The 144,179-nt window shown below is 36.9% G+C and overlaps 3 protein-coding genes, 1 long non-coding RNA gene and 1 pseudogene across 11 annotated transcripts; 2 read left to right on the top strand and 3 right to left on the bottom strand.

Annotated features, from left to right (window-relative positions):
• Window positions 1-26,480: 26,480 nt before the first annotated feature.
• LOC127938614 (tyrosine-protein kinase SRK2) lies at window positions 26,481-36,240 on the bottom strand. Its single transcript, XM_052535332.1, has 8 exons — window positions 35,519-36,240; window positions 34,064-34,185; window positions 32,153-32,316; window positions 31,780-31,948; window positions 31,521-31,679; window positions 29,627-29,808; window positions 28,985-29,150; window positions 26,481-28,516 (listed from the first exon to the last, which is right to left on the bottom strand). The coding sequence occupies exons 1-8, from the start codon at window positions 35,893-35,895 to the stop codon at window positions 28,308-28,310; spliced, it is 1,548 nt and encodes a 515-aa protein (XP_052391292.1). The 5' UTR covers window positions 35,896-36,240; the 3' UTR covers window positions 26,481-28,307.
• Window positions 36,241-43,951: 7,711 nt separating this feature from the next.
• Window positions 43,952-48,950, bottom strand: LOC127938615 (uncharacterized). 6 transcript variants are annotated; one of them, XR_008148751.1, is made up of 9 exons: window positions 48,835-48,950; window positions 48,688-48,740; window positions 47,872-48,224; window positions 47,575-47,687; window positions 46,535-46,643; window positions 46,300-46,389; window positions 46,122-46,185; window positions 45,587-45,824; window positions 43,952-45,519 (listed from the first exon to the last, which is right to left on the bottom strand). It is a non-coding gene; the product is annotated as an uncharacterized LOC127938615 (long non-coding RNA). The 6 variants fall into 6 exon arrangements; XR_008148754.1 differs by having other exon boundaries at window positions 47,872-47,942; window positions 48,694-48,740; XR_008148755.1 differs by lacking the exon at window positions 48,688-48,740 and having other exon boundaries at window positions 47,872-47,942; window positions 48,835-48,947.
• A 7,713-nt stretch (window positions 48,951-56,663) lies between these two features.
• LOC127938177 (5'-nucleotidase domain-containing protein 1-like) lies at window positions 56,664-111,472 on the top strand (annotated as a pseudogene).
• LOC127938032 (collagen alpha-1(X) chain-like) lies at window positions 57,783-62,351 on the bottom strand. Its single transcript, XM_052534397.1, has 3 exons — window positions 62,250-62,351; window positions 61,773-61,896; window positions 57,783-60,184 (listed from the first exon to the last, which is right to left on the bottom strand). Exons 2-3 carry the CDS (start codon window positions 61,879-61,881, stop codon window positions 58,311-58,313), a joined length of 1,983 nt encoding a protein of 660 aa, XP_052390357.1. The 5' UTR covers window positions 61,882-61,896; window positions 62,250-62,351; the 3' UTR covers window positions 57,783-58,310.
• A 4,530-nt stretch (window positions 111,473-116,002) lies between the features above and the next one.
• Window positions 116,003-137,713, top strand: LOC127938834 (dermatan-sulfate epimerase). 3 transcript variants are annotated; one of them, XM_052535734.1, is made up of 7 exons: window positions 116,006-116,149; window positions 117,934-118,392; window positions 124,447-124,700; window positions 131,034-131,273; window positions 134,078-134,285; window positions 135,258-136,783; window positions 136,972-137,713. In XM_052535734.1, the coding sequence occupies exons 2-7, from the start codon at window positions 117,980-117,982 to the stop codon at window positions 136,995-136,997; spliced, it is 2,667 nt and encodes an 888-aa protein (XP_052391694.1). In that variant the 5' UTR covers window positions 116,006-116,149; window positions 117,934-117,979; the 3' UTR covers window positions 136,998-137,713. The 3 variants fall into 3 exon arrangements, with proteins under 3 accessions (XP_052391693.1, XP_052391694.1, XP_052391692.1); XM_052535733.1 differs by having other exon boundaries at window positions 116,003-116,132; window positions 135,258-137,713; XM_052535732.1 differs by having other exon boundaries at window positions 135,258-137,713.
• The last annotated feature ends 6,466 nt before the right edge of the window (window positions 137,714-144,179 follow it).

The raw sequence follows: 144,179 nt of genomic DNA, 5'->3' as shown, positions 1-144,179 counted from the left end.
TATTGATTTCATTGAACAAAAAACAAACAAACAAAAAAACACTATGCTAAAGAATACTATGTTATGCATGCCAGGCCAGTAGTTGGCGATCATGAAACATTATATGCATGCACATGACATCAGCCTTTTTACAAATTAACATTTTTGTTGCTTACATAGATATGATAAAGGCATCATGTTCAAAGGCTGTGTCTTAAGGCCCCCCAAACAGAGTTATTGAAGACACCTAAAGTTCACAAACAGAATAAAAGGGTAAATTGTTGGTTACCATTACAGTGGTCAGTGTTTGCTTTAGTTGTGTTCTTGACCCTTGATGTTTTAATATTACATTTTGCATTGCTGTTGTAACTCAGTTATAACAGCTAGACAAACTAAGAATAAAGATGATCAGGTAGTGTTGGTCATGCTATTACATAATCTTTGTTCTTCCTGAATATCTGAACTCATTCAGAGTCTGATCTCTGAGACAAAATAACATTCATCATGGCAGCCCTGTGATTCAGCAAAAAGAAAAAGTGGAATTTTCAGTGTAAACCAGAATTTGAGAATTCTGTTTAAAACATAGAAAGGGAACTTTCTTTTGACACACAGTCACATCAAGAACCAGCGTATGAATCTCAAGAATGGTAACAAACAGCATATTCAGACAAACTGTAAGAATCACAAAACAAGCTACTATATAATTGTTGCTCATTATTTATTCATGCCGCAAAGCATGATGGGAGCCATAAAATGAGTTTTGATTGGTGGCACCCAGAATGCAGTGTAACATGCTTTTTGATGGTCACCATTGTTGAGGTTCTCAGGCTGATTCTTGATGTCTGTGTGTCTAAATGAAAACACTTTTCTTTTTTAACAAAGTTTTGATCAGAGGTGCTTCTAAGAATTTCTCTGATAATGCTGAAAGCACCAGAGCTTATATTGTTCAATCACAGGACACATGTTATTAATAAGACACACCCAACTCAGACCAAATGATGATGTAAAGACAAATAACACCACCTGGTCACATTTCCTTCTTGGTTTATCTAGCTGCTGTATCACAACTAGCAACCAAAAAAAATCTGTTTTAAATTTTAAGGGGTCCAACTAAAGCAAACACTGACCACTACAATGGTAAGCAAATTATTATTATTTTTTTCATTCAGTGATTTGGTGTGTGAACTTTAGGTGTCTTCAATAACTGTTTTGGGGGCATAACAACCTTTTGAACATGATGCCTGTATCATATCTATGTAAGCAACAAAAATGTGAATTTGTAAAAAGGCTGATGTCATGTGCATGCATATAATGTTTCATGATCGCCAACTACTGGCCTGGCATGCATAACATAGTATTCTTTAGCATAGTGTTTTTTTGTTTGTTTGATTTTTGTCCAATGAAATCAATATTTTTATGTAAATTTTACTTAATTTTTTCCTGTTATTCTACTCATTTTTAATGATTATTTATACTTAATTAAAATGTGTTAAATTTAATTAATAATATTGCTTGTAAATTTTTGACACAATTTTACTGAATAAATATAGGGAAACACTTTTTACAGTGTACTTGTGATGTGACTAGGATCACTCGTCGCATTGTGTAAGTTCCAGTACGAAACAGCGGGGGGCGCACCTGTTATGATTTTCCGATGGTAAAAACAAATTATGTTGTTGTTGTATTACTTAACAATACATAGTTTTTGACCAGCGAATGTTTGCAAATGTGATTTTTTTTTTTTTCATCCGTCATGGAATTTTTCATATTTTTTTCATCATATTTGAGGAAGGGGGGGGGCACAACAATACAATCCTGTCAGGGTTTGGCAAGGGAGGACCCAGATGCAGAATTAACAGGGGAAACAGTTTATTAACAAGCATTAAACAGATGATGCAGTAAGACAGTCCACAATAGGGCAGGGCACACGACAGGAGAACAGGCTGGTCAGAAGATGGCTCCAGACTCTGTGGCAAAAGGAGACCTGGTAGCAACTCAAGTAGGGAGGGCCTGACCCAGTTGAAGGAACCCCTTGTAGCGCCACAATGTCTGTCTGGTCAGAAGAACCAGCGACCAGGGAGGATTCAGGAAGCAGGGCAGGAACCAACACAGACACAAAGACAAAACAGGGGAGACAAGAATTTGACAGATACAAGTAAACTTGCAAACCAATGCCTAGAGAGAAAAGAAAACTAAAGAGAAAAAACAAATAAAGTAATACTAGATATCACTGGAATTAACTGAAAACAAAAAGGATAACATTGGAAAAGGCTAGGAATAACTAACTAGAACTACAAACCAAAATAAATAAAGAAAACAGCAACCTTGCTGAAAACTACACTGTAAAAAGAATATTGTGAAATTTACAGTAACTTGCTGGCAGCAATTAGCAAGTAAGTTGCTGTAGTTCATTTCACAGTATGCTTACTGTAAACTTAATTGCAGTAATTTTAAAAATACTGTAAACTTTTTTTACAGTAATAATCACACTACTGTGTTTCATCACCTCACATATTTTACTACTGTAATAGGGATTACTGCATTCATTTTGTGTACTGTAAAATGAAGACACTGTTTTTGTCACAAAAATGCCATTTATTGACAACTTTACACACTTTAAATTTCTAAATTCATAAAATAAAAATAGCATAGCAAAAAAAACAAATTTTTTTCAATAGGTAAACATTTTTCTGTTAACATTTCATTTCATTTTGTATACAACAACACTTTTCTGAATGTACAAATCAATCCTGTTCAAATGTATTAAAATGTTTGGTTAAAATTAGAATATATAAAAGACAAATTAAATGATTTAAAAACAGCAGGATTTCAAACAGTAGAATTTGGTCCCTGAATGTTGTTTTTCTCCCAGAACTGTATTTTTCTTCAAAAACGGACCTGAACTAGTCAAATTCCTGGGCTGGAGTCTTCTACCCTGCAGTGGAAGAAATTAATTATTAATGGAAAAGTTTATAAGCAAGACAGAAGGGTTGATGACAATATATATAAAAGTTTGATTGGATCATTTGATTTAGCCAATCAACATGTAATACAATGTCCACTTCTCTATAAACCAAAACTCTTACTTAAAATACACATTTACATATATATTAGGGCTTGGAGAGAAAAATTGATTCACCTAGCTATCGTGTAGATTCTAAAATCGTTTTTTTTTTTTTTATTCCAGAATCGATATTAATTCAAACTCAATTGCTTTATTTTTGTCCTTGCTTGTAGATGAGGTTGACAGAAGTTAGCCACTTTCGTTCCAAGAGAGGATGAAATGTGTCATTATCTATGAGTGTTAAAGTGGCATAATATCCAGAGTGGACGCGTAGAAGAGACATGAGACTGAACACACTGAAAAGCCTTTGCCCTGCTCAGATGCTGATAGAGAGATTAGACAACAGAGCTGCACGATTCATCTTCAAGGACTGTGATCTTGGTCATTGTGACCTTTCAATTTGTCTGTCTATTAAACTTTGACAAAATCATATCGCAACATTCAAATCTGTGTTGGCGCTGCTGCTGACCCAGAGAGAGTGACGTTAGTCATGAAACAGCTTCACAAACAGTCTTTTAAATAAATATTTGTATTTTAATATTTTATATGCTCTGTTGGTGGTTTGTGGAGTAGCATCCCCAGGGGGTGATTTTTTTTATTTTTTTTATAGCTTTTATTAAGACACAAAATGTAAATTTATTTTTATTAATACAAACCGTAACATCTGTAAAATATACAACCTCATTTTTAAAGGATAAAATTCTAATATTCTTACGGAGTTGCAGCTCTACTCTTATTAGACTGTATTGGTTTCTTACATTTGCCATGAATGTCATTACTTTAATATTTAATAACTATCTATATTAATATTATTATAACATTTTCTGCCACAATACTATGTTTACATGTTTAAAATTTATGGTAAATGTTTGTGATTTGTGAATGGAAAAGATTTTCTAACAGGATGTTGTCACACACAGTTCAGTGTGGTTGAGAATGTCAGCGCTAGTCTTATCACCTAGTGTTGACGCTGTGAAACGGCATGACTTGTAAATTATGCTTGGCGGGCCACATATGTATTTTAATAGACAAGCTGCGACCACCAAGTACCCACCCAAACTGGCTTCCAGAAGCCATTTTAAAGCCCTGGACCACACAATATTTACAGGTAAGCATAGTTCATAAATACACAAATAATGTATAATAATCTGAACTGTTTTGAGCCCCTGGTAAAACACGCCGATAACCACATATCTAAATTACAATTTTTTAAATGTTCCTTTAACTGGGGTTAAAAGTGGGATTTAGAACGACAATAACCCAGAGTATTCAAGGTAACAATTAACAGTCTCACCTGGTATTAGTTGTTCTTCCAGTCATACTCAATGAAGTCCCTGATGAACGATGCCACGTGTGGATTGAGGGACTCGTTTTTTCTTTGGACCACCTTCCCAGTTCTTCGGCTAACCTGGACCTTCGAATTGCACTTGCTGTGCTCTGGATTTATCCTGATGAAGAATCTGTAAATAAAAACATCTTGCATTACTCTATTCAAGAAAAAAAAACCTGTCGTAAGAATCTTACCATATATAGAGCAGGGTTCTTGCAGGTTTAGTCAAATTTAAGACCTTTTTAAGACATTTTAAGACCATAAAGATTGAAATTTATGACCTACACGACACATTGCCAAAAAATATTCAAATCAAAGAATTAATTTTATTTCAATGAATTCAGTAATTGAAAATGCATTAATTTAATTTACAGATAAAGCAATCACATTAGTAACCACACCCAACAACGTGTGTCAGAGAAAAGAACAGAATCAGATATAATTTTTTTAATAGAAAATTGTACTTTACATATTATACTGTAAAAAACACATAATTAGTTGATTTTAGTTGATCATAACTAGAGATGAAATGGCATGAACATTTCATTTCATGATTATAGTGACAAAAATTATCACGGTGTCACAGAATCCTGTTCAAAAAAATAGTAACACTTTAGAATAAGGTTCCATTAGTTAATGTTAGTTAATGTATTAATTAACATGAACAAACAATGAACAATACATTTATTACTGTATTTATTAATCTTCGTTAATGTTAGTTAATGAAAATACAGTTATTCATTGTTAGTTCATGTTAATTCACAGTGCATTAACTAATGTTAACAAGCACAACTTTTGATTTGAATAATGCATTAGTAAATGTTGAAATTAACATTAACTAAGATTAACAAATGCTGTAGAAGGATTGTTCTTGCTTAGTTCATGTTAACTTAAGTAGTTAACTAACATTAACTAATGGAACCTTATTCTAAAGTGTTACCAAAAGTACTAATACTAATGAAATCAATTCACCAAGTTTTATGTCGAAAACCAGCAAATAACAAATAAAATTAGTATCAATATGCACTTTTTGTTTACATAAACATTAAAATAATACCATTAAAAATGATAGCCAGATTTTAAAAGTGTCTTGCAATATGTTATACAAGTTCAAATAAAGTTTTGACAAAAAAGGTTTTTATAAAAAGATAAACCTCACATATTTCAGCCTTTAAATCATTTTTTTATAAAAAGAATGACTCAAAGATAAATTACTGACATTCACAATGCAATTACACAACAGTCCATATAAACCCAAATAAACACTTTGAGAAGTATTTTACTAGTCGGGTAGGTGGTTAAAAAATGAGTACTCAAATATTTGTTCCCATTCCTAGTCAAAAATATATCAACAACAAATAAGTGCTTACCTCTGGATAAATTCTAATGTAGTGGCTGCCTCCGCAGGATATTCCATGTTAAATACATAGTATGATGCAAAAAGGACAGCCAGAGCAGAAGTGAATTCGGAACGGTCACTCAGTTGGAGGACAACTCTGCCCTCGATGGAAAGCATCCACTTTTTGGCCCCCAGAATGGACTCTCCTAAAAAAATTAAGTTGACATTGCACAGTATTCAATCTGATAAGGTTTACTGTTTGGTAAAAATAACTTTGCTACACAGATCACTTTCATAACATCCTCTAATGCACAGCCAGGTAGTGTGCCTGCACATGTATGCACAGTGTAGAATTTTTGCACTTCATTTAGTAAAAATCTGGGTGTCTGTTAAGTCCTGATCATATAACAGAATACTGGAGACATGAATTACACATGACGAGTATGAGCTTTTAAAATGAAGTTTTGAAAGCATTTTGCTTTTATAAATGCATTGACCTCTTTTTTTCTATTGGATCAGTGACAACTAGAGATTTTTGGAATCTAAGTGCAAGATGACGTAAAACTTTGTTCACACACAGTGAATCGACACAAATATACTTAACACTTAATATACTTATACACTTAAAATTGTGATCTATTGTGTATGTCTAGTGCTGGGATCTTACCGAGCATGATGAGCCTTGGAGTGCTTGGCAGGGAAATCTGGGCCTCTACGTCTGCTTGGGTGGAAGTTTCCTGTAACACAAAATAAACAGAAAAAAAACACTTTTAGAAATCACAAGTACAATATTCATAAGAGAAAGTGTGTGGCAATACTGTACAAAAATTACTTGCATCAGCCAAGAGGAAAACAGCTTCTTCCTTTTCTTTGAAGTAAGCAATCATGACTACTATTGCAGAAAGTCCAGGATCCATGTCTTCCACCTGTCTCTCAATGCCATGAAGGACTGCCTTCACTTCCTTGTTCCATTTCAAAAGTTGACTACTGAAATATTGTAGCACTCTTTTCCCCTTGCCAGCAAGTGATTCTCGTAGTCTTGATTCCAGCTCAATTCCTGTCAATGTGCAGAAGTGCTGTAGTAAAAACTTCTGCATGAAGAGGAATGGCCACTCGTTTTGTAAATCTGACATGGTTGGTGAAGGTGTTGTATTAATGTCACGACGCTGTTGCTCATACAGTAATGTCATGAGATCAATGACTCGCTTCTGGTCTGCACCTCTTTGTCCCTCCTTGGAATAAATAGTCATTAGCTCTATTTTCTTCTCATAGAGAGACTCTCTATTTTGTCCTTCAGGCAGCTGTGATGGCTGCCAATTTACACAGCCGTAGTTATCAGTTTTGGCACACTTTCTTGATGGTCCAGGCAGGTCTTCGTCCACGGCAGGGACCATTCGTTTTGGTTTTCGAAGTCTTGTTAGGGTATTGTCTCTGTTTAAAAAATCGATCCTTATCCTCAGTTGTTTGCTTAAAGTGTAATATCCATTGCCAAGCTGTTCTCCCTCTTCTGTTCGGTCTTCAAAAGACTCAGGATATTTATCCACAATGCTCTTAGCCAGTTCAGCACACTGCCTGAATGGGGGGTTCAAGCAAACCTGTCTTATTGCTTCTGCAATGACTCTCACCATATGCCGTCTATCTGCAGCTTTTGGTCGTTTCCTCTGTGCAAGACACCTTCTCAAGCTTTCATGTGTTTTCTCCCACGGCACAGAAAATGTTGAAACCCAAGTGCTATTCTGCACAGAAACATGGCTTGAAGGTTCCAATGCAAGCTCTGAATTGGGTGAGGTTTCAGGATAAGGTACAGGTGTAAGAGTCAAAAAATAGTCAGGTTCAGCAGAAGTTTCCATGGTACAGTCACGTTGCTGAGTGTTGTGCTGTGTATCTAAAATAGAAAAAGCATGGAGTAGCTACCACAATAATTCAAGGCTTTTAAGAAAACATATTTTGATCTTGTCAAAAACTTTTTACATAGCTGTATCTAATAAATGTGTATAGTCAATATTTTATGAGTGCTGGTTTTGGAATTCATTTGCATTGTGTTTTTTAAAATGGATTTCATTATTTAACCGAAATTATTAAAGTGATAGTTCACCCAAAAATAAAACATTCTTGCCATAAATGACTCACCCACAGGTTATTTCAAACCCATAAGACTTTTTTTTTTATCTTTGAAACATGAATGAAGAAGTTTTTTAATGAAATCTGTGAGATATGTCTTTCCATTGAAAGTCTGTTTACCCAAAACTTTCATAAAGAGATGGTAAAATAAATTAGTGGTTTAATTCAAGTCTTCTGAAGAGACAAATCAATTTATGTGTTTAATTTAGGCTTTTATTCACAGAAAAACATTGGTCACTAAACATGGAGCACTCCAATTTGGTAAATAGAAGCTCAAGCATGCCTGGTTGATGCAAAAGAACCAACGAGGTATGTTCTCATGCATCAAGCAAGTACAGTTGAGCTTATGTTTACAAATTTTGAGTGCTCTATGTTCATTAATCAATGTTTATAGGTGAATAAAATTCTAAATTAAATCCTTTAATTATAAAGCCAGTGTGTCTCCTTAGGAGACTTAAATTAAACTACCCCATTTATCTGGATTTATTTTAAGTTTTGAAGTATGAAGCTTTATGAGTTTTGGGTAAGCAGACTTTCAATAAAGGAACAGAAAATTTTAAATATCTTCATTTGTGTTCTAAATATGAACAAACTACTTATGGGTTTGGAACGACATGAGTGAGTAATTGCTGACAATTTAAATTTTTTGGTGAAATATAATTTTAATACCATATAGTTGACCTTTTCTTTTGAAGGCATGAAGTAGTTTCCTGCAGTCCACTGGTGTCAGGAGGTGTTTCAAATCATCTTCTTTTATGAATTCCATGTCATCAGCTGTCCTAACCCCAATGCTTGATAAATGTTGTAGAATCTTTTCCAGTGACTCATTTTCCAAGTAGGAGAGGACACTTTTAATGCTGGCTTCCATTATACTTCACCTGAAAAAACAGAATGATGAAGCACAAAAACATCAAGGTGATCATCAAAGTTGTAAACTGGAAGTGGGTAATAATCAGCAAGGGTGTCCACACTAATGCAAACATAATGTCTCTGTGTGTCATGCTGCAAGATGTGAACACCAAGATCCAAGGCTGGCACTGATTGAGACTTTTCACAAACAAAATAAACCTTCTCCTCACTGACCAGAAGAACAACAATCCTACCAAGCTCATGACCCCTGTCATTAACATTGAGAAGTACAGCCATTCCTTTCCTGTAGGTAGTGCCCTTGTATGTGGCAGAAACTGTTTCTACTGTGTTTTGTTTCTTAATACCACTAAGTCTAACAGCTTCTTGAATGGCACCATTGTACATTTGATCATCAAATTCATTGGCTTGGCCTACTTGAAGAATGCCTGGAAAAAAGCTCCCTGAGTGTAAATAGGCCTGTAGTAATTGGTGCCTTTCTGCCAAAGTGCTACATAGGTTTTTGAAATTATGGAGCTTCCGTGCACACTGCTTAAAATATGTGTGCTTGCTTTCGAAGCGGAGTGTCCAGAGGCGAATTAGAGGGCCAAATTTAATTCTAAGGTCTGGATAGTGAAGGAGGAAGTGGTGTTTTGGCTTTAATGGTCTGTCTGAAAAAATAGCTGCTCTAGACTCCAAATATTCCTCAACAAGTAGCTTCAGATAGGCTACTTGATTGGTATGGATTTTGGGAGCACAGACAAGTTCTACTATCTCCCTCAGCTTGAGGCACAACTGCCAAACTTGATCTTCAAGAGGATTCTTTATACGTTTACCAACAAGGATAGGGAGAAGACGTAACAAGCACCAGTTCTGTGCTGCACTTCCTCCCAATTTCTCTCCATCAGCTCTAATCACACAAGGCCGGTTATTAGCATCACTACCTTTGAACTTTAGTTGAGAGACCATCCTATTCAACTGCACAAATGTGAAGTGCTTCCCAATGGCCACAAGATGTTTAAGATACAGTTGAAGGTCCACAGATACAATCCCTTCGAAAAGATCATGACCAAGACATGGAGGAAGTCCTGGTTGGCATACATGGAAATGCTGTAAAGAATTGAAAACTGAGTCTTTTTTTACTCCATCTACACAGTTTTCAGATCCCATAGACAACTTCGCCACACTGCTCCTGTAGTTTTCTACTGTCCTTGGTGGGCCTAGCTTAGTAGGTTCGTTTTCAAATCTATCTCTGGCTATAAGGCAGTATCTACAGAAGTTTTTGCTCTTGCTGAAATTCTCAGTGAAACCTCCAAGTGAATGCGACCCCAGGTTGTCACCTGCAATTGCAATTACTACCCCCTTCACAGTCTGGCCTGTTTCCAAAGTAATACCAGATTGCTCAATGTCTTTTAAGTCTTTCACAAGGGAAGAGAAAACTTTCTCTTGTCCAAAAAACTGATAATCAGACTCCCTGCACAGCATGACTAATTGCATTGGGTCAATGGATGACCTGTTATGTGGCAATATCTCACTCAGTGTCATATACACAGCTAGGAGCTTGTGTTTCTTTTTGCCAGATCCAAGAGGATTCACTACTTCAAATGCATCTTGATACAAGATAACAGAAACTGAAGAAGGAAACTCTTGTAAAAGGCTATTTTCTTTGAAAGTCTTACCATCTCTCACATCCTCAAGCACATTTGGATCTTCTGCCAAGTGCATTTTTGACACATTATATTGCTCTCTCATTGATGGCAGGTTCAACAGGGCTTTTAGAGTGTCTTTCACTGGGACATACTGGCAAAACCGCTCTTTACCAGAAGCATCAAAACCAAGATGAACCTGCAGAGGCTCAACATAATGGAAATTGTTCTTAAAATATGTCTTTCGGGTTGCATCTGATCTGAACATGCCCTCATTATACATCTTTAATAAGTTATCTTTTGACAGTCCATCTATGATATTAAAAATCCTTTCATCGGGAATGTCAAGATTTGACAGTTCTTCACGAAGTCTAACAAACATCTGTGACATTGCATTTGTGCATAGTTCTTGAAACTCTTCTATCAGAGTGGATATTGTGGAAGCAGGTAAAAGCATCTTTGCTTGCATTCTCAAGTAAAAAAGGGCTAAATTGGTAAGAAAAACATTCCTGTCTCTCTCAACATCTCCTGAATAATTACCAACCTTAGGAAATTCTACAGTCTCAGTCATGTCATCATTTCCCATCTCAACAGCATCATCATGCATAGCTGCATCATCATTGTTCACACCTCCATCTCTACATGCTACCAAATCCTTTGCGTGTTTCCTGCTTAAATGTGAGGTGAATGAAGATCTGACACTGAAGAGCTTCTGACAAGTGCTGATAGGGCAAACAATCTTTTCCCCATCCCTAATATGCATATTTAAATGCTCACAGAGACTTGAAAGATGTGAAGATTTGAAAGTGCATTCCTCAACCTGACAATTCAAATCCACACACTTTTGAGATCTAGCTGGCTTAGGTTTTGAGTGATTTCGGTACATGTGTGTCTGTAACGCACAAAATGTCTTAAAATTACAAGGACACTTGGAAATCCCACATGGATACCTGAAGTTTGCACGGTTTCTGTGCACTTTAACGTGTTTGACATATCTAGGGATTGTGTCTGAAGAGAAACAACATTGTTTGCATTTGAAAAACATTGTATACATGCTAGTTCATAGTTATGTACCTGGAACGATTGTTGAGGCCTCTTTGCTGCAACCTGAAAGAAATGAACCAAATGGTAAATAAAAGAACGAGTAAGATCTCGAAAAATCTTAATACAGTGCTAGTATATTATTATGCTTCCACGACTCATGAATAAAACTCTCGAATGAATAAAACCTTCGAATCGGCCCGCTTAAATGTCTGATTCTTTAGGCGCCAACGTTAGCAAGCAAGAAAAAAAAAAAAAAAAAAAAACGAGTGAAATTATTCAAACGGCTACCGCGTCAACACATACATCAAATACACAATTTCAAATTAATTTTATTCAACAATGCTAAACGTTACTCTTTAATCAAATTGAAGACGTTATAAATGTAATGTTGCCAGATAAGACAAATCTTAATACAGTATATGCTCCCACATGTCGGGAATGGCACTTCAAATTAGGCTATCAACGATCTCGTTTCTGCGGTTTGACCTGCGATGAAGTTCATAAAAATCATAATCCTATTAAAAATGTGTTAAGTCTTACCTCTAGCTGCGTTTTCTGTCGAGAGTCGGGGTCGGCTGGCTTCACTGCTTCACGCGCACGCACGCGGTGTCGGCGGTGACAGTTGACGTTAACTGGCTAGAGAAAAATCCGATACATCACATACACAATTCCAATTAAATTTTTATTCAACAATGCTATCCTTCTCTAAACTGATATGACGTTATCGAATGTTGCCAGATTAGAAAATCTATCAAAATTATGCGCAATTATATATAGATTGTTTTTCTTTTTTGGAAATAAAATGCACAAAAGACGAGTTTACTAGGAAGTGTCCCGCGCTCGTTTACCCCTCTCTCTCTCGGTGCACTCTTAAAGTTGAACAAATAGGTAACTTTACAAGAGTAAACTGTGGAAATAAATCAGCAAAGTTACCTTTCTGAAGTTAAAATTCCGATGAAAGTGTGGAATCTAGCTTTTCAGCTTTCCATGGCTATATATATAAAAAAATCCTCTAGAAATTGCTGTATTGTGATTCACAGAAAAAATATTTTTACTGTAGAATTTACCCGCCATTGAAAATTGACCATGATGCTTTGCAGATCTACAGTAACATGCTGTATACAGGTTCTACAGTAAGCATTTGCTCATTTTACAGTAATAATGCTGTGAAAACTACAGAAATTTGTTACAGTGTAGAAAGAAAATAAAAGGTGGGGGAAAAAACTAAAGGTTAAGAAACAAAAACACTAAACTACAAAGACTAGAACTAGACTGCACATGGTAACAAATGAAAACTAGAAGATAAGAGGGAACCAAATAAGATGCAAAATACTGATTAAAGAATTCTAACAAGAATATATATACAAGCTAGAGACTGTATACAAGGCACACACAAAAACGATCCAGCAAAGACCGGAGGGAAATGAGCACAATATATGGAGCAGAGCACACAAGGATGAGGTGAACAATTAGACAAACAAAGGACTAAACAAGGGGGCGTGGTGATTATAAATGAGGAGGCAGGACAAGGGGAGCACATGGCCAACATAAACAAAGACACAACCATGTGCTCAGGCACAATATGAACAGAGACACATTAAACAAAGATAGGACAGACAAGTCAGTCAGGGCAGGATCCTGACACAATCCTGCTTAGGGCACCCATTTGGCTAGCAGTGGCCCTGGATGCTAGCATTGAGTTTTTTCACGTGTAAAATATTGATATTAGAAAATGGCTTGTGCACCCTGCCTTCTCATCCAGCACCACCTACTCCATTTGTCATCACGCAAACACCGTTTGGCTCAAACTCTGAGTTTAGGGCTAATGAGGTCGAGGCTGAATTTTCAAATCTACACGCGCCGGCTTCTGTAAGGTAAGTTATGCATTTATTTAATTTACATAAACTTAAATGTGAAGTGTGGCTATTAGAACGTTAACAGCATATAATTGTCAATCTGTTTTGTTTTTGTTGCAAAGTGATTATGGTAAAATGGATTAATTTGTGGTTTTCTTCTTAATTTTACACGGAAAATGAGCTGACAGTTTGTGCCAGTTGTATAGTATCTGTGTGTGTAATGGTTGATTTTATGCCTTGTTTTGGCAAGTTATTGTTGCTGATTGCGTGCTCCCTCGTTGGAAGCTGCGTGCCCCCGTTAGTTATGGTCTGGCGCTGGCTCTGAACTGCATGAAATTTTGGACTGTATATTTTATTTCTTTATCATTAAGTGTATTTTAAGATTTAATTGGGTACCAAGCTGAAATAATATCCAAAATGCTTTATTTTTTAACCCTTTGCACCAAACCTGAAAAATCTACACTGTTAAAAATTGCTTTAAAAAAACGGCCAAATTTCGACAGTAACATACTGTTTTTCATTAAAACAGTGCATTCTGGGTAATATTTATAGTTTTCGAGAAGGTAGCCTGCTGCTATATATTGTAAATTAGCAACGTTCAAAGTCGACACTCAGCGGCTGTGTTTCAAATCACACCCTACTCCCTCATTCACTATTCCCTACATGAGTTTACTAATATAGTCCACCTGACAGAGAGAATGAACACTAATGAGTGAATTCAGACACTGATCAACAGCTGCTGTTAACGAGCAGAATCACTGAAGAAAAAAGAAACAAGACACACACAAGAACTACAACTGACTTCAGCCACAGCTTAAAAAGAAATCAACCGAAGATGTATGCAATCAACAAACAGCTTTACCAACTTCACTCATTGCTAACCAGACTGACTTTATTTCTTTCAGATCAGAGATCAAAAGATCTTATTGAGAATTACAGAGATGTAGATGATAATGTTAGTTTATTTTAGCATCACCATTGCGGAGATCAGTGTTTGCTTTAGTTGGGCTCCTGACCCTTGACTTTTGTACTTTAATTTTTGTTTCATTGCTGTATTTGTATCTTTATGGTACATCTGTTACTGCAATGTTAATTTTGATAATCAAGTGATCATGGAGGTTTCTGTTAGGCATGATCTACTAGAATGACTTAAAGTGTTACTATAGTCGTATATTATTTTGGTGTTGCAATATTTGAGTGAATTACAATTTTTTTTTTTCTTACATTTTATGAGAATGAACCGTAATGTGATAATCTGAACATATTTTTTAACAACAGTTTGAGTTTTAAATATTTTGGGCAGCGGTGTCCGCAACACTCAAAGAGAGACATCAACAATCAGCATATGAATCTCAACAATGGTGATAATCAAAAGGTTTATGATGCAAAGCATGCTGGGTACCAGCACAGGATAAAACTCATCCATGACTCCCAGCATGCATTGCAGCATGAATAAATTATGATGCTGAATTGTTCACTTATTTTCTTGAATTCTTATATGCTTATCATTTTGCTTTTGTCTTAAGTTTTAGTAGCATGTTTTGTGAAGTTCAGAACCTATCTGTTTATTTATTTTGTGGATTTTCACCATTGTTGTGATTCATACACTGATTATTGATGTTTCTGTCTAAATATCAGTGCAAGTTTTTTTTTATGAGTTAAATTTTCTTAACAGTCTTTCATAACTTAAGGCTCAGCAGTGTTTCTTATTTTGCTGTAGTGTCAATATTCAATAAGAGAAGGGACACAGGATTGGATCAGAAATAATAGAGTGTTTGTTGTTGTCAATCTATGAACAGCAATACCAGATTTTTTTTTCTTCTGTTTACTTTCTTTTTTCCCGCTATAATGGGTTCCAAAAATGCATTTTTACAGCATGTAAACAAAAAAAACATAGTTGTTTTAAAGTCACGTTCAAGAGCCCAACTAAAGTAAACACTGATCTCCATCATGGTAGTGAAAAAAAACACCTAAACCTATTTATCTCTCAATAAGATCTTCTGTAGACATCTGACAGAAATAAAGTCAGTCTGGTTAGTAATGTGAATCTGGTGAAGCTGTTTTATGAGTTGTTTAATCAGATCTTGAGAGATTTTATGAATTATTTTATTTCAGTTGATTTCATCTAAGGCAGTGGCTCAAGTCAGTTGTATTCCTTGTGTTTCTCTTTCCTTTAGTAATTCTGTTTGTTAATAGCAGGTGTTCATCACTCATGCTCAATCATCAATTAATCACATAATAATCTCATTGTCTCAACTTCACTAATTCAGTGTTACTCAAACACTCTGTAGTAGGCACACATTATAAATCTTCATTTAAAACTGAGTATTTTGTTGTGGGGTTTAAAGGGTTAAAAATTTAATATGAAGAAAAAACAGCATGAAACATAATTTAACAGTAATAAACTGTAATTAATTTACAGGAAACAAACTGTAGAAAAACAGTTATTTACTGGCACCCCTGCTGCCAGTAAATAACTGTTTTTCTACAGTTTGTTGCCGTAAATTAATGGTTGCCAGCGAAAAAAAAAAGTGTTTTTCTACAGTTTGTTGCCGTTAAGTCAAGGAAAAACAGTAATATACTGTTAAATGTAAATGTCAGATTTACCAAATGAAAAAAATAATAATTTAACTAAAATATTTGTGAACATCCATAGAAAAAAATTTATGCAAAGTCTTACACTGATAATGAGAGTAAATACTGAACTCAACTGTATTAATGTGTTTTCACAAGAGAGATCTGTTAGTTTAATGCAGTTTTGTTGTTCACCATTGTTCTGGAGAGTAGAGCCTGTGCTTCAGTCAATGATGAGCCACAATTTCTGATTTTCTGCTGCTTTATATAAAGATGCTGATACAGTGGTGATCTCTGTGTTAAGTACTTCAGCACATACATGTGTGCTATAGCTGACAATTAACTGCAGTGATTTAAGTTAAAGTCATGCATTTAGTTTCTTTACTACTACACATTAAGTGTTTGCATTTTTATATTAAGAAATATTCCTTCTCAGTGGACTCAAGTGGAATAAGTTCATAGTACTAACATCATAGGAATGCTAGCTTTTAAACTCAAACTGTTTGAAGCAGTGGGAATGGAGTTAATTTCCATGGTATAATTTACGGTAAAATATTAAAAAAAAAATAATAATAAATAAGAGTGGTAAATTAATGGTTGAAAGCTGTAAATTAACAGTACTTTACTGGCGCCCCTGCTGCCAGTAAATTACTGTTATTTAACGGCACAATTTTTTACAGTGTAGCAGCAGGCTACCTTCTCGAAAATGATGAATATTACCCAGAATGCACTGTTTTAATGAAAAACAGTGTGTTACTGTCGAAATTTGTCCGTTTTTTTACAGCAATTTTTAACAGTGTAAATATGATATAAAGTGGCTTAACTTTTGATGTAAACAACTCACAGAGACAAATTGACACATTTTCAATACAATTCTGACCCCAGAAATTGTTATTTGTCATGTTTTACAACATTTTGACCATCTGTGGTCAAAAAGAGCAAAACAAGTTAATTTGTTATTATACTTAGCAGCCTGAAATGTGTTTATTTTAACCTTTTACTTCACCTATCCTGAACCTGAAGATATTTAAAATAGTTTTACTTTTGAAGTAAACAAAACAAAGCAAATTACCTTAACAGATAAAAATAAAAAAATAATGAAAAAAATCCAAAAAGGTCCAAAAAGTTGACGGAGCATAAACGTTTTCTGGGTTTCTCACGAATTTTAGCTCTTTTCCCGCTCTCTTCCCTTTTTAGTATTTTCCCGTAAAATATCCCGTACTTTTACACTCTGATTGTGTTAACTCAAAACATGCAACTATCTGTGTCTGTGAAGTAAGTGGTTTGCACTTGGACTGATAGACCTCCAGTAAAGCAGGTGGCAGTATACAGTATCTTAGGCTACTATCAAAGAAGAACACAGTTGCAGCGGCGCCAGCGGTCGGGAGGAAGAGGGAAAAAGTAGCGGGAAGTGTACTTCGAGAGTAGAGTAGATGAGTGTGATGTGCTATGATGGATCAGGACGCCGACGGCCAAAATTACAGAATTAATCACCAACCAAAACCGAGGACATTATGACGATATTTGGGAGACCACCTTCCACTACCTGACAAGCAGCTATGTAGGTCGAAATTATGCCTACTGCAAAATTTTCGTTGTAATTTCAGTGTTGTTCATGGAGGGAAAAATGACGTTTTGCAGAACGAAATTATTATTATTATTAATATTACCTTGTTCATAAATAAATCACTTTTAATATATCCAGCCTTGGTCTGGCAAGCGAGAAGCTATCATATCTACACAGTATACGAGATATGAGACTCTGTGAAGACGTCAGTTCACCATACCACATTAGGGATATTTGTGAACAGATTCCATTGAAATTAGAGGACTTGTCTTTGGATACAATTGGCTATCACCAATACTGCTATAAAAGCCTTAACTCAAGTCAAATCACTTTTAATTATATAGTGCTTTAAACATAATACATTCCTTCAAAGCAACTGAACAACATTCATTAGGAAAACAATGTGTCAGTAATGTAAAATGACAGTTAAAGGCAGTTGTAACACCAGTGAGCGGATGGTATTCAACCATCTGTTCCATATTAAAGGGGGGGTGAAATGCTATTTCATGCATACTGAGTTTTTTACACTGTTAAAGAGTTGGATTCCCATGCTAAACATGGACAAAGTTTCAAAAATTAAGTTGTACGTTTGAAGGAGTATTTTTGTTCCCAAAATACTCCTTCCGGTTTGTCACAAGTTTTGGAAAGTTTTTTTCGAGTATGGCTCTGTGTGACGTTAGATGGAGCGGAATTTCCTTATATGGGTCCTAGGGCACTTCTGCCGGAAGAGCGTGCGCTCCAGTATAGCGAGGCTGAGCAAAGACTCAATGATCTGAGCGATTCACTGATCAGAGCAAGAGCGTCGCGAAAAGTCACAAAAGAAGTGTGTTTTTGGTTGCCAGGGCAAGACAACCCTTCACAGATTACCATAAAAAAAAACAGCATTAAGGGACCAGTGGATGGAGTTTATTTTTACAGAGCATCAACGGAGTTGTGCAAGTGTTTGTGTTTGTTTCCTGCATTTCGAAGATGCTTGTTTTTCAAACAAGGCCCAGTTTGACGACGGATTTGCGTATCGTTTATTTCTTAAGGATGATGCAATCCCAACGAAAAAGGGTCACGATCGAGTGTTGGAACCGCAGGCGGTGAGTAAAACTGCTTAAAATATCTCTGCCTCCTTGTTAGTGCGTTCCCTCCCATGCCGAGACCCGGGTTCGAGCCCCGTTCGGAGCGAGTCGTTGCTGCTGCTGCTCTCGTTCAGTTTCAGCCTCTGGATCTGATTCTGGATCATAAATAAACGGCTGAATCTGAATGTAAGCCATGGTTTGTTTTGGATGATGGCTTTTTTTCTCACAGTAATGTCACAGTTAGTTTCCACATGCTCTCAGCGTAAAAGCCTACTGGCGCTCATGATTCTTTAGCTCCGCCCACACGTCACGCCTCCAGTCGGTCCTGTTTTTCCGGGAAAAATCGGTACAGACTATCTTTCTCTTATGAATATAATAAAACTAAAGACTTTTTGGAGTTATGAAGGATGCAGTACTACTCTATAGGTACTCAAGATTAACAGGATATTGAGTGAAAACGAGCATTTCACCCCCCCTTTAATGAATCCTGACCCTTGTAGAATCTTGACACATTCTACACTCAAAGACCAGAACGTGAGTTAAAGAAAAAACAAGGACCTTCGTTTTACAACCCTCTTACAACATAACTCACCAACCTGGGCGCCGCCATGACGGCAACGTCCTAGCGTGGATGAGAGTTATAACACCTTGGAGACTATCCCGAGATACAGTATCTTCAAAGGGAAGACCAACACCCGCCCTTTTTACTCGCAGCGATCACACATTCCAGTGAAACAGACTCACACACATTCAAAAACAGGCACAAGCATTTTTGCCTAGCCCATGGACCTTTTTACTTAAACTACCTCTAAATGTATTTTAATGTCTCCCTTTTTGTGCTCAAATGTATGTATGCGGCATAGTGGAATATACAAATGTTACTGTGTATTTAATGCAAACTTTATATGCATTTAGTTAAAAATAACTCTGTATCTCTGTATACGGGATTGGTAAAATCATAGTTCTTGGTGTCTGTATAATCGTAAAAACATGACTGTAACGAATCTTGATAGCAAATTACAAAAGGACGCATTGTTTCAGAGGAACGATCTTGCTTAAGAAAAATGTTTAATTTTGTCATCGCCATAAATTAGACCAGTGGGCGGAGATCAGCAAACAAAGAAGATTTTTCCCGCCTTAGTTTGTTTACACTTCATTGGCTCATACTGAAAAATAGGTGTAAACCTAGGCTTATGTAAAAGCTCAGGGAAACTTGTATTCTGGGCATTCCGCCAGAGAGAAAAGAGGATTCCCAGCTTTGCAACCAGACTTCAAGAAGTTCTCCGTTTATTCTTCTTTACTTTTCGTTTCTTTTTAGTTTTTCTTTATTGTCTTCGGATATATGACTTCGTTCAATTGTCTTCACGAGCCAAACGAACTTAAGTCTAATCATCTTTTGGCAAAGTTTACCTTCGCGTTAACCATCGAGCTCACGCATCATCTGCTCTGGAAAGAACCGCGGTGAGGCCACACGGACGGACAATTTGAGCGCAGCTACACACAAGAGCCAGATCAAAGCAAGTACTTTCTTATATCGCAACTAAAATTGCTGTTTAAGGTTGTCTAGGCTATTCCATGTTTGTGAAATTATTCAATGACTTGGGGTCTCTTGCAAAGTTAACTGTTTGAAATTGCCACGCTGAGATTGTTTTCACTTTCATTTTCTCTCTCTCTCTTTATCTCTCTCTCTCATTTATCTCGTTATTATTCTTGTTCGTTTACCTTGTTTAAATTGTATTTTCGTTTTGCCATATACTCATATTTACTCTGTGTGAATTGTAGTTATGTACTCTTTAGTCTGTTTTTATTAAAGAGGGGGTGAAATGCTTGTTTTCACTCAATATCCTGTTAATATTGAGTACCTATAGAGTAGTACTGCATCCTTCATAACTCCAAAAAGTCTTTATTTTTATTATATTTATAAGAGAAAAATAGTCTGTACCAATTTTTCCCGGAAAAACACGAGCGCCTAGAGGCGTGACGTGTGCGCGGAGCTAAAGAATCACGAGCGCCAGTAGGCTTTTGCTTTGATAGCGTTTGGAAGCTGTGACACAGATCCAGAGGCTGAAATTTAACAAGAGCAGCATCAGCAAAGGCGTCTCTATGTGGTATGTACTGAAACCTTATATATTTCCTTAGCGGTTTTGGAAAATGACTAAGTTCCACTTTATGTTGTCTTTTTTTTTTTTTTTTTTAAGCTGTACATGTGGAAAGTGCAGTTTGATGACAACATCGCATGTTGTTTACTTGATGTGCTCACGCGCTGATAGCTAAGTTAACAACACTGAGATATTTGAAACAGTTTTACTCACCGCATGCGGTTCCAACACACGATCGTGACCCTTTTTCGTTGGGACTGCATTATCCTTAAGAAATAAACTATGTGCAATCCGAAATGCAGGGAACAAACAAAAACACTTGCACAACTCCGTTGATGCTCTGTAAAAATAAACTCCATCCACTGGTCCCTTAATGCTGTTTCTCTGTGCAGGGTTGTCTTGCCCTGGCAACCAAAAACACACTCCTTTTGTGACTTTTCGCGACGCTCTCGCTTTGATCAGGCTGTGCTCAGGCTCTCAGTGCTCTGCTATACGGGAGCGCGTGCTCTTCCGGCAGAAGTTCCTTAGGACCCATATAAGGAAATTCCGCTCCATCTAACGTCACACAGAGCCATACTCGAAAAAAACTTTCCGAAACTTGTGACAAACCGGAAGAGGTTTTTTTGGAACAAAAATACTCCTTCAAACGTACAACTTAATTTTTGAAACTTTGTCCATGTTTAGCATGGGAATCCAACTCTTTAACAGTGTAAAAAACTCAGTATGCATGAAATAGCATTTCACCCCCCCTTTAAATCCTATAATTTGCTTGAATTGAATTGTTTTATTGCTCATTGAGATCGAAGTCCCTGAATCGTGTGATCTACGCTACGAGCTTTGTTTTATATGAATTAATTTCAGTAATCTTTGTAGTACAGACACAGAAAATATTGTTTTTTCCTGATCAGAAGATTAATATTTCTTGGAGTTTGTAAGAAGGGTATTCTTATTGAATTTTGATAAGGAAGTCTAGCTTCCAGTTCGCTGGACGAACAGATTGTCTAGAGTAACTTAAATTAATTCTAGTAAAGGTTACCTTTAAATGATTAAATATTCCCTCTTTGGGTAATTTATTATTTGTAAGCAATAAGCACGTTATATTCATAGACTCATGAATATTCACTTCATTTGAGTTAATTATTCCCCAGAAAGTGATTGTTGCTACACAGTTCATCATTTAATTAATCTCTGTTCAGTTTAAATAGTGTCTGTGAATTAATTTGCAATCAAGTCAACGATATTGCTGTAAATGAAGTGACCCAAGCTAAGCAAGCCAGAGGCGACAGCGGCAAGGAACCAAAACTCCATCAGTGACAGAATGGAGAAAAAAACATTGGGAGAAACCAGGCTCGGTTGAAACCAGCTGTTCAATTCCAGGCTGCAGCAAAGTCAGATTGCGCAGAATAATCATCTGTTTCCTGTGGTCTTGTCCTGGTGGTATTCTGAGAGAAGGTCTTTAAAGGCGATCTGTATCTGGGGCTCTAGTTGTCCTGGTCTCCGCTGTCTTTCAGGGCTGTAGAAGTCCTTTCTAGGTGCTGATCTACCATCTGGTCTGGATACGTACTGGATCCGGGTGACTGCAGTGACCCTCTGACTTGGATACAGACTGTATCTGGTGGCTAACGTGACCTCGGAATAAGAGAGAAACAGACTAATATTAGCGTAGATCCCATTCTTCTAATGATGTAGCAAGTACATAGGGTGTTATGGGAAGTGTTCTCGGTTCCGGTTTACCTAATTAATGTAGCCTAAAAATCCGTTAACAGATTTGGATATTAGAAGCATATTAGTGTGTTCATGTGTAAGCCAGGTTAAAGAGATGGGTCTTTAATCTAGATTTAAACTGCAAGGGTGTGTCTTCCTCCCGAACAATTTTAGGTAGGTTATTCCAGAGTTTAGGTGCGAAATAGGAAAAGGATCTGCCACCCGCAGTTGATTTTGATATTCTAGGTATTATCAAATTGCCTGAGTTTTGAGAAGGCAGCAGACGTGGAGGATTATAATGTAACATGAGCTCATTCAAATACTGAGGTGCTAAACCATTCAGGGCTTTATAAGTAATAAGAAATATTTTAAAATCTATACGATGTTTGATAGGGAGCCAATGCAGTGTTGACAGGACCCAGTATCATACTTCCAGGTTGTAGTAAGAACTCTTGCTGCTGCATTTTGGACTACCTGGAGTTTGTTTACCAACCGTGCAGAACAATCACCCAATAAAACACTGATGTCATAAATGCATGGATTAACATTTCTGCATTTGACATTGAGAGCACTGGCCGTAATTTAGATATATTTTTGAGATGAAAAAATGCAGTTTTACAAATGCTAGAAACGTGGCTTTCTAAGGAAAGATTGCTATCAAATAGCACACCTAGGTTCCTAACTGATGACGAATAATTGACAGAGCAGCCATCAAGTCTTAGACAGTGTTCTAGGTTATTACATGCAGAGTTTAATTCCTATAATTAACACCTCTTTTTTTTCTGAATTTAGCCGTAAGAAATTACTCGTCATCCAGTTTTTTATATCGACTATGCACTCCATTCTTTTTTCAAAAATGTGTGTGTTTCACCTGGCCGCGAAGAAATATAGATCTGAGTATCATCAGCATAACAGTGAAAGCTAACACCATGTTTCCTGATGATATCTCCCAAGGGTAACCTGTAAAGCATGAAGAGTAGCGGCCCTAGTACTGAGCCTTGAGGTACTCCATACTGCACTTGTGATCGATATGATACCTCTTCATTCACTGCTAAGAATTGATGGTGGTCATATAAGTACGATTTAAACCATGCTAATGCACTTCCATTCATGCCAACAAAATGTTCTAGTCTAATCAAAAGAATGTTGTGGTCAATTGTGTCAAACGCAGCACTAAGATTCAATAAAACTAATAGAGAGATACAACCACGATAAGATGATAAGAGCAGGTAATTTGTAACTCTAAGGAGAGCAGTCTCAGTAATATGATATGGTCTAAATCCTGACTGGAAATACTCAAAAAAAAAATTCTATCTTTCTGTCTTTTCTGTCATTGCTGTCTCAAGTTCCATACTGAAGTCATATGTTTCTGAGTGTCCTTGTCGTGAAAGGATGGTTGTGAGCTACAAAGACAGAAAATTGCTTTATTAAATATCAAAATCAAATACCTGTATCAAAAAGAGTTCAGCATTGACATTGCAGGACCTCGAAATCAGTAAATTAACTTATAACTCATCTGTTTGCTTCGATAGAGGTGTCGAAGTGTAGCACATAGGAGTATGTGCTTTGGGAGTTTCCACTTGCTGTTAGTTGCTGCTAGACACACAACTTGTGTAATCAAATGGACCAGCCTCTGTGTCTTCTCACACTTTTCGCCATCAAGTGTCCCAGTCACCAATGAGCTCGGAAATTGTACAAGATGCTCTGGAAGAAGCACGTCCATCTTCACAGCATCTAGCTCCTGTGCTATCGGGGGCCATGGTAGCTCCTTTGACTCTTTGAATGCCTTTATAATGTGAGAATGGAGGGTGAGTGCTGTTTCTTGAAGTTGGTCAGCTGTTCCAATTTGTACACACATCCAACTGCTTCATCTTCAGTAATGCTAGAGCTGTATATGAGGTTCAACTTAATACACCCATGTTGTTGCACCTTGGAGAACTTTGTATCCTTGTAACTGTCTTGCCATTTTCTCACTATGGTATTCAGGATTAGGAAAACCTTGATTTTCCAATGTCTTCATGTACAAGTTGCACATGGATCTTATGGAGCTGGACAACCTCTTTGCATTCAGTCACATTTCTAAGAATGTAATCCTTTACCACACAATATGACTTATGTGCTGCTATCTTCTGGGGCTGCAGGCTGTCAGTGTTGTCTGCTGCCTTTTCTACTCTCTCCCTTCCACGCTCATGGGTTTGGTACTCTGTGTTGAAGTTGTTTCTGCATGATGGATGATACTCATTGCAAATATCCTTGCCATGCACATTGTGATAAATAGCCTCTTTCTTTAATACCTGTGCCCTAGGTTCAATACATTTCGGGGAAGTCATGGCCTAGTGGTTACAGAGTTTGACTCCTAAGCCTAGGGTTGTGGGTTTGAATCTTGGGCCAGCAATAACACGACTTACATTACCTTGAGCAAGGCATCCTGGATGCTGCAGCATGAATGGCTGCCCACTGCTGTGTGTGTGTGTGTGTGTGTACTTTGGATGGGTTAAATGTAGAGCACAAATTCTGAGTATGGGTCACCATATGGCTGAATGTCATGTCACTTTTCAGTTCCTTGTGGAAAATGCAGAAAAAATGTACTGATTGGGAAACAAGAAGGAACACCTTCTTGGAGCTCCTTCAGATTGAACTGACAGTGATTGGACATGGCGCAGAGAGTCCCTTTTCACTGATAATGATTCACCAGATGTAGAAGCCTTTGACACTTGTAACAATCTATTTTCACTGTAAACCTTTTATAGCAGTACTGGTGATAGCCAGTTGTATCCAAAGACAAGTCCTCTAATTTCAATGGAATCTGTTCATAAATATCCCTCATCTGGTATGGTGAACTGATGTCTTCACAGAGTCTCATATCTCGTATACTGTGTAGATATGTGTGACGAGTGGGGCGGGGCCGAGAGACGTGGGAACAGAAGCGAGGCCGGTGGAGTGATTGGAAATGAGCTCCCACGGAGGAGATGGAGGGATATAAAACTGGAGTGACGACAGTGACGGACGAGAGAGAACCAGGCCTGGATTTTAGTGGTGTTTTGACTTTATTTGTGCGCGACAGTCGTCCGTGAGGGGCTGATGTGCTGTTTTGTGTTTATTTTGTAATTAAAAGTCTGTTTGATTGTCCGCCGGTTCCCGCCTCCTTCTTTCTGTGATCATGGCGTTTTAATTTGTTTATTCTTTTACTTCAAAAGTAAAACTATTTTAAATATCTTCAGGTTCAGGAAAGGTGAAGTAAAAGGTTAAAATAAACCCCATTTCAGGCTGGTAAGTATAATAAAAACGCTGTCAAATTGACTTTTTTTGCTCTTTTTGACCACAGATGGTCAAGATTTTGTAAAACATGACAAATACAAATTTCTGGGGTCAGCATTGTATTGAAAAATGTGTCCATTTGTCTCTGTGAGTTGTTTACATCAAAAGTTATACCACTTTATATCATATTTATATCAAAGGGTTAAAAATAAAGCATTTTTGACATTATTTCAGCTTGGTACCCAATTTAATCTTAAAAAAGACACTTGAATGATAAAGAAAAAACAGGTTGAGGAAAAAAAAGTCACCCTATGCGCTTGAGAAAAAAAAAAAATAGTTGATCCTCTACACATCTTTGGCCATTTTTTCCTATTTTTGTCTAGAAATAAGGTCAATATGTTGTCAAATGTCAAAAATAATAAATTCCTGGGGTCGGAATTGTATATGAAAATGTGTTCATTTATTTCTGTATGTTGTTTACTTCTAATGTTATGCCACTTTCTATATCATTTTTTTTATTTTTCGGGTTCCGGTCGGGTGCAGCAAAGGGTTAAAAAAGAACCCTTTGGGACATTATTTCAGCTTGGTACCTGGCAGATTATGAAAATAGACACTTTAAGGATTTAAAAAAATCAGGTGGCATTAAAAATGCGTGGACCCCTATTTCCATCTAGCCTATATAAGAATAAAAGTAGTAGCACAAGAAGACATTTATATATATATATATATATATATATATATATATATATATATGTGTGTGTGTGTGTGTGTGTGTGTGTGTTAATTAAAAAAATATATAATTACCACATTTCAAGACATGAAAAAATCTAGTTGACAACATGTTGTTCTGCCAAACTACTACTCATTGCTGCTAGATGTCGTTTTAAGATACAACGGCAGGAGGGTTAGCTATAAAGGTCACAAAGGTGCACTTGCAACCACCTGATGGTTGGCGAAAGAAAACAAGGCCTGATTTGACACCCAACTGAAAATCTCAGGTTTTTTATTCCCATATGTGGTGGAAACAAATCATAATCCAAAATCAAAATAATCCAAAAAATCTGTTCACCAAGGCTTATTTATTTGATTAAAAATGCAGTAAAAACTATATTATTGTAGTATTAAAATAACTTTTTTATTTTAATATATTTTAAAACTCCATGTTAATAAAAAAAAAGCATCAATGACTTCCTTCTTCAGTGCCACATGATCGGTCAGAAATCATTCTTATATACCGTTTTTTTGTTGTTGTTTTTTTTTAAGAAGCATGGGTTATTATAATCATCTTATCTTATTATTATCCATCTTGTGATAGACTTTTTGAATATAAAGTTCTAATAGAATTTTTAAAAGTCTTGATCATTTTAATGTGTCCTTTTTGAATAAAAGAAAAGAAAAACGCAAATATGTATACACAATGCTGACCACACACTTTTAAATGGCAGTGTATATTTTTTTCTTTTTACAAGAGATGAAGAGAAGAATCACAGTTTGTAAATTAACATCAAAGCTGTATTTAAACCCAAAATGTATTTTAAAATCACTGTGACTGTACAATACATGTAATTATAAAAAATTACAGTTTTCACTGAGGCTTGACTGAAAATCTAGTCTCAATGTGCACTTTTCCATATTGCTTAATACTGTGAGCAAATGTACGTAGTGGATTCTGAGCATTCCTCTCTTTAAACAAGTAATGCTGTTAGTCTGACAGCGACTCATTTACTACTTGACGTAAAACTGGTTAATCTGGATACACTGTATCGCCCAGGCTCTTTATATTTATTCCTCAGTAGTTTCAGTTTCATGGCACCAGCATGAGTGCAAGTCAAGTGACACTAAACCACCATGATGGCATACAGCATTCACACAGCAGCAAATACAGACAGAACTATATCTCCACTGACTAAATGGAAGAATGTTAAAAGAAAATAATCAGAAAGCTCAGAATATATTTGATTCAAAGCTGAATTATGCTGTGAATTAAGCAAAATATGTGTCAATGGAGTAGATAGAACTGCATAAATTGACTGGTTTCCATTGCAACCATTCTCCAGTTTGTCACTGGTCGGCAGAATCTAGTGCCGCCACATAATCCTGCTATTGATACAATATCCAATATCTTTGAGCACAATATTAAAGGGGTCATATGATGCAATTTCAAGTTTACCTGGAAGTGGCAAAGACTAAAGTCTCAAACCCAAAAAGATATTCTTTATAAAAGTGAAGTGTCAACCACACCCTCCTAAAACGACTCATTTAAACACACCCACACGTCTCCATCACAGTGTGGGAAGATTTGCATAACACCGCCCAAATGTTCAAAAAGAAAGTTGCTGCCGCCATGTCATTGAGATGCTGTTTCATTGTGAAAGCAAAACTACTTTGTTTGAAGAGGAGACAACTAGACGTCAGTGGTTACGTTGTATTTACAACACTGTTCCAGAACAGGTTAACCCAAATATTCAGATGTGTTTCAATTTCATATGACCCCTTTAAAACCAGCAGAGCAATTTTTTTCGAAAGCACTTTCCAGGGCAAACAACCAATGAACAGGTTACCTACAGTTGTTTCTGCAAATTAATCCAGAATGGGATTAAGAATGGGATTACATCCAAATAATTACATACTTGAGCTTTGCCTTATGCAGTTTGTAGATATGAAAACTCTTGATGAGTACACACTGTATACACTGAGAGCACATAAAGACTTTTGGTTCATTTGATACTAAAAACAGCATCTCAGACCTGCTCATTGAAACTCTGCACTTGGCTCATTTGCAGTTACATTACATTTATAAGCAGTTGTGTCTTTTAGTAGCGGTTTGCATCATCGTAAGAGCTGACATCCATTTCAAAGTATTCCTCGAGTTTCCACTGCAGAGTTTCAAAGGTGGGTCTGTCTGCAGGGGAGTCCTTCCAGCATTCGGACATGATGTCATACAAATATGTTGGGCAGTTAGGAGGGCATGGCATCCTGTAGCCTTTGGGCAACTGTTGTACCACCTGATAATTTGTCATGGCTGGAGAAAGAGTGAAAAGCAACATTAAAATTCTTCATTGCTTTGACAAAGCAATGTCAAAAATCATTTTACTATGCAACAGTGTAAAATAAATTGAATATTAAATGCAGTTCAGTGAGGAAGAGCCATAGTTCAAACTGATATTAATACATTTTATAATTTTATTTGAAACGCATTTGTTTATTTTTTTTGTAATAATAAGCTATTTTTTTTCTTTAGGACTTTAGGATTGTACAATAAACATCAACTGGCCCTATATGATTAACAGAAGGTTTATGTCATATAAACTGAAGGGGTTTTTTCCCTTTTTTTAAAAGAGTCAGTGGCCTTTAGTTTATGTCAAACAATGACTTGCTAGTTGCTATTTCTATTGGATTTGTGCCCCTGAAGGTTGGAAAAATCATCAATATTTTTTGTCTATTTTTCTCTATGAGAAAGAGGTATACAATAAGTTTAATTATGACTTACTTGGGTAAGGCATCTGTCCGAACGTCACAATTTCATACAGTAGGATCCCAAAAGACCAGACGTCAGATTTGATGGTGAATTTGTTCTCGTGGATGGCCTCAAGAGCAGTCCATTTCACTGGAAACTTGGATCCTTCCTTGGCCTCATAAACATTCTCATTTTCCATCTAAATAAATCATACAGTGAGATTAAAAGTACAGTTTAAAAGTACCGTTTTTGTACAAAATCAGTGCATACGTTATAGCAGTGGTTCTCAGCTGGTTTGCTTCAGAACATGGTGAATTATTGTACAAAAGTAAAGAAAATTTCCTTAAAATAAAAATACAATGTAACCTATTAATATTACAATGAAGTGAATAGATCCAACAGAATTCAGATTTATTGATGTGACAAAGACTGAATAGGGAATTTTCAAATTTTGTAAATGACTAAAATAGAAGTTAGGATAAACACTGGGGCAAATATTAAAAAGACTGACCGAATACACACAACGATTTTATTCTTTGAATTTACCATACATTTTTATTTTTTTTACTCTCTGTGACACTATAAATGCATTTTTGGGTTGCGACCGATTAGAGAACCACTGCCTCATATCTGAGGAGTCAAGTCTTTTTTATAAAAATTGAGAATATTTCTCACCTGGAATACTCGTGCCAAGCCAAAGTCGGCCACTTTGCACACATTGTTATCTCCCACCAGAACGTTTCTTGCTGCAAGATCTCTGTGAATGTAGTTCTGCAACTCAAGGTATGCCATGCCTGATGCCACTTGTGCTCCCATTTCTATCTGATCAGACATTTGGAGAGAAGCACCTCTGTCTTCTGTATGAGTGAGTAAGAATAAATATAATTAAAACATGTAAGACGTGTCATTTCAGAATGCACTTATAAATTAAGGGGGCTACAGACCCTCCATCGACAGGTTTGTCTTGAATATGCATAAATTAGTTTGATATTAATGTGGGTCATAACTTCAGAAGCACTGTCAGAGAAAACAGCCACATAAACTGTGCATGCTCGCTTGTTATTGAAACACATGAAATTTTAAATATTTGATTGTGCAGAATATATGATACGATATGAAATTACATGACATAGTGTATGTAAAATTTACATTTTGTTTCAGAATAAGCTAACCTCAAAAACCTATGGTTTATGTGGTAAATAACCTACAAAATATTTACACAATAAGGTGCTACATTTTTGGAACTGATGAAGGATACTGTAGAGGAATGGGACCTTGCACAACACTGGCCCTGATTATCTGTCCAAACAAGCTGGGAGGAACAGGTTCTGGGAAATGAGGCAGTTTCAGGGTCCTGACTGACCTGCTGATTCTGTCCATTAGTCTATGGGTGAAAGCCTGTAAGGGTTTGATTGAATGTCCCCAAGTGCCAACAGAAATTGTCCCAAACACCCTGTTGGGCAATGATTTTAAACCCAAATATGCTGATTGATATATGCCTTTTAAAATGCTATTTATTAATCATGAATCTTACTAAAATCTTAACGATGGTATTCCAGACTTCTTTCCTTATCTCAGTTTTCAAACAGTTTTTACAACTTTTGACTTGAGGCAGAGAGAGAAGCAGACCAACGTGATTGGCTGACAGATACAGTACGTCACTTCTTAGATGTTCCAAGAACAACAAACACAGATTCAACATGTTCAACAGGGCAAAAACACACACCGAGCAATGACAACAGACAAACACAGATGAAACCCGATGAATGTTGTCAGTGCAGAGTAAACTGGTATTTAAAGTCGCACTCATAACCTTTCAGCTAATCTGCAAAATGTTAATATTATATAAAAAATAATAATAATAATAATTTGCATAACATGTGTATACATACAGAAGGCCACAAGACAAAATAATAGCTGATCATATATATATATATATATTTTTTTTTCATTTAATACAGCTCTACAGAAGCTAATGCATTTTTATGATTTCACATTCTGGAAGGTGTACTGTAATGACCACAATGGAAAGATATCTGGTACTAAGTGCATTTATGATTGACTTTTAAAATGTGGGAATAAGGAAGCATTGTAGCTTGTGTAAATAAGGCTTTCTCCCTCCCTCTCTCAATCTCTTTCTGTCCCTGTCCCGGAATCACCCCATATGCAATGAAAGGAGTGATTTACAGTACTTTTATCACAGGTAGTTAAGATATTTACAGGCTGATATCATTGAGGCATGATTTTTATTAAATGTAATATCCATAATGAATAATTCTCCCATGTAATCAACATCACAGCTGCTGCCATTAACTAACTGTGAAAACTGTTGTTTCAACCTTTCCTTTTGCTCTGCTCCAGTTGTTATATATTATTTCTTGTGTACAAAAGTTTTGTTTTTAATGCTGCTAAAAAGGTTCTCAGCTTGCTTTAGATATGTACTGTTCAAGAATCTTGTATATAGATGCCGTACAAAAAATAAGTATTTTAATGTTAAATAATCTTGATTACAATGTGAAAGGAAAAACCTGACATAATTGTGTCTGAGACTTGTGTGAGTGTGTCTTACTTTGCAGGTATTCTAGAAGGCTCCCGTGGCTCATTAACTCTGTGACAATGTAGATGGGCTCTTCTTTAGTGCAGACAGCATAGAGCTGGATCAGTTTGACATGACGGAGTTTCTTCATGATCTGAGCTTCTCGGAGGAAGTCTTTTGGATCCATAGTTCCTATCAAACACACAACAGATGTACAGTTTATCATGTCATGTGCATTGGAGTTGTATGTCTTTCATATGTGTGTCCATCTAGTCTCTGTTTGTGTGTGTACCTGGCTTGAGTGTTTTGACAGCTACGGCTGTGCTGTCGTTCCAAATGCCTTCAAAGACCTCGCCAAACTGCCCTGCTCCCAACTTCTTTGAGAGTTTTAAAGAGGAGCGCGGGATCTCCCATTGATCCACAGTGTTGTAAGAAAGGCCATGTGTCTCTGGAGCCATTAACTAATAACCACACCCACAAAAGCAAGGAAATATGTATTGGATTGAATATTTGATCAAATCTTGTACAACTCTGTGGAATGCTATTTGAATCAGTCAGTTTCTGTATTCTGCTGTAAAAGATTTTTCTATAATTTTAACATTGTCTCACATTCTTTAAACAATAAAATAAAACAAAACAAAAAAAAAATAGAAAATGTTACACACTTTTTTGCAGGGTTCTGCCAAACAAACACAGAGGCCATCCTCATTTCTGGAGTAGTGCTCCACTAGATCTCTCAGTGTGAAAAAAGTTCGAGTCTTTGACACGAAGTAGCCACCATTCTCCATCTTTCTGATCTTATAATGCTTCACTTTTCCGTTGTCCAGCACTGCAATACAGACAGACAGCACATCAAGAACCTCAATCATGATGAAAGATTGGCCAATAATTAAACAAAGCCATTTTCCAGCACTGAGTGGTTACAGTACCAGCAGCATTAAAGTTAGAATGTGGTTTGGTAGGGTACGATTGCACAGATATCTCATCATGGTTAATGAACTGTGCTCTGGACAGGATAAATACATTGAAAATACATTTAGTAAATACATTTACTAAACATATGCTTCATGTGATTTTATTAAAATTTAAAAATAAATAAATAAATGGGGGTGGGGGGGCATATGCAGGCAATATGTATCATCTTACATTTTATACATTATCTGTCTGTTTTTGTTCTATTCTAAACCAAGCCGCAACAAACTGTTGTGCATCTCCAAAGCAACATATAGTGATGCTTTTTTTGAATCAGAGTTTTTGAACAAATCAATGATTCAGTAATCCATTCATGAAGACACTTTCTTTGTTCATGAATTAATCAGCTGTTTGAATGCATCAGTTGAATGAACGTTTGACTGACTCAAGACATGCTGCCACCTACTGCCGAATAGTTTTGGTTTCATGTTTTAAGTAATTATTATTTAATTTAAAATTAGGGGAAAAAATGCATACACTGTATAAAGGTAAAAATTCAAAAACACACTCAACAAAATATTGTCTAATAATCATTATCAATAAAATCCCAGAAAATATATCAATATCACACACCCCTAATTGTGGAAAAGTGCTCAGTCTGATAACGAGAAAGCAGTTTTGAACTTGGGTTAGTAATAATTAGCTTTATTTTATAACCACAGAGTAGGTCAGAATACCAGCAGGCCTAGTTCTCCAACTTTTTAAAATGGCGAACAACTTAAAAAAGTACAACCAAATACCTTTAAACATTTGCCTGCAGTTTTAAGGGGTATTCAAACAATGCTTAGTCTATTTCTTTGAAATTGTCTATTTTGCAGCTTCCTGAAAATGCCCCACAACATAAGATTTTGTATTCATCCTTTTCAAACTGTATCCGAAAGCAAAGTTGAAAGAATTAGTGACAATATTTTATTGCTGGACTGAGGAATTAGGTTTTTGCTCTTTGTGTTGTTTAACCTGATCTGTGATACAGGGAGTGGCATTGAACTCTCAGGGCACAGTCTAGTGTCAATAAGCTGGTGAGTAATCAACTACTCTCGGTCACATGCTGCAGGATGACAGTGGCTCCTTCTATAACCAGAGTCCTCATTTACCTCTCATGGTCTTCAAAAGTCAATCATGACTCTGAGACTCTGGAATGAGGAAACATGTTTATAATTCTTGTTACTAATCGGGAAGATGACACACCAGCCTTGGTTTAAAAAGAAAAACTTCAGTTCTTTTGATGACAGCTAAATGTAACGTCATATCCACATTTTAGCATTACAAATGCAAACCACTGACTGGAGTAAATTCCAGTTCAAATACTGGTTACATGAATTAAAATAATGATAAAACAAATGGTAATGAGCCCCTACATAGCCAGAGAATACAACAGATCCTGTGACCTTAACCAACAAGTTCTGCGAGTTTCAGTCCTGAGAAACACAAAAGTATGTTGTATATACTTACATTGCATATTAGATAAAGACACCAGACACCAAGACACTAGACTTGTGACGTAAGCCGAGTGATGTCAAACTTTGTCAAAACATCTGATCTGAGAGCAATAGACCATTTTAGAGAATTGTTGTTGATTTTTTTTTTACGTCAAATGTAGTTACCTGAGAGTGAAAGCTCCCCTTGCTGGCTTTCACAGTTTCTGATTAGAAAAGCTCCATTCTTGTTCTCTTGAGATGACAACATCTTCTCAGCCTCCAAGCGCTTTGTTTCTGGAAAATACCATCTGTAGTGGAAGAGCAGCACAATGTTATTTTATCTGAATAGTAACCCGTATTAGAGGCCAGCCTAGTGTTTGTCTCATAGATCATTTACAAAAGCATTTACAAACATTTTATTTTTCCTATTCAGCGAATGCCATGTTAAGGATTTTGCATATTGTTCGGTCTCTGCAGTTCATAATGTTAATACATTTCAGTGTTTGGTTTTAAAGGTGTTTTAGTTTACTTCTGTAGAATTTAGTAAGGTGCTGGTTACCTCTTTAAAATGTAAGTGGTAATACCAGCACATATCTTGGATTCTGAACTTCTGAAGCAAAGACAGCTGAGAACCACCAGGGTAATCTAGGGTCTGTGTCTGGAGAACAATCGAGTATGTTCAAACTAAGACTACTAAATTCTTCTATAATAAACTAACCTCTGGTTTTTCCAGTGTTAATAATTGTTGACACATAAACACTGCGAACGCAGAGACCTTGTGTCCACTAGGTTTTCTCCAAATCTTCCAACACAGATATCATACAGGTACAAATGAAGGTTTGCTGACGCATGATGCCATCACACCAGCAATACAATGAACTGTAATCAAGTCTTGTCAAATGTCTACATCGGAATACAAAGTATGTCAAATTGCTTCAAAACATTCACACTAAAGATCATTGTGCACTGTAGTGGGAAAGTTATCTCTAACAAATTCCATTCATCAGGAACTACTCAGCGTGCCAAAGTGACACACAAAACATCAGAGATAATATCACACATGACAGCTGTTGATCATCATCAGAGTTACCGAGTCTGCCTCTGACCCCTTTACTTAATTACACTACAAAATCAAACTTTTATTTAATTTGATTTTTTTAGGAATTGATTTTATATTTTTATACTATATTTCTTTTTTTATTGTGCACTAAGCGTAGGAATCATTGACAGGCTCATACTGTATTTCCTGGTTTACCAATGAACATTAACCAGCTTCCCTTAAAAACAACAGATAATACAGAGATAGAATCTCGCCAGCTGATGCCAGGAATCCTCTTAATAAACATCTTGCTGAATGCAGAGGTTCAGAATTAGGGTCTGTCTATGCATGCAGTACATATACATTGTTAAACATTGCAATACTTCATTCAGTGTCAGGTGTCAATACTGTACTGGTGATATAAAGTAATGACTTTATCTCCTTTATCTCTGTCTGATGTGATGACTACCTGTGATTTTCACCTGTGAGGTTCTGGTAAATTTTTTTTTTTTTTTTTTTTTTTTTTTTTTTTTTCATAACATCACTACTGACACAACATTTCTTTCAAAATTTGCTATACTTTTCAGGGCACATAAACTTACGGTTCAGCATCGAGGCTTTCTATGGCTGCAACATAATTCGCAGGAATGTAGCCCTCTTTGTTCGCCGAAATCCCGGTGATCCCTCTCGCGTACCACCAGTCTTCCTCTTTGCGGAGTGGTTCCAGTTTATCCCCAGCGTTAAAGCTTAAATCATCCTCCGTGCGAGCCGTGTAGTCGTACAGCGCAACGTAAACGTAGCCGGGTTTCTCCCCAGGTGTCGGAGGTAATGCCATGTTCGCCCTTTTCGCGGCATCTTCGTTTACAATCACTTTAATATCCCGTTTCTCGGTGCCAGATGAGGTGTTGTTCGCCGGGTCTCTGAAACACGGGAAAGTACTTTGACAGCACAGCATGAATCTCTGTCTGAAATCCTCCATCCTGAAGTTGTTCACCAGTCTCTTGTGTTTTATCAGGTTAAAACGAAGCAGTATGTCGCATTTCCGTGATCATAGGGTATATTTCATTGCAATAAATTTAGCGTGAACCCGAGACGAAGCGTGTCGTCCATTCTGTGAGCTTGTGAAAACCCTTGGACCGGTGACACGAGATAGCACAGCCCTGTCGACAGTAAAACAGGCGATTTATTGCTTGCAGTCAAAAATCTGTTCGCATTTCCTGGTCACATCCCCCTGACAAAGTTCAAGATCATTCCCCGCTCCTCGGTCCAGTCAGTGCCGTGTTACAGAAACGTTTCTTGAGAATGTTTGAATGTCGACGAGCTCGTAAACAAATACTGGATTGTGAGACAGGTTTGTTTCTTCAATAGCCTACGCCCTCAGACCAGGACACCCTAATGCTGGTCACTTATGCAATGATTAAATCTAGTTTACAGTCGAGCTAGTAAGCTAAATGAAAACACTAAAGAAAAAAGAATGGGGGAGAAATAAATTGAATCGAATGCCGAAAGCAGAGTTCAAAATTGTTTAACATAACTGTAAAATTTCTGCATATCTGCATTTCTTGTAACACAAACAAGGAAGGTAATTTGATATAACCATTTTAGGGAAACAACATCAACTTGAGGTGTTATACATTTGGAACAAAAATGTGGGAATCGAATGCCGAAAGCAGACTCCTTCAAAATTGTTTAACTTTACTGTAAAAATCTGAATTTCTTGTAACACAAACAAGGAAGATAATTTGATATAACCATTTCAGGGAAACAACATCAGCTTGTGGTGTCATACATTTGGAACAAAAATTTGGATATATTACATATTAGTACATTTCCATATAGCCACTGGATAGTGCTATATTTTCAATATACTGCAATATATGTATTTACCATGTATGGCTATATATTGATACCAATACAAATATTTAGAAATGAAGACACAAATTGCATTATATGTAATCATACAGTTTTATAATACTTCACGAATATTTACAACGTTATTTTTACTTTTATTAAACTTGTACACATACTGTATACACATTCACAGAATCAATTACAGCAGTCTTTCTAAACTTTCTATTAAAGGAGAGTAAATGTTAAAATTAAATGTTATTTCATGTGTTTTTGCTCAGTATTAATATAGATCTTCTATAATTTTTAATTTTAAAAGGGTTTCTGGTGTGTCTGGGGCTACCGTTGTGCTAAAAAGTAGACGGTTAGGTTGACAATTGGCCCAACACCATTAAGACTACACTGTGATAAATTTTATTGTGATAAAGTATTACTTATGCTTACTTCTCCTTCTGGGGCATATGCCTCCAACAAGGGGATCTCCAAGAGTGGGTTCCATGTTAAGGCTTGCCTGGTGATGTTATTTGCTGGCTTACATGAGGTGTGCCCTGTCCACCTTCAACGCCATTTTTAGATTTCATCATATATCGACAGCTGCTTTGTTTTCTGCCAGAGTTCGCTGTTATTGATGGTCTCTGGCCAATGGATATGTAAGATCTTGTGTAGGAGGTTGTTGATGAAAACCAGTACTTTCTTGATTAAAAATCTGTAAAAAAGAGAACTGCCTTAACGTTGGTATTTAAGATCCTGACTTTGGTTTTGACTGTCAGTTCCTTGGATCTCCAGATGTTCCACAGTTGTATAAATGCTGTCTGTGCTTTCCCTGTCCATGCCTTGGTGTCTGCATCTGAGCCCCCTTGTTTATCGATGATGCTGCCCAGGTAAGTAAAGGCATCCACCTCCTCCAGAGCTTCTCCGTCAAGCATGCCTGGATTGGTGCTGGTTATGTTAATCTTGAGGATCTTACTCTTGCCCTTCTAGATGATGATGCCCTCTTGTGCGGAGGCAGATACTGGTCATCATCTCCTGTATCTGCTGCTGGGTGTGTGATAGTAGTGTCAAGTCATCTGCAAAGTCAAGGTCAGTTAGCAGTGTCCAAGGTGTCCACTGGATTCCATGCCTACTCTGAGCTACGGACTTCTTCATCATCCAGTCGATTGCCAGAAGAAAGAGAAATGGTGAGAGTAAACATCCTTTTATATTATATATTCCAGGTTAATAATTGCATTACTTTCACCGTATTTTCACTGTGGGACTTCACTTGTATCTGACTGTGCTCTCAAAAATTACTTTGTCTCTCCAGTGCAGATGTACTCTGAAAGCACCCAGCATGCAATATGAATAGATCATGCTGTAGAGTTTTTAATTCTTGGTTTTATTTGTGCTATTAAACTTGTTTTTGGTTCTCTTTTAGCAGTTTGTGCTGTTTGTTTAATGATGTTGGTGTATGTTGTAAGTGTTGTTTTCATTTGTTGAATTTTAGTTATCATAGATCTCTTTTGGATGTCGAGTATGGATGTCACATCTTTCAAAGACATTTCTCAGCAGTTGATTCACTATTGTGAGAGATCAATCCACAAACAATAATTAATATGAAATAAGTTATTGATTAATCTTCATGATTAAATAATGCTAAAACAAAATATTCATGTTAATGTTAAGAACGTTTTGGCAAACTTAAAGTCAGATTTAATTAGCTTATTTAATATTTCAGATTGCCATCATTTTGATGAATGCTTTGCAAGAAACCCCGCATGCATTTATTTCACAGTTAATTTCTGAATACAGCAATTTATTGTAAAATATTAGGCTACACTTTATTCCTGTGAATTTTTACAGTGTGTATGTTACTTAATTTAAAAAGTAATGGCTGTGCACTCTTCAGCACAGTAATGGTCTCTTTGCTTTAGTACAAATGTGATTGACTTGTGCTAATACTGACTAGTTATATATGAAATATATATACAGTATAATGTAAATACTTATACAATATAAGAAATGTATAAAATTATCTGTGTGTATACTGCAAGTGTTAACATATGATCAATATATATTATACACACACATTACCATCTCTTATAACATTCACATTTACTGAATATTACTGAATACAAAATTATATACATTATAAGTATTGTCACATATTTTTCAATATATGAACAGTGGCAATTCTTCAATGTATTATTCAATATTTTGTAATATATTAATACAATATATTATTCTGTATTTTTCAATATAAATCATTTAATATATTGATCATTCATATATAAGGAAATATATTGTCTTTGCATAAGGGAATGTATTGATAATAGGTATATGAAAATATATGGATTTTTGTTCTGTAAAGGCAACTTCTTTGATGCTTTCTCAAAAACGTAAATTGTATTTGACAATTTAACAGCACGACTTTGGAAAATGAGTGAAGGAAACCAAAGAGGACAATAACTGCAGAAGTCGGTGGAATTAATGAAAATTTAGGATTTAGTAACAAATGTATTATTGAGTTACAAAAGCATAGTACCCATATGAGTAAAAAAGCAAAGTACCCATAGCCTACAAATGAGTTATTTGTGCTCTCAAATGAATAGTATACTAAGTAGTTACAAAGAAATCTGGCACCAGCAACACCAGATCCTTCAGCTCGACCTATTTCTTCTACCAACCTGTGTGTCGAATCCATCGCAGTCATCTGCCATCATCTTCTGTCTTCCTCCCAGCACATTGTCTCAGCCTCATCCTGCAAAGAAACCTCAGTGACTGTTCAGCTAAGTCTTTCAATATTATCAGCTCATTATCTCACCTGTGATCATCACTTGCTCCTCTCCTGAAGCCTGTGACAAAGCTCTGTGAGACCGTCATTTACCTGTGTTGTTGACAGCTAGATTATTAATCCACACTTGATGTGGTAATTATTATATATTAGATATAGTAAACTAACACCTATATTATAAATATCATACTAATATTGATTAGGTCAATACAGTCACCAATATTTTGTAGAGACTGTCCTCCTCTTAAAAACGACCACATAGGTCGTTTGTACAAGCAGCATATTACGACCTATTATTACGTTTTAAAATCAAGCGCCCTCTAGCGGCCGTATTACGACAGTCTCGTTTGTCGGGTGTGTCGTCATCAAATGACCTTTGACTGTCGTTACCATCGTTACCACCCAAAAAAAGGAAGCGTGACCCAACATCTTACCATGCGTTGTTGTCCAGGTTTGTAAACAATTTTATTTTATGGTTTATTTTTTAAGGTACTGTTCTGATTGTCTGCAATTAATGTCAAAGTAAGTGCAGTTTGACGTTTTCTTTACAAATATGTTGTGAATGCCAGTGAACGAATGTGTGGCAATCGCAACGAATCTGAAATGACCAGTGACCACAACACTTACCATATTTTTTTTTTTACCATGATAACTGTTTTACTGTGGTATTTGTAGTTAAAAATCATTAACCACAATGCCATGCCTTTAATACCTTTTTGTAATGTAATTGTGATTCAGTGTTTTTTTTTTTTTTCAGTTTTGCAGTTTCTTCATATCACATACATCTCCAGCTCCTACAACAACATTCAGAGTCCAGCAGCTCTTTATGATGCTCTCTCTCTCTCTCTCTCTCTCTCTCTCTCTCTCTCTCTCTTTCTCTCTCACTCTCTCTCTCTCTCTCTCTCTCATTTTCCTTTCCTATTTTTCTGAACTGTAATTCATAAATAAGTCACACATATTTTTCTTTCTTTCTCTTGTTCATCATGGCATATTTTCACAGCTCAGAATCAGATTTTGATCAGTTCTTGTATTAACAGGGAACTTGTACTCGAAGCTCAACTTGAAGAAGTTTCCAGTGAAGATGAAGTCCTTCAAAGGTTCGACACAGGTAATGTTGAAGATATGTAGTTATAACTGATTTACTTTAATTAATTTATCCTTAGTTTATGTTAATAACCTTCCTTATAGTCCTTCCTTTCAAATATTTTGTTCACAGATCATTTCTAACACACTGTCTAAACATGTATGTATTAAAACAACAACAACAACTTGTTACTTTTTCTTTATTCCAGCTGAAAAGGAAGACCATGGGCCTGTCAAACCTTGTTTGTGGAGAGGGATGAATTTGACCATCTTGTGTGTTTACGGAGAAGACCAAAAGCTGCTAAGGCAGATATTTCCAGAGGTACGTCTGTGTTGATCTGAGCACCTCGACAGAACTTTACTGCAGTTACATTTTGCACCGAATTTTATGTTTTTTACTTTTTTAAATACCTCACGACCCCATCAGTACAAACCCTGTGCTATGTCAAAGTATTAATAATTCAAACAATTTCAGCAAATTCATATGATATTGTACAAGCGTACTCTCCAGCTTTTCCTCCTGCTGTCATTGACCATCGCCTCAGCTCTCATGCAGACTGTGTCAGGAAATGCTGTGTAACTTGTCATGTGACACAAAAGGGGCCGGTTGCGTAAACATAGCTATTATGTTAAGACTGTGACCAACTAGCAGTTAACCAAGAGATAATCATATTTCTTAGTAAAATTGGACCAATCTATGTTTTTGTAACTGACTTTAAACAATTATGACAAGTCTAGAGTAAATCAAATTATATGGCTAACTTTTTTAAAGATTAGTTTAAGCAGTTTATGCAACCGGCCCCAGGTCTTTAATTTATTTGACCAAATTAGATCATTTAAAGGTGTTTACAACAAGAACAATAACTATAATGACTATTTTAGCATCGCTACCAACAAATTATAAAGTTCTGTTTATTATTATACACGCTGCAGTTATGTTGTCTTTAACCACTAGCCCGGTGCTAGGGGGAAGTCGTGGCTTAGTGCTTAGAAAGTTTGACTCTTAACCATAAAGTTGTGGGTTTGAGTCTCGGCCCGGCAATACGACTTTTTTTGCGCTGCCCCCAACTGCTCACCGGGCACCGTAAAACATAAATGATCCCCACTGCTCCGTGTGTGTGTGTTCACTGCTGTGTGTGTGCACTTTGGATGGGTTAAATGCAGAACAAGAATTCTAAGTATGGGTCACCATACTTGGCTGTATGTCACGTCACTTTCATTTGTTGTCAATGTTTTAATTATTCATCATGTTATAAATTCAATTTTTTCCTGTCTTGCAGGATTTCTGACAGATTACTGAGTCCTTCTCCATCAGCTCTCCACAATAGCAGCCCTTCCAAAAGCATCCACATCACTCTCTCTTGTGTGGCACATCTGCTCTCAGTCGTTAGCATGTCTACTTGTATTATTTCTCCTCTAGTCAACACTCCCATCTCTACTGTGAACACTCCTGTCACTATCACCATCCCACCTACTGTATTCTATATGCCATATATATATATATATATATATATATATATATATATATATGTGTGTGTGTGTGTGTGTGTGACCTTTAAGGTCATTTAATGATAGAAATGCATTTTCCAGCTGAAAATGATTTATAAAATATAATTATTAATAACCGTTTTAGTTTGTCTTGCATATGTTCACAACAGAAGCGATCAGTGATTACAGGAGATTAAGAGGTAATCATGTGAAATATTAGTCTTAACAATATTTTTCTAATTAGTTAATCACTTTTAAATGAAAGAAAAGAATATGATTTCAGCTGGTGCCTTGCAACTCCTGGTTTGTAAAAATATTATTTGGCATTTTATAAACTTCTCTGCAAACAAATTGACAATTTTTATTTATTTATTCATTTTTTTTATTTTATATATATATTTTTATATTAGCCAATTTAGTTTTAAAGGGATTTTCTATTACATAATTCTGTCTGTACCTATTAGTTACTTTATCAATCAGTAATTTTTAAAAGTTGTTATATTTCACAATAATATATTATTTTTTTGTTTTTATTTCTTCATAGTGACAAACTAGAGAGAAAGAATGGTGTTATTTGCATTGTTTGTCTGAAAAGTTTGACATATCAATAAACACTGATATGGAAATTACTAAAAAAAAATTATCCCTGTGTTTTTTAAATTGTATTTATTTATTTATTTTTATTATTATTTTCCTTTTTTTCTGTAGTTTAACTGGTAGAGCTAAAAATTGCAAGATTGTAAATACATCTCCAAAAAACACACAAGTGATTAAATGTATACATTTAATACACTATAAATATATAAATATAATATTATTTTTTCATACAGTATATGCAAAAATGTTGAGCTTAAATATTGTACATTAATATTAGGGTAAAGAATGTGTATAATCGCAAATATGAGGCCCTTGTTTGAAAATAAATAACTGTAATCAACAAATCTATTGCTGAATCAGGTTTACCCCACAATGCAAATCCGTCATTTTAGTTTTATATTTAGTGGGTGAAAATAAATTCACCACAAGAACCCGGAAAAGCCTGTCATGAATGGCCGTATATGGACAAGTAAGGGTGTCGCTTCTGCTCAACTGGATTTTCATTGGCTTTGAAATCCACTTGGCACTCGAGGACTCGCTGTGACTGGACTTTCTTTTAGCCCAAATTAAAAAACGTTTAATGTTGCAAAGTAAATTTTGCTGTAATTATTACGTCAATAGTACCTTCAGTTAACAATGGTGCATTGCTATATTTTGTGAAATTACCTCTTTACCGAGATCCTAACCTTAAACCTGAACATAACTTAATTGAACTACAAAAAACAGCGCCATGACTTTCACTTTCCATCGATAGAATGGCTAAGGCTTATGGGCAATGTAGTTTAAAATGTTTAATAATGAAATTGTGAAAAATACTTCTTTTTTTAAACAAAGGGATATCTAAGCATGTTTATTGTGCAAAGTTATATGACATATGTGAGAGGCAGGCTGACATTTTTTATTTTACTAAGAGTACTTTTATAAACACATGTATAGCACTTTTCTATGAATGTTTGAAAGCTGTGCCAAACATTATTTAGTAAACATAGCATAATGAGTTGTCCTACCAATTTTCTTTTTGAAACTATAATCAGATTTTGATTTACAGCCATTTGGAATGTTAATTGTTTTGCTCTTCAAGGGGACTCTACTGGGCCCCTGGGGATGGAAGGGCAGGAAAAAAATGCACAGCTCTATTCTCATCATTGGCAACAAACTGTTGAGACACATTTTGTAGGTTGTCTTTTCAAAAGCATACCATTATGTAAGTTGGAAGTCATAGTTATCTTAGAATTAAGACACCAGAAAATCAACATAAGTGCCCATTTGGAAAGAGCTCAATTTATTTCATAAGATCAAGAGCAATAATACAGTGCTAATAGTAAACAAAGACAACAAATACATATTCTGACATTTCATCAGACAAGGCCAATGTGTCATTCAGTAAGACAATGTGTGACAGTGTGCAGTTTATGGTTCCATACAATTCATGCAATTTAAAGAATCATAATATAAAATACCTAATTCATAAATCTCTGTAAAGAATGTCTCATCTTTGTCCTGCTCAGGAGCTAGACATCAGTAATGTGCATGAACATCTTCATTATAATACAGAACAGGATTCATGTTGATCTTTCCTTGATTCATCACCTTCAGTTGTGCATGAAGTCCATGCAGTCTCTTCTAATGCAGCTCTTCATCTAACTGAATTTCATTAATATTACTAAATGTTCATGTCTTCATCAAAACAACCATGGTGATTATATGTGTTGTTTACAAAATTAAATGGTGTATCTACCAAAAAACCATCTCTAGTACAGAATATTCACCATACTTGATTATCCAACACCATACGCAATATTTTACTAGGATGCAGCATAAAGACAGATAAAGAAGCATATTAAGACAAATTATATTCAAGTGAAATAAAAATGGGTTACATTAAAACCATTTTATTTTAATCAGATGAAGAAACCCAGATGAAGGCATGGTGAAATGTCTTGAGCACCAAAGAATCACATCCAGTTTCCTTCTCATCATCAGAGCTCTCCTGGTTTTCTTCAAATCCATGTCTCTATCATGATCTTCTTCAATGTCATAAACAATTTGCAATTGTTATCCAGCACAACAATACAACTGATGAACAAGTCATGTGACCAATTCAAATCAAATCATTTTATTATCACAATACCATGAATGCAAGTATACAGGTGGTAAAATGCTTTTCTGCAAACTGCAGCATGACAAGTACTGAATATATTTGCAACACATATACAGTATCAAAAATATAAACCGTATACATAAGAGCTCAATACAGGTAGAAAATATAGTGCAATACTATACTATACAGAGAGAACAAAATGAAAACAATTAACAACAATCACTGTATACTGTAGATATACCTCTGCCCACTGCTCCGGGTGTGTGTTCACAGTGTGTGTGTGTTCACTGCTCTGTGTGTGTGCACTTCGGATGGGTTAAATGCAGAGCACAAATTCTGAGTATGGGTCACCATACTTGACTGTATGTCACGTCACTTTCACTTTCAGTACAGTATGAATTAGTGCAAACAGAATATCAGGTTGCAGAATAATAGTGAGTCAGAGTCCAGTCAGTGTAGCTGATAGAGTGCAGTGCACACAGTATGAGGCTGCTGGTGTGTGTATGTGTGTGTGTGTGTGTGTGTGTGTGTGTGTGTGGTGTTACTGGTACGAGTTCAGTTCAGTCTGATTGCCTGTTGAAGGAACTTGTTTTGCAGTCTGCTGGTGCTGGTTCTGTGATAATGTCTGTCTGATGGTGATGTTGAGAGCAATCCATGGCTCGTGTGGCTGGAGTCTCTGACGGTCCTCAACAAAAGAAAAACCTTGCGTAGATGTCCTGGAGAGACAAAATCATTGTGTCAATTATATATTATTATTATTTAGAATTGTTGTAATGGACATACCATTGATTCCTGTTGAAGGTTGTTGGAGGTATGGGCTCTCAGTTGTGAAGTTTCTTTTATGGCCGTAACATCTGTGCAGTCACACAGCTGTTTGGGAATTCAGTCTTCACAGTTTCAGGCTGCAGCGCTGCATTTGGTGACCATTGACTCCTCCATCTCTGGCCTCAGACCCGCTTCTCTTTAGTCTGGAGTGAAGACAAATGTTCTCAGTACCAGCTTTCCTTCTACTGCAGTCTTTCTGTACAAGTAGAAAATAATAAAAACAGTCATAACAAATCAGTTATGTATTGAAAACTCATAGTACATATGAAGACTTCAGATGCAAAGGCATCTAAGTTCCACCTGAAGTTTTCTTCTAAAATTCTTCTTAGAAGAACATTTCATACAGAACTTAAAGGCTTTTGCATCTGAAGTCTTCATATACAACACATCTCGTTCTTCATTTCTCCATCAACTGACTTCATCCTCCTTCAAAAACTGTAAGTCCATAAGAAAAATAGTTTTGGTGAATACAGGTGCAGGTGTCAGTACTCACCATATTCAGTCATTTTCTGCCCAAATTCCAGAAATGATGCCCTGATGATTTGTTCATTCTAGGACTTATAAAAAGATGTATATGTGAAAAATGATAATTGCTGACTTGAATAGAGATCAACATCATATGCTGTACTAATGCATTGCTTGAATACAGACACATCAATGGGGATGAGCACCTTTTCACTCTTTTCTGTTTGGGCACAATAGAGCCATGTTCATTCCTCATCCCCAACAGGACTGATGTTCTTTGTGTTTTTGCTCTTCAGCTGTAAAACAAAAATATGTCTATTAACCCCATGTTTAATTACTATTGCTTATTACATATGAATTAAGACAGATATAATTAAGTAAATTCACCAAAAGATTCAGGTTAGAGGATTAAATGAATATTGATTACAATTTTCTACAAACCTTTCTTGGAGAGGGCTGATCATGACAGGAACTTGCTGAGCCTCACTAGTAGACATTCAGTTGACAAACCTGAAAGAGGCCATCATGCAACCATCCGCTCTGTTTGTACCTTACAACAGAGCAAGAGAGAATGTGTGAGTGAGTGGAGAGAGTAAAGGACTAAGATGAAGACAAACAAGCAAAGAAAGGCAAAATCTTGCGTTTGAGTTTAACAAAATGAGAGGGAAGAAAGCTGTATCTTCAAGCTATATTATTCTCAATTATTTTCTACACTATAACATGCAGCAGGATTGTTGTAAGCAGTTTAAAGACCTCTTCATACCAAGGATGAGTCCATACTTAATGACACAGAGGAACAACATCAGTGGAATATATTTTCCAGCTGATGAACATTAAACAGCCAATCAAAATGCACATTTCAAAAGCTTGATCATTTAAAGTGGCAGACATCAACGTCGCTGCAGTGTGTATATTAATAAACATAACTTTATCATTGGTTGATGTTGGTGTGGATGCTAAAATAGTTATTGTAGTTACTATTCTTGGTGTGAACAGCCTTAAATGATCTAATTTGGCCAAATTAACTGAAGATCTGATGTGTCACATGACAAGTTACACAGCATTTCCTGACTTGCTTTTAAACAGACGTGTTCAATTAAAATCAACATGGAAATAAAGGCAGACTGTGAGGTGCGGACAGATATCATGTACTGTTAGAACGGGTTAAGACGGTGCTAATAAAGAATACAGTGGACTCAATATAAACTTTAGGATATAACGCTCTGACTACTTAAAATGGACACAGTCTGCATGAGAGCTGAGGCGATGGTCAATGACAGCAGGAGGAAAAGCTGGAGAGTACGCTTGTACAATATCATATGAATTTGCTGAAATTGTTTGAATTATTAATACTTTGACATAGCACAGGGTTTGTACTGATGGGGTCGTGAGGTATTTAAAAAAGTAAAAAACATAAAATTCGGTGCAAAATGTAACTGCAGTAAAGTTCTGTCGAGGTGCTCAGATCAACACAGACGTACCTCTGGAAATATCTGCCTTAGCAGCTTTTGGTCTTCTCCGTAAACACACAAGATGGTCAAATTCATCCCTCTCCACAAACAAGGTTTGACAGGCCCATGGTCTTCCTTTTCAGCTGGAATAAAGAAAAAGTAACAAGTTGTTGTTGTTGTTTTAATACATACATGTTTAGACAGTGTGTTAGAAATGATCTGTGAACAAAATATTTGAAAGGAAGGACTATAAGGAAGGTTATTAACATAAAGTAAGGATAAATTAATTAAAGTAAATCAGTTATAACTACATATCTTCAACATTACCTGTGTCGAACCTTTGAAGGACTTCATCTTCACTGGAAACTTCTTCAAGTTGAGCTTCGAGTACAAGTTCCCTGTTAATACAAGAACTGATCAAAATCTGATTCTGAGCTGTGAAAATATGCCATGATGAACAAGAGAAAGAAAGAAAAATATGTGTGACTTATTTATGAATTACAGTTCAGAAAAATAGGAAAGGAAAATGAGAGAGAGAGAGAGAGAGAGAGAGAGTGAGAGAGAAAGAGAGAAAGAGAGAGAGAGAGAGAGAGAGAGAGAGAGAGCATCATAAAGAGCTGCTGGACACTGAATGTTGTTGTAGGAGCTGGAGATGTATGTGATATGAAGAAACTGCAAAACTGAAAAGAAAAAAAACACTGAATCACAATTACATTACAAAAAGGTATTAAAGGCATGGCAAATGTGTTACTTAACTAAAGAGTACACAATAAGCAGTTACTGTGGTGAAAAGCATGGTAACGTGTTTATACTACAAATACCAAAGTAAAACTACAGTTATGACGGGAGATACATTGAGTTGTGGTTACTGAGGTTTTATAACACGTGACATGGTTCAGCGACATGTTACTATGGTAAAAACATGGTAAATGCGCGACTTTTACATGACCTCTTTCCACCACAGGCGAATTTCAAACGAATATCACAATGAAAACTAACTTTATAAAGCTGCAGATTTCGATTAAATGATTTGAACGTCAAACTGGTTTAATAGGACATACAGTGTCCAGTATCGATTTGAAAATAAAAACTCATATTATTCATAAACGATCGACTACTTTATGAGACGGGAGAAAACCTTACCTGTACATGTCTCGAAGTCATCTAAAATCCATATCATCAAAATCCACGAACATCTGGGAGAGTTTAAATCAAACAATTCAAAACGCAAATAGCAAACATGTTAAAATAAACCCACAATGCATTTAGGCGAAAGTTCATTTATCATACCTCCTGTTGCCAATAGGGGCGCTAATTTAGAGAACGCTCGTGTGGGTCGTATTTATGGATAGTGACAAACGACCCATACGGTCGTATGAGTTGGAGGACTTGTTGTTTTGTAAGTGGCCTAAATTGTAAAACATACATTAACATACAGCACACCAAAGACAACAGTTGGTAACAATTATTTCAGACATACTCTACAAAAAGATGTAACAAAATAGATACCTTATTCTGAAAACAAAGCAAAACAAAGAAACTGCATAAATGTTCATGTCGCGATGCACTCTGAGAGCCAGTGGCGGGTCTACTTGTGACTGAGAGTAAGTAAAGAGAATAATTAAACAATACTCAAAAGATTTTTGGTAACTGAGACTTCTGACAGCGGTACTTAAATCTTGCTGAAATAATTTTAATTTATACTAATACTCACATTTTCTGGTTTCCTATACAAACACAAGTTATCTCTACAGAATTGTATTAAACATTATTAACTACAAATTTTAAGGCTATCAGTTAAAATACATTTATTACATTGTACAGTGATATAGAGACTTTATGGAGAAGTTAACAGCATGTTTAGCACACAGACATTTAAAGAGTAATTTGAAAAATATGTAAAAGCTATTTAAGATTAAAGCAGTTTTAGCCTGTTTTTTAGGGATTTTCTGTGTAATAAGATTATTTTACTGTTCGAATTTGGTGATACAATGTTGACATGTGGCACAGTATGCAACAGATGAGTTCCCTTGTCTGCTTTTGATTAACACAGATGGCTTTATGTATGACTCTTTATCTTCTCATACTTTCCCTTATCCTATCTAAATGCAATCTCAAAAACTGCCCTATGAACTCACAAATAAATTACCATTTTCAAATCAGCAAAAAAATTTGACATTAAGTGCCCCATGAATGTTGTTTATTATGCTCAAATAGCATTAAAAAAGCGTATTTTTCAGGCTTGTCGAGCCAATGCACATGCGCTTATGACTGCACATGCGCATTGGCTGGTCTAGCCTCAGGTTTCTATGGGATCAGCATTTGATATTTCTATAGTCTTTGGTTAGACTTGAACTTCAGTACTGTTTTATTAGAGTAGCCTTTAAAATCTACTTTAATTAGTAATTACTAATTTGACAGCACCTGATTTCTGATATTTCTGTTTCTGTCTGAATTCAGTAACCACATGAATTATTGGTTAATCAACTTATTATACTATATTATATATCTAACTATATTAATGACCATTTTGACCCAGTTCAACACTGCATTTGCTCCCTATTAAACATTGTATAGATGTTAAAATCTTGCTGATTACTTAAAGATCTGAATGGTTTAGTTCCTCAGTGCTTGAGTGAGCTCCCATTGCATTATTGTCCTTCACATCCAAGTGAGGTCTCAAAATTCTGGCCAGTTGATAATACCTAGAATATTAAAATTGACTGTGGGCAGTACATCCTTTTCCTATTTAACGCTAAAACTCTGGAGCAAACTTCCTAGCATTGTTCGGAAGGCAGACACACTCTGTCACTCTGCTAGTCATCTGCTACTGGCTTAACAGCAGCTCTACCTTCATGTTTTAACCTGCTGGACAGACTACAGCTCTTCCTTTTCATCTAAAATGCCAGTGTGACGTATCCTGATTAATATCAAAATGTTTTCATTTCACTTGACCATATGCACGGTAGTCTCATCCGCCCATGTTCCGTTGGCTAAACGTCTGATGCATATGGGACACAAAAGTGGGAACACTTTAGGAATGTTTAAGTCGTTATGGGATTTGTTGAATTCTACAGGATTTCTCAGAGACGTGTGTGTCGTGTTCTTTAGCTTTCCGCCTGGAAACTAAGATATTGTGGCGCCAAACCCCCTCACGAAAGTAGAGAGCCATTGTGTTTACAACTGTGATGAACTGAGCTTATCAGGATCAACTAAGCGCTGGATTTTCAAAAGTATGTGAAATATTTAAAGTTTGTGGCATAGAATCTTTAAAATATGTCTGGGAGTTTTACACGGTCTGTTATTGTGGCAAAATTTCCACACCGTGAAACATGATGAAGATGCCAATGTGCCAAAATGTGTTTGGTTGTTGGACATGTCAGTCAAACAGCCTCATGGGCGGGCCTTGGCCAATGAAAGCTGCCATGAATTCCAGACCTTACGCGAGACTATATGCATGCTTACTTCTTGGTTTTAGATAAGCCAGCTCAGTCATTTCTAGTCAACTGTCAAAATCTCTACATAATGTTTCTCTACTTAAATTTGTTTGTCTAAGAGGACCTAACGTCCACGTATACTGTTTAATAAATGACAAACCCGAGTGTAAATTTTTTTGCAAGTTAATCCGCTAAATTGTTCCGCAACTCATTGCTATAATTGACAGTGATAACAGAACAAAATATCCAATAATCCATTGTCAAAAATAAAGCTGTGCATTAAGCGATTCATACTAAGCTCAAAGTAACAAAACTAAAACAGTAACAAGTGTTGGCTGAACATTTATATAATGAGTGATCCTCTGATACTATCTACTGGTTGTAATGATAATATCATGTAATTTTCATTTTAAAAGTCTTTGTTTTCTGTCAGGAGATTTTAGCAGATTTTTTCATGTCATCTTCATGAATGAAAAGTGAATCTTTAAAGTGATTTGTACTGCAAAGCTGTAGAGTTGAGACATAACAAAGGCTCTAAAATAGTATAAGTGGTTACAAAATGTATTAATGGATATAAAGGTAAGTTATTGATTATCAAGAATGCCATTATGATGTAGTATAAGAGATAGCATCACTAACTAGCTAGAATTAGCCTAAACAGTTATGGTGTTATAATTACGTGGCTAAGTACTCTCCTGGGATTACCAGGCTTGACATATGAAACTAGCCTATATGTTGTTAAATAACATGAAATTATATATTAATGCCACTATCATTATTTATGGTGTTGCATTATTTTGTTTCTCAGTTTCTGTCAAGAATGAGGCAGGAGAGGTTTCTGTGAGGGTCTCTACCTATACTTTATATATTACAACATCAAATGAGCTTCACCAGAAGTTTACAAGTTGCCTTTTCTGTATGCAGAAGTTGACCAGAGGAGACCTGGTCCCTCTACTGAGCCTGCTTCTCCCAAGGATTTTTTCCCCCTCCATTTCTGTCACCAGATAGTCTTTGGGTTTCTTGACATTGTCACCTTTGGCTTGACTATATACTATATATACTATATAATGCATGTCCTGATTTTGCTGAGTTATATGCGTTCCTAGGTCAACATATTTTGTTGACCCTGGAACAACATTTTACTCCAAAACCTAACCTTGACCATGAGTAATCCCTAAAATCAGAGGAAATGATAGATGAATGACACTGATGTACAAGCACCAAACAGTGATTTTAAGCATAAACTTCAAATCTGATTGGTTAATCACAATGTTGTTCCAGGGACAACAAAGATGTTGTCCCAGGAACATGTCTCACTTGGTAAAATTAGGTTCCCATACTTGGCAAATGTCATGACTTTTTTTTCAAGAAGCCCCATCAGTACAGCATGTAACATCTTTGACATCATCCAGGGCAGCATCCTCCTTTAAAACCAGTGCTGCATCAGTTTAGGGGAAAGGATATTCTCTTCGTTGACCAGTATTCATCCCAGTCACCGCCTGTTCTTCATCCGTGGCCTAAAAAGAGAAAAACATTTGAAAAAAGAAAACATTTAATTAAACTCTATCCATTTTCAGATAGAGGTGTATTCACATCAGTAAGGATAGGTAAATAATCTGTTTTATAATTTCAACACTTTACATGTTTAATGTCTCTATCTACCACAGCGCTCTAGAAGGCTTTAATGGCAGCACTAGTGTGAGTGTGTAATATTGTTTGAATAAATATATTACTTTCAGAATGCGACTTCTTTACTGAAACATTCAAACAGACATGACATTTACATACCGCACAAATTTCCATGTACGTGGAGGGCTGCTCTTCAAATGGTTAGTTCACCAAAAAATGAAAATGGTCATAATTTACTCTCCCCGATGTTGTTCCAGACCCATGCAAACTCCATATTTTATTTTTAACATACATGTTCACTACCATAATTTAAGATTTATTAATTTATATCTAAATATCTGAATGGATTCCTTCTATTAAAAAAAAAAAGGCGCAGTGCATGGGGGATCCCCTCGTTAGAAAACGCTTCCCACCCCTGGGGGCCCCTCTAATGCTGGGCCCTTGGAATTTTCCTAACCTTCCCTCCCCTTACAGGTTCCATTCTCAAACTGTTCAACATATTTTCACTGCACAAATGAACAAATCTCTTGTAATGAGACACATAAGTAAAACATATTTTTTACAGAAATTATAGTTTTCCACCAAGATAAAAGATCAACTGGTGTCAGTCAAAAAAGTACAATATTTTCTCTTGCAAGTGCAGTACAAACTATGCATATTATTTTACAAAAAACCTTTAAATATTATGACATTTGGATTGTTCTTCTACATGTTTATAACAATACATCCACGCACAAACACTGCAAGCTAAAGTTTGGGGTTATTTTTATGGAATTACATTTTGTTTCAATAATAATGAACGAAACTTTATAAAACTGAATGTAACTTTTTCAGAAACTATCAAAAATATGGCATTACAAAAGAAAAAAAAAAAACAATGAAAATGAAAAAAATTAACACAGTTGCACAAATGTAACAGGCTCTTCAAATATGCTTCATTTTTGTTAATGTTTTTCAAAGATTCGTTTTCGCTTATCATGGATTGTGAATGCATTGCCACTAGGGGTGTAACGGTACGCAAAAAATGACGGTTCGTTACGTACCTCGGTTTTAAAGTCACGGTTCGGTTCACTTTCGGTACAGTAAGGGAAAGAAATGCAAACATTAAACTGCAGGTTGTTTATTACTAAACAGTTTGTTTAGACTTTTTAAAATACTTTTTAATAAAATATATCTAAAATAAAAAAAGAATATGAAATAAAATACAAGAGCTCATCTTTACAGACTGAGACAGTCGAAGGTCAAATATTATTTACATATTTAGTAATACAAATCAAAGCGAGAGCTTTCCAATATGCGCGCCACTCTCTGGCGCCACTGACTAAGTGGCGTCTGTACTTCCCGGTCAGAGAGCACCTGTCCATCAAAAGCTCACTCCAATCAGAGTAGATCACTGTTAACCCTGTCCCCATGAGAAGTTTGTGTCAAAACTCCAAACGAAAAACTGCGAAGCAAAAGAGAAATCTGTGGTAATGCATTCACAATCCATGATAAGCGAAAACGAATCTTTGAAAAACATTAACAAAAATGAAGCATATTTGAAGAGCCTGTTACATTTGTGCAACTGAGTTAATTTTTGTTCATTTTCATTGTGTTTTTTTTTTTTTTTTTTTTTTTTTTTGTAATGGCATATTTTTGATAGTTTCTAAAAAAGTTACGTTGAGTTTTATAAAGTTAAGTTCATTATTATTGAATTAAATGTAATTCCATATATTTTCATCTGTTTTATACAGTATGTTGCCAAAATACAATTTTGAGCATGTGGTTTATTGAAGTTCATTGTAAAGACATTGCTGCCAGTCATTTGATTTTTAACATTCATAATGTACAGTGTTGATCTAAATGCATACTAGGCTCTTATTGAATGTACAGTTGTGTATTTACCTGATGCCGCGTTATCAATGTTGATTCACTTTGTAAAATCAACACCTAATTCAGCGTTAATCCAATGTCTACAGAACAACCATAATTCACCCGTGATGAAGGTAAGATGGTGAAACAAAGTACGATTTCAACAGTGAAACAATGTCACGATTTACATTTGTTACAGTATCAACGCTGATCAAATCTGCACAATTTAACGTTTATTCAACCATAGTACTGACATCATTTCAACATTGAAATGCTGGCTGGGACAGAGGAAGGTGTGGCCAAATTAAGACTCAAAATTGCCCCCTAGTGGACGAGAACGTCCCCAACATAACATAAGGTTTAAAGAAGACAGAGAGGTACAGAATCATCACGGCCTGCGTCTGGATGGAGAGTGAACCGATACCCACCAAACGTTCTGACCTCACCTGCATGTTTCTAGTTTGTTCACTTCTTTAGGAATCATTCTAGAAATATTCCTTGTAGGTTTTGAGTTATTTATTTTTGTAAGCTGCAAATAAGTCCAGTAGAGTGAGTTTAAAGGTAAAGAGAAAAGCACAAAACAGACTAGTTATTAGTATATTCTATGCTTGATGAGAAGGATCACATTAATTTCAAATTTCAAAGTCAGAGTATTTCTTATTCCTTCTTAAAGAGACTGTTTGATTTATTTTACTGATAAATGTTAATTAATGCATTAACTATCAAACAAGTATTAACATTATTCCTGCATGATTACATCTCCTTGATGGCTGCTAGCGTATTTAAGTGAAGTGAAGTGAAGTGATATTCAGCCAAGTATGGAGAGTGTGAATTTGTGCTCTGCATTTAACCCATCCGAAATGCACACACACACACAGAGCAGTGAACACACACACACACACACACACACACACACACACACACACACACACACACACACACACACACACACACACACACACACACACACACACACACACACACACACACACACACACACACACACCCGGAGCAGTGGGCAGCCATTTATGCCCGGGGAGCAGTTGGGGGTTCGATGCCTTGCTCAAGGGCACCTAAGTCGTGGTATTGAAGGTGGAGAGAGAACTGTACATTCACTCCCCCCACCCACAATTCCTGCCGGCCCGAGACTAGAACTCACAAGCCTTCGATTGGGAGTCCAACCCTCTAACCATTAGGCCACGACTTCCCCTAAAAAAACTTGCAAGAATGTCAACATGACATGTCCCTGTCCATTTTCTTTGCGGTAACAGCACCCGAAATGCTTGAATAATCAGAAATTCTTACGTTTGTTCAATTATGATACAAAGATCTGTGTTGTCCATGTGTTATAATGGGCACCGCAATATTTCTGCGAGAAATATCGAACCAGCTGTTTGGTTTCACTGTAACCGTTTCCGTAGAAACACGGCTTGTAGTCTTTTGTGACATTGTTGTAGCCCCTATTCCACGTATTGCAGAAGAGACAAATGTTTTGCAAACTCCCTTAATCTCATTATCCAGGCAAACTGCTCACCTTTTGTCAAAATTCACCATTTTGAAAGCAGAATCCCTCGTCTATGTTGATGTGTGAACAGCTTTTTTTCTTTCATAAATGTTAGGGTGTTTTTTTAAGATACAAATATATATACACAAAGAAATATATTTTATTTTTAGTTGTAAAAATAAAAACAATAGGACAAATTAAATAAACGTAGTTTAAAGTGAAATAAACGTTTTTTTTTAGGTAGTCTACAATTGGTTTATCTAAAATCTAGTAAGATGTCTACAGAAATGGAATAATTAAATGTAAATAAAACTGCATAGCTTTCACTGTATTACTTAAATATAAATTACATTTTATTAGAGTTCGATACAAAAGTTATAAAGGCAAGAGCAGTGAATAAGTTTATTTTGCTCTTTAAATCCGTATTAAAATACACAGGCAGCAGCAGGTTCATTATGCTCCATGCTATTTTGGAAATTTACATACATCTCTAACGATAGACACTTTATGCTGTTGCCGCAATATATCACCATACTGCCAGCCCTACTCATTAACAAATTGAAACTTGTTTTAAACAAGTATTCTTGTCACTAATACAGATAATGAAAATAAATAAATTGGTTATGTATATATCTATAATGTTTTAATTTCCGTATCCTTTTTTTTTTCTTAACAAATAAATAAGTTGTTATCCTAGTATGAGCCTGTTTGTCTCTCTATACACAAACACAGATGCTTGTTGTCATTTGACCAGTTTTAAAGGTCTTGTGGTGGACCTTGAGGATGGCAACCAGGTCAAGTTGGCAGAGGACAGTACTGTCTTGCAGCGAGTCAATTTCAGTATGTCTTGTGTGTGTGTGTGTGTGTGTTTCCTTTTCTGGAAAAAGATGAACTGTACGTAAAGAAATGTATAAACTTCTCTTAACCTTTTATATTAAGCTATTAATCTATTTAAAACAACACATGGCAGTAAAAACCTTAGTATTGACGATATCACAAAGCATTATGGTCCAAAAAGAGAATGGAAGCATTTTAATAGCCTCAATACCTCGTATACACAATCTGGTAGGATGTGTTCTTGAAGTTCATTTTATAATGTCTGATAACAATTAAACACTCATAAGTTTATTTCATCTGCTGATTTATTTTTGTGATGTGGTATTTATGTTTCTGCAAATTTAGTGTTTACCACTTGATTATTTTATCAAATTTATGTCCTTGCTTAAATATGTGATTAAGTGCACTTATTTGTTGCAGCAAAATACTATTTTTATGATAACTATTTTGACCTCCCTGGTGCTCTTCTCTGTGCCAGAGTGGTGGATATGTTGAACAAGGTCAAAATAAATCAATGCTCTTCACGAATGCTATATGTCTATTGTAGATGTGAAGTAGCATTTGTTAATTAGCTGTAAGGGTTAATGTTTACTTAATAAAATGTATGTTGTCAAATGTTATTGTTTTCATTTATAATTTTTTTAATCCTAGCAAGGAGCTGAAATCACATCTGACATTTGGAAAGACATTGTTGCTGCTATTGACCATAATTACAACACATCTGCATTTTGTGGTATGTAGAAATAACCCTTTTATACTCTGTGTATGACCAGCATTTCAAAGTGTATTTAAATTCTGATATAATATAAAATGGCTGTTTTTAAACATTTTGAATGTTTATTTTTAGTTATCCTAAGATGATTTTCAAAGTTTGAAGTCAGTGTAAGAAATCATTCAGGATGAAAAAGTAGAGGTCTTTGTACTGAGCACTTACCTCTGGAAAACATTACACTTTTACCACAGACATAAACAAACAGCAGCACTGGCACTAAAACTTTATTTGTGTTGTTATTATAATACACACATTGTGAGATATTACAGAGTTAAATGAACAAAAACAAACAAACACACAAACAAACAAACAAAAACAATAAAACAAATCATACAATTATTATTATTAGTATTAGTATTAGTATTTAAACCATTTATTTAAAAACCTGGCTCAATAAGAATACTAAACACAGGAACCTTTTGTTAAAGTGTGAGCACAGGAAAAAGACAAACACAAGCACCATTTTAATACATATCCATCAGTTCAGGTTTCAGGCAAATGCAACAGGTCCATTGTCTAATTTCTTGGATAATTTTTCTTGGTGTTCAATAATAATTGAGATTATCAAACTATTTTCATACAAATAGGTCTTTTGTAAATCAACAAGCTATAGACATGTTTTTTTTTAATTAGTCATCCTTTTTAATTCTGCATGACTCTTGGGGAGATGAGAAAATTAGTATAAAGGCAGACAATTTTTGAAATAGAAAGATTGAGGTTTTCTTGAGTGTGTTTATCACGTTGATGCAATCAAGAAACCAGAGAAAGAACAGTGAACATTACCATCAGCATAAATGCCATTGGACTGGTCATCTGGAACCTGGATGTACACTGTGTCATGGGAATTCAGCATGAGGACTGTACTGCCAGACATCTGGTCAAGGAAACCTTTGTTGTACTCATCATATGAAAACATGACTGGATCTCTGTTTTTGTAAAGTGCTACCAATGCATTTGCTCCATTTACATGCATATGGAAAGAAAAGTAGTAAAGTCCTGGAACCTCACAGGTGAATACACCAGTGCTGGGATTATAGTGGTTATCTCCATTGTAAACAACCTGGTTGAATGCAATTGGTGTTCCAGCATTAGGATAAGCTGTGGTAAGAAGAGCTGTGAATGCTGACATGGGTGCCTTTATCATCGTGTGACTAACAGGCATTGCCATCTCATGGGATTTAATTGGCATGCTTTTTTCAGGATATGAATAAACAATCTCACCTGGGGGTCCAGGTGGCCCAGGAGGCCCTGGTCGACCTGGGAGACCATCATGACCTCTGGCACCAGGAATTCCGGGAGGACCCTGTGGTCCAGAAATTCCCTTAGCTGTGAGCCCTGCTGGGCCAGGGGGCCCTGGATGTCCTGTATGACCCTTAAGCCCTGGTGGACCAGCAGGTCCTACTGGGCCTGTTGGTCCTCTAGCTCCAGGGATGCCATTTTCACCCCTTGCACCTGTTGGCCCTTGAAATCCTGTATGTCCCTTTTCTCCTGGTGGCCCCTTGCTACCTGGGATACCTGGTGCCCCAGTAAATCCTGGTTCACCCTTGGGACCCTGATGGCCCATATGACCTATTGGACCTGGTGGACCTGCTGCACCTGGAACACCAGATTTTCCTGAGAAGCCTTGTGCACCTTGTTCACCTTTTGCACCTTTTGGGCCAGGTGCTCCAACCAAACCAATATCACCCTTAGCTCCCTGTGGACCATGTTCTCCCTGGAATCCTCTAGCACCCTGAGGACCTGGTGGACCTATTGGACCAATAGCACCTGGTTGACCTGTGTGACCCAATGGCCCTGGTTCTCCCTTTTGGCCTGTTGTACCTGAGGTTCCAGACACTCCCCTTTCTCCTGGAAGTCCAGGTGATCCAGGTCTGCCAATACCTGGCAGACCTGGAGCACCTGGCTGTCCTGCTGGTCCTTGAGGACCTTTTTGTCCCATTGGCCCAGGCATACCTGCAGCACCATTAAGGCCTGGTTTTCCTGGTGCTCCTATTCCAGGTGCCCCTGTATGACCCTTTGGTCCTGGTATTCCCATAGGACCTGGCGACCCATCCCTACCTGGCATTCCTGACTTTCCAGGCTCTCCAGGATATCCACTTGGTCCAGGTTTTCCAATTCCAGGCTGACCTGGCTGACCAGGAGCTCCCTGAGGGCCCATTGGACCTTGGCCACCAGGTGCTCCTTGAATACCATAGCCAGATTCTCCTTTCTGGCCTTGCAGTCCTGGAATTCCAGGAAGACCCTTTAGACCAGGTTCTCCACGTGGGCCCATTGCTCCTGGAAGTCCGTGTGGTCCAGGCTTTCCAGTAGAAGAAATGCCAGAAGATCCAGGGATTCCAGGGGATCCTGGTGCTCCTCTTGCACCTTGAGGTCCTGCAGGACCTGGATGTCCCTTCTCGCCTGGAATTCCAGGTGCACCTGATTTTCCAGGTGCGCCTGGGGTTCCAGGTTTACCAGGTGAGGAGTAGCCTGCTGGACCTGGTGGTCCAGGTGGACCAACCGGACCGGGGTGTCCAACTCCATTCTTACCAGGAATTCCTGGTGGGCCAGGTAGGCCGGGAGCACCAGGTTCACCTGGGGCGCCTGGAATACCAGGTTCACCAGCAACAGCTAAGAATAAGATAAAAAATATAATGTAATTTAGATACAATCTTACATTACTTGAATAATATAACAATATATTAATTTGCTTGTAAGACATTCCTTAACATACACACTTGGCTCAATATCATGGTGATGACTTAATTTAAACCTCAATTTTGACAAGCAAAATTTTGAAATTTGAAAGCAAAATTTTCATCCTTGACGTTCTTAATAAGAGATTCATCAGCTAGTACATTTTCTGTCAATGGTATATTTTTTAATCTCACTGGTGATTTAGTCACATGTGTAGACTAAAAATAAATATATTAGGATAAATAAATATATTAGAACAATATTTATGTTAAATGCACTTAATGTATTAATGTGCATGTGCGTGTGCGTTTGTGTTTGTGTGTGTGTGTGTGTGCAGGTTTGCAAAATGTCCTCACTATTTAAAAAAGCTCTCACTAATATACTGAAACCTGCTGAACACCAACTAGTAAGCTGGACCTCTCTAGTTTAAAAGGTTTATAAAAGCGTTGATAGCTCCGTGGGCAGCGCCAACATGTAGTACCATTGCTCTTTGGGCATCCCGGCTCCCGGACCTGTCATGACCCCCCCACCCTCTCACCCACATTGCTTCCTGTTGGCCTACTGTCCTGTCTAAATTAAAGGTGTAAAATGCCAAAAATAAATTTAAAAAGAAAAAAAGTTTGCAGCTCCAAATAAGCTTGCTATTTAAATATCTAGTGATTTGCACAAATTTCTGTGAGGGCTATTTTTATAGCCAGGGGTAGAGTTTAGGCAATAGAAAATATTAACCTGATATAAAAACTATGGAAGTCTTATTTAATTTTGATTATATTAGTCCTCACTAGTATAGTAAAAAAAATGCTTGTTAGTTGAAATGTTTGTAAGTCGTTATACCATTTGTTTAGATAGTACTTGACAAGAGACATCATTAACTAGAAGTGAATCACCTGTACAATTATATTTTAGAATAAAATATGCTGTAAAATTATTTACACATAGACATAGGTGTTGCACGGTTGGGTTGGATTGTTTGACCTAGATAGAAAATTGGGATGTTTTTTTTTTTTTTTTTTTGAAAGAGTTCTTGTCCAGAAACTAATGGTATAGATTAACACCACAGTGTGGCTTATGTTGGGCACTCCTGTTGTATAATGTGGTTACATCTGTTTTGGAGATTTTACATTATGGTGATTGTGGTGTAACTGAAGAGATATTAACTAACAGTATTTGTAAATATGCTTTTTGCACAAGGACACAAGCACTATTTCTCCCTTTTGTAAATAATTATTAGAAATCTAAAGTGATGTTAGATACATTTGTTGACTGTAGATCCAGATAATAGATCCAGATTTGTGTACATCTGAGATACCCTCATGACGAAGAGGCTAATCTAATTTTTCAATCTAACTAGTTATTTGTATACATGTATGTATTTTTTGGCAAGGCAATCTCCCTTAGTGTATTTTCTCTTAATATTGCACCTGCTACTGTTATTCTGTATAAATACTCTGATGCATTTCACATGACGGAACATTACAGTGATGAAATACATTAAGTATATATAAATCAGAAGTAAACTCACTGTGAGATTTTGTAGGATAATGCATTTTCTTCACATTATAGTATCTTTCAGGGGTGGCCTCAGCCAGTACCACAAGAAGAAGAAGAAAGCTTGTTACTCTGAGGTCCATTTTCTAAAGCTAAGCCTGTAAAGAAATTATGAAACAAAAACAATAATGAATAAGTGACAAAAAACACATCTCCCACTCATAACACTTAAAAATGGGCATTATTAACAAGAATGTGATTTCAGTATATATAAACAAGATGCATAATATCAACATAAAAACCAAATTACAAAAAAAAAAAAAAAAAGCATCAAATGCATGTCTAATCATTTGAAAACCTTGCTTTTCCAATTGCATACTTAATAAACATGGTCCAGGAACTCACTGACACACATAGAAAGTAGCATCTAAATGATCATCTTCTCCCACCTGTTCCAGCAATGCCATCAGCATTAAGCTGGAGCAGAGGGCTATAGAACAGCTGTACCCACCTGCAGGCTGGAGCTCCAGAAGTCAGGGGTGGTCAGGCTGCTCTCCCGGCCAATCTGTATATTTGTAAGTTTCCAGTCAGTCTGTAGAAAGTCCTGAGTCCTGTTCACAGGAGTGGATTCTGCTATTTATACCAAATTTGCTTCTCCAGCAGCACCCAAAATCTCCCTCCCTCCTTGTGTGATGTCAGTTTTAATGATGGGTATGATGTCCCATGTGAGTGCATGGCAGATCTGCATAATATGGTAGTTCTTATCATTTTGATCTGTGGTCATGCTTTGTTTTGATCCTTACAGGCAATAATAACAATAACAGTAAAACATAAATAAATAGGATGTTGACAGCATATATATTAAACACTGTTTTTTAAAGGGACATTTTATTTAAATTTTTCTTTAAGTATTGTGCATATTTGATCAAATTTTAACTTTGTGCATTTTGGAGGAAATTAATTCCTTGCAGCTGTTTTGTGCATGAGGCGTTTCATTTTTTTATTTAGCATGTATTATGTTTCTGTGCATGAAGTATGGTTATTACATAATGGTTTTGCATAATCTTTTAAAAGAAAGATAACTGGTTGAAAATAATGTAGCATTTGTCTATGTATTTTCTCTCCTTTTTGATTTATTTCTTTAAAAGCATCTCAGGATCAGTGTCAAACCACAGCTCAGAATATGGGTGAAAGTGTGGTTAATTCTACTGTAGGACAGCAGAGGGCAGAACTGAAGTGTTTTTGTCTTCGCGTGGGAACTGTTGGGTGCACTAGCCACAGAAGTCATGATTGAACACTTGTCAACTGAAGTTGTTTGGTTGCAGTGTTAATTTTGACAGGGATTTTTGATTTAGTCTTGTTCTTTAACTTGAGACGAAAATGCTTTAATAGTCTTTTTAGTCAATTAAGTCTTACATAGTTTTAGCCTAGTTTTACTCAACAAAAAGTCATTGCATTATTATCAACTTTTTTTATCAAGTCATTACTTTTAGTCAAACTGCACTTACCAACATCTATTTTGGTTACTATTAAAGGGATGTCCCAATCTGAGCCCCTGCTCCTTGAGGTCCGACGCTAAAGTGCCCTTGAGGTCCGGTCTGCCCTCGTAGATGTCCATAGATGTCCATCCATCAATTCTGAACATTCAGTCACAAACATGATGTGCGAGCGGTCGCGAGCGTGGATGGGAGAAGGGCGCTTGTTTTGTTTTTTTAAATGAAAACTTTGCATGCAACAGTCAGGCACCAATTGACAGCACTCTGATCCAATGGCATTCAGACATCGTCAGACTGACAGTACTCTAGCCCAATGATGGTGGGGGATCCAGTGGGGCCATGCTACTCTTTATCTCAACAATACTTAAATGTAGTGCCAGTAGAGCTGTAGTCAAGTCCAGCTTTGTCGAGTCCAAGTCAAGACCAAGTCCAGGACTAGTAGAGTCAAGACCGAGTCCAATGAGGTTCGAGTCCAAGTCAAGACCAAGTACAAATGAGAGAAAAAAGGATCCTCTTCAAGACCACATAATTAACTACTGATAATGTATGTGATGCGAGAGACAGCATATCTCCTATTCTAAGAAAATAATTTTACATTATTATTTGTAATTATCAAAAAGCATGTGCAAAGTAACAACTCTGTAGGACAGGGGTCTTCAAACTAGATCCTGGAGGGCCAATGCTCTGAAAAGTTTAGCTCCAACTGGCCTTAACACTATCTGGAAAATTCTAGTGTGTCTAAACAAAACAAAACAAACCAATATCCCGGAGTAATTCATATACTCAAACAGTACACTGACTGAACTGCTGTGAAGAGAGAACTGAAGATGAACACCGAGCTGAGCCAGATAATGAGCAAAGTCAAGAACCGTTTCTGTCAGACGCGTCCAATTCGAGAACCGAGGAAGCTGATGATACTTCACATGCGTGATTCAGCGTGAAGCAGAGCGTCTGATTCTTTTGGTGATTGATTCTGAACTGATTCTGTGCTAGTGTTATGAGCGCGGGTAAACCAAAGGCTTGAATCAAGGGCAATCATCACCAATGACGTCATTACGTAGAGCGCAAAAGAACCGGTGAATCGTTTTCTTCAACCGGTTTATTGAATCGAACTGTCCGAAAGAACTACTGGTGATCCGAAAACCGATGAAACGGTTCTTGATTCGTGAACGAGTCAATATTTCGTTCATTATCTGGCTCGCCTCGGTGTTCATCTTCAGTTCTCTCTTCACAGCAGTTCAGTCAGTGTACTGTTTGAGGACATGAATTACTCTGGGATATTGGTTTGTTTTAACTCAGAGGGAGTGTCAGACACATTAAAAAATTTAACAACTTAAGTCATTTGTGGATTAATGTGTATTGGAGATGCGAAACGTTTAAAACGCTTCAGTTCGATTTGGTGAACTGGTTCAAAAAGATCCGGTTACATCGAATGATTCGTTTGCGAACCGGATATCCAGACTGCTTTGTTTTGAACTCTCTCACAACAGACCCGAAAGAGAAAAAAATGATGAATAAAGTCATAGTTTTTGCTATTTTTGGACCAAAATGTATTTTCGTTGCTTCAAAAAATTCTAACTGACCCTCTGATGTCACATGGACTACTTTGATGATGTTTTTCTTACCTTTCTGGACATGGACAGTATACTGTACACACAGTTTCAGTGGAGGGACTGTGAGCTCTCGGACTAAATCTAAAATATCTTAAACTGAATTGATTCAGTGGTGTTGGGGAAAGTCGTGGCCTAATGGTTAGAGAGTTTGTCTTCCAATCGAAAGGTTGTGAGTTCGAGTCCCTGGCCGGCAGGAATTGTGGGTGGGGGGAGTGCATGTACAGTTCTCTTTCACCTTCAATACCACAACTTAGGTGCCCTTGAGCAAGGCATCGAACCCCCAAATACCCCATTCTGAGTATGGGTCACCATACTTGGCTGAATGTCACGTCACTTTCAAATGATCACTAAACGTTTGCATGACATCTCTCTGCTTGCATGATAAATATTAATTTTGAAAATAATAATGATTTTAGTTTAACACAATATACTTGTTCAGTGATAACTATAAAAAAAAAAAGATAAAAAGTCATAGTCTTATCAAGTAACTGTACAACGTTGTATCCGAATGCAGATATGAAAAATGTTGTGATTGTTACAGATACAAATACTGGCTGTTCAGTGGAAATGTAAATATGTAATGTCATAATTATAAAGTTTTAAAATGTACATATGTAATTGTCGCATAAGGCTATACATTAATAAGCGTTTATAAAAAAAAATAAAAAAATAAAAAACTATTTCATATGTTTTCATTTACAATAGCATGAACCATGAGTAGTCGATGAATTAAGCGAAGGCTACAGAGTGCTTTGGAAAAAAGGAGAAAGTGGCGGGTCTAGCGTTTTCTACACGTTTTCAGTCGCGACATCATGTTTTTGTTTTGAAGAAGAATTATAATTATTTATTTATTTATTTTTGCTTGTCTATGCCTAGAAAAGTTATTGTGTATGTGCATACACTCATAACATACATAAAGCACCACTTCACCATCTTAATTGCCTGCCGAAAATTATTAGGCATGTAGAGTTGGTTGTTTGTGTGTGTGTGTGTGTGTGTGTGTGGTTGTTTGCTGTTATGTTTTTTACATGCTGCAAACTTCTTTTTGGTTTCATTCTTTGTTACGTATGTTTGAATGTTTGTTATTCTGATCTGTTTTAGTGATTCATCATGATTATCATCAATACTTGACACAAAACATTGACTGTACAATTCTGCTATAGTATTTATCACATTATTAAACCATTTTAATATCTGTAATACAGTTAGACAGTTCCTGCTGAGTAGTTTTTAATTTATTATATAACAGCTCTACGGGTTAAAAGTCGAAACCCAAGTTGTCTGTTTCTTTATCGGTCACAAAGAGAGGTGAATTATCGGTATCAGCCTGAAATTCCATATTCCCTAATCAAAAGTGACACTGAAGATTTCCTACATATCGATTCCAAAACTTTGACAGTTTAATCTTTACATTTTATCCTACTTTGTGACTGATTCAAAAACCATAAGCAAACCATACAGTGTTCCCATAATGAGTTCTGCTGTGGTTTTACCCAGAGCCCTCAGGAGTTTGGGTTTTGCTGTCTAGTGAGGTAATCTGCCTTCTCTCTGATGTGGTCTTCCACTGAGCTTCTGTCTTGAGTGGAGATGTGGTGCTGGAAAAAACTTAACGCTCATTTACAGAGCTCCTATATATAGTGAAATACACTATTGTCACTTTCTGTATGTGATAACATGCTACGTTGAATCCCAACTGTACACAGTACAGGAAATATACGTTTGTTTTTAGCCCATTTTCTTACTATAGCTACTGTATCATCCCTGAATTTTAAAAAAGACCTCAAATCAGTAGACTGTGTGCATGTATAAATGTCTCATATGAAATGATCTCATAGGCCATGTGTTACAAGCACTGTGTTGTACTGCCAATTTCACTTAAAATTAAAAAAAGCTCATGATGTCAACATCCAAAAAGCACAAAACATTGATAAAGCACAAGCATGATTTCTCTACATAATATTAATACATATCATTGTACTGTACCATTTATGAATATATGTAGTTGTCTTAAGTTACATGTTATATCTAGTAATTGGAAAAACTGTATGTTTTTTTGTCAACATCGTTAAAGTAAAAGCCGAGGTGGGATAGTATCTTGTTGGTACAGTACCTGGGCACTATAAGGGCATACCAGTCCCCATCACCCAACAATACCAGTGCTTTTTATGAAAATAAAAAATGACTGTTCAATGGTTATATATTATTAGTTATTCGATAAAAAGAATCTGATCATGCTTCACAGTTCTAATATACACTAATGGAAGGAATGCAATTTTCACTTTCAGAACTGTCTCTAGACTGGTTTATTTGTTTGTTAATTCATTTAAAAAGAGCTGGCTGTGTTTAGAGTGCTGGGAAGGAGATGATGCCTAGAGAAAATGAGTAATGAATGGCTGTTGTGGAAAAGGTAAAGACAGACAGATATATACATTTAACAGAATTTATTTTGCAATTTTCTAGATGGAGGGATTGACAGAAGTGCTTCAGTCACAGAGTTGCTGCAATTACAGGGATCAAAAGACAAACTGCAAAATCACAGCCAGAGCTTAACCAGACATTACAGACACTCAGAATAGGAAATGTGGAGCAGCAGTGCCACCCACTCATCACTTTCATATATTAAGACATTTTTGAAGAGCTCTTGTATTTACCAGGATGTTCCATTTTAATTGGATGTATATATTTAATTCATATGGTTGTCAATATTCTGCATAGTAACCAGCATAGGGTGGTATTATTTATTTATGTATTTATTATTTTTGCTTAACTAAGAAAAGCTGTAGATCATCATCCATCTTTCTGCAGGGTTACACAATGTGACATCTTCCACTGTGTCACAGTTCACTGTCTTTAAACACAGGGCTGCCACACACATGTGACCATGCCCAACCAAGTTAAAGAGGATATATATATACATATATATACACTCTGGCAACCTTGAAATTGCTAACCAGATACATGCAGTTTACTTTATGTTCTTGATTTTAATTCACCTATAAATAATCTGTTTTGATTGAGCACAATTGTATAAGTGACTACCAAAGCAAACAGTTTGTGTGTAACTAATGTCCACTATTCAATTGAGTAAATCCAATGAATTATTTTTTTCAGTGTAGAAGAAGTGGAGTTCAATTGTCTGTGGCGATGATTGATTTTTATTTTGGGCAATTACTTTTGTTTCCTTAGACCTACTATATTAGGAGAAACTTGTGTGAATATTTTGGAAACGTAAACATTGTCCGGAATGGTTTAAAAGTTGAAGTTAATGTTTTGTTTTGTTTTCATTTCCCTCCTGTTTTAAACCAAACCCTCAAGCAAGTCAGGAGACTGCATAACTGAAAACTTGTCGGACAAAGATTGACTGAGGTTATGTTGGGTTTGAGTCAAGAACACTTAAAGATAGAGTTGACGCATCTTGTTTCCCAAAATGGATACTATACATGTCCAGAAACGATTACTGGGTTGTTGCTAGCTGATGTGCTGCTATTGTATCCTTGGACAATTAACTATATGTGGAATATATGAATACATGTTGAAGTTTTCATTAATCTCCAGATGTGTCAACAAGATACTTACAAACATTTTAGCTTCTTTGTTTGTGTTTACATTTGGGTTATCAATATACAGTATTTCCTCTGACAAGTATCCTGTCACGGGGTTCTCTGGCCAAATGGTCTTTCTATATGACCAAATTGCGACTGCTATAGGGAGTTGGAGAAGCAGACATTGACCCTTAATGAGAGGATGTTCAGCTGAGTCAGGCCACCATGTGAGAGACCAATGTGAGGGTCAGTATGAAGGCTTGAATTATTCTTCCTTGTATAAACCAATAGCTGGCTAGCCAAATGCTGTAATTGCCATAGACTCTAAAATGGTCCTGTAATAACCATTGGTAAAGGCGTTGGTTGTGTGGTGGATCCAACGTCAATTTTAGCAGAATTCAAGGAGTAAGTGCGTAATTTACTGAAATTTGTCTCACATTTTCTCTCTAACTCTGACTTTGGCTGCATTCACACAGCAGCAGAATAAGGTGGCCAGTCTGGTTTGGAGTGCTAAATAAAGTTCTGTTTATACATGGATCAATTTTGAGAATGAGAACTGAAGTCACTACATTTTTGTTAGTAAACAAGTTTAGTTGATACTGAATGTATAGTATGTGTTGTGTAGAACAGAAAAGTAATTAGTTGTGTGTCAGGTCATTGACACATGACATCAGCCATGGAATGCTGTTCAAAAAAAAAAAAAATGCAGCGATGCAGTTGCCAAAGATAATAGTCTGATATGTACATTGACCAATTAAAAAATTCTCACACTTAAAATGCTCAACCCAGGTCATCTTTAACCCGGTTTACCTCTCTCCATGTGTCATGCTCCTCTGTTTTAACCTGGATAAGGAGTATTCATGTTTCACATTTAAATATGATTGTATGAACACAGCATGTGGCCCATTTAAAGAACAAATTGGCTTGCTCTTCCTCATTCCTGACTGTGCCGCCCAGATTATCCTGAATAGGCTTTTGGGACCAGATCCACAACCTTAAATGGCAAGTGAAAGTTTTTGTGATTGTACAAAACATAGAAGTATCTATTGAGGCAGATGCTATTTAGTTTAAGATTGATAGTTTGCTGCTAAACTTATTTAAACTTGTTATTACATGTTTGTACTGCATTGTTTCACACTGTATACTAGAGCCCGACCGATATGGATTTTTGGGGGCCGATGCCGATGCCGATATTAACTCGAAAATAGCCGATTTATAAGCCGATATTTTGATTTTGAAAGTAAACTGGATATTAGACCCATTTCCTATAAACTGCACTTACACAACATTCAATAGCAAAATATCTACCTGTTCTATGTATGTGGGCTGTATAAACCATTTTCCAGAAGGGATTTATGTAAAAAAAAAAAAAAGCCTTAGATTACGGTCTCAATGACTAAACAATTGCACATCAAAAGTATATATTTTTTAATGATCAAAAAACAGTCTGGTTTTAAACATTTAACACTTTTACTTTCTTCCAGCTGAAGCTGGTTTTAACAGTCTGTGTGTGTACTGTAAATAAATTATAATACTAAAGTTAAAGTATTTGCAGAAGTAGTCCCACACTTTGCTGCTACAGCATTCACCTTTTTCAGGTATCTGTAGGGCAGAAAGAGAGACAGAGAAAGAATAAGCATGTGTATTAATAATATCACCATGTATCATTACTCATGTCATCATTAGAATTATAATAATAATAAACAGGGATCTCCTACATAGGCAAAAATGAGAAATTTATATATATTTTTTATTTGTCAAGCAATAGGTATTACCTACTTATATTTAACTATATTATTTCAACATTTTCCTGTTATGTCTGTAAAGCTGCTTTGAAACAATATGTAAAAAAAAAAAAAAAAAAAAAAAAAAAAAGCGCGTGTTCAGCTCACATTTATTTACATGTCCCCTCTGGTTTAATCATTTCTTACGCACCTACTGTAGTTACTGTAACTACACTACATTTGCTCTCACAGACATATTCACAACGGACCCGTATATCTTCTCCTCTTCTCTTTGTGCAGTCTGAATCAAAACATCGTCATGCGCTGGCGAACGTAAAGTTTGCCTACTGTTACCGGAAGATTACGGAATCAATTCGAAGTTGAATGGTTAACGTTAGTGTCATGAACACACCGCTGTCAATTTTGAGAAGCACCACCTTCAAACAAGTTAATAGCAAGCATTTAAGGGGCCTGCTAAAAAGGAAGCTATATTAGCGTTAGAATAACATAACCAGCCTGAATTCACCAAATTGTGCTCTGGACCTGAGGGTAGCCTTCTCTTCCTTGCTTCTCTCTTAATTATCATCAGCTGGACTAGCGCTATCGCTCGCTTCTTACAACGGGACAGATACATGTTTGCTGCTGACCGAAAGGAGGAACAACAGACTATTAAAACTCCGCCAACGCCATAGCGCTGAAGGGCAACGCTGAACCCAGCATACCGCGTCCTGTGTGAAAGGACCATTACGCAGTCATTATGTGGGAAACACACCGCAATAGAATAAGAATAATTTAAATGCTAACGTTATAGTTTGACCTCTTATTAACGTTCGCGCTCTTCCACTAATAAACATGGTATTAGCTTTGTGGCTAATCTAATATAGCAATGCATGAGCGGCTGTAAGTGATGTTGCAGAATATTTAGAAGTGATAATGATAGGACCGTTAGCTAGAACTACCACACCGTTTTTATATACAGTGTATGAACTAAATCTACAATCATTTCACATGACGAACGACAGACTCACCTGGGTGGCTTGGCTGTCCTTCTGTAGTGAATTTCTGGCGCTGTTGTCAACTCTGGAGTTGCAGACCGCCCTCTGGTGGGCAAAGTATGCAACACTCATAACATGAGTGAAGCATGAGACTCTGTTTTTTCATGTTTCATCGGCCGTTATAAACGCCGATGCCGATTTAAATGCAATTAGCTCATATCGGCCGATAATATCGGCCGGCCGATATATCGGTCGGGCTCTACTGTATACCTATTTGTTACCTGTCTGTGCAGTCATTATTTGATCTGTTCATGTCTGCTGTCATAGGACAAACTATTGTTACAAACTGTTTATGTAAAGGTCAATAGAACAAAAAAACTGGGTGCTGTTCTGTACTGTTATCTGCTTTTAAATGTAAAAAAAAAAAAAAAAAAAAAAACAAGTTCACCCAAGAATGAAAATTCTGTCATATTTGACTCCCCCTCAATCTGGTCCAAACCCTTCAAAGAGTTGTTCACTTCCATTATAAAAAATGTCCTGGTAATTTACCTACCCCCATGTCATCCAAGATGTTCACATCTTTCTTTCTTAAGGTGCAAAGACATTTTTTTTGTGTGAAAACATTACAGGAATTTTCTTCATATAACGGACTTCAGTGTTCCCTAAAGGATTGAAGGTTAGAAATGCAGTTTCAAAGGGCTCTACACGATCCAAATAAAGGTCTTATCTAGCAAAACAATTAGTCTTTTTTTAAGAAAAAATTTCAATTTATATACAGTACTTTGCATTATGTGTGAGAAGCAGTGAGGTAAATTCTCGAGTGTTAAGCAGCATGTTTGAGCTTTCATAACCAATGAGGTTTGCATCAAGCATATACATTTCAGTTTGTTCATGTTTGCTGATCAACGTAATTATGTGAATACAATTTAAATTTAATAATTTTTAAACATAATTTAAAGCGATCGAGCCTCTTCAGAGAATTTGGACTAAACTGCTCAATTCATATGTATTATTTATCTCTTTATTAACTTTTTGAAGTATTTACATAAACTGGACTATCAATGGAAGAACATAAATCACTCAGATTTAATTAGAAACAAATTTATTTGTGTTCCCAAAATGAACGAAAGTCAAATACATTTACTACTTCATAATAAAAGATCAGATTTATTTGATAAGACACACATGCAGGCTTTTCAATTCTTTGGCCAACTGCTTCAGAAGCACGTTTATATTTCCATCTAAATTATATTGTGTGTGTTGTTCTGAGCTGCTGGGCCAGTGGTGATTCTGTTCTAGAGCTCTGCACAGTTGTCACCCTGTTTTCCTCTCTAATTAAAGCCAAATGTTCCACTCCAAATCATATGTGGGGAAAACACATATAATTGTGGCATGCTTTGTTTACATCCTTATTTTCTACTTCTGTTTACCTTGAAGGATTTTCTGCGAGAGGATGATGAGTCATGGTTGTCTGCCTGTTGTCTCAGGAGTGGTTTGACGTTGCTGAAAATGAAGAGTTGTGTTTGCTGCTGTGTATTCTCTTTAATTGGATCCTTAAATTCCTCAAAAAGTCATGACCCACTGTGTTTGTTTCTACTTCTGTTTGGCTGCACCAATTATTTTTGAAGACGTTTGAATTGGACTGCTTACAGTGTTAAGCCTGTTTCACACATACTCCGTCTGCAGTGCGTATGCGTTGCGTATTTTTTTACGCACCCATGTTAACAGATGCCAGCGTTCACACTGCATGCGGTTGTGGTCCGTCAGTGCGTTCCAGGAGGGGTGCGTCTACAGCCATGCAACAATCGTTTACGTACCGTGTCTATTTTTGCTGTGCTGCACGTGCTGAATTAAAGTGACAGCGCATTGTTTGCGGTAAAAATTAACATGGATTGACACGGAAATGCAGTAATTTCATAAGAAATGTTACTTATTAAAGCTCACTGTGTTTCACACGCAACACATGGGTTTTGGCTAGATTTAAAACAAGAAAAAGAGCACCTTTAGATAAACAAGGCAACATAATATATGCACTTTTATGGAAGCAGAAAAACAAAATTCATTAAGACTCGTGGGATTGTTTGTAATAAATATTTAAATGCAAAAGTCACGAGAGTCAACAGTTTTTGTCAGAGGTGTTTTCATTTTTTATATTTGCGATATCCTAACAAGAAAAGTAGGCTAGTTGTGTTTAAATGTGCTGCCGCTTGCTTGAGTCAAATGCATAAATAATATATTGTTTATATTTATTGAGTTTAAACTAATGTCTATGATTATGAAAGATTGTTACAGTTCTGTGAAAAAAGTCACAATGTTGAAAAGGATTTATTTTTTATTTTTTTACATGATTTGAAATATTGAACAAATGTTGTGTTTGTGGACCTAAACAGCCGCGGATCAGTAGCGGACCGCAAACGTGTCCTGTGTGAAAGCACAATGAGTCCTTGCTGCTTCTGCACCGCATATGTAAAGCACACGGACTGCATACGCACCGGAGACCGAGTATGTGTGAAATAGGCGTTTGCCAACAGGAGCAAACTTGGAAACCACTGGGTTACCTGTCTCCGCACAAAAATGAATGGTACCTTTTCTTCACACACATAGTTTACATTTCCTTAGATGTACATAGATAACATTATGCGAACTAAATGTTGCACACACATCTGCTTTTTTATATACTTGCACATCATTTCACTTATTATTATTTTTTATATAATTTTTATATTGTTTATTTTTATTGTTTAAGAAATTAAATGTACTAGTACATATTTAAAATTTTGTTCCTATCTATCCTATCTACTATACCTATCATAATGATGTAACTACAGAGATACTGAGTTTAGTTTGGGAATTTCAGGCTTGTCATCCATTTTTCTGTGATTGATTTTTAGGATTTTTCTCATTACATTTGTACATTAAACAGTTTTGGCACTTTGTTGTCTCTCCACCTGATGTCCAGTATGAAATCTATGTGAGGTCACCAATAATTTTTGAAAGTCTCTTTGGTTGCATTTATTTGACAAAAAAAAAAAAAAAAAAGGTCTTTCAATCTTAAGCTGCAGTGATCATGTGAACAAAACATGTCGACATGGCAACATTCCCACTGTTTATTTGTTGGTGCATGTTAAACCTGTCAGATGAAGCCATTGAACCATGATGAAATCCTTTTTACGATCAAGTAATTTTAAAGTGGAAAGTTTAACATGTTGGTCTTAAATGCATCCTTACTTTACAGCATTTTTATACAAGTGCCTCAAACTTTTCATAATATATAGCCTTGCAAGTAGTTTTCTCAAATAGTTACAGTATATGTTTTGTTTGGTTCCAATTTATTTTAAGGTGTCCTTGTTACAGTGTAATTATCCATTTTATCAAGTACTGAGCAATATAATATAATGAACTACATATACTTACTTTATGGTTAGGATTAGGGCTTATTATGATAGTAAGTTCATGTACCATGTGTAACAAGGACACCTTAAAATAAAGTCTTACCATTTTTTTTTTGTCTTCCCATAAGTACCGCAAGGTTTAAATGCATATACTGTATGTAGGAAAATTAGGAGTACATTACCTGGAACAAATTTATAGAGCTGTGCAATTTAACATACTGCGTTTTTAGGCTAGTTAGAGAAGAGAAGGTCCCTCAGTTCAACATGGCAGTAATTGGCTCTGGGTGGGAACATACACAGCATTAAAGTTAATGTAAATACTGGTTGATGTTGTTTGGGCTGTAGTCTATTTAGTACTGGCTATGAGATAAGTATGCCAGCTTTGTTATTCTTCGATCAAACACAGGCCGAGGACCTAGTGTTTAAAATCAAAGGAAAGCAGAAACAGAGTCCTTAATTTTTGCAAACATATTTGGCAATATTTGTTTGTGGGGTGGGTGCAGTGATTGTTTATTTGGTCAAAAAGGCCATGTTTGAATGTTTATATGTTGATATAGTCATTCTGTCATGCAATAACTTGGCCTTGAAACTGGGCACAGATTTCAAAGCAGATCATTTTGTGACCACAGTCATTTTTGCACATTTTAATGGCCTCTTAACTTGCTCTAATCCCGACTGAAACACTGGAAAAAATGCCAACTTAGATCAATTTAGTATATCTTCTACCTTTAGTACAAGGTACCACCAATACCGTCTGTTTTGATGCACTGTTAAAAATCGCTGTACAAAAACGGCCAAATTTCGACAGTAAAATACTGTTTTTCATTTAAACAGTGCATTCTGGGTAATATTCATCGTTTTCGAGAAGTAGCCTGCTGCTATATATCGTAAAATAACAACGTTCAAATTCGACACTCAGCGGCTGTGTTTCAAATCACACCCTACACCCTCATTCACTATTCCCTACATGAGTTTACTAATATAGTCCACCTGACAGAGAGAATGAACACTAATGAGTGAATTCAGACAATGATCAACAGCTGCTGTTAATGAGTAGAATCACTGAAGAAAAAAAAACATAAGACAAACACATGAAATACAACTGACTTCAGCCACAGCCTTAGATGAAATCAACTGAAGATTTAAACGATCAACAAACAGCTTCACCAACTTCACACATTACTAACCAGACTGACTTTATTTCTGTCAGATCAGAGAACAGAGATCAAAAGATCTTACTGAGAATTAAAGAGATTTAGATGATAATGTTACTGTTTCGTTTAGCGTCACCATTGTGGAGATCAGTGTTTGCTTTAGTTGGGCTCCTGACCATTGACTTTTACACTTTACATTTTGTTTTATTGCTGTATTTGTATCTTTATGATGCATCTGTTACAGCAGTATTAATTTTGATAGTCAAGTGATTATGGTTGTTTCTAACAGGCATGATCTACTAGACTGACTTAAAGTGTTGCTATAATAATCAAATATTAATTTGGTGTTGAAATATTTGAGTGAATGACACTTCAATTTAGTAATATTGAAAAGTAGTGTGATAACCAGTATTTATGGATTTAACGACTAGTATTAGTTAAAAAGTATTTCGGGCAGCAGTCCCCACAACACTCAAAGAGAGAAATCAACAATCAGCATATGAATCTCAACAATGGTGACAATCAAAAGGTTCATGATGCAATGCATGCTGGGTACCAGCACAGGATAAAACTCATCCATGATTCCCAGCATGCATTGCGGCATGAATAAATTATGCCCCTGAATTGTTCACTTATTTTCTTGAATTCTTATGTGCTTATAATTTTGCATTTGTTTTAAGTTTTACTAGCATGTGTTGTGATGTTCAGAACTGATCTGTTCATTTATTTTGTGGATTGTCACCATTGTTGTGATTCATACGCTGATTCTTGATATTTCTGTCTAAATTTCAGCAAAGGTTTTTTTTTATTTATTATGAGGGACATTTTCTTAACAGTCTTTCATAACTTATGGCTCAGCAGTGTTCCTTCTCATGCTGTAGTATCAATATTCAATAATAGAAGAGATACGGGATTAGATCAGAAATAATAGTATTTGTTCTTGTCAATCTATAAACAACAATATCAGATTTTTTTTCTTCTGTGTACTTTTGTTTTGCTATAACAGGTTCCAAAGGCGCATTGTTACAGCATGAAAAAAAAAAAAAAAAAACCTTGTTGAAAAGTCACGTTCAAGAGCCCAACTAAAGTAAACACTGATCTCCATCATGGTAGTGAAAAAAACACCTAAACCTATTTAACTCTCCATAAGTTCTTCTGTAGACATCTGACAGAAATAAAGTCAGTCTGGTTAGTAATGTGAATCTGGTGAAGCTGTTTTAGTAGTTGTTTAATCAGATCTTGAGAGATTTGATGTATTCTTTTATTCAGTTGATTTCATCTAAGGCTGTGGCTGAAGTCATTTGTAGTTCTTGTGTTTCTCTTTCCTTCAGTGATTCTGCAGGTGTTTATCACTAATGCTCAATCATCAATTAATCACCGAATTATCTCATTAACTTCACTGATTCAGTGTTACTCTAACACTCTGTAGTGTGCACACATTATAAGTGTTCATTTAAAACTGAGGATTTTCTTGTGGGGTTTAAAGGGTTAAAGATTTAAGATGAAGAAAAAACAGAATGAAACATAATTTAACAGTAATAAACTGTAATTAATTTACAGGAAACAAACTGTAGAAAAACAGTTATTTACTGGCACCCCTGCTGCCAGTAAATAACTGTTTTTCTACTGTTTCTTGCCGTAAATTAATGGTTGCCAGCAAAAAAAAAGTGTTTTTCTACAGTTTTTTGCCGTCAAGTCAAGGAAAAACAGTAATATACTGTAAAATGTAAACGTCAGATTTACCAAATGAAAAATAAGTTAATTTAACTAAAATATTTGTGAACATCCATAGAAAAAAAATTAGGCAAAGTCATACACTGATAATGAGAGTAAATACTGAACTTGACTGTATTAATGTGTGTTTGCACAAGAGAGATCGTTTAGTTTAATGTAGTTTTGTTGTTCACCATTGTGCTGTAGAGTAGAGCCGGTGCTTCAGTCAATGATGAGCCACAAATTCTGATTTTCTGCTGCTTTATATAAAGGCAGTAAATGTGGAGTCGCTGATACAGTGGTGATCTCTGTGTTAAGTACTTCAGCACATACATGTGTAATACAGCTGACAATGAGCTGCAGTGATTTGAGTAAAAGTCATGTATTTAATTACTTTATTCCTGCACATTAAGTGTAAGAAATATTCCTTCTCAGTGGACTCAAATGAAATAAGTTCATAGTACTAACATCGTAGGAATGCTAGTTTAAAAACTCGAACTGTTTGAAGCAGTGGGAGTGGAGTTAATTTCCATGGTAGAATTTACGGTAAAATACTGTTAAAAAATAAGAGTGGTAAATTAATGGTTAAGAGCTGTAAATTAACAGTACTTTACTGGCGCCCCTGCTGCCAGAAAATTACTGTTATTTAACGGCAAATTTTTTTACAGTGTGGCATCACTGACAGTAGAGAAACTACAATACTACAACTGTTACTAACCCGACAGTTCTCAAAAACATTATTTTTTTTTACCCCACAGTATTTAATAGGGCTGTTTCTTTTTGTTTTCTGTGCTTGAATGGTTTGGTTATTTATTCATTTATTTTTTTGGATAAAAGATCAATCTGCGTAGGGGAGAACTCTTTCCAAGCAAGCATACAGCTCTCTAAATTTAATGTTAAAGTTAGAGAAAAAAATGTTTAAATACTTTCTTGATCACATTTTCATAAACCTTTTTTTCTATTAAAAAAAAAAAAAAAAAAACATATAATTCAGTTATCTAATGCTTCTTTAAGTCTCTGGACAACATATATTTGGAATTGTCAACATCAAAAGCACAGTACAAGTACTAGTGGCTGTGTTACATTTTATTTTTTGGTCAAAGATCTTGGTCAGCTGCTTTCAGAAGACCTACTGTGTCCTCTTGCACTTGCTCATTCAGTGTAAATTAGGGCACTGAGCCCATATGTCCAAAGTTCAATTAACTAGGACCGAACCTGAAACTAGACACCTTTACAGGTGATTTGCTTATACACACATTCAGGTCCCAAGTTGGAGTATGTGTAGCAATCTATTCGACACTGTCGGCTGTCCTTCAGCACAAACTAGACCCAGATCCTTCATTGTCACTATTTGGAGTTGTTCTATAGGAGTTAGGGATATCTGCAATCTGCATAAATACAAATTCTGTGCACGTTTTACTTATGCCATTTTGTTGCTGTTCACTTCATTCACATCGGTTTTACTTTGTTATTTTTATTTATTTTATTATTAGTAGTAGTTTTTTTAAGGCTGATGTTCAAAGCATTCAGGTGTTTCGTACTGTCAACTACGAATGCATAAATTGCCAGCCACTTAGAGTCTGACCATTCTTTCATTGCAGGACCCTTTTCATCCAAAAACTGGCCATTCTCCCTTCAAAAAGATAAAAAAAAAAATCTGTGATGCAGAGGTGTGTAAAGTATCTGCAAACCATGAACAAACAGTGAACAAACAAGGGAACAAGTAAAACTATATAATTTTTGTTCTCTTCAGCATAACTTATGAAGGAAATATAATTAATTGAAGTAAAATTAAGTCTTAGTCTCAGAGGGTGACCATAATTTGATTCAATTTCAATAAAAGCTGGTTCTCAAAGTTAGAGGCCTTCATTCTTGAGTCACTCACAAGAAGCAGATGAAGGTATGGAAGTGATGAATCTTAATGACATAAATTAAACTTCTGAGTTGGACACATGTAAATGTACTGAGTAAAGGTTGTCTTCGTGTCAATTATAGTGGAATAAAAAGTATATATTTTAATTAAAAAATGTAGTTGAGTAGAGAGTGTAATATCATTCATGCTCAAACTACATAGTAGCCAAAAAGATATATTAGTAACAAATTCAATAGACTTAACACCATGCAGTGCAATCTCACAACATAACATCATTGTGATAAATGATGTACATCTCCAGTTTTGCCATAGGGAAATTTCTGAACTTCAGTGGCTTTCACCACCAGTGATTAGGAAACAGTACCGAAACCTGGTATTAAATGAAACGGATAAGCTCTGACATTAACGGTTCTGCTTTCGTTACTTGTTATATAGACATTATCTTGCAAATTCTATCTCTCCAGAGTCGCCAGCTGTTTTTATATACAATAATGTTCAGACATTTATCTATGAAGCATTTTTGCTATTCAGAAGCGAGATTGCACTCACGCGGAGGAGCTTCAGCGCACACAACATGAAAGCCCTGTTTAATTAAGATAGAGGAGAGAACTAAACATTCTGCTTAGACTTTGGGCCTGTGGCCAAAAAAACTTGTCTTTGTCTTTCTCTCTGTTTCCCTCTATGGACCTGGCCCTCCGTCCCTCCCCCTGATCCTCCGCCGGTCCACCTCCCTCCCGCGCTCGTTGTTTTTGTGTTTGCACTTCTTGTCTCTGTTTCCCCATTTTACCTGGCCCTCCGTCCCTCCCCCTGGTCCTCCGCCACTCCACCTCCCTCCTGGTCTCGGTGCTCCTTGGTCTCTTCTTGGGTTCGGGTGGAGCATCTGGTAGCTGCTCCATGGAGGAGGGGGTAATATCACGCTGTCTGGTCTCTGTTTCCCTGGGTGTCCACTAGTGGTCTCACTTCCCTTTAGGCACCTCACCGTAGGCACTACAATTCCCACAAAGCCTTGTCCCTTCATCACAGTAATGGCACTCCGGGTTAATTGCACTCAGGTGTCTTCACTTGTTAGTGATTATCCTCCCTATATTAACCAGTATTTTCCTGTTTGTCTGACGGCCATCTTGTACTGTGGCCCTGGGCTGGCAGCCATCTTGCATCGTGGCGCTGGGCTGGCGACCACCTTGTGCAGTGTTGCTGGGCTGGCGGTCACCTTGTGCAGTGTTGCTGAGCTGGCGGTCCTTCTGTCTGTAGACCCCGGTCTAGAATCGGCCATCCCACCGGGAGAGACAGGTGTGGCTGGGGTATTCCACGGAGACCGATTTTGTAAATAAAAAAACTAACTCCCAGAAATTATAGGCGTCCAACTGCTCCATTTCAAGTCTAGTAACCGGGTCATCCAGCCCATTGTTGAACATATCTTTTAGGGCCGCATCATTATATCCCAAACCATCCGCTAGGGTCCAGAACATTTGTGCTATAGCACCCACCTCAATCCCCTTTTGGCTCAGAGTGGTCAATTTGACGCATCTTGCCCTACGTTCCGTCGTACTGGCTGGGGAACGGGTATGAAGTCCCACATCGCTGGATCTTGACATGATGGATTCGTTCTGTGATGATCAGAGACCCAGTGAAATGCAGGATTCGATAGATCCAATCACAGTATGGGTTTATTGGGTGATCCAAAGAGAAATGAACAAGCAGGGGTCAAAACCAAAAATCTGTCCAAACAAATAAACAGGAATGTAACAGGAACGGGAACAGGATGGCGGAATACGAGGAACTCGGAAGACGAGGAAACTGGGTAACGGAAGTAAAGGACTCCATGAAGACAAACAGGAAAAGACTGGTTAATATAGGGAGGATAATGACTAACAAGTTAAGACACCTGAGTGCAATTACCCAGAGTGCAATTACTGTGATGAAGGGACAAGGCTTTGTGGGAATTGTAGTGCCTACGGTGAGGTGCCTAAGGGGAAGTGAGACCACTATTGGACACACAGGGAAACAGAGACCAGACAGCGTGACACACTGATGCATTTACAAATATTAAATATTTATTTTACATTTCAGAATATAAAGCAATGTTAATTCGGCTCTTCATTTTTTCATATATATATATCTCCAACCCTGCATTCGCGCGGCGGCGGGACATGCTTTTACATCAATGAATGGTGGTGTACAGATGTAACTGTGTTAAAGAAGACGTGCTGCTCAAATCTCGAAACACTCTTCATTAACTGCAAGCCATTCTATTCGCCGCGGGAGTTTCACTCATTCATTCTGGTCAGTGTTTACATCCCTCCGCAAGCGCATGTGAGCTCAGCTTTACAGAAACTTGCTGATCAGATCACAGAGACAGAACAACAACACCCGGACTCTGTTTTAATCATTCTCGGGGACTTTAATAAAGCCAATCTGTCCCGTGAACTGCCAAAATACAGACAGCATGTTACTTGTCCCACAAGAGACAGTAATATATTGGATCACTGTTACACCACAATAAAGGATGCATACCACTCTGTTCCACGAGCAGCTTTGGGACGTTCTGATCACCTTCTGGTTCATCTTATACCGTCCTACAGGCAGAAACTAAAATCAGCTAAACCTGTATCAAGGACTGTAAAAAGATGGACTAATGAAGCAGAGCAGGATTTACAATCTTGTTTTGACCTCACTGATTGGAGTGTTTTTGAAGCTGCTGCCACCGATCTGGACGAACTCACAGAGACCGTAACCTCATATATCAGTTTCTGTGAGGATATGTGTATTCCTACAAAGACTCAACTAATTTACAATAATGACAAACCGTGGTTCACTGCAAAACTCAGACAGCTCCGTCAGGCCAAAGAAGATGCTTACGTGAAGGGAGACAATGTCTTGTATAAACAGGCTAAATACACATTGGAAAAGGAGATCAAAGTGGCAAAGAGGAATTATTCTGAAAAAATAAGGACTCAGTTCACTTCCAATGACTCCGCATCAGTGTGGAAAAGTCTAAAGAAGATCACCAATTACAAGACACCACCCCCCAGCACTGTAGAGAATCAACGACTGGCAGACGATCTGAACGAGTTTTACTGCAGGTTTGAAAGAACACCCATCACCTGCCCTGAACGCCTCCCCACACAACCATTCACACCCTTCACAACTCCTGCAACCAGCCCTGAATGCCTCTCCAAACTACCGTTCACACCATTAACAGCTCCTGCAACCCATCCTGAACACCTCTCCAATCAAGCACTCTCACCATTCACACCTCCTGCATCCCCCCTCTCAGGTGGGGCACCTGCAATTCAGATCAGCGAGGATGCGGTGCGCCAGGTCTTCCGGAAGCAGAAAAGGAAAAAAGCACCAGGCCCAGATTGTGTTACACCAGCCTGTCTAAAATCCTGTGCTGACCAGCTGGCCCCCATCTTCACACAGATCTTCAACAGATCGCTGGAGATGTGCGAAGTCCCTTCATGCTTCAAACGTTCCACCATCATCCCCATCCCTAAGAAACCCAAAATTACAGGACTAAATGACTACAGGCCTGTGGCTCTAACATCTGTAGTCATGAAGTAATTTGAAAAACTGGTGCTGGCCCACCTGAAGGACATCACTGGGCCCTTGCTGGATCCTCTTCAGTTTGCCTACAGAGCAAACAGGTCTGTGGACGATGCAGTAAACATTGGACTGCATTATGTTCTGCAACACCTAGACAGACCGGGGACTTATGTGAGGATCCTGTTTGTGGACTTAATCACAACTAAATCAGCTCTCCGTGCCCACCTCCGTCTGTCAGTGGATCAACAGCTTCCTGACAGACAGGCAGCAGCTAGTGAGGCTGGGAAAATACACATCCAGCACCCGTACAATCAGCACCGGAGCTCCCCAGGGCTGCGTTCTCTCCCCACTGCTCTTCTCCCTGTACACCAACGATTGCACGTCTAAGGACCCCTCTGTCAAGCTCCTGAAGTTTGCAGACGACACCACACTCATCGGCCTCATTCAGGATGGTGACGAGTCTGCTTACAGACAGGAGGTAAAAGAGCTGGCTGTCTGGTGCACTCTCAACAACCTGGAGCTTAACACCCTCAAAACAGTGGAGATGATCGTGAACTTCAGGAGAAACCCCCCTGCACTCCCCCCACTCACCATCATGAACAGCACTGTGACTGCAGTAGAGTCATTCAGGTTCCTGGGAACCACCATCTCTCAGGACCTGAAGTGGGACATTCACATTGACTCCATTGTGAAAAAGGCCCAGCAAAGGTTGTACTTCCTCCGCCAGCTGAGGAAGTTTAACCTGCCACAGGAGCTGCTGAAACAGTTCTACTCCACCATCATTGAATCCATCCTCTGCACTTCAGTAACTGTCTGGTTCAGCTCAGCTTCTAAATCTGACCTCAGAAGACTACAGAGGGTAGTCCGGACTGCTGAGCGAATCATCGGTACAACCCTCCCTTCTATTCAAGAACTGTACTTATCCAGAGTGAGAAAAAGGGCTGTCAAAATCACTTTGGACCCCTCACATCCAGCACACTCCCTCTTTGAACTGTTGCCATCTGGTCGATGCTACAGAGCACTGAGCACTAGAACGACCAGACACAGGACCAGTTTCTTCCCTCAGGCAATCCATCTTATGAACAGCTGATAATAACGGCGAACACACTACACTTTATATTTATATACACATACACTTTATTTATCTAACACACATACTTAGTATACACTTAAATTTTGCACATAATACACATGTACATACATAACTGCATTTTGTAATATACCTGCCTACAATTGTCATTTGTATATTGTCATTCACTATCTACTTATTTATATTTTTTATTCTTTTATCATGTGTTTTATGTTCTGTCGCTGTCATTCTGTTGTACTGTGGAGCTTCTGTCACGAAAACAAATTCCTCGTATGTGTAAACATACCTGGCAATAAAGCTCATTCTGATTCTGATTCTGATCTGAAGAGCTATTGTTCTGCAGATATCAGCTTTAAGCCTGCTCCAATACACCTGGCTGTAAGCAGCGATATCGTCATCCAGCTAAGCTCAGTTCAGTTCTCTTTAAGTAATGTAATTAACCCGATAATGTTTTCATATATCAAGTGTCCCAAGATAAGCCAGCCAAAAGGCAACAGCTGCAAGGAACCCACAGTCCATCAGTGAAAGAAATAAAAAAATAAAAATAACAAATAAAAACTTTGGAGAAACCAGGTTCAGTTGGCAGGCCAGTCCTAGCCAGACAAACCAAAATTTGGTGACATTCCAAAAACATCATAAAATTTACATAGTTTAAAGGTTATAGTTGGTTGCTCTAATTTCATCAAAGGTCTTCTACCTGAAAACCTGAAAATTTTGAGGAATACTGTCCAAATATATATATATATATATATATATATATATATATATATATATATATATATATATATATATATCTTTAAAGTAAATTTTTCATGTGGTGTGCATACTTTAGAGCTTAGCCCATTGTCTCATGGTTCATGGTTTCAATAATGACACAAGAGTAAATTCAAGTCAAGTAATCCTTTCCATTTGTAATGGATTTTATTTTTCCTGTTATTAACCTAAGAACTGCCTTTCCCCTCAGTAATTTAATGTCTGTCAGAGAGTAAGAGTGTTGGATTTAAGAAAGAATTACTGACTTCATCTTACTGACTCATACAGCAGTTACAATCATCATTGGCTAGGTTTAAGGGAGGGTTCCCCACTTCAATCTATTTTTTTGTGGGATTTTGTGGGAGAATATATGGTTTAATTGCAGAGTCACTAATCAGCAGATTGCCACAATCCATGGTGAAGGTGATTTCTACTCCATCTATTTCCTTATGGCTCAGCCTTTTCTCTCTTGAGTGCTGATCACTGTTTACAAGCATGACTGCCAGCATGGCACAGGGGTCCAAACACATTTTGTTTTTGTGAGATTCTCTTGTTTTGGGGGTTCAAGCTTAAAGAGATTTTTTTCTCCCTTAAAACAATGTACAGATGAAACTTTAAATGGGTAACATGAAATTTGCACTGAAGGTTTGAAACGTCAGCCTCGAATAGGCAAACTGGAGGCAATATTGATTTATTTTTTCCAACCTTATAAAGGAGATTCCCTTGTCAATAATGAGAAAAATATGTTGAATATTTGAATTTAACATGACAATGAAGGTGAATTAGGGTCGGGCAAAATGGCCAGAATGATCATGATAATTTTTTTTGCATCAGTCAGTATACATAACTATCACAATTAATATCAAATCTTTATTTATTAAAGGCAGATTTCTTCCCCTGAGTGCAAGTTGTCAGAACATGACAAAAACTTGCCCAAACAGGTACAATATTCAAAACATTTATTATATATATATATATATATATATATGTGTTTTTTGTGTTTTTTTTTTTTTTTACATTAAAATATGCATGAGTAAACTTAAGAAAAATAATTTTGTCATAAAAATTGATGGATTTATTCAAACATAAATTAAACACTGAAGAACAGTACATTTATAATGAATATGTTATATGGTGCATATATTTAGCAAATTCCACTCTCTATGGTTTACAAATAAGTTTATGGTTCCCGAAGATGCTTTCTGAGGTAATTGTGATGTTACGTTACATTTTTTATAAGCCGTTATATTGACATCTTTGTGCAGCTGAAACACTGATTGAGCGATTACATGAGACATAAAGTTATACTCTTTAACTTGTGTTCAGATATTTAGTCAAGATTATTTTGTGCGGAAGCCAGTATTAATGTGGAGAAGATGATCAGTTGATGTGCGCCTTGCACTGCTACGTCTGTTGAACTGAGGTGCTCCATGCTACACCAATGATATGTCCCTCTAAAAAAATAGCAACAAAACGGCATTTATTGTTTGAAATAATTGATGTCAGCCTCATTCAGTGTGAAGACATCCTTTACACTCTTTCTGACCTCTGAAAGTAGTGCTGCATAGATGGCTGGTTGTTGTTCTAACAATCTTTCTATCATGTCATAAGAGCTATTACACCTTGTGGCAACATCTGTGATTAACCTGTGTTTTGGTAGCTGGAGAAGGGCTTGTCTGTGTTTTAGGTGGCTATGTGCTAAACATCATATATGGGGGTCATGTCTGCAAGTCCAGCCACGACATTCATATTTGATGCATTTTCTGTTACGATCACGTGATGGTTCTCTTCCAAACCCCATTCAGTGACAGCCTCCTTTAGTAATTCCACAAAGTTATCCCCTGTGTGGCTAAAATGATTTGCTCTTGTCTGTAGTACAAACAAGACCAAATTCCACTCAGTCATTATGTAGTACACTGTTATTGTTACGAACGATTCAGTGGCTTGTGATGTCCAAGCATCACATGTCAAATCGACTTTATCCGCTGAGCTACGAGATTTCTAGTATGCTCACTTTTACTTCCTTATACAAGCCTGGCACAGCAATAAGCTGTTGGTGGTATTGTATAGCGAGGCTCCTGAATTTTTAGCATATAATTCTCTACTACATATAAAGCCTTCATTCTCTACTACACTGAGAGGGCACATATCTTTGCAAATGAAATAAAGAACTGACTGAATTATTTTATTTGCATTTGTTGAGGTTGGTGGCAACTGAACTTGCTCAAGAGTTAGTTGAAGATGATCCACTCTTACCGTTATTCGTTTGCTGCTGTTGTTCTGAAAGCGGAACATCAGAATGGTGCCTAATTATGTGCGATGTCAGATTTGTTGTGTTCTTCGAATATTTGACATTGCACATTTTACACACTGCATGACTTTTGTCAATCTCTTTTGTGCCTTGTCTGTAACGAAAGCCGAAATGAAGCCACACTTCATCTTTGTATACTGAGGCCGGCGCTGGAACAATTGTTTCACCCTCCATTACGAGCAACAGTATTAATGCTAGCGTTAAGTTCCGGTACTTCATGTCACTGTTTAAGTTCAGAGATAAGAAGACTGCAATCTAGCGGTGATAGTAATATGATCTCAAAATGAAACAACTGCCATGAATCTTGTATGAGTTTTATTTTATTTTTTAAAATATCGATATTCCATTTTTGAAGAATTGATAAAATTTTGGAAAACAAAATATCACGATACTCACATGTATCAATATTTTCTTACACCCCTAGCAGATCCGTGTCATGTTTAGCATCGGCAGCTCTTCAAGGGACAACAGACAAAAAAAAAAAAAAAAAAAACTAATAACTAGCTGCTGTGATGTTTGGTGATCAAAGAGGAAATCAGTAACTTTTGTAGCTTTAAGTATTCATCTTAAATTAATTTAGAATTTATTGTTCGATAACTTTATTAAATTTCTGTATATTTTCTACTTGCTGAAGGGCACAGGTAAACTTGACATTGTAACAGGTTTATGTGCAGATTGTTTTGAGTTCACTTAAATAATAAGTTATTTTAAGTAGTCTAATAAACATGGGGGAACATCAGCATGGTACTGGCCTTCAGTCTTAAAAAATATATCATTATAAAAATATACTGTCTTTATGTTGTTTCTACATCCTTTTTAAGATTAAATGTGAATTATTGCAATGTAAACATATTTTTAAAACTTTAATGTTAGGTGGAATTAATCAAGATTAATCTTTTCAGATTAATATTTTCGGAAAAAAATATGCAATTAATTATTTAAAGAATGTTTATTAATTGACAGCACTGTGTAAAAACCATTACGTCTATGGAGAGTCCCCATAAACCACTAATGCAATTCTGTGTGTGTGTGTGTGTGTGTGATATTTGATGGACAAATACAGGCTTACATGTTCAACAGTGCTTGTTTGTATTCAGACATAATTAAGATTGTCTGCCAAGTCAAAAATATTTTAAGACTGGTTTGTCAACTAGCCTAGTTAGCTTGATTAATGTGCCACGCATTCTTAGATATGTGTTATTTTACAAAGTATTTGCCACATCTGAATGTCTCTGAGTGAAGCACAGGTTCTAAAGGCCCTTTTCCTTCACTCCCAGACATTTGGAAGTGTGGTTGGGGTTTCTGTAATGACAGATCGTTATATCCACAGTTTTCTGCAGCCTCCGGGGATGAGTTAAGGGAAAACTTACTTTGGAACTGGCGTCTGAGACTCTTAAATCTTAACCAAATCCCACCCTTAAACCCAACGCCCTATTTAACTCTTTTGCCATTCATTCTTCTATCGTACCGTTTCTCATCCATTGAGTTTTTAATTGTAACTCTCGTACAATGTGTAGTTCTGCTTGGCATAAGATCTTTATTCTTAGCTGTGAGGAAGAATAGCATATGTAGACGTAGGAAACCAAAACAACCTACAGCTTTCCGGAGAAAGTACTTATGGTTCAGCACTTTTGGTTAAAAAGCACGACCTTTATTTGACCTTTATCTGCTCATTTGTGCCAAGGATCTTTGATCTGTCTGTTGATTGTGTTTCAGTTAGTGGAAAAAGTCAGGTAGAGTGAGGTCAAATGTGCCAGTGAGTTTGCAACTCAGCCTTAATCTAGCAAAACATAACACAGTCTTATTATTTATTTTTAGCATTTTTTGTTGTTGCTGTATTCTTTTTTTTTTTATTTCAAAGAAGATTATACATAACTGGTCAAATGAATTTAAGTTAAAGCAAACTTATTCAGATCTAATACAAATCTAGTACAATACATATTTGTGAATTCGGAGTAAAACCATATAAATGCTTTGGCTAAAGATGAACCATAATCTTCAAATGTATTTTATATTTCAATAGTATTTTAAACGTATAGTAGCCAAAGTGGCTGAGTAAAAAGTTGAATGTACATTTATTTATATAGAGCTTTATACAATACAGATTGCTTCAAAGCAACAGTGAACAGTGAACAAAAAAAATGCATTAATGTTGCAAAAGTTATCAATTAGGATATCAATAAATTGAGTTATAAAAAAGTAGCTGTACAGGAAACTATATAGTGTCATCATTCAGCTCAATTGTATTGAATTATTCGATGATCTCATTCGATTAGCTTCAAATGTAGTGAAAATCAATACTGTTTACTAAACAGAAATTGGCTTTCAAATACCTTCTGAGTGATCAAACATTGAAAATAGTTTCTTTACAAAGTACTACTTTGAGAATGTTCCAATTTCTATGCTGCTTTCTAAATAATGGAATAAATTCAGCTTGTTTTTGGTTGGGAGATTCGTGGAGGTGCACATTTGCTACTGTTTTCTCTCAGTTCTTAACCCCTGCTCTTTAATTTGAAATAGCACATCTGTGATTTTGTCTATTTTTCATAAACTCTCATTTCAGTTGATAACAGTTCACATTACTGTTGACATAATGGAATATAATTTTGAGTACTGCATTAGCTTTACTTCACTCTCATTTATGGTTGCATACAGGGTAAAAAAAAAAAAAGAGGAAAAAGTGGCACAGCTTTCACCACACTCCCATTTAGTTCATTCTTATGGAGTATTATATGCTTAAAAGGCAGAATGTGAAGATCTTGCAGAGTTCCACATTCACTGTGTTTTTTGTTGATCCTTTGAGACTGCACATTCATTTCCTCTCTTGTCTTTTAGCAACTGCAGAAAAATTAGTGGCCTTGCTGCTAAAACTGGTGAGGGTGGTTTCTTCAGGATTCAAACAGGTGTACAGTACATCAGAAAGTAATGCAAAGTCAAATAAGGTCACTGCATCCTCGTGCATATTAATATATTATACAGTCAGCCATGCATTGTGTAGGTAATGCAGAAAATAAAACTTAAGGCCTTTGCCAGTTGTTGCAAATAGACTGGTTGCTGTAAAAATACAAATAGCTTTATTTTGTCAAAGATGAATGGTTTGTCATGGGTGTGTGTACTTTGCAGTCTTAAATGGTCAGTATCTCTTTGATTCGTTTCTTTATGAGGAGGTCAGGGAGCTCTCTCCTCCCTTAAACTGTGGTGTGAGTGGTTCTAAATGGAGTGGCACAGCTTATTTGGTCATCTTGCATTTTGTCTTTGAAGTATTTGAGGATCTAATTCAAGCTTCTCACAGATGCTCAGCACTTCCACTGCTAACCCTGCACAGCACTAACACACAGTAAAGTAACATAACACATAAAAATGCATAGAATGACATGATTGTATTTTAAAACACATTTTGGTTCCTCGTCTGTAATTTTGTAGTATTTTGTGTAATGTGTCTCAAATTTTAAATAGGGTACAATGGGGCTAAAGGTGAAACAGAGTAAAGGGTGCATTTGATTATATATTGCTTCTACACCTCTATATCGCACAGCTCTCCACAGCACATTCCTGAGCCACTTTCAGCGGTTCACTGTGCACCTACAAGTTTGGCTGATCCTTGATGTGATCCCAAACAGCATTGGAAAGTCAATTCTTCATATATATATATATTATATGTTAATCATCAAATTTACCAAATATATTTTGAGATTGGGAGAATTATAATGTATAATAATTTATTTTATTATGTAAATATTTTTGCATTGAAATTTGCATGGATTTTTGTTTGTATATGCTGTCAATTATAGTTCTTAAAAAGAAAAATGTACATTTGAATCTAACCATGTCATATCAACAAATGGAAAAGTCATCCAACTTTTTTTCATATAAATTATTGTGCACCGAAAAAAATAAGGGGGCTGTTTACCCTAAATACCATATTTAAAAAAAAATGCTTCAGTTATTGAAAAATGCATTTCTTCAACTTGAACTGAAAATTATTAACAAGACCTTTGACTGAATTAAGTTACAGATTTTATCTCAATTAAACAACTCTCAAAATAAAGTGCTCTGTGATTCAAATTAAATTAGTATTAAATGTATAGTTAACCCAAAAATGAAGATTTGATGTTTATCTTCTTACCCCCAGGGCATCCAAGATATAGGTGACTTTGTTTCTTCAGCAGAACACAGACAAATATTTTGAACTCAAACTGTTGCAGTTTATCACTCTTATAATGTAAGTGGATAGGAATAATGACTAAAACATACAAAAAAAAAAAAAAAAACCTTACACAAACTAAACCAAATTAAACCCTGTTGCTGGTGACTATATATTGATGTGTAAAGACATAAAATTATTGGTCTGTGCAAGAAACTGAACAGTATTTATATTTTTTTTACCTCTGATCGAAGACTTATGAGTGCATTACCTTCACCATATCTCTCAAGTGGACCGTTGACACTTCTAATTGAGATTGTAGATAGAGTGTCAATGGTCCATCTGAGAGATAGTTGGTTGTAATGCACTTATAAGTCTGCAATCTGCCATAAAGCAACATGAAGTTTGAGTTTGAGTTAACAATCTTGGTTTGTGTTCTGCTGAAGAAACAAAGTCACCTACATCTTGGATGTTCTAGGGGTTAGCAAATAAACATCAAATTTTCCTTTTCGGGTGAACTATCCCTTTAACATCTTCCCACTGCTGAGGAAACAGAGGCTGCATCTGAAGTGGCATTAGATGCATTTACGCAGACATTTTGCTGAGGTGCCATAAATCCATTTATACTGCAAAATATCAAATGCAATTTGCATATGCAAAAAAAAAAAAAAAAGTAATTTTGTAATATTAATGTTTTGCATATTTTTTAAATCTACAAGTAATTGTTGAAAAAAATGCAACGATACTTTTAATTATGACTAAACAACCAGTAGGTGGCAGCAAATGTCTGTTTTAATGAGTGAGTCATTTATTAATTCATTCATTCAATCATTCAACCGATTCAAGCGGCTGATTCATTCAGAAATGAGGCAAGTGACTGTCCTTATGAATGGGTCTCTGAATCACTGACTCACTCGATTCTTTCAAAAATGTGGATTCATTTAGTAACAATTCATTTAGACACACAACAGTTCTGCTGTGGCTTTGATCGGAACTATTTTCGTCAGCGAAATTTAGCAAAAACGGTCAATATTTTGTCTATAATCTGAGTCATTTTATTTTTACTTCTTGTTTTCTCAAATACTGTACTATTGTATAAAATCAGTGTCATACTAAAATCGTGTTGATATTCGTGGAAACATCATGGCCGTAAAATTTTGCTTACATCATATTTTCACATATATCACTTTTTATGTTCTACCGCATTATGCAGATTTCTGTGAGTTACATTGTGTGTGCTGTCTCTCTCACACACTCACTCACTCAGGCTGTGCATGCCTCATCTGGCACAACATAAATACATAATCAGATGCCGTTTGCACTGAATCCAATTAAGATTATAATTATTATCATGCGAAACGACATGTTTAAAACTGCGAAAATCGGCTTACATGAAAAAACGGCTTATTCCAATCACATAATGTCTATATTTGGAATTATTATAATTTATTTTTATTTTTTTCAGTTTTTCGACACACAGTGTTCGGTTTATAATGCAAGGGTGTCCAAACCTGTTCCAGGAGGGCCACTGTCCTGCAGAGTTTAGCTCCAGCCCTTATGAATCAAACAAACCTGAACCAGCTAATCAAAGTCTTCAGACTCAATAGAAACTTCCAGGCAATTGTGTTGAACTCTGTGGGACGTTGGGACTCCGTTGGCCCTCCAGGAGCATGACTGGACAACCCTGCTACAATCTGATTATAACCAATGTGATTGGCTTATGAGGCACACATGATGCAGGTTGACCCTTATATTTATTTCCAATGGAGTCATAGAGGTTGACATCTCTGAATATAAGAAGTTGTGTGTTGTGCTTAATCTAACAGTCAGCAGCACTGTAAAACCCTGTCAGAGAAATGGCTTGGAGTATTTAAAGCATTGCTTGTGCAGCCATCAGAATTTAGCTTGGATCATATTCACCGCCTTCGACAATCAGTTCCAATGTTCATTTATGCTGAATCCACATGTTATTTGTGAGATGTGGACAGATTAAAGGACTTTTTTGGGGTCAATTGCAGATTCTTTACAGCATGTAAACAGCTCCCAGGTGAGTCGCCTAATAATTTAATGAGTAATTTAATAATTTGTTGCAGTATACAGAGGACACATTAAACAGCTATATGCCGTGAACTAGTTTTGTTTGTTTTGGTGTGTAGTTGTTAGCAAAACATCTGAAACCACTTATAAGTGTTTTTAAATAGTATAAGAGCTGGAAAGAATGATCTCTAGAAAAATCTCTAAGCTGAAGTAGCTGAATGAAAAATGCTGAATAATATCAGTCCACAAAGTCTGACTTGTAATGCAGTCTGGAATGATGAATCACACATAATTTGTTTCATTCTGGTTTCTCACAAGGTTTTTCTTCTCTATTTCTGTCATCTGATGGAGTCTTGGCTTCCTTGCCACTGTAGCCTTTGGCTGACTTATTTGGGGTTTAAAAGATAAGGGTTGAATATTCAGTAATATTATCGATCTGCTTGCCCTGACACTATTGAATGAGAACAAAATGTGGACTGAATTGAGCTGGATAACGTTACTTTTGTTTTCTGCAGTTTCATTTTATAACTTACGAACTTTGCAACATTGACACTTATTGGACAGAACTGAATCAACAGCTAACTAACTTGAGCTGAATGACACTGTTACTTATCGATTTGCTTTACAGCTGAAATTGAAGTCATTTCATAATTGATGATTTTGAATTATTAACTATAAAGTTCCAAACATAGATTGAGGAGTCTAATCAATCCGTCCTATCAGTCTTCAGTGTGTGTGTGTATATAAGCAGCAGCCACTGAGCCAATTCTGCCAGCATCCCTCCTCCTCCTGGAGAGGGGGGTTAACTCAGGATCGAGACTTCTTTGAGGACAGCAAGCCTAGTTCATTTTCCATTAGCCATTGAGAGGAGAACTAGTGAAAGACTTCTTTTTTTCTCTCTCGTTTATTACTGTGAATCTGCTTTGAATGTGTATTGTATAAAGTATACAGTGGGGATCGAAAGTTTGGTCACCCTTTGCAGAATCTGTGAAAATGCGAGTAATTTTCAAAAAATAAGAGAGATCATACTAAATGCATGTTATATTTTATTTAGTACTGTCCTGAGTAAGATATTGTACATAAAAAATATTAACATTTAGTCCACAAGACAAAAAAAAACTTTTGAACATGATGAAGATGGCCAAATTTGTCTTATTTTGTTGAAATATAATTTTTTCCATTTAGTTCTGCCCTTCGTAAGCAACAGAAGATACTTGTATGTTTCCCGGTACACAAATTAAGTACAATTTACCTTGATCTTCAAATTCCAAAAGTTTTCACCCCCAGCTCTTAATGCATCTTGTTTCCTTCTGGAGCATCAGTGAATGTATGAATCTTTTTAAATAGTTGTGTTTGAGTCCCTCAAATGTCCTCAGTCTGAAAAGATGTATCTCAAAATCATACAGTCACTGCTGAAAAGGGTTCAAATATGTAAAGATGCTGGAAAACTGAAGAATCTGCAGGAGCTTAAAGATTTCTCTGAAGAACGCTGCTCAGTTTAACTGTTCAGAACAAACTCATGCACAACCATCACAAAACAGAAAGACAGTCGTGGATCATCAGGTGATCACACACAGTACTAAGAACCAAGGGTTCCCAAACTTTTGAGGGAGTTATATTAATAATTTCAGCAATTTATTTTTTGTCTTGTGGACTAAATGTTAATATCTTTTATGTTCAATATCTTACTCAGGACAGTACTAAATAAAAAATAACATGCATTTAGTATGATCTCTCTTATTTTTTGAAAATTACTCATATTTTCACAGATTCTGCAAGGGGTGCCCAAACTTTTGAGCCCCACTGTATATAACCAGATGTGACTTCTACAGTATAGCATATTACTCGCTCACAGGTGTCTGGTACACAGATTTAATAACTGAATTATTCAGGAATTTGTTACACAATAAAAGCATACACAATAAAATACTGGATCCTGCTGATGTTGAATGATTTTGAGAAAGGTTGTGTAGATGAATTTGAAGCAAAACATCTGAAATCACTTATTGCACCTTTAAGAGGTTATTAAATGTTTTTTAAAATAGAATAAGAGCAGGAAATCATTTGAAAATACTGCGCATACCTGTAAAGCACAATGCGGTACCTTCATGAAACCCTGTGCTTAAGCACAGCTTAGTTCTCACCGTGGACTTGAAAAATGATAAAAAAGTGGATGTGGTAAGCTGTGGAGGCGAAGAGGGGAGACACACAAATCAACGGATTCTGACTCACAATGCTCAAAGCAGCATATCCAGCCTGAAATAAGCCATTGCATGCATAAAGATGAACAAATACATTACATATGGAAAATTGTATTGTACAAATGTGGTTTTGTAAGCTCACAGTACACTCCAAAAATATACACAAATTCTGTGATACATATTTTATAGGTACTATATGTAAGAATCAAAACAGCTTGTAATGATAGCGGTGGCTGTTAACTGCAGCCAGCTACCAATTGCTTGTGCATGCACTTTCCATAGAGATGTGAGTAAGCATCGGCCAAAACAGTGAAATAACATGTAAGAGACTGAATTAGATGAGCAGCCTAATTAAAATGATACTCTTATGATTGTTTTACTAGATTCCAGTAATCAAATGCCCTGGGGACCTAAAATTGCTCACATTTGCGTCTTTGTATTGGAGTTTGTATTGGAGGTATTGTGTTGGAGTTTGTATTGGAGGTATTGTGTTGGAGTTTGTATTGGAGGTTTTGTGTTGTGGTGGGAGCTGTTTGTTTGATTACGTGAGTGGGCTCCATCTCTAAGCTCGTGAGTGGGCTCCATCTCTAAGCTCGTGAGTGGGCTCCATCTCTAAGCTCGACGGAACCTACGCTCACTCTCTCCATCTCGCCTATCTGCTGTGGTTTCATCCTCTCTTCCACCACTCTCTCAGTTTTCTGCTCTGGACACGAACAGTGCTACGGACACTCTTTGCTCCACTTTAACATCTTGCTTGGACAACTTTTGCCCACGGTTGTCTAGACCAGCACGCACTGCACCATCTGCCCCCTGGCTGTCCGAGGTTCTCCGTGAACATCGCTCTACACTCAGGGCTGCAGAGAGGAAATGGCAGAAATCAAAAAACTCTACGTACCTCAGTGTGTATCGATCTCTCCTCTCTTCCTTCTCTGCAAATGTCTTCACAGCTAAAACATCCTACTACCACAACAAAATTAACAGCTGCTGTGACGTTCGGACACTCTTCAAGACTTTCTCAATCCGCCGCCTCCACCTCCTCCATCGACTCTTACAGCGAACGACTTTGCAGCTTTCTTCACAAATAAGACAAGATCCATCAGTGACCAATTCTCCACACCGCAGACTGAGGACAACTTCACAATGACTGATGCACACTCTTTATCCTCCTTCACCCCACTCTCAGAGATGGACGTCTCCAAAATTCTCCTGTCCAATCATCCTACTACTTGTCCACTTGATCCTATCCCCACTCACCTCCTTCAAGCGATCTCTTCTTCAGTCATACCTTCACTTACTCACATTATCAACTCCTCTCTTCACTCTGGAACATTTCCCTTGAAATTCAAGCAGGCTCGGGTAAGCCCACTGCTCAAGAAACCATCTCTAAATCCAGCGCTTCTTCCATTCATTGCAAAGACACTTGAGCGAGCTGTGTTCAACCAGCTTTCTATGTTCCTTGGACAGAACAACCTCCTGGACAGCAACCAATCTGGCTTCAAAAGTGGCCACTCAACTGAGACTGCTCTGCTCTCGGTTACTGAAGCCCTGCGACTAGCAAGAGCAGCTTCAAAATCCTCGGTACTCATCTTACTGGACCTGTCTGCTGCTTTTGACACTGTTAATCACCAGATTCTCCTGTCCACCCTCAGAACGATGGGCATCTCTGGAACTGCTCTCCTGTGGGTTAAGTCCTACCTCTCTGACAGATCCTTCAGTGTGTCTTGGAGGGGTAATGTTTCAAAGTCACACCACCTTGCTACTGGGGTTCCTCAAGGCTCAGTTCTTGGACCACTTCTCTTCTCCATCTACATGACATCTTTAGGATCTGTCATTCAGAAGCATGGCATTTCTTATTACTGCTATGCTGATGACACCCAACTCTACTTCTCATTCCAGCCTGATGACCCGACGGTAGCTGCTCGCATTTCAGCCTGTCTGAGTGACATTTCTAGCTGGATGAATGACCATCACCTTCAGCTTAACCTTACAAAGACTGAACTCCTGGTGATTCCAGCTAACCCATTGATTCATCACAACTTCTCTATACAGCTGGGCTCGTCAACCATAACTCCTTCGAGGACAGCCAGAAACCTAGGAGTTGTGATGGATCATCAATTAAGCTTCACTGACCACATTGCTAAAACAACCCGGTCCTGCAGGTTTGCCATATACAACATTAGGAAGATTAGACCCTTCCTGTCAGAGCAAGCAACCCAACTTCTTGTCCAAGCTCTTGTTCTCTCCAGACTGGACTATTGTAATGCCCTCCTGGCGGGCCTCCCTGCATGTACTGTCAAGCCTCTGCAAATGATCCAGAATGCAGCAGCGATCTTCAATGAGCCAAAAAAAGCTCATGTTACTCCTCTCCTCATCAGGTTACACTGGCTACCAGTAGCCACTCGCATCAAATTCAAGGTACTGATGCTTGCCTACAAGACGACCACTGGCACGGCACCAACTTACCTAAACTCACTGGTTAAATCCTATGTGCCCTCCAGAAGTTTGCGCTCTGCAAGTGAACGACGCCTTGTGGTGCCATCCCAAAGAAATTCAAAATCTCTCTCACGGACCTTTTCCTGGACTGTGCCCAGCTGGTGGAATGACCTCCCAATCTCAATTCGTACAGCTGAGTCTTTACTCATTTTCAAGAAACATCTAAAGGCTCATCTTTTTCGCCTGCACTTAACCAACTAACACCAGCACTTTTCCTTTTCTTGTCTTTTTCATTTAATTTAAAAAAAAAAAAAACCTACCTGGCTATGCGTTCTGTACTAGACTAACTGAGACTTGTCATGGCACTTGTATACTGTTGTTGTTCTCTTGTTGACCTGACTGCTTCTATTGTTCTCATTTGTAAGTCGCTTTGGATAAAAGCGTCTGCTAAATGATTAAATGTAAATGTTAAATGTAAGCTCAAGTACGATAGTGTTTCACATAGTTGTCCCGGTAGAGAGAAGAAGAAAGGCACTAAGGCAAGGCTCTTTGGAGTGAGCATAAATGCATAAACGCCTTTAAATTTTGTGTTTACTGTTGTCCTTTTGCAATGACACACTGTTTCCACAACCTGTATTGTCAAAAGCACTATACAAATAAATGTGATTTGCCATAAAAATCAGTCAACAGGCAGCCTAGGTGCATTAATATTTTACATGGAAAAGTCTTATTCTGTGTTGTTTGTACCTATACGCAGGGTCATCAGTTATATCAAGGAGCTCTAAACATTGGTTACACTCATGGTATGGATAGATTTCTGTAGAAGAGATTTTATGCCATGCCAAAGCTTTCACAAAGCAAAAGAAAAAAAACACTCTTGTGATCCATGAATGGATCTTTCTTTTGCTGTATTGATGAGACATCAATGTATTCTTAGGTGTGAGAAAACATCACGTTTTCGTAATGTTGACACAATAAAGGTTTTAATTCTGAATTAATAAATATTGCATTAAAGCTCAAAAAGAAACCAGTTTGCTCCTACAGTTAAAACTAAAAGATGCTATCACTGTCTTCAGTGCAAACATCTCTGAGAAAGTGTTACATGTCTAATGAAGCACTGATTGTGAGCTTTGATCGTAATGTTTGTGTATGCGGGTGGTCGCTGACTGCTCTCAGACGTCAAAACTACAAAGCGCAGTTGTTTTTGTTTGTTTGACATTCCAAGTTTCTCTTGCTGCTTCCATCAGAGCGCTGGATAAGATCACAGGTCCACCCAGAGGTTGTCACGCTTCTGCTGGCACGCCAGACCACTGCATTTGTTTGTCTGAATGGAGGACATGCAGTTACAAAAGCAGAAACATACACATAAACAAGAACATTATTTATTAAATTATTATATTTAGTGTATTATTTCATATTCATCCCTTTCAGTGGTAAAGTTGTCACTGTTCCTATTTCTGCTAATGACATATTTGTTTTATAATTGTATAAAAGTACTTCACGTAATAAGTGTTTTTTTTAATGTATTTGTTGCATTAGCTATATCAGTCATGAGTGCACAATTTCTCCCATCACATGTGGATGTTCAGATAATATCCGTGCGTGTGTGTATTAGTGTTGGTGTGTATCAGCTGCTAGGAGGCAGGAGGGAGTGTGTTCTAATCAGACAATAGCGCTCTCTGCTGTTCATTGCTGAAAACAAAGATTCTCCATCTTTAATCTAGATGAGGGTTTGGTATTTTAATATATTAAGAATAATTGAAATATTTTTAAGTCATTCTGGTTCTCTTTTGAAGTCTACTGAGTCCCTCTGGTGAGGTTTCTGGTATAATTCTTGTTTTGTATTTGGAAGAGGACATTTGTGCAATCATTATAAGAAAAATATTGTACTTTTTTTTTTTTTCTTTAAGTGAATTATTCAAGAAACAGTCCACCCCTGTGTGCACCCCTTTTCATCGCTGTATTTTTAACTGTATGTTTAGTAAACCCTGACAGTAGTCTGTCCACAGACCCCCAGGGGGCGCTAGGCTGTCTGAGTAAAATTAGATTGAAGATTTAAGAAAATATTATTGTGATAATGTTAAATTCAAGTTTGTTTGTATAGCACTTTTTACGATACAAATCACTGCAAAGCAACTTTACAGAAAATTAAGTTTCTACCATGATTAGTAGTAGCTTATAAGTGGTGTCTGTCAGTTTATGTGCATATGACATGATTTTTCAAAATAAAAAATAGAAGACGTAATCAACCTTTACGGTAAACACTATTAACACTATTATTACTATTATGTTATTGTCTATATATTTTGGATACTAGCATGTAGTGCTCTCACAAAATATAAATGTGTCCTTATACATGAAAAAATATCTCTGCTTTTAGGAAAAGGATTCCTTGCTTTATGTTTCTTTGAAAAAGTTCTGCTGTCTGAATGAGTTTTCATCAGTGGTGTTGTGTGTGCTTAAATATACAGGAATATGATTTCCGTCTCACTGACAGTGTGTCTGATAAAACCTTCAATGCTTTCATAACAGTTTACAACACCAACATCTTGACAAACTTTATCTTCAGTATCTAGCTTATTTGAGGTCCTTAACATCAAAATGTTGAGCATGTAAATGTAACCATGGACAAATGACAAACTTATTTAACCAAACATCAGTAATAAGAGACAGAAAAAAAAGCATGTGGAAGTAGTACGAAATGATTACCACATGGGGGCAGCACGGTAAAAGTAATTCACTTGACCCTCTTAACTGTTTTATTTGATTTGATTTTATTATTATTTATTTTTTAGATTTCAATGTGTGAACCTCTTATTTTGTACAAATTGTAAGGCTGACAAAAATCAGTCTTAAAGAAGACTGACTATATAACTGGTATATGTCTAAATATAGTAACAGCAGTACTCTGATAAGATGTTTCCCTGCAAACACTTTAACACGCCATAATGTACAAGATATGAATATGTAATCTAAGGGACCTAAACATTTATGCATCTAAATAAAAGTTGTACAAAACAATGTGTTTCTGGAAGAGACCACTATAGTAAATGCTTCTATTTGCCTTGTTAATTTAATACATTTCTACTCTTTCTGTCTTTTATTATGCACACATACTCTTGTGTTGTAGGCTGACAGCGGATGTTGTGTGTGAATATGTGAGATGAGATGAGGGCTCGGGGACGTGGCTGTGTGTACATGGAGTGGCAGTATTTGCCAGTATAAACTCTTTTTCCCAAGTCTCCTGTTCATGAAGACGCAGTAGCCTACTTCTCACATATGGAGCACATTCCTTCACTCCAGGCAAACACAGTCCACTTCCTGTTTTAGTACTTTTACTAACAACTCGCCAATCTACACACTCCAGTGGTTCTAATTTTCAGTTTATCATGTTTAAATCTGAGATGTGCGTATGGCTTAGGCTGAGTGCTGACCAGCGGTCAGTGTGATGCTCAAGCCTGCCATCTGGCCAGCTGTGTGGGTATGTTTTTGTTTGAGAGATGTGGGCTGTGGAAAAAGTTTTGCAATCATGAGTTGTGCGTCTGATTGATGTAAAGCACATGGGCTGGGTTAGGTCCGATAGAGGATAAGAAATAAAGATGAGATAGAAATAATATAAAGGATGTACAACGCTATTAGTGCTGTAGGTAGGGTCTAAATGAACAAACATTGTCAGTACAGACTTTTTACTGTTCTTTTCAACTTTCTATTCATCAAAGAATCCTGAATTACAGTAAGCAGCAGAACTGTTTTCCACATTGATAGTAAAAGCCTTCTTCTTGAGCATTAAATCAGTGTATGTGAATGACTTTGAAAGAGACAGGAACAGTGGCTGCTGAAATTTAAGCTTTATATCACAGGGATAATTTATATTTTAAAACTTTTTCAAATAGAGAACAGTAAAACACATAAAATTGTTCAGTATATTAATATATTTCATAGTGATTTATTAAATGCAGCCTTGGTGAGCATATATGATCTTAAAACATTTAAACATTATCCTAAGATCCATTTGCACATGCATTTCTTAGTCTTAGGTTAATATTAGTTTAATGTTTATACATTTGATTTAAACTATGTTTATTCTAATGTCATGTTATTATAAATGTGGTGATTTGATCTAATATCTGTTGATCTATTATTTGGTGCATGTTGCTATTAAGTAATACTGTGGCATGCCTGACGTTATTCCAATTTCATTTATTGATTGATTGCTCACCAATTCTGCATTTATTGTAAATTATTATAACAAATATGAATATATTGAAATATGTTTGTGTTCTACTTTTCCGTATTTTAATAATTGTATTACATAGTGATAAAAAACTTTAAAAAAAATTATTCTGTTGTGTTCTTAAGTGTTTGATGTTTAGAGAACACAGGGAGGTATTTCCTCAGTCTGAAGCGCTGTCCTGGCGTTACCTACAGCCCTGCTCCGATGCGGTGAAGAGATGGTTGAGGAACATCAAGAACAGCAGTAAAATCCTGCTGCTCGTCACCCGCTCACACTCGTGTGCCAGCACATACTCGGGTGAGTTTTACAGCCTCCACAAATACACCATGCACAGGAAGAAAATGAATAATAAAATACTGAAATGAGAAAAAAAAATGATGTATTATTAAATCAAGACTACCAGAGATAGTAAAAAATATAAAATGATCAAACCTTTAGAATTTGAACACGGTGAATACGATCCAGTGTTTTGTTTGAATGCTTTATTACAAGGCTCAGGAAGAAACTCATATGTACTGTATAGTGAGGAGAACAGAGTGGGAAATGACTTTATATTTAGCATAGGATTCTGGACATTGCAGAGAATTTTGGCATTCAAATATCTCCCTACAAATAATTTCTCTCTTTTGCAGAATGGGCTTTGAGGAGGACTTTGAGGAGCCTGGATTGTTCTCTGTGGTAGAGAGCAGAGAGCTCACAGACGTTTGCTCACAGATGCTGCGTGGACACTGCAGGAAGATCTTCTCTATTTATTGTCTTTGTATTATTATTCAGTCAGTTTCAGATTTCAAATTCACATTTCTGTTAAACTCCAAGAAGCAAAAACATAACTGAACATCAAATGAAATAATTTTTTTTATTTTTTTTTTTATGGCGCTAGTTCTAAATTAGAAGCAGATGCTGATTCCTAACCCACGTCATAACATGCTTTTCATAAAGTATTATACCTTGTATTTCTGGTACACAGTTTAATTCTCAGGGTATTATTTTTTAATGTTTTGTTTTGAGCTAGATCACAGTTCAAGATGATGTTCAGACGTTTTGGGGTTATTTCAGCAATGGTATTTCATGCCATTACAATTGTTTGAAATTCCATTTGTTGCTCAGGACTAATTATACCTAAACTGGAGGCTAAATGGCTGAAAATCCCAACCAAAATCATTTTGGACACAGACTTTTCACTACATGCAAAACATAAACTGAAGAAAAGGTTTTGGGATTAATTTTGTTTGCAAGTTATTTTGTGAATTCTCCAATAGCATTCCAGCATTTCACATTTATAACTCTTTATGGGTAATAGAGATTGCGTAATAGTTTTTTCAGTTGGTTATTTTTAGATTGACTTCATTTATTTATATATTTTTTTACCTCTGGCAAAGAATTTTGTGTGGGTTTAGTCTGAAAAATGTAATATTGTAAAACCATACATGCTGTAAAAAGTCAAGTGCATTAAGTATTACTGTACAGAAGTATTATATACTCATTGTTATGTATAGATGCAGTTTATTCCATCGGTCTCAAAATATAATCCACTTTCTCATCTGGGTCTCAATAGTGAATGATGTTGAAGATAGTGAAGGACTGCCGTCTCTAAAAGCCTGGTTGGTATTCTCAGGGCTTCTGGCCTCATCTTCACGAACTACTGAAGAACATGACCTACAAATCAGAGCCCAAGGTAAGACGGGACTGTTTCCTAGTCTTCCATCTGACTGCAGATACTCCCTGTGTGTAATACAGAGGTATGACAGAAACAGGCTTGTGTGTATGCAGGCTCAGGCGTTATGGTTGCTGTAGCATTTAGAAACCTAATTGAAATCCTTCGAGGTGTTTCGTTCTTCCCATGGGCATTTTGAGAGGAGTTTGCTCAGGTGTTTCAGATGAGATTTTGGGTACAACCCTTTATCCCTACAGAGTGTGTACAGACACACCCGGACAGAAAAGGACACACAAGAGAGCTCCTTGTATAGTTCTTTTTGGGGAACATTCTGTATCAGACCACAATGCATTGCGATTCTCTGAATTGAATCTGAATTTTATATATATTTATATATATATATATATATATATATGTGTGTGTGTGTGTGTGTGTGTGTGTGTGTTGGGATTATTGTGCAACGGAGAACCTGCTTAGTGTCAATGAAACACACACACACACACACACACACACACACACACACACAAGCATTGAATAAGTATTTAAACTGCCATGAAGTTTTATGTTTGAAGTCTTTAAGTATCTGGAAAAACTTTAGACACTAAAAGCACTGCTTGTAATTTGTTTCTTTTTTTCCATTCATTATTTCATATTTTTTTGTATTTTGTGGAGCTATATTTTGTTCAATAATTCAATTTAAATTGAACCAATAATTCTTAACATGCTTTTGTTTTGTTATATTATTAATTTGTAAATATTTAGAATAACTTTTTTTATTGGTGCAGAATGAGAGAGACATGTATATAACACACTTCACAGAGCCTGCTAGTTTCACTTTTCACTTTAAATAAAGTTGTGTCTGCTTGACGTTATAAATAGATGTGGTTTATAATAAATTCCCCTTACATTTTTGCTTGTTTTTTATTTATGATTTAATTTTCATCCAAATGATGCATGTGCTAATGGGACGTATGTCCCCATTTTTCAAAACGCTTATAAATCATTCAGAATTAGTTTTTTGGAGAAAGTAAAAATGCACAAAGTTTCCTGTGAGGGTTAGGGTTAGGGGTAGGGTTGGTGTAGGGCCATAGAATATACAGTTTGTACAGTATAAAAACCATTACATCTATGGGATGAACCCACTTTTCACAAAAACAAACGTGTGTGTGTGTGTGTGTGTGCGCGTGCGTGCACACTGATCTGATTCCATGTGTGTGTCTTATCTGATACAGGTGATGTTCGGAGACAGAATGCGCTTGGACATGTTCTCGGTCCAGTTTTGGAAAATGGGAGACAGTGATGATTGTGGAGAAGATGGAAGGGGAGGGTGTTCCACAAGCTAACGCGACCCCCAGTAACACCCCCACCCCGAGTGAAGGGCAGGTAGAGAAAAAGGGCAAATTTGAGGTGAGATCATTTGGAATGCAGAAGTATGCTAGTAATTCCAATTCAAAACATTTATGTACTATAATTATTTTGATCTTGAATGCTTCTTTTGAGATTTGAAAAACAGCTGCATGTTTCTGCATACAATCAAAAGATCTGAATTTTATAGAGAAACCACTGAGAGGAAATGCAGTCAGCAGGAAAGAAGTAGTGAAGAATTACAAGAAAGATAGTGGGTGTTCTAGTAAAAATGTGTTTATAAAGCAGAAATATTTTTAAGTAATCTGTTACATCAGTCTTAACCCTAGTGTGTCATTTATGGTTTATAATTCAGTTTCTGAGGTGAATGTACTTTAACATTTTCCTTATCTTGACTGGTCTTTGTAAAAATGTAAAAATGTTTGATTAGGAGAAATTAAAAGAAAGAGTACATTAGTAGAATCATGGATTTAAAAAAGAAAAAGTAAAAAACACTCATCTCTACATTTTCAACAAGACCGAATTCATATTTTCTCCATGTAAATGTATAAATATGTGCAATTTAAATCATGCACAATGTCTTAGATTAGGGCACCGACAGATTTTACCCTAATTTCTTTATCTCATTCAGTTTTAGTGACCCTAATGATATTTAGTCACTGCTTATGCAATAATCGTATTCCAGTTAATGAACTATGCTCAATTTTATTATACTGGTATTTCAGAAAACTTGTTGAAAATTAGAGCTTATAAGAGGTTCATTTTTTATGGGAAATTAATAGATTTACATCTCAAACTCGGTTCCTCTTTGCATTTTGTGATTTGTTTATTTCCTTTTCTTCAAAAAGTCACAGAGCCAGTATTATGCAAGTTTTCTTTTTCTGTCAAACTATGGGAATTTCTGATCAAATGCCTTTTTCCACAGATCAGAGAGTTTCACTCTATTGAACTCCTTCTATTCAGTTACATCTTGACAACATGCTGAGAGAAATAGTTTGCTTCAGGTTATAGTTCACATCAAATGGTGACCCAACTCAAAGCATGCAACTTTTTAAACCTTTAATTTAATTTATATTTATTTTCAATCATTTATTGGAAAAAACACTTGGTTTCTGGTTGACATGTTTATTCCTATTGCAAGCTAAGTTATATGTTCTTTTGCCTTATGTGTTTTTGTGTTTTTTTAAAGATGAATACATGTCATGAAACTTGAAACTTCTTTCTGTGTTGGCATCTGCCTATGTTATGATCAATCTGCACCAGAAGAGTAAGAGTTAAATTGGATGTTGTAATAAAAAAGCTACCTACTTTTAAATGTTGTTTATGTGCAAACTTAATTGCCACTGGATGATTATCCACAAAAAAAGAAAAAAAAATGTTAAGTTGAATGGAACCAAACAAATAAACGTTACCAAATTGTTACCACAGTGAATATAGATGTGGTAGCTGCTATGGAACTAAATTTATTATAAACATTCAGTAAAGCAACCAAGTGATTAAGACAAAGTACATAAAAAAAAATAATTGTTCATTAGTGGTTAATATAGAAAAAAATATTGTCAATAGAATGCCACGATTGACCAGTCAAGCCTGTTGATTTTGGTTTTCCAATTATGCACTACTGGATGGCTAGTAGCATTTAGTTTATTTTTTACATATAGCAGTGTTTTTTGTTGTTGTTGTTGTTTTTGTTTTTCCAGAAGAGAACAGACCTTTGACGCATTTTAAAGTTATTAAATGTTTTATCATATAAATCTCAACAAAGTCTCTTTGGCATGCTGAATTATGTAGCGTTAATGTCTGATGCTGTACACATGGGTTTGTCAGATTTGACTGACCTTGTGCTCTTTCTCTCTCTCACTTTCTTTCTGTCTGTCATGTAATCTTTCTCTAGAATCAAGGAATGAAATCTCCTTCAGCTGTATCAAACCAGTGGGGCTCATATTTTGTTGATGTACCATTTTGTGGCTTTGGATACATTTTGAACTGTACATCGTAAATTTCAAAATCCCATAGTTCTGTTCTAAGATTTAATTGAAATGAACCAGGCTTTCAATCATGTCTGAAGCTTTTGGTGCCTGCAGTATGAATTGAACACATCACTGAGGAAACCATTAACAGGGGTTTTCCATTCTCTTTCATTCCGATGCCAAGCCTCAACATGAGAAAATGAGGATCCGATGAGTAAGGGCATCATTTGCAGAGTTTGGTCAATCTTAAATTCTGAACTGACTAATCAAAGAGCTTTTTTGGACTTTACCTTTCTTTTAGTGTGTATTGTGGGTATTTGTGTATGTAATCTGTCTGCAAAGTTACAAATTACAAAGTTGCAAAGCACAAACTATGACTTTGTGCTTTGTAACTTTGCAGATGGATTACACTGTTTTTTAGTGATGTGTTCAGTGCACACAGCGGGAGCCAAAAGTCTGTATAGACATGAAGTTTTTACCATGATGTAGAGATGTCTTTCAGATAATTTCAGAGCATATCTGAAATGTAATAAAAGTAAATGATAAGGTTGCACTTTATTTTGATAGTCCATTTTAGACATTATACTAACTATAAGTTACTTTGTAACTACATGTCAACTGCATGTATACTAACTTTTGAGTAGACTGTTAGGTTAGGTTTAGGGTTAGTGTTAGGGGTAGGTTTAGGGTTAATATATGTTGACAATAAGTTGGCAAAGAAAGATACTAAGCAGACAGTCTACTAATACTCTGTTACTTACTGTTAGTAGAATCTCTAAAGTGCACTATTGAAATAAAGTGTTACCAATAATAGTAATAATATACCAATGTGATCATTCAGAATGTAAATTTTAATATGTTTTATATATAGATTTTTTTTTTTTTTTTTACATTTAACTCTTATTCTAGTAGAACACATGTAAATGAGAATAATAGGAGCCTTCTGAATTTTTCAAGACTTCATTTGGATTTTATATTTTATATAAATCATCGCTAAACTCTTCAAAAACCCTTGAACTCAAAACGTAAAAACGTTTCTAGTGATGTCTATCAGCATTACGGGTCATCACTGTGTGTGAAAATAATGTTTTTCTGCTATGCATTTTTTGTTTCTAAACCATGAAGATATCATAACATAGAAATACGCAACATGAAATTAACATTGTAATGAAAACCATTAGCACTGAACTGAAAGCCTTTAAAAATTTTTGTGATCAAATATCTAGACCAAAACGAAACTCCTTAAAAACTGTTTTCTCATTCTTTGCATCTCTTTATTTTAGCTTTTGCTCTAGTTTACTGACATGATTCAGTTTTGCAATACTGGAAATATTGACCCTTATACAGAATTTTAATGTTTTATATTGTAAATCACTTTGAATAAAAGTGTATTGTTCTAAATGATTAAATAGACTGTTACATTTTAAAGACAAGTTTTGGTTGATTAGATTATCAATATATTTATATAATTTGGTCCACTTCAAAGAATTTATATTTAAGTACGTTTTTCTGAAAAATAAAATAATTATTATTCAGTAATATCAACAGTAATTCATTATTTCTTGGAAGTATACTCTTGTGTAAAATGGTACCTTTTCAATTGGCATAGTAGAGCTGTATGTTGATGTAGTTTTTTTGTTGTTGTTTTCTTCTGTTTTTATAGCAGGAATGTTACATGAATGTTATATGGTTTGTTCATGCAGCTGTTGTACAGTAAATGCTTTCTGAGAGAAGCAGGGACAAATTATATTGAATATTAATGCAATCAAGAAATAGCCATGAGTTCTTTGCTCCTTTTGGGATTGTTTGATGTTTTGAGAGTGTTGTAAACTGCAAGCTATCAGATCTGGGCTGGTTAATTATAGAATAATGATATTTGTTTTACTTTCCATCATTTGATTATGATTTCAAGTACTATGGTTTACTGTTTTCTGCAGACATTTCTGTGACAAATGGGAAAAAGGGACATCATACTTTCAAGCGCCAGTGCAAATGGTAATAGTGTACACCCCCCCCCCCAAAAAAGAAGATTATTTTTTTCATGATTTATTCATCATGTTGTTCCAAACCATTGAGCTGCTGATGGAACATAAAAGCATTGCTGAGAAATATCCACACAGCTCTTTCCATACAACAACAGTTCATGGTGACCACATGTGTCAAGCTCAAAAAAGTACCGAAATAAAAGCAAATGAAACAAGTCTGTATGAATCATGTGCTACATTTCAGGTTTTCTGATGCCACAAGAAGGTGAGTGACGAGTGAGTGACATCCCCTGTAAAGACCTCGTCTCAGAGGAGCACCAGGACAAGACCACAGGAAACAGATGATTCTTCTGCACAATCTGACTTTGCTGCAGTCTGGAATTGAACTACTGGTTTCGTCTGGTCAGAGGAGAACTGACCCCCAACTGAGCCTGGTTTCTCCCAAGGTTTTTTTCTCCATTCTGTCACCTATGAAGTTTCGGTTCCTTGCTGCTGTCGCCTCTGGCTTGCTTAGTTGGGGTCACTTCATCTACTGCGATATCATTGACTTGATTGCAAATTAATGCACAGACACTATTTAAACTGAACAGAGATGACATAACTGAATTCAATGATGAACTGCCTTTAACCTTTTCATTCTGCATTATTGAGACACTGTTTTACAAATGAATGTTTTTCAGTTGCTTTGACGCAATGTATTTTGTTTAAAGCGCTATATAAATAAAGGTGACTTTGACATTCAGCCGTGCTGCAACTTCTACTCTGTGGTCATGCTGCAACTCCTCCTGGGCGCTTCGACACTTCTTTGTTCTAAAAGAGCAATTACTAAAATAGCTCCATGAATGACGTGGCATCGTTTTAAAGATGTCTTTCCACTCGTGCGTTTCTGGATGTGGTCACTTCTTGGCTCCATCTGATGGTCACGATCACTGCATCATCTGGGCCTCGAGCACGCGAAGGCAGTGTTTGTGGACGAGTCATGTTCTCATTGCGGGAACATGACCGTTGCGATCAAGGCTCCTTGTCAAACAAGGAGCAGTCCCCCTCCCCATGCCCAATTCTAGTTCCTCTGCACATATGAGGACTAGTTCGGCTCATGCCAGGGTGATCTGAGGGCCACAGTGAGGGCTTCCCCGCCTAGCAATTTGCATTGTACCCTCTGGTGTACCGTAATGCTGATGCTGAAGTCTCGGACAGGGCGGGGCCCAGCACTTCACCTGGCCCACCAGCAGATGACCTAATGTCAATCACTGCAATGAGGGACGAGCTAGGCTCTGGAGATGAGGATTCGGTTGTGTTGCCTCCTCCTGGGAGAATGGAGATTCCCCTGTCAGATCCAGAGCTGACTGCTATGCTTGCCCGGTCCGCCAATAGTGTCAGGCTGGATGATTGGGTCTTGGGTGTGATGCACGCTGATCGTCAGCACCACCTCCAGTTCCATTCTTTCCGGAAGTGATAGGTCCTGGAGGGGACCTTTTTCTGCCCCGAAACAGATCTAGTGCCTCCTCCATCCTCAGTACCCTCAACAGGAGAGGGGGGGGGCTAAGGGGTATGTGGAGATTCCCCAGTTAAACAGGCTATTGCCATGCAGCTTTTCCTGCAAAGCACTGCTGCCTGGCAAGGTAATCCGCGCTTCCCGTCCAAGTCATGTAAATTCTCGTCCGCTCTGACGGCCAAGGCTTATGGAGCTGCTGGACAGGCTGCCTCTGCCCTGCACACCTGCAGGTCTACCAGGCCAAGGTGCTAAAGCTGTTGCCTGAGGGTAGTTCTGACCTGGGTGTGATGCAGGAACTGCGCACTGCGATGGACCTTGCCTTAAGGGTGACGAAAGTCACAGCGCTGTCCCTGGGTCAGACAATGTCCATTCTGGTGGTCAAGGAATGCCACCTTTGGCTTACCTTGTCTGATATGAGGACTGGCCTCTACTTGGACTCTACAATCTCAAAGGCTGACCTCTTCAATGATTCACACAGGCCATGGTGTAGAGCTGGCACCAGGAAAGTGGCATAGCCTGGAGTCTCAGGAACCTGCTCTTCAGGAGATGGTGAGGACACTGCTCCTTCCCCTGGAGGAGGGCCGGGTGGAGAATATTTTGTTTCCATTTTGTTTTGTACCCAAAAATTCAATAAAAGAGCAGTTTCCTGTTTCTCTGGGTCTCAAGAGGGCCAGGATGGCAGTGCACAGGGCGCAGCCTCAATCAGACCCGACTCCGTGATGCTGTGCCTTCCGGGTCGGGTCCCTATGCTCCACCTCGCTGCCCCACTGCGGGTACATTGCAGGTTTCCCTAGATCCACTTTGATTTCTGGGGGCCTGGCTAGCATTTCCCAGACCGTCTCACTGGCTCACGAGAACCATCAGATTTGTTTTGTGATTCAGTTAGCCCAGCATCCTCCCAAGTTCAGGGGCATCTGGTTCACCTCTGTGCTGGACAAAGATGCTCCCATCTTGCAAACAGAAATCGCTGTGCTGCTGGTGAAGGACGCAATAGAGTCCCTCAAGCCGAAATAAAGTCGGGTTTTACCAGTTTTATGGCCAAGCCCGGACCTGTGGGTACATGTCGCCTCGTGTCTTCTCGTGTCTTCACCGAGGTCGTGGCGACAGCCCTCATTTCATTTAGGGAAGGAGGCGTTCATGTTCTCAACTACCTCGATGACTGGCTCATTTTGGTTACGTATGGCAACCCTTGTTCCCTGAAGTTCCTGACCAGGTCGTTCAATTGCCAAAGTTGCTGTACCACCACTGTACGGCGAGTGGCGGATCGATAGATTTTTTTCCTGGGGTGGCATGAGGTTTCAGGAGGGGGGACATGGACATTATTCATAATTTAAAATGCTACGGTTTTCATTGAATGTGTTTTGTTCTCTACTCTACATTACACTGAGTGGGAGTCAAATCAGAGATGTAGCTGAGTTTTTGGATGGTGAGGGTCTTAATTTGTGAATTGTTGACCCTTTCTCTGTGTAATCACTATCAACAGTCTGTGTAGTCTAAACTTAAATTGTACTGTGTGAAAAAGCAATTCTTGGGGGGTATGCTCCCCAGGAGATAAAAAAAAGACCCCTCAAATGATCTAGTGAGTTTTGAGGAAATATGGACAGATTTAGTCATACAACATAAGCCATCAATAGATTTAGGTTATCTGGATTGAAACACGATTATAATGCAGGATTGTTGCAATGATAACCATGACTGTCTAAACATTTACCTCTGATTCAATAAAGACTCAGTGAAGTACATTTTTAGTCAAACATTAATTTTGGATTTATTACAATATAGCATACAACAATTTAAAATGTACATAAGAATGTCATTCATAATCTCTCTCGCACACATTCTCTCTCTCTCTAAACTGCTGATCACTTTAACTTGCTGATCAATTGAGAGCAAACATCAAAAACTAAATTTTCTGAGGCAAGACCTTAAAATCCACAGGAATTATGGAATTTATTTTATCTATAGTTTGGGCATTTCAGCCCAAGATAAACATTTATGCGTGGTCAACCAGAGAGAAAACGGTCACGTTGTTAATAACAGGTGTCCATGTGAGTCAAACGTGCAGCGTTTGTGCATCACCAGCTTATGACACCGCTTAGATATCTCAGTTTAATGTGGCATGTCCATAATTTTTCAAAATTGGATAGTCATAAATGCTGGGAAAGTGGATGCGTGGCATTTTTGTGACAGTAGTTTAAACACACACAAAGAGCTAGACTAATGTTAGACCCTTATCTGACCTGACAATCATAGAAAAATTTGATGAGACAAAAAAGTATTCCGGATGTAAATAATAATAAGTCTGCTTATGGACTTGGTGTCAAACTTGCCTCTAAACTCACTGCTAACTGCTTATCAACCTCTCTTCTCCGTAGACAGATGTACTGTGCAGTCTGCCTAGGCTGCCCTGCTGCCACTTACTGGTGAAATTTTGCGGGGGTCGCTGCCGTGCTGGTGATGGGTGAAACCATTGTGACTGTGAGAGGGAGGGGATTCTAAATCAGCAATTTCTGTTTGAGAGGAGTTTGGTGCGGGTCTCCTTGGCCTTCAATGTGTAGGCTACGAACATAAAATATACTTTAAAAAATATTATCTGATTTATAAATGGGGTGGCAACAGGGGTAGCAAAACTGTATCCTAGGGATGGTAGCTGCCACCCTTTGCCACCCCATAGATCCGTCTCTGTGTGCGGCCGAGGCACATCGTCTTGGCTCCGAAGCAAAAAAACTGAAGTGTTCTCACTCTCGCCCTCCTTATATACCTGCGCTGTGGGGTGGGGTGTGCGATGCAAATCTTACACGTCAACATTCATTGGCTTCTTAAAGGGGGGGTGGAATGCTATTTCATGCATACTGAGTTTTTTACACTGTTAAAGCGTTGGATTCCCATGCTAAACATGGACAAAGTTTCAAAAATTAAGTTGTACATTTGAAGGAGTATTTCTGTTCCAAAAATACTCCTTCCGGTTTGTCACAAGTTTCGGAAAGTTTTTTTCGAGTATGGCTCTGTGTGACGTTAGATGGAGCGGAATTTCCTTATATGGGTCCTAGGGCACTTCTGCCGGAAGAGCGCGCGCTCCCGTATAGCAGAGCAGAGAGAGGCTGTGCACAGACAATCACTGATCAGAGCGAGAGCGTCGCGAAATGTCACAAAAGGAGTGTTTTTGGTTGCCAGGGCAAGACAACCCTGCACAGATTACCAAAAGAGAAACAGCATTAAGGGACCAGTGGATGGAGTTTATTTTTACAGAGCATCAACGGAGTTGTGCAAGTGTTTTTGTTTGTTCCCTGCATTTCGAAGATGCTTGTTTTACAAACAAGGCCCAGTTTGATGACGGATTTGCGTATCGTTTATTTCTTAAGGATGATGCAATCCCAACGAAAAAGGGTCACGATCGTGTGTTGGAACCGCAGGCGGTGAGTAAAACTGCTTAAAATATCTCTGCCTCCTTGTTAGTGCATCCGCCTCCCATCGGAGACCAGGGTTCGAGCCCCGCTCGGAGCGAGTCATTGCTGCTGTTGCTCTTGTTCAGTTTCAGCCTCGGGATCTGATTCTGGGTCATAAATAAACGGCTGAATCTGACTGTTAGCCATGGTTTATTTTGGATGAAGGTTTTTTCCTCAAGGTAATGTCAGAGCCGTTAAATATGTTTTTCAACGGCTCTGGGTAATGTCACAGCTTCCAAACGCTCTCAACACAAAAGCCTACTGGCGCTCGTGATTCTTTAGCTCCGCCCACACATCACGCCTCCAGTCGGTCGTGTTTTTCCGGGAAAAATCGGTACAGACTATCTTTCTCTTATGAATATAATAAAACTAAAGACTTTTTGGAGTTATGAAGGATGCAGTACTACTCTATAGGTACTCAAGATTAACAGGATATTGAGTGAAAATGAGCATTTCACCCCCCCTTTAACACTAGAATGCGATTCGTCTCTCTAGCGAGATCCCAATTCATCAGTCACTGATGCAACATCTCTGCTCCCTCTGTCAGGGAATGAAGGTTACCATACGTAACCGAGACGATCTAATAAATGATGTGTTTATAATCAGACTGATCTGTTTAACTTGCAGACTTGATGATCTAGTTACAGCATCTCTCGAGATGGGGAAGTTCTCTCACAAAACTATTGTAAGACTTGAAATACTGCAAATAAATTCTATGTATGTTTTAAATGTTTCAAGGAAGAAAGTAAGTCACACAATTTTGGAGCAACAAGGCGAGTAATGAATTAATTTTCAGTTAGTCTTGGAAATGCATTTTGTTTCAGGTCCTCATTGTTAATGAAGGGAGGGGTGTTTTTTATTATTTTATTTTTTTCTTCTCTGTGTATGTAATGTTATTGTAAAAAAAAAATGATGTGCTGCTGTTGGGTGATACTCATTGTAAACAGTCAGATTCTGTCATGCACAGGACGAGTGTTGAATGGTGCCAAGTTTTACCCACCCATTTAGTGATTGTGTGTGTGCTGGTCCTGAGTTTTAATAATAATTTGTTTAAAACAATGTAGTGGAATTGATGTTTTTATTTTGAGTGCTCTGATGAGGTTTCTGCAGTGGAAAGCTGTAATTGATGTGTTCGGTGTTAAAACAGACTGCATGATAAAGATTTAACAAGGATGCCTAAAAGTGAGTATTAAGTGACACTAAGCAGCTTCATCATGGCTACATAAGTGTGAAAATCCTCATCATAAGCATGACCTGCTTCACTAAAATTAAAAAGAAAATTTGTGATGAGTAGCACTAGTGCTTGTTTATTGATTACAGGGAAGCGTGTTAATATGTGTGGATACAATAATAATAAAAAAAAAAAATAATAATCATGTTTAATAGATTCCGTGCATTGTTGCTCCTGAATTCCATTGCCTATTTGCAAATTATGCAATATTAATGTTATAATGTTAAATGCTTTATTCTATTTAGAGGAGATGGGTAAGGTAGATGCAAAGAAATGCATTTCATTTTTTTTCTTCACATTTAAATATAAAAATTCAATAATATTCTATTTGGATACCTGACAAATACCTAACAAGATCCCATTTAAAAAAATATATATATATTTAGTTATTTATTTAAATTTAGGTGTGTGGGTTCAAATTTACAATAATTTTTTTTTTATTGTTTTTTGCCTACACTAGTTAATGTGTGTATGTGTGTGATTCATTGTAATTCATAAAAATGTAGGTGGTAGAACGTCAAAAACAAAAACAAAACAAAAACAAAAAACACCCAAGAGCATGTAATGTGGACTACCCAAATTGCATTATTAATTATTAAGGTGTCCATGCCTTATAAAAGTATTATAGTATTATAGTATTAGTATTATAATTTGTAAGTAGCCAACTGCAACGATACCTGTTTATATTTATGGCAAACCAATGCCATAAATATAAATAAAGTTTATAAATAAAGTTGAATAAAGTTTTATAAGTACTTTGAAATATATACGTTACAGGTCACACTGAAAGTGTCACTGAAGAGACAGAAAAGACCCACGAGGGGAAATGATTGTTTCTCCACCCTCTCCTTCAGACCGCTCCTCCTCCAGCAGATGTGACGTTGGTTTAGTGACTTTCTGCACATCTCTTGACGACATACACTTTCAGGCTCACGGATGCTACTGCAGATGACTTCCATCAGGCATGAAACCCGTGATTTCGCCTTTAATTGGGAAGGTCAGTGGATCTGAGAGGTAACAGAACTCATTGTAACTTCTCACGATCGATAGAACTTTTGATGTCTTGAACTTGAACTTCAAAGAGTGTTTTGAAATCTTGATTCTGAGAGTAAGTGAATCCTAACGTGAAGTTAAAAAAGTGCTTTGTGTTTGTTTTCCTTGTTAGCTATTATACTATATACATTTGATATATAGCTTTTTTAATCATGTTTAGTTTTTTTATGTTTTCGTAGATCTTTCACATGGAATATTTGTGATCCGTGACATTTGAAATTTTATTATTTTTTATAAAAAACAGACACACACAAACACACATACTGTAGATATCTATATGATCTATATAATTTATTTTATCAAAATAGAAAAAAACTTAGAATTGAAGTTATCTAAAGAACATAGGCTAATTAGATATCTCCCTGACAGTATGTGCTTTTTTCTATATCATAGATTTAAAGAAGGGCATTAGAAATTACACACAAAGTATCTTTCTTTGTTAAGAGACAAACTGGATTAAAGCAAGTCTGTTCTCTACATCTTTGAGTGTGTGTGCTCATATCCTTCACACACAGCTAATGCAAGCATTAGTTGTTTGACCATGTGTTTCATAGCTGGAATGCAGAGGTTGAGGGGTCAAGGGCCACTGCTGTGACTTGACCTCTTTGGTTTCACCTTCCATGAAGAGCTATGTGGAATCCAGTGAGTGCAGTACTAACTGGAAGGAAATGATGAATTAAAGATACAGTTTAAGTTGTGATTAGATCTCTCTTATATTAAGCAAAAGGAAGGGAGGATCATATTTGAAGTAAAGGCTGGTGTGTTTACATGTTTGTCTATCCTGGTGGGGGGACCTAAAGTGACTTGCATCACCTTGGGGACCTAAATTGAGGTCCCTATGGGGAAACAAGCTTATAAATCATACAGGAGTTTTTTTTGTTTGTTTTTTTTTTAGAATGTAAAAATGCAGCAAGTTTTCTTTGAGGGGTATGTTTAGGTGTGGGGTTGGTGGAGGGGTGATGGAATATATTGTTTGCACAATTTAAAAACCATTACACCTATGAAAAGTCCCCACAAGGATAGTGTGTGTGTTTTAAGTCAGGGGTAATAGATACTGGCTGCACTGGACACGTCTAGACACCCCATAAAACTGGACCAGCTAATTTTCCATTTGACCAGCGGCGTGTTAGTCAGTCTGGAGGAGGAGCAGAGAGCTTACATTCCTGCTCTTGGAAAGACATGTGGTTTACTGAATATTAGCAAGTTCTGGCTGTTCTCAGACACAACAGGCTTAAATGCAGCTGATCAAAACAAATCAAATAGTAAGCATCCTCTGTGTCTGGACAGCTGATCACTTATTCAAGGTGAATGTTTACTTTTACCATTCTTATCTTGTATGGCAGATATAAGCAAGCTATACATAGGTTGACCTCCTGAAAACTGGGGCTTTGTTTGTTCAAACCAAGGAGGTCTGTGATTCCTGGAGAAAGCTATAGCCTACATATACATCTCAATGCTAATTTCTAGGCTAATGAATGACCCCATTGGATATGTTATGGCATGTGACTCATTATTTTTTGAACAACAGGAAAATGTTATGATATATATATACATATAGTTTCAGGCATGAGGTGTATCCTGTGAACCTGATGAAGAAAAGTGGCATGATGAACTTTTGTCTCCATTTCATATACGTATAAAAACCCAGCGAGATCAGCCCTACAGCTGGCTCTAATTAATGCAGGCATTCGAACCTAGTAGTGTAACGCAAGGAAAATAACGTCTCTCTCTTTCTGTCTCCTCAGCTGGGAGGGAGCAAGGTGATGTAGTCTCTCCCTCTCTGATGCCAGAATGAGAACTTACACCCGTGGGTCACCAACAGTGTTCTTTATAAGTGCACTAGTGACCCTAGCTCTGGCTGAAGTGGACCCCAGCGGAGGCATTCCATTCCTCAGAGGGAACTACAAGGGAACTCACCCCATGTTGTACTTCGGCCAGGCAGAGGTTGAGGAGCTGCAGCGGGTGGCAGTGGGGACACACGAGGCTTTGGCCCGACAGATCCGCGAGGCCGGTGAGGCCATACTGGAGCGGCCGGAGGAGTATCTGCCCCCTTGGAACCCTGCTGAGTTTAGTGCCCGCTGGAACGAAGTCTATGGGAACAACTTAGGCCTGCTCTCTATGTTCTGCCTGCTGTACCCGCACCGCGCTGGTGCACTGGAAGTAGCCAAGGAATACATGGAGCGCATGGCTGTGCAGCCCGACTGGTAAAGTAGTGTCTTTGTTTGTTTCTGAGCTCATGTATTTGATGTGCTACTTAGCCGTGAAAGAAGTTATGCCTGCCTGCATCATCTTATAAGAGCTGTACATGTAAATAACTGATGGTAGTGGTTGCAGTCTTTAGCGTTCCTGTGCAAGTTGACCCACTCAGAACAGTGTGAGTAGGACCAGTTACACTGGTGCCATGACCTGGATTAGAGTGTGGTTTAGGCAGGGGAGTATTGTGGAGGCCGGCTTGTAAGAGCTGTGCAGGTGAACCTCAAGAGTCACACTTGAAATTAGCACTAATGGTTGCAATCTGAAGCATTCTTTTTTTGTGTGCCCACGTTCCACATTCCTTCTAATTTTACTCTGACCAGTGTGAGTAGGACCAGTTACACCTGCAAGGTGATTTGTTAGAAAAGTGTCCTGTTATTGAGCAATAACATTCATTAGACCTTTGTAATATAGGCTAAGTAGTAAAATGATCCTAGACAACAACTGATGGTTTTGTAAGCTTTGTCCTCTCATTGGCATCTACAAAACAACCCTTTACATAAAATGAGTTTGCTGAAATTTCGCTATTGTAACTGCACAGTTCCAATTAGTTATCACATAAATTTTGTGTTTCTAAGCTGGAATAATTCTCTTTTCAGAAACATGTGGTTTGAGTTTACATGAAAACATTTTTACAAATTTGCACACAGGTTTTATGCACTTTTTATGTACTTTTATGTTCAGTCACTTGAATTTTAACAGTCTACAGCTTGATCATTTTGATAATACTTTTTGCAGAAACCTGCTTTTTCAGTCATATTGCTTCCTGTTCAATATCTCTAAAATCTTAACACAGCCAAACCTGCCTCTGACACTACAACCACAAAAGCCTCCAATGCAGTGAGTGACAGTTAGTCTCACCTCTGATATGTCTAAACTTCTATCTGATGCCTGATCCCTTGTCTCTATTGCTTTCTCTGTGTTACTGCTAAAGTTTATGAAGACCAGTCTGTTACTATGTGGTTGCCACAAATTAACTGCATATTTTGACCAGTACAAAAATGTGGAAAAGAAAAATATCTGCAATGCTTTTAAAAGGACAGTTCACCCCAAAATTACCTAATGAGTTTCTCTGTTGTTAAACATTAAAGAAGACATTTGTGACCCTGGACCACAAAACCAGTCCTAAGTGTAAATTATTCAAAATTGAGATTTATACATCACATGAAATCTGAATAAATAATATTTCCATTGATGTATGGTTTGTTAGGATCAGACAATATTTGACTAAGATATTTGAATATCTGGATTCTGAGGGTGCAAAACAATTTAAATATTGAGAAAATCACCTTTGAAGCGGTTCAAATGAATTCTTAGCAATGCATATTACTAAACAAAAATTAAGTTTTGATTTATTTACAGTATGAAATCTACAAAATATCTTCATGGAACATGATCTTTACTTAATATGCTAATGATTTTTGGCATAAAAAAAAAAAAATCAATAATTTTGACCCATACAATATTTTTTTGGCTATTGCTAAAAAATATACCCCAGCGACTTTCATACAGTTGCTGATCCCCATAGACTTCCGAAGTATGGGGGGGGGGGATGGGGGTACTCCAGGAACAGTTTGATTAGCCACATTCTTTAAACTGTCCTTTTAAAGACAGTTCTAAGTTTTGACTTAAAAGTGAAATAAATTAAAATGCTTGGCCTCAGGGCCTTAGAAGTTTTTGAAGCCCTTGAGATGATAACCCTCTAAAAGCTTAGACGTGTAGCCCATCAAAATTATCAAAGACTTAATTGCTGTCTCCAAAATATCTGGTTTCCATGTCTTCAGTTATCAAAACAAACATTTAGCTGATGGATTTATCTTGTTCACTGAACCGTGAATCACTTTGACCTAGATTCCACTGTCATCATTTCATTACGACATATTGGTTCTTATTCGGAAAGTGTGTGAACTGAATTTTAAGATGACTTAAAAGGGTTAGTTCACCCAAAAAGTGAAGTAAGTAAAACTGTTTTAACCACCCCTGAGGCAGTATGTGTATATGACTTTCTTCTTTCAGATGAATCGTGTCAGAGTTATACTAAATTTGTATATCTTTGTTCTTTCAAGCTGTTTAATGCTACTCAGCAGGATGCATGCATCAGTCCAAAAGAAGTGAAATAAGCACCCATTCATAAAAAAAAAAAGTGTCTCACGTGGCCCCGGGATGTGAACAAAGGTCTCCTGTAGCGAATTGATGCATATTTGTAAGAAAAATATCCATATTCAAAACGTAATAATCACTTTAATGTAGCTTACTCTCACTGTTGTAAACAAAGCAGTTCCAGGGGAATGACGTATGAGGTCAGCTTTGCACGTGCGCCACTCAGAAGTGATGCACATGGAAACTAATTGGAAGTACAAAACAGGGATTTGTAAAGAAGAATGAGAGAATTTCGCCAAGAGGAGACTGGTTTTCCTTTGCTAAAGTAAGGAAACTTTGCTTCCTTTGATCTTGTACACAAATGTTGGTTTCCATGAGACTCACAGGAGCATGCTTAACGCTTACCTCATATGTCATCCTCCCGGAGCTGCTTCCATGTGCAACTGTTGGTGCAAGCTACATTCAAGTGATTATTATGTTTTGAATATGGATATTTTTCTTACAAAAATGCATCGATTTGCTACAGGAAGCCTTTATTCACCCCCGGAGCCATGGGTGGAATGGGAGCTTTTTATTTAAGTTCTTTTGGACTGATGCATGCAACCCACTGAGTGGCATTAAACAGTTTAAAAGATCAAAAACAACTTTTAATATAAGTCATATACACCTAGGATGCCTCTGGGGTGAGTAAAACAGCCTCATTTTCATGTTTGGGTAACTAACCCTTTAAGATGCATCTTCAGCTGTCTTATACACTTGTGAACAGTAGTGGATGGCATTTATTCTTCATTATTCAAGTTAGTTCCTGTCCTTGAATAGGTGGGGGCAAGTTACTTAGACTCATGGCAATTATTTTATCATTCATTCGTCTGATTTATTCAGAAACATAAGTATTTGTGTCTGTTAATTGGGATGATGCTGTGGAATGATTAACTTTTGGGCAGAGTTCGCTGTTTCTGGAATATTTGAAGTTTGTTTTCAGAAATGTAGACTTATATGTGTGCATAGCTCTTAAAACTATTTTTAAGTCCTAAATATATTCATAGTGCAAGTTTTTCCTTACCTACTCCTGTGTGTTCAGATGTGACCCTCATGCTGTGCCTCAGAATGAGCGCGGAGTTTCTCTTTAATATTATATATGGATGGTTGGGTTAACTGCTGTGGTTCTGCACTCTCATTCACACTGCCGCCAGCATGTAGCGGCCAACCAAGACTAGCCTAACGCAAACCTCCAACTTCTGGGACTCATAACATTGTTGTCATCATTCCTCACACTCCAGATTGTACAGTAGGTATAGCTGTGGGACTGATTCAGCTCTACAGAATCTATGACTTAAATATGAGCATTTATATTACAGCAATTTTACAAGCATTCACTTTCTTCCCAAGTTAACTTACAAATAGTAGTTTGCAAATTGCTTTGATGTAAACACATGAAACTTGCAGGTTCTGCAAGCTTTCAATAACAGTATATACTTTTTTCTTAATTTCTCTCTGAGATACTGATGCTGTCCAATGAATTGCACTTCACTTGTCTCTTAAATCCTTAGTTGAATGCATGTAGAAACGTACTGTAGTGAGGACATTCATTTTTATGGGCATTGTATATCTATCAATTCATCTGAATAATATGGAGCCAGAAGAATCTCAATAAAGATAAATGCACACACTACATTCACATTTGCACACACAGGATCCATACATGCACACACATAATTCATAAATACACACACAGGATACACAAATGCACACAAAATTCACAAATGCACACACAAAATTTAAAAAGCACAGAAGATTCACAAATGCATACAAAATTCAGAAATGCACACAAAATTCAGAAATACACACACAATTCAGAAATGCAAACAACATTTACAAATGCACTCAAGATTCACAAATGCACAGGACAAGATTCAGAAATGTATTTCTGATGCACACACACATATATCTTGATTTACAAACTGCTTGCGGTCTGTGAACTTCACTGCATTTGTGTGTGAATTTTGAGACTCCCTTGACTTGACTCAACACACAAATGCCTTTTTTTAAACAGGGAATGATCTGCAACCAATCAGATATCTCCCTTGTTTTAGCCAATCACAAGAATGCACCCCACGTGGGGGATTGTTTACTTATAAGCCAATCAGCGAACAACTCACTTTCCTCAGCGAACGACTCACTTACCTCACACAGCCGGCGACTCACTTTGCGCAGCCAGCGACCCACTTTGCGCAGCGAACGACTCACTTTCCTCAGGAGTCACGCAGCGAACGACTCACTTTCCTCACGAGTCACGCAGCGAACGACTCACTTTCCTCACCCAGCGAGCGACTCACTTTCCTCACGAGTCACGCAGCGAGCGACTCACTTTCCTCAGCGAACGATTCACTTTCCTCAGGAGTCACGCAGCGAACGACTCACTTTCCTCACCCAGCGAGCGACTCACTTTCCTCAGCGAACGATTCCTCAAGCAGCGAAGTTGAGCGAACGATTCACTTTCCTCACGCAGCGATCAACTCACTTTCCTAAGCGAACGACAGCCGCAGACCCACTTTTCGAAGCCAGAGAGCCACTTTCCTCTCGCAGCGGACCACTGACTCTCTCTTCATGTAGGGACTGAATATTATAATTAAAGTGACTTCTATATTGCATCCAAAAGAATATTTAGATATATTTAAATATTCAAAAGGTTTAAACATTTTTTTTTACTTTCATTAAAATATTTAAATAAAATGAAATAATTGCCTATTGCAAATTTATGAATCCATGGTTAACTTTTTTTTCTGCAGTCACTGGGCTATATGTATTGAGACATTTTTTAATTTATATTTTGTAAAAAATAATAAAAAATAAACCTGAATTGTAATCTAAACATCTGTATTTTCATACAATTTAATACAATTGCTGTGTGAACACGTTCATGTGATTGGCTTATAAGTAAACAATCCCCCCCACATGGGGTGCATTCTTGTGATTGGCTAAAAGAAGGCGGATATCTGATTGGTTGCTGATCATTCCCTGTTTAAAAAAAAAACATTTGTGTTTTGAGCCAAGTCAGGGGAGTCTCAAAATTCACACACAAATGCAGTGAAGTTCACAGACCGCAAGCAGTTTGTAAATCAAGATATATGTGTGTGTGCATCAGAAATACATTTCTGAATCTTGTCCTGTGCATTTGTGAATCTTGTTCTGTGCATTTGTGAATCTTGAGTGCATTTGTAAAGGTTGTTTGCATTTCTGAATTGTGTGTGTATTTCTGATTTTTGTGTGCATTTCTGAATTTTGTATGCATTTGTGAATCTTCTGTGCTTTTTAAATTTTGTGTGTGCATTTGTGAATTTTGTGTGCATTTGTGTATCCTGTGTGTGTATTTATGAATCATGTGTGTGCATCTATGAATCCTGTGTGTGCATATGTGACTGTAGTGTGTGCATTTATCTTTATTGAGACTCTTCTGGCTCCATAGAATAAGCTCTCTCTAAAATCATTAGAGGATTTTATAAGTTATTGCAATGCTAATGATAAAAAAAAAAAAAAAAAAACTATATAATTTTTTTGTTTTGTTTATAACATTACTTAATATTACTTATAATTACTTGTCAATTATACATTGCTAAAATTTGATAACTGATATTTACTAATAGATATCAAGATCTTTTTATGGGTCACCTCACATGACAAGAATGTGGCCATCTCTATAAAAACCTCTACTGTCAATACAAATATCTGTTTAGATTGCAGACTACAGCAGCTTTCCTTTCAAAAGTCAACATATTTTTTTCAAAAGGCTCACATATAGTAGCTCTTCAACTGCTGTTTTTTCTAATCTCTCTCTCAGACAAACACTGCTTGGTTGCTGTGCGAGTATGTGGTTCAGAGATTTAAAGGTGGCTGTTTTGTTTCAGGATGGTAAAAGACGCTCCGTGGGATGAGGTTCCCATAGCTCACTCTCTGGTTGGCTTTGCTACAGCCTATGACTTCCTGTATGAATACCTCAGTAAAGTTCAGCAGGAGCGTTTCCTGCAGGTGATTGGGAATGCTTCACGCTACATGTATGAGAAGTCATACCACCGCGGCTGGGGATTCCAGTACCTCCACAACCACCAACCCACCAACTGTGTTGCTCTTCTGACTGGCAGCCTCGTGGTCATGAACCAAGGTGAGGCTAACATGTCTTTAGAGTGTTATAAAATATATTCAGACAGTATGAAAGCATCTGTATGTGTGACGCTCCATCAAGGTGCTTTCAAAGCACGTCACATCACATCACACACATCTCCACAAACTCCTATCTACTGACTGGGCAAGGACTGTTTGTCAAAATTACATTTCAAATAAAAAATAATCAGTCTGATAGCAGTAGTATCATGACTTCTGCTGAAGTCTTGTTAAAAACAATATTTTCCGGGCTGGTCCAGTTAATGCACATGCAATGTTTATAGTAAATGATTATTATAGTAAAAGTGTTTGACTTTCAGAGCTGAAAGATTCGATTTCTGTTCTTATAACCACTATGTTTAATTTAACCTATGATTGGTACCCTTTATATAACCTCTGGCTCTATGGACAAGCTGTTTAAAGCAATGCACTTGGAGTTGGAATTCTATTGGGCAAAAACATTTAAGTCTTAAAACAGAAGTTGCAACAGACTTTATTACCATATTGTGACATATCTCAGACTAAAATGGCTATCGAAAAAAACACAAGGTGTTGATTGGATTGTGAAAAATGAGCTTTGTATTCAGGAATGGACACACATCTAATTGCCTTGCATGCATAATGGACATCAAGTGGGTCATTTCAAAGGAAGATATTTCTGACATTTTAATTAAAGTTTAAAAGGAAGTTTAAAAATATATATATAAAAGAATACTCATTCACAAACAGAACAGTAACTACAAAACTAATGTGATAAATCACTTTCCAATCTTTTCTGTGCACAAGTCCAACAAAATATGAACTCGTAACATTGTCATAAAACTGGAAAACCTATACATTTTCACACATCGTATACAGAATGAGTGAAAAAGGACAAAACTTAATCTGTAAAGTATATAAGGAGTAAACTCTGCCCACAGGACTTGCATCTGTTTAGCACAACCAGAAGTTTAAAACAACTTGAAATCGCATTTTAAATGTAGCAAAAAAAAAAAAGATTTTGAATTTCTAATCATGATTACAATTACAGATGCCACAATTATGCAATCGTTCAAAAGAGCAATTACAATAAAAGTCCACTTACATTATTCACGTGCTTAAGATGTGTGTTTATTTTCTTTCTACAGGTTATCTTGAGGGTTTTCTTTCCCCCATTGTTTTAATAATAGTTTTAGAATAATATTATAATGGCATGCATATTTTTACTTTTTACTTTTTTTATTATTTAATGAAGAAACCAAACCAATGTCTACATGACATTTTAGGGCTGAAGAGTGTTTTGAGTGTTCATATAATAAATGGCATGCAGTTGTTTCAAACAATGGTATAAAGCTGTTCAAAACATTTAATGTAAACTGTTATAATCGTTATTAACTATGGCAATTACAATTTCGTGAAAATAAACAACAATTATGATTTTTGTCATAATTGTGCAGCCCTACTCTAAAACATATTTTATTAATAAACTTTTTTTCTTTTTTTTCTTTTTTGTAAGCATTGGTAACATGCTTTAAATGACCTTTTATTAAACCCAGAAAATACTTAGAACAGCATGTCTTTAATCAGATTATTTTGTTTTAATTCCATAGAAACTGAAATTCTCAGTTTCAGAACTATTCCTCTCTGAATCTGTGGACAATCTGTTATTCCCACTTAAACTGACATATGTTTTTTGGAGAAAGTTCAGTGTACTGGCACACACACACACGTTTTGAAAGATGAAGGGTCTGCCCCCTCGCTCAGCATTCCTGCCTGGAATTTAAGGCTGCTCAGGGTCAATCTGCAGTGCTGAACTTAAGCCTCCATAATTATTTCTCCACTCTACTTCAGTATTTCAGAACAGAGATTCTCGTCTCTCTCTCTCTCTCTCTCTCTCTCTCTCCCTCTCTATCTGTCTCTCTCTCTCTCTCTCTCTCTTTTGTGTTTCTCTCTGTCTGTATTCCTCCCCTGCAGCTATTCATAACACAAGCTGTAGTTTTTGGCACTGAAAGTATGTCCTGCTGCTCTTTTTGCTTTTTTGTCGTCTTCTCTCGTATCTGTCCAAATATCTTGGAGGTTCTTTTTACCACTCTTCCCAGCATTCCCAGCTCAGTTTCATAGCAGATGATTCTGTTGAAAATAACACTGATATAGAGTAAACACCGTGGGTTTGAGGAGATCAGCCTGGATGAAGGAAACCCCACTAAAAATTAAAATTCTATCATCTTTCACTCACCCTCATGTTGTTCCAAACCCATACGACTTCCTTTCATTAATTGAAAGTCAATGCAACCAAAACTTTGACGCATCAAAAAGCACAAGCAGACATTGTTGCAGTGGTGGCCTTTCAGAAAATGGAGGGGAAGGCTAGGGTATGGCGACTTTACAATACCGGGCATACAGAAGTAACGTCCCTGCATTGGTTTAAAAGAAAAACATGGATTACTTTTACCAATGTCTTTTTGTATTCTTTGATGCATCAAAGTTTTGGTTGGAATGATTTTCAATGGATAGACAAAAATAATGTGAGAATGTTTAAAATGTCTTTATATGTTTTCTGATGATGTGTTTCAAAAAACATGAGGGTGAATAAATGTTTACAGAATTTTCATTTTTTGGTGAACTAACCCTTTGAGCACAACCTTGTGAAAGCTCTTAGTAATCCCAACTAACCCATCAGTTCTACATCTTGCCAGTCGTGACAGTCAGGAACTTGTGGGGAGTTTTTTATTTGCCAGTTAAACTTCACTTGGCACTTTTTGATGACTGCCTGGTTTTGCAGTTTCACATGTTATGTGGCACGTCTGATCTTCAGTCACCAAATGGCAGACTACATCACATTGTTTTGGTCTCAATTCACTTCATCTGTAGCTGCCCACATCATTTACATTTGCATTTATTCATTTAGCAGACGCTTTTATCGAAACCGACTTACAAATGAGGACAGTGGAAGCAATCAAAAACAACAAAAATATTAGAAAGGTAGTTAGAATAATTTTTTTTTAAAGAATAGAATTAGAATAGTGAGTGAAGTAAGAGGGTCAAATAAAGATGGAAGAGATGGGTTTTCAGCCATATCAAACTCAAGGCTCTGATTTTGTCCAGAGGAACTACTGCTAGAACAACACTCCACTACTTAACCACACTCTTTAAATATCTATATTCTATCACCGTCTGGTGGTCCATCAAAACAGAGGAACAAAGTCGCTTTCCAGAATGCTCTCACAGTTTTGAACAAGCTTTGAGACTTGACTTTTGAAAATGAGATTATTTGAATAATTGTTGATTAGAACTTTAACTGTAGTGTGTTATTCAATATTATATTTAATATTTCAATTTCAATAGAAATTACATTTTGACTGCATTTTTTCAAAAAAGCAGGAAACAGCAACAACACTTGCAACAAGTTTTATTCAGCCTTGGAACACATGAAGTGTTTACTTTGGAAAGATGGCTTATTACAGAAATAGATTACAATTCTGTCCCAGACCCAGACGTCAAGTCAAGGATATTGAGCTTTATGGCCCAGCTGTGTACTCTGGTTGTATACTGTACACTTATTTAAATGTACACAGCACACAAACAGCAAAAATGGCATAAGTGGTGTGGTGGTACAACTCTCCAAATATAACGTTCTCAACCATGCCTTAATTGAGCTAAAATAGTAATTTATACATAGTAATTCTGGAACATACTATCTATACTTTGTTGTGAAATGTAACAGAAAAAGACAGTTGAAAAAACTACTGTTATTCGTGGTTTTCTATATCTACAGTATGTGTATATATATATATATATATATATATATATATATATATATATATATGTACATACATATATATATATATATATATATATATATATATATATATATATATATATATATATATATGATATTAATGATATTTAAAGAATATTTGCAATAACAATATTTATGACAATATAAAAAAATAAAAATAAATAAAAAACATGGAACAACGTTTTATTGATGATTGCAGTTGGCAGGCAGCAGCATGTATTAGTGAAAACAAAATGAAGTGCATATTTATGCTTTTCCAATGAGGTACTGTCATCGATGACAGACTGCCGAATTTGAAATGTAAATCTATTGTCATAAGGTGGCAGCAGCAGCTGTGTGTTCGACTTGAAGCAGACCAATCAGTGTACAGGGTCGTAGCTGAGGTTTGTGGGGCTCTGGTGCTGGTTTTACCAGTGGTCCCTGTTTGAAATTGTGTAAATGGCACAAATAAACAAATACACTAATTAAACAACATTTAAGTTTTTTCCAAGTTTGTAGGTGTCCAGGTACAGAAACGGAATAGTCAAATGCAAATAGCATTGCATAGTCTTTACTGTATAAATTAAATATAGATTATTTCTTGTTAAAACTACAAAGTATTTCAGTAAAGATCAGTGAGTGGTTTTCTCCCATTTTATTTCTTGGATTAACAACTGGCGAGGTGTATTAGTTTGTTCAGGCACGGGAGGAAGTGAAGAAGAGCTTGGTTTGGTGTTTGCACGGCTCTCCGTGTGCACACTGATTTGTACATTTTAACATGTACAAATTTATATCAATATTATCATTGACCGTATAATATGGCACACTCCTAGTGTTTTCTAATGTGGACTTTTCCTTAATAGGGTAAATCCTGTTTGATAATATATGCGTGTGTGTGTGCATGTCTGTGTGTACAGAATAACTTGCATGTTTGTGGGTGGACATACAGTATAGTGTGTTCCAGGAAATTTGTGGTGTGACAGGGTTGCTCAATAAACTGATGAGCTGTGGTCTAAATATTTATGTGGTTCTTCTCATACTCGTACAGGCAGGGGAGGTGGGAGTACATTTAAAACATTTCCCTGAAATTAAGTCTTGCCATGCATGTGAAAGGTGGTGTTATACTAAGAGTTTTGCTCAAATTAGTACAGGAATTTGCAAAGGTCAATTTACAAAAGCAGTTTATGAGCTTTGCAAAGAGTCTTAGTGTCTGTGTTCCTTCTGCTCCCCTAGAGTCATAATTATAACTGTACAATTCAGCATTATACCATCAAACGTAGCTTGATGAGGATAAAGGGATGCGGTTTCTGTCTGATCTCTCTATGCTGAAATGAGCTGGATGCAATGGCTAAGAGCTGCTTTTTGCTGACACAGACCCATTTACATGCACATATGAAAACAACTTCTTCCTGGGTTATTGCACAAAGCAATACTCTGAAACATTCTGTAAACATGAGCACTATTTTCCTCAGACCATTTAAGAAATTAAATTGTTTTTGAATTGTTGTTCTTGTTACATGAATAAACAACTAAATTATGGACTTTTTGGGTCCTTTTTACCTCTCGAGTCTAAGGCAGCTTTCTTGCATTCAATGTACAAATGGTAATGCTGAAGTTCAAGATCAAGAAAAATATTTTTTGAAATGTTTCATTGCAACTTGCTGTATATTCAAGGTTGAAATGGAAAAACAGTCTAAACAGTCTTTTTTTTTTCTTCAGAAATTGCTGATTGTCAACTTTAGTATCACAACCATCTTGTCTTCGTTTCCTGTTTTGGTTTTCTTTAGTTCCGCAATTCAATCATTTGTTTCCATATAGTTGTCTATTACTTCCTTGTGTGTTTCCTTGGTTTCTGAATAGTTTTACATGTGTCCTGTAATTCTACAGTTTTCTGTGTTTCTGTGGTTAAAAGAAACTACTGCTAGCAATGTATTATTTGCTGTGACATGCAGGAGATTAAAGTAAATGCTGCAAAATATGTATATTTAAAGTAAAATGCAGTTTGATTTTAAAGTAAATCCTGAACAAAAATGTGTGACGGTTTTCAAAAAAAAGTTGAGTAACAACTGTTTTCATCGTTTTGATCCTTGGTGGGGAAGTCGTGGCCTAATGGTTAGAAAGTTTGACCCCCTGAGGTTGTTGGTTCGAGTCTCGGGCTGGCAATACCACGACTTAGGTGCCCTTGAGCAAGGCACTGAACCCCCAGCTGCTATCTGGGTGCTGCAGCATAAACGGCTGCCCATTGCTCCGGGTGTGTGTTCACGATGTGTGTGTGTGTGTGCGTGTGTGTGTGTGTGTGTTTACTGCTGTGTGTGTGCACTTTGGATGGGTTAAATGCAGAGCATGTAATGAAAGAAGTACATTTTAAAGTGAAAGTGACAAGTGAAAGTTTACTGTTCTTTTGATCAAATAAATGCAGCCTTAGTGAACATAAGTGAGTGTTCAGTAGAGAATTCAGCGTTTTAAATGGTAGTGTATATTTTGTTTTTTGCTTCATTGAATTATGTTAACAGATAATGTCTTCTGATCACAAATAATTCTTCTCTGTGCTGCCATTTTTACTACTTTGTATTTCAGGATACCTCCAGGATGCGTACCTCTGGACAAAACAGGCTCTGGCCATCATGGAAAAGTCCATGGTGCTTCTCCGAGATGTGACTGATGGGTCTCTGTATGAGGGTGTTGCGTATGGAACTTACACCACTCGTTCACTCTTTCAGTACATGTATCTGGTACAGAGGCACTTTGATATCGGCCACTTCAATCATCCCTGGCTCCACAAACACTTTGCATTTCTCTACAGGACAGTGTTGCCTGGTAAGGCTTTGCTCTTTCTAGTTCTGTGACTGTATATTACAAGCGCAGCTCTTGCAGGTGTCATATTGCAAATGTTTTCATATTTTATCTCATTACCTGAGGTCCAATTAAAAGGCTTAAAATGTTCATTATTCACACCCTCTTTCTGATGCTTAGAAAAATATGGGACATTTTTGTTTCTGTTGTAACATCTACACTATGCTTGCTTTATGTGGGCTGCATTTTTGCTGTTGGGTTCAGTTTATATTCTTACAATAACAGCCTCTTTGTAGAATCCTCTATTACAGTTTGACAGATTGACACATTTTATTTTATTTTTTAATTTTTTAAATTTTTTAAATTTTTTAATTTTTTCGGTAAATGCATCTTCAGTCTCAAAATTAACAATATGCTTCATTAGTATGTTGAATGCTTGCTAGCTTGATGTTTTTTTTTTTCAGAATATGAACCCTTAAAAAATGGTGTTAATAAAGTGCTTTCCACATGACAGTCTAAGTACAGTAATAAACTACCTCTACAGATCAAGTTGCTTGGTCTCACCTTCAAACGATAAGACCATGTATTGTAACTGCAACAATAGCTCTCTATGCACATCATAGAACTAACAGCCATCAAGCTGTTTGTGTGTGTCTATAGATAAGTCAGGTTTGGACATTTTGCAGCCTCCTGCTAAAAGCTATTTTATTGTAGTGGAAACCAAAAATGTAGGAGTCAGAGAGGGTAAGCAGTCACAAAACACTCAGTCCCCTCTGGTAATGGACAGCGATGCAGTACTGTTAGGACTATATGGCCTGCTTTTAGACGTTTTTGTATTTCTATCAGTGTAACTAGAAAGTGTTTTGGTTCTCTGTGGAAACTAAAACAAACTGGTGAAAATACTAACATCAAACTCTTGTAACAACAATGAGTCTTACAGAATAATTAACTCAAATGATATATAGGGAATTTGAATAATTAATCAGGAATATGATTAATTTATATCTCAGATGACAGTTACATTAAATTTGATTGATTATGAAAAATAGCTCAATTGCCTATACCAATAAATAATCACAGGGCACTGTAACTTACTCATTAATATGTCAATATTCCATTCTTCATACCAATTATTGTGATATCTCTTACCGTAAATTACTGTAAATCAAACAGTGGTTTGTCCAGCAAACCACTGTTGACCTATCAATTTTCAATAAAGTTATCACGCCTTATAATTCAAGGAAAAATATTCTCTGGCCATGAAAACATTATCCTATCCTTATGATAAATTTAGTTTCTAAATTTAAAGCTTGTAGCTAAAGATCAGACATCTCAGTGACTCGTAATGTAAGTGGGGTGGAGTCCAAGCCAATCGTCAGTATATGGGTTTTTAATAAATCAACTAGTAATAAATACTAGTAAAACTAGTAAATATGCGTACGACAATACAAACAGTAAGCTTTATACAAGACATAACGGAATCCAAATAAAAGAGAGAGAGAGAGAGAGAGAGAGAGAGAGAGAGAGAGAGAGAGAGAGAGAGAAAATAGAATGAGATCACATAAGGAGCTCAGGTATGGAAATCATAGTCAGTAACTTTTGGAAGCCAACAACGATCAGATCATAGCAACAATTTAAAGCAGCATTTAAATCTCCATAGAAAACTGATACTTGCATGGCCCAGTGTGCGTGGCGTGAGATCGGCGTCGAGCGTGTGAGCTTTGCGCGCTGTTCCTTTTGAAAACAAGGATTTGCTTGATCTTGGCGTGAGCGTGTAGCACGTGGTCCTTTGTTCTGTCCTCGCGCGGTATTTGAAAGGTTCAACAAACAATGTTCCAGAATTCGTCTTCCTTGTGTGGAGAGGCGAATAGTTGAATAAACTTAGTAAAGAAAAGAAAAGAAACAACAAAAACGAAAGCTTCCAAAGGAGCCATTAAAATGGCTTTTTCTCTCAGCCCCTGTGCTGAGGGGGCTTGCGCTATGAGCGCGGCTGAAGCAACGTTGGTCGCACAGGAGAGCAGCGTGTCCGAGGACCAAGAACGAGAAGAAGAGAGGAAGAGAGGCGGACCTTGTTCGGTCGTTCTTATGGCTTGAGATGGTCCCCGCCTCTTTTCACGTGAACAGCCAATGAACGTCCGCGATCTGAAGCGGAGGGAAAAGTTCCTTTGTCTCTGTGGAGACTACCCCTGATGATTTAGGGCTTCTCCGAATTCATCGGGGAGTTCTAGCAACACTTTAATTCCAGATTAAATACATTTTTCATTACTTTGCTCTAGATAAATGGGTCGGTCAAAGCATGACGATCACAAAGATACTAAACATAATATATATAAGTGATCAAAACATGAAGTTACATTCAAATGCAGAATTACACATATTTAAAGATTTGATTAACACATGATAACACTGCAGATAGTCCCAATTTATATGGGAATATACATGGCTGGCGCCAGGCCAGGCACTTGGTCCAAAGATGTTTCATTTGTATGCTTGGACTTAACACATGAATCGATGACCCGCATATCTGTTACATTCTCGTTATTAAATGTTGCAGTCATTCTTTTACACAAAAGGGATTCATTCTGGTTAAATATTTTCTAGTGGCTACAAGGTTTAGTATCCCTTTTCACAGTAAACTTCTGTTCTTCCCTGAATCTTTACCGTACCTCCTTACTTAAAGCAAGTTAAGCAAGCTTCTACTCACTGACTGAAAATAAATGCTGATTGTGCAGTTTGTAGGAAGCAATTGGAACAGTTACATGTAAGTTGACCTAATCTCACATCCTGCATTTACTTTGAATGTTTCAATGTATTTTTTGCTCCTGCAGGTTTTCAGAGAACTGTTGCGATCGCAGATTCCAACTATAACTGGTTTTACGGGCCAGAGAGTCAGTTGGTCTTTCTGGATCGATATGTCATGCGAAATGGCAGTGGGAATTGGCTGGCTGAGATAATCAGACAGAATCGAGTTCTGGAGGGCCCAGGACAGGCAGGCAGGGGGCAGCGCTGGTGCACACTGCACACAGAGTTCCTCTGGTAAGATTGGTCATGTTCCTAAACATGTCTGTAAGAAGCCATTAGTCATTGGTCATCATATTTTGTTTCAGGATAAATGACAGTGTGGCAAAATTTCACCATTTAAGTTTTCAGGTAATTTGACTGTCTTTAGAAGCCTGGTAGAACACTATAATTTTAGTTAGATTACACTATTATATATTGTAGTCCCAATAATTTAGGTCAAACTTACCATTACACACGCACATATATATGTTTGTGTGTGATTAAAGTGAAAGTGACATACAGCCAAAGTATGGTGACCCATTCTCATAATTTGTGCTCTGCATTTAACCCATTCAAAGTGCACACACGCACACACCGTAAATCCACACCCAGAGCAGTGGGCAGCCATTTATGTTGCCGCCCCGAGACTCGAACCCACAACCCTAGGGTTAGGAGTCCAACTCTCTAACCACTAAGCCACGACTTCCCCAAAAGCAGATAATACATCATTATATATAAACACAAGCATGAACAGAGGATGATCAAGATAATTTGAGAAAAACAGTGCAAAAGTTTGCAATCATTAAAATATCAATGTCTCTGTTACAGTGTACTTACATTGAAAGTTCAAGTTTAGCTTCCAGGCTATGTCAGTAAGCAGGTGGAGTCTGTATAGAGATGTGCAGAGCTCTTGGATATCCAAAAGACCCTAATAAACCCACATACTGTACCATATAAACCCACTTGTTCTTTCATTTAAAGCTTGAGAAAAAAAAAATATTTGTTTCGCAGCAAATGCACTTGTTTATTACTGTTATTACTTTTTATTCAAAGATAATTAAACATTCAGTTCTTGACTTGTTTTAGATTAAAATGAAATGCCATGAACATGCCACTTGCTGCGAAAAGGTCAAGCTGAAACCAAATATTTTCTGACTGTCCACAAATTAGAACTATCTGTATTGTGGCTTAACTTCAGAATTTCTATGTGCTTCTTCCACTGTATAGGTATGATGCCAGTCTGCAACCCACTCCACCTCCTGATTATGGTACATCACGCCTCCATTATTTCGAAGACTGGGGAGTGGTGACCTACGGAAGTGCTCTACCTGCTGGGAGAAACCGCACATTTCTGTCCTTTAAGTCGGGGAAGCTTGGTGGACGTGCTATATTTGACATCGTTCACAAAAACAAATACAAAAACTGGATAAAAGGGTGGCGGAACTTTAATGCGGGCCATGAGCACCCGGACCAGAACTCCTTTACCTTCTCTCCGAATGGAGTGCCGTTTATCACAGAGGCATTGTACGGTCCCAAATACACCTTTCTCAACAATGCCGTCATGTTCGGGCCTGCTGTGACTGAGAGCTGCTTTGCACCATGGGAAGGCCAAGTTACTGAGGCTTGTAACTCTAAATGGCTTAAGTACAAGCACGGTCAAGCAGCAGACTGCCAAGGTCAGGTGGAAGCGGCTCTGGAGCAGCAGGGCATGGTGTTTATTCGTGGGGAGGGTCAAGGAGCTTACAACCCTGAGTTGAAGATCAAGAGTTTTCAAAGGAACTTACTTCTGCTTCATCCTCAGTTGCTACTGATGGTAGACCACATTCAGCTGCATTTAGGCAGCCCAACACGAAGCATGAGCGCCTTCTTCCACAACACAGACATGCCGTTTCAGATAACCGAAGTTGATGGAGTTCATGGTGCTCTGATCAGACATGGAAATGAAACATCCAAGATGTTCTGGTTGGATGATACAGGCAGCAGTGAAAAGGCAATAGTGGGATACAGGAGCTATCCCCGTGGGTACCCCTATAATGGGTCAAACTATGTGAATGTGACTTTGCCACTGAGGTACCCTACCAACAGAGTGGCCTACATCTTCTTTGGATGCGGAGTGGATGTTAAGAGTTTCAGCGTGCATGGAGACTCAGAAACACTGGACATCTATCTGGCAACCGGGGATCACACCTACACCATCTATCTGTACACAGATGTGATTCCCACCAAGCCTATGGCCATGGTGTTGATGGACCAAAAGAAAGTAATGTTTGAAAGGACAGCAGGGACAAATGTGCAGCCCTTGGTGGAAGTAGAGGGATATGTTAATGTTGTGGAGGACAATCTGCAGCAGGTAAAACCAGTCTTCCAACAGCTGGAGAGGCAAATCCTTTCACGGGTTCTTAACTCGGACAGTTTCCACAAAACTGCTGAGCGCCTCCTAAAGTCCTTGGACAAGAAGAAGACACCAGGGACTATTGAGAAGATGTTTTCCCTTTCTAAGAAGCAGGGGAAGGGAGGCAAGAAGGCAAGCTTTTCCGATAGCCTCCCAGACATCTTTGCTCAATTAGAGGTGAGGGAGAAGAAGGAGAGGCAGAGGACGATGAAACGTGTCTATGAGGAGATTCCAGAGGAGGCAGATGGCGACTCAAGGGCATTCATCAATTACAGTGATTTCCAAAAGGACAGAAAAGTGGGATTTGTAAAGGGGCGGAAATTCAAAGAAGTACGAGTGGGAGCTACAGCAGAGAGTGACAGTATGTTTAATGCCGCCTCATACATTCGCCTTTTCCTGATTTTAAATATAGCCACTTTCTTTGTGCTGCTGGCTGTACTATTGGCGCGCTTCCAAAGGGCGCAGAGTTTGCATACGCAGCGTTACTTCTACTGCATCCTCCTCATAGACAGCTTCATTCTGCTCTGTCTGTATTCCTCCTGTTCGCAGACAAAGTGCTGACATCATCGCTGTGAGACATTGAGACCGACGCAATATACCAGCATTTCGACCAAGTGTTGAAGCCTGCGGCAGAATATCCCTGTTTGCAGCAGCAGTGCATCCTAGTGAGGCAACATCAGTGTTGGAAAATGGTTCTTTCTCACAAGACAAGGGCACATCATTACTGTGAGACAGCTGGAAGTACTCCATGCTACTTATTCTGAGCCAGTGTTAGCAAACAGGTGTCTGGGAAAAGTCGACTACAAATAGGGATTAATCAGTGTGGAAAAAATAGCCAGCACACCTCAAATCAAAAGCTATTTTGGAGCTTAAAAATTGTTTACATTAACTTTGCCTTGAAGTATAGCGCCCTGTACATGACATAAGGAGAAAAACAGAATAAAGGGTTTTTAGTTAAAGTAGTAATTTATTTCCCTTGTTTTAGTTCAATCATAGCCACAGTTTAATTGACATGAGGGAACAAATATGGCAAAAAAAAAGAGGTTGTGAGAACAAATTCCAAATTTGCAAAATAAAAATTTTTGGTCAACGTCATTAGCAGGCCTCCGTATTAAAGTGGCATTCTCCATGGCTTCCCACTATCCAGATTCACTGCAGGCTATGCACATTTGGTAACATCACTGACTATTTTTCATCATAGAATGTGTAAAATGTATATATGTTGAAGCAAAATATATTTTTATGAATGTTGTTTTATACTCTTCTATTAAAAGGCAACTATAGAAATGTTTATTTTGATTTGTGGTGATTTCTTTATATTTATCTAAAAATATATTTTTAAGTAGACCTTTTATCAGATAATAAAAAAAAAAACATGATTTTCATACATAGCAGTAGAAATTACAATTTTGAAATGGCATTGACAATTCTGTAGCGAATATGTTGGGATATAAAAGATTTCAAAGGCATTTATAGTGTTAATGTGTCTGAATATTTAGCCTCAAGAAGAAAAAAGGGGTGGGGGGGTTAGACAAACTTAGTACATTTTATTTAAGAAATTTTATCTTACAGACGAAAGTAAATATTTTTATAAATAACATTTTTAAGAAATGTATAAGACATTTTATTTCTCCACTGTGCTGCATCTCTATACCAGTCAGAACAGCTAAGATGTAAATCAGTTGGAAGATATTTTTCCTCATGAATAAAATGAAGAATTTAGCAACACAATACTGTTCTGTGTGGCTCTTTGTATAAATTGTAATACACATTTTAGTCTGATGTTACAGTTTATGATGTGCTTTGATTTTTAAAAGAAACAACCAAAACACAGACCACCTTGTAGTAATATTCAAAATGATTTTTCAATGTGCAACACAGATATACCCAGCTAACAAAATTTTGTTACAAGAACGTTCTCCAAATATTCAGTGTTAGTTCTAGGAATATATATATTTAAAAAAATGTCCAGTTTTCTTGATGTTAGAGGAAGGTTTTTAAAAGGAATGATGTTCCTCAAACGTTCTGTGAACTTAATTTTGATTTAAATTTCAGTATTCTAGGAACGTTCAATCAATCAATCACCTTTATTTATATAGTGCTTTAAACAAAATACATTGCGCCAAAGCACTGAACAACATTCATTTGGAAAACAGTGTCTCAATAATGCAAAATGATAGTTAAAGGCAGTTCATCATTGAATTCAGTTATATCATCTCTGTTCAGTTGAAATAGTGTCTGTTTTAATTTGCAATCAAGTCAATGATATCGCTGTAGATGAAGTGACCCCAACTAAGCAAGCCAGAGGCGACAGCGGCAAGGAACCGAAACTCCATCGGTGACAGAATGGAGAAAAAAACCTTGGGAGAAACCAGGCTCAGTTGTGGGGCCAGTTCTCCTCTGACCAGACGAAACCAGTAGTTCAATTCCAGACTGCAGCAAAGTCAGATTGTGCAGAAGAATCATCTGTTTCCTGTGGTCTTGTACTGGTGCTCCTCTGAGACAAGGTCTTTACAGGGGATCTGTATCTGGGTCTTTAGTTGTCCTGGTCTCCGCTGTCTTTCAGGGCAGTAGAGGTCCTTTCTAGGTGCTGATCCACCATCTGGTCTGGATACGTACTGGATCCGGGTGACTGCAGTGACCCTCTGATCTGGATACAGACTGGATCTGGTGGCTACGGTGACCTCGGAATAAGAGAGAAGCAGACAAATATGAGTGTAGATGCCATTCTTCTAATGATGTAGCAAGTACATAGGGTGTTATGGGAAGTGTTTCCGGTTCCGGTTTACCTAATTAATGCAGCCTAAAAATTCTTTAACGGATTTGGATATTAAAAGCATATTAGTGTTATGTGTAAGCCAGGTTAAAGAGATGGGTCTTTTATCTAGATTTAAACTGCAAGAGTGTGTCTGTCTCCCGAACAATGTTAGAATGTTAGGTTATTCCAGAATTTAGGCGCCAAATAGGAAAAGGATCTGCCGCCCCCAGTTGATTTTGATATTCTAGGTATTATCAAATTGCCTGAGTTTTGAGAACATAGCGGACGTAGAGGATTATAATGCAAAAGGAGCTCATTCAAATACTGAGGTGCTAAACCATTCAGGGCTTTAAAAGTAATAAGCAATATTTTAAAATCTATACGATGTTTGATAGGGAGCCAGTGCAGTGTTGACAGGACCGGGCTAATATGGTCATACTTCCTGGTTCTAGTAAGAACTCTTGCTGCTGCATTTTGGACTAGCTGTAGTTTGTTTACTAAGCGTGCAGAACAACCACCCAATAAAGCATTACAATAATCTAAGATTGAGGTCATAAATGCATGGATTAACATTTCTGCATTTGACATTGAGAGCATAGGCCATAATTTAGATATATTTTTGAGATGGAAAAATGCTGTTTTACAAATGCTAGAAACTTGGCTTTCTAAGGAAAGATTGTGATCAAATAGCACACCTAGGTTCCTAACTGATGACGAATAATTGACAGAGCATCCATCAAGTCTTAGATAGTTTTCTAGGTTATTACAAGCGGAGTTTTTAGGTCCTATAATTAACACCTCTGTTTTTTCAGAATTTAGCAGTAAGAAATTACTCGTCATCCAGTTTTTTATATCGACTATGCATTCCATTCGTTTTTCAAATTGGTGTGTTTCACCGGGCCGCGAAGAAATATAGAGCTGAGTATCATCAGCATAACAGTGAAAGCTAACACCATGTTTCCTGATGATATCTCCCAAGGGTAACATATAAAGCGTGAAGAGTAGCAGCCCTAGTACTGAGCCTTGAGGTACTCCATACTGCACTTGTGATCGATATAATACATCTTCATTCACTGCTACGAACTGATGGCGGTCATATAAGTATGATTTAAACCATGCTAATGCACTTCCACTGATGCCAACAAAATGTTCAAGTCTATGCAAAAGAATGTTGTGGTCAGCTGTGTCAAACGCAGCACTAAGATCCAATAAAACTAATAGAGAGATACACCCACGATCCGATGATAAGAGCAGATCATTTGTAACTCCAAGGAGAGCAGCCTCAGTACCATGATACGGTCTAAATCCTGACTGGAAATCCTCACATATACCATTTTTACCTTGTAGTACCTTCTAGTATCTTGGACAGAAAAGGGAGATTCGAGATTGCTCTATAATTAACTAGTTCTTTGGGGTCAAGTTGTGTTTTTTTTTTGATGAGAGGCTTAATAACAGCCAGTTTGAAGGTTTTGGGGACATTTCCTAATGACAATGAGGAATTAATAATAGTCAGAAGAGGATCTATGACTTCTGGAAGCACCTCTTTTAGGAGCTTAGATGGTATAGGGTCTAACATACATGTTGTTGGTTTAGATGATTTAACAAGTTTATACAGTTCTTCCTCTCCTATAGTAGAGAATGAGTGGAACTGTTCCTCAGGGGGTCTATAGTGCACTGTCCGATGTGATACTGTAGCTGACAGCTGAATGGTTGCAATTTTATCTATAATAGTATCGATTTTAGAAGTAAAGTAGTTCATAAAGTCATTACTGCTGTGGTGTTGGGAAATGTCAACACTTGTTGAGGCTTTATTTTTCGTTAATTTAGCCACTATATTGAATAAATACCTGGGGTTATGTTTGTTTTCTTCTAAAAGAGAAGAAAAGTAATTGGATCTAGCAGTTTTTAATGCTTTTCTGTAGGATAGGTTACTTTCCCGCCAAGCAATACAAAATACCTCTAGTTTTGTTTTCCTTCAGCTGTGCTCCATTTTTCGGGCTGCTCTCTTTAGGGTGCGAGTATGCTCATTATACCATGGTGTCGAGCTGTTTTCCTTAACTTTCCTTAAGTGTAAAGGAGCAACTTTATTTAAAGTGCTAGAAAAGAGAGAGTCCATAGTTTCTGTTACATCATCAAGTTATTCTGAGGTTTTGGATATGCTAAGGAATTTGGATACATCAGGAAGATAACTTAAAAAGCAGTCTTTTGTGGTAGAAGTGATGGTTCTTCCATACTTGTAACAAGAAGTAGAATTTACAATTTTGGCTATATGAAGTTTGCACAGAACTGATGATCTGAAAAAATGATCTGAGATATTATCACTTGGCGGAATAATTTCAACACTATCAACATCAATTCCATGTGACAGTATTAAATCTAGAGTATGAATTTGACAATGAGTAGGTCCTGAAACGTGTTGTCTAACACCAATAGAGTTCAGAATGTCTATAAATGCTGATCCCAATGCATCTTTTTCATTATCAACATGGATATTAAACTGTAACTTATTATTTAGCATTTTGTCGGGTCATACGTTTGTTTGACTTGTAGTGGTATCTTACAGTGATAATTTTAGTAATGATCATACAGAGCTACAGTATGTCTTACACCAATATGTTTATTTAATTGTACAGCGGTTAAAATAAACAGATACAAGTATACATACGTCAATAAAAATGCAAAAACATACTTTAACAATCCTCTATATTTAAAAATACTAATTGTCCTTATGTTATATATAGTTCAGTTTTGAGATTAAGCTGTTTTGAGAAACGTGTCACAGTCATGTCACGAGATACAGCTGAATAAACTTGTCATTTTGAGACACCTTAAAGGCAAACAGGGACAAGGACAAGACAGTGTTATGCTATGAAATGCAAAGTTAAAGGAGATTATATTATAATTATAATAGTAATTATTATTATGAAGTAACAACCATATTGTTTCCCCTTTTGTATCATTTTGGTCAACTGATATGTTTTTAATGTAAAATCAACATTTAAAATCAAAATCGCAGTATGTTACAGCAAATTATTTTGGAACGGTTCAATGCTGGTTACATATTCTCTATATAACTGTGTACATGACAAATTAAAAACTTGAATCTTGTTAATTGAACAGGACACATTTTGTCTTGAGATCCTATGTAAAATAACATTTTTTTTTCATGCGTGAACATTTTTTTTTTCTAAACATCCAGAAATGATTTCAAGAACATGTTCGAAGCTAGCAGTGTGAAATAATGAACAGAACACAAGTTAAAGAAATGCCCTGTTATTAAAACAGTAGTGTTCAGAAGGGATTCGGTGACCTCTAGGAGTGCCCAGAGGTACTGCAGTGGTTTCACAAAATATTGTGTGATATCAAACTACTTTTTCTTAACATTTAAAACATTTGAAACATATAGAAGTTGGCCTATATGGCACTACTGTGCAATAATAGTTACTTAAATGCTCTTGCCATTTTAAAATAATAACAAAGTGAAATACAACCCATTGCCCTGAAAAAAAAGGCCCAAACCCGCAGTGCTGGAAGTGGAATAAGAATGCTGACAGGAGTCTCCATTTTTTTCAGGTATGCTTTAAGTTCTGCATATGGACACTGATATGTTGCTGCTTAGACTACATGCCTCACAAACCTGTCAGCAGTAATAAATAACATTTATTCATTCTTTATTAATTTACAGTAGGACTTAGTAATAAATGTTTAGTTTTGTGACCAAAGCTCTGTAGTTATAATTATTTAATAATACAATACAATGATGTCTGACAGAAGTACAAATAAACATCCCTCAAAAAGCCTGGTGTATTATATATTATGCATAGACTATATTATGCATATTAACATGAATTTTCTGTGTGTGTGTGTATACAGTACAGACCAAAAGTTTGGACACACCTTCTCATTTAAAGAGTTTTCTTTATTTTCATGACTATGAAAATTGTAGAGTTACACTGAAGGCATCAAGAGCTATTTGACCAAGAAGGAGAGTGATGGGGTGCTGCACCAGATGACCTGGCCTCCACAGTCACCGGACCTGAACCCAATCCAGATGGTTTAGGGGAGAGCTGGACCGCAGACAGAAGGCAAAAGGGCCAACAAGTGCTAAGCATCTCTCAGGGAACTCCTTCAAGACTGTTGGAAGACCATTTCAGGTGACTACCTCTTGAAGCTCATCAAGAGAATGACAAGAGTGTGCAAAGCAGTAATCAAAGCAAAAGGTGGCTACTTTGAAGAACCTAGAATATGACATATTTTCAGTTGTTTCACACTTTTTTGCTATGTATATAATTCCATATATAATTCCACATGTGTTAATTCATAGTTTTGATGCCTTCAGTGTGAATCTACAATTTTCATAGTCATGAAAATAAAGAAAACTCTTTGAATGAGAAGGTGTGCCCAAACTTTTGGTCTGTACTATATATATATATATATATATATATATATATATATATATATATATATATATATATATATATATATATATATATATATATATATACATACATAAAAATAGTAAAGTATGGGTAATACAGAAACCTATTTGCAAAGACATATGTAATATGACCTGAAGGTGTCATTTTTCAGAAGGGTACTAATAAGTGTGCAGTATGTCACTTTAAATAACAGAGTCTACTAAACAACTACTTGAATCTAACATTTTGCTTTACATTTTAAGGCAAGGATTAATGTTGTGGATCTCCAAAAGGTTGATTCAAATAGGTAACATAACATCAACATTTTATAGTTTTTATTTGCATCTTATGAAGGAGGGTAGATAATATGCATGAATACATTTTTTTGAAGAATAATTCACAACAAAATATTTTATTTTAGAAAATGTAGTCACCCTCAGCCCATCCAAGATGTAGATAAGTTTGTTTCTTCCTTAGAAAATATTAAGCATCACATCATTTGCTCACCAATGGATCCTCTGCAGTGAATGGGTGCCGTCAAAATGAGAGTCCAAACATGATAAAAACCCCACAATAATCCA

This window comes from Carassius gibelio, chromosome A20 (genome assembly GCF_023724105.1).
Source record: "Carassius gibelio isolate Cgi1373 ecotype wild population from Czech Republic chromosome A20, carGib1.2-hapl.c, whole genome shotgun sequence".
Lineage (NCBI taxonomy): Eukaryota > Metazoa > Chordata > Actinopteri > Cypriniformes > Cyprinidae > Carassius > Carassius gibelio.
The sequence above is the reverse complement of the archived record's forward strand: the minus strand, read 5'-3'. Positions and strand labels throughout refer to the sequence as shown.

Coding starts and splice junctions, on each gene's coding strand:
- LOC127938834 (XM_052535733.1), top strand. CDS start 117,980: ATGAGAACTTACACCCGTGGGTCACCAACAGTGTTCTTTATAAGTGCA. Junction 124,701..131,033: donor CCTCGTGGTCATGAACCAAG/GTGAGGCTAACA, acceptor TTTGTATTTCAG/GATACCTCCAGGATGCGTAC. Junction 131,274..134,077: donor CTACAGGACAGTGTTGCCTG/GTAAGGCTTTGC, acceptor TTGCTCCTGCAG/GTTTTCAGAGAACTGTTGCG.
- LOC127938032 (XM_052534397.1), bottom strand. CDS start 61,881: ATGGACCTCAGAGTAACAAGCTTTCTTCTTCTTCTTGTGGTACTGGCT. Junction 60,185..61,772: donor TTATCCTACAAAATCTCACA/GTGAGTTTACTT, acceptor TCTTATTCTTAG/CTGTTGCTGGTGAACCTGGT.
- LOC127938614 (XM_052535332.1), bottom strand. CDS start 35,895: ATGGAGGATTTCAGACAGAGATTCATGCTGTGCTGTCAAAGTACTTTC. Junction 34,186..35,518: donor GAAAGCCTCGATGCTGAACC/GTAAGTTTATGT, acceptor CTTCCACTACAG/ATGGTATTTTCCAGAAACAA. Junction 31,680..31,779: donor TGTCAAAACACTCAAGCCAG/GTACACACACAA, acceptor TGTGTTTGATAG/GAACTATGGATCCAAAAGAC.